We start from the raw sequence: 108,292 nt of genomic DNA on the forward strand, positions 1-108,292 counted from the left end.
TATTAACGTCTATTTTTCATTCTTATCACGTTGTCAACACCGTTTTTACTTATGTGTCAAATTGATAGTCATTTAAGTGGGTGGGATGTCAGTAGAAATAATTTATTTCAAACCAGCAAGCAAACACCCTCTTTTCTGCGCAAAGTAAACAGTCAATTCGCGATCATATTCCTCTCGAAAGCATAGAGTTTTTGTAAAATTACCTGCATGTACCAATAAAAGTTAAGAGACGTGAAACCCCGGAATTTGCCGGCCGTGGTGGCCGAGCGGTTCTAGGCGCCCAGTCCGGAACCGAGCGACTGCTACGGTCGCAGGTTCGAATCCTGCGTCGGCCATGGATGTGTGTGCTGTCCTTAGGTTAGTTAGGTTTAAGTAGTTCTAAGTTCTAGGGGACTGATGACCACAGCAGTTAAGTCCCATAGTGCTCAGAGCCATTTGAACCATTTTGAACCCCGGATTTTGGAGTCAGTCTGAAATTTCGACGTTTATTTTCAAAACTCAACAGAGGTACGTCTTCTTTGGGCTGATGAAGTATGTGCAATAAATATGAATGAACGGCGTGACATCAATCCTGTACCTAAATCCTGCAGAGAACAGGTATCATAATGTTTTGCCTCATCACTTAGTACTGTGAAATCAACTGATAGTAAAATCTAATCCAGCTCACACAGTGATATTCCCTTTACCACTGACTATAGAAATAGGGATGGGGAGATGATGACTCATTCTTAGTGTGATTACCGAGCAGTTGTTGAAGGAAAACACGTGGGCTACACTGCACGTAGTGGTTTCAAAGTTAATTGCTGTACAGCGAGGCAAAATGTTCGCTCAGTTGCTGTACAGATCAAAAGCTCAAACCAGTTTATAAATGTTGTTGAACTGTATGATGTGAAAATGAACATAATCGGATGAATGTTCTACATAGTTAGTAATACGGTCGTGTGTGTGTGTGTGTGTGTGTGTGTGTGTGTGTGTGTGTGTGTTTTTAAGTACACACATCTTACTGATAAACATGTACAGATAACAGTTCTTTCTTGGCATCTGAAACTGCGAAATATTTGACATAAGAAACCAAATGAATCACGGATACTGTTTCAAGAACAAACGATTCACGTATTACTTAGTGTCGGAACGGAAAAACCCGATTTTTCTTTCTTTCCTTCCAAATTTTTAGTATTGAAATGTAACATTCCTCGGCACAATAATCCTAACTCGTTAAATTGGCGAGATCCGCACTCTGACAGAGGCGTTGAAGCTGCTCGAAACTCTGTTGTCTGCTCGATTACCGTAGCAGTCTCCTGGCACTGACTAATGAATACTCTTGTGCAACTGCACTGATCGTGTGGAGAAACTGTTCTGACATTAAATGGTACTATCGTGGCTGCAGTCTGAAACTAACTTCGTAGCTGTCGAATAAACAATACTGTTAATCTGTTTCTTGGGAATTACAATGTAAGTACACCAATGAGACAAAAAGCATGACCACCTGTTTAATAGCGTGTTACTCCACTATACAAACACAATATAGCAGCGATTCAGCGTGGCATGGATTTTACAAGTCCTTGACAGGATTCCACGAGCACGTGATCGCTCGACACGAAAATTAGTCTACTTTCTTTATTTTCATTCGCTTATGTCGTATGGTATTATATTTTAGGGTAACTCTTCCAATTCTGAAGGGATATTTTTGGCTCAAAAACGGGGCGGTTCGAGCAATAAGTGGTGTAAGTTCACGAACCTGTTGTCGACCCCTGTTCACGAGTCTGGGTATTTTGACAATGGTCTCTCAATATATGTATTCCTTACTGTCAGTTCTTGTTAACAATATTATCTTATTCCCAAGAATAAGCAGCTTTCACTCGTTTAATACGCGGCAGATATCAAACCTGCATTTGGATCGGACTTGCTTAACTCTTCTGCAGAAAGGTGTGCAGTATACTGCTGCATCCATTTTCAATAGGCTACCACTCGAATTCAAAAATCTTAGCAGTAATCCATGCGCTTTCAAATCAAAACTGAAGACTTTCCTCACGGGTCACTCCTTCTATTCTGTCAAGAGTTTCTTGAAAAATTAAGCTGATTCTTATTGTATTGTCGATTGCATTTACTTAATCATGGACTGACTTTTTCGGGGTTCACAAACATTTATCTGTTATTACTTCTATGTTGTAATTTCATGTACTGACACGTTCCATGACCACCTCAATTTGCTCCTCAGTTTGGTCCTATGGAACTTGACGTGTAAATAAATTAATAAAAAAATAAATGTATGTAGCACCAGATGTCTACGCACAGGTCAAACAATTGCATCAAATTACGGGATGGTGTGTGATTGGGCATGAAACTGGCATATTTGAGGGCCAAGTCGTCAATGTCAGTTCACTATAATGCCCTTCAAACCACTGCAGCAAGATTCTGACCCTGCAACACAGGCAGTTACCCTGCTGGAGCATGTCATCTCCGCACGGAGAGACAAAGCACGAAGCGATGCAGGTAGTCCGCAATAATGTTCGCTTAGTTATCAGCTGTCATGATGCGTTCGTTTACTTCCACAGATCGCATGGAAACACAAATTGATATAATCCACTGCATAATTCTGCCCTCAGCGGCCTGCATCTGTGGAGCACTGCATGTTTCGTGCAGCCATTCGACTGGATGACGCCGTGTAACGACCCAACCATTGATCTGGCGTAACAAGGAAACCTATTTATTCGACAAATGACACGTTTCTGTTCAGCTACGGTGAAACCTCAGTGATGTGCTCACTGCAATCACAAATGACGATGTCGTTGGGTCAAGACATGAATTCGTAGCGTTCGTGTGACATGGAGCTGCATGTTCCACAATGACCTTTGAACGGTGTGCTCCGAAACACTTCTGCCTGCTCCAGCATCGCAGTCTGTCGCCAGACATGCCACAGTGGTTTACACAGTGGCGGATTGTCCGACCTTGAACTTTTGTGATGAGGCGTGGTCGTTATTTCACAATCTTTCAACCACTCTCCATAGATTGTCACGACTGTAGTACGCCAACAGGCGACCAGTTTCGCCGTTTCAGATATTATTATTTCCAGTCGCAGCGCCACTACTGCTTACATCAGTGGATTTCTGCATTTGTGGTCCCTGTCTTCGCTATAATGACTAACCATTTCTCTCTTACATTGTTTCCTTAATGCGTAACGTGCCCGCCACACCACCAGGAAGCACTCAACCTCGCGGTGAGCAGTGGTCACAATGTTTTGGCTCATCAGTGTGTATGGACCCGGAGGTAACATTGTTTAGTATTTTACTATCACGAAATACATCAACATAATGTACTGTAAAGTGCTATGGTTTACCTTAAGTGTACAGAGAGACAATCGTCTTCCAATGGAATGTTTACAGACAATTCACTGCGATCAGTAAATTTAACATGAAGTGTACAGCTATGCTGAGACGATAAAACAGAACTTACTTCGAAACTAGGAAAGACGTAACAATTTAACCCAAGCTCTGTTTTTTCATGTAGAACTGAAGGCCACCAACGAAAGGCGGCCTTCAGAAGATTAATTACACTACTGGTCATTGAAATTGCTACACGAAGAAGAAATGCAGATAAACGGGTATTCATTAGACAAATACATTATTCTAGAACTGACATGTGATTACATTTTCACGCAATTTGGGTGTATAGACCCTGAGAAATCAGTACCCAGAACAACCACCTCTGGCCGTAATAACGGCCTCGATACGCCTGGGCATTGAGTCAAACAGAGCTTGGATGGCGTGTACAGATACAGCTGCCCATGCAGCTTCAACACGGTACCACATTTCATCAAGAGTAGTGACTGGCGTATTGTGACGAGCCAGTTGCTCGGCCACCATTGAACAGACGTTTTAAATTAGTGAGAGATCTGGAGAATGTGATGGCCAGGGCAGCAGTCGAACATTTTCTGTATCCAGAAAGTCCCGTACGGGACCTGCAACATGCGGTCGTGCATTACGCTGCTGAGATGTAGGGTTTCGTAGGGATCGAATGAAGGGTAGAGCCACGGGTCGTAACACATCTGAAATGTAACGTCCACTGTTCAAAGTGCTGTCAGTGCGAACAAGAGGTGACAGAGACGTGTAACCAATGGCACCACATACGATCACGCCGAGTGATATGCCAGTATGACGGTGACGAAGACACGCTTCCAATATGCGTTCACTGCGATGTCGCCAAACACGGATGCGACCATCATGATGCTATAAACAGAGCCTGGATCCAGCACGGCGTTCCGTATTACCCTCTTGAACTCATAGATTCCATATTCTGCTAACAGTCATTGGATCTCGACCAACGCGAGCAGCAATGTCGTGATACGGTAGGCTACAATCCGACCTTTATCAAAGTCGGTAACGTGATGGTACGCATTTCTCCTCCTTACACGAGGCATCACAACGACGTTTCACCAGGCAACGCCGGTCAAGTGCTGTTTGTGTATGAGAAATCGGTTGGAAACTATCCTGATGTCAGGACGTTGTAGGTGTCGCCACCGACGCCAACCTTGTGTGAATGCTCTGAAAAGCTAATCATTTGCATATCACAGCATCATATTCCTGTCGGTTAAATTTCGCGCCTGTAGCACGTCATCTTCGTGGTGTGGCAAGTTTAATGGACTAGGGTTGGGTCGTTTGTATAACACTTCCCGCTGCCTGATGAGCCACGGGACGCTCGACTCAGCTCACTCACTTCCACTCTGACAGTCTCCCACCTTGTTTCATTGTAATTTGTCTTACTGGTGTTCATTCCGTATTTAACCTTTTCAGTTTTGCCATTGCGGGTCTCATCCTTACATGGCAAAAAGGAATTATTTACGCCACTGTACTGTCTTACTGCTGCGTCGGATCGCGGGCACCAGATGTCGGGGATGTGCTTCTCGCTGCAGAGAGAGAGAGAGAGAGAGAGAGAGAGAGAGAGAGAGAGGGAGGGTCAATGAAACGTGTAGCCTGCAGACGAGCCGACCCAAATACTTCTCTCTAGAAATTAGTTCTTCTCTCTATTATCCAACATCGCTCTCAATGTCTCGATTTTCGATTTTACTACTATTACACGCTTTCACGATTGTATCAGATTTCATGCTGATACCACTAACTCCATACGTACACGATGGCTGTAATTAAGCTGACGTCGTTTAATGTGATGCAATGCGGGCTGCATACATCGCCGGACGCTCGAACACCGGAGGTATGTTCATTAACCGGTTCGCTCACAAAGTACGCTAAGAAAATGTTTGCACTTTCTGCCACCAGGTAAAAGCAGTCAGAATGTGATGTGAGTTATAGGAAAAGAGGAGGAACGATCAAACACATGGTAACAGTGGTTCTGGCACGTCTATTAGGACATTGTTACAAATTACAACATCCGATCAGTATGGTCTTCAGACTCAGCAACAGGCTGCATCCGTAGCGCGGCATGTTAGGTAGTTGGCATCAATATCTTCGGTGTAATCAGTGATGAGTCGTCATAGCTATCCTTCACATCAGGGAGAGTCCGGATTCATCCCTGATACACAAAATATTTCAGATATCCCCACATCCAGAAGTCACATCAATTTAGGTTGGGGCATCTGTAAGGCAGCGTATCTTCAATTTTCTAGATATGATAGGCTTTTAGAAGCCTGTAGAATCTGACGTTACATAAAATTATTTCAGACAAACGCTGCACGATAGGCTATAGCTACAGCAGCCTCAGCGTCATCTGCACATCATCATTCACCTCTTCCTTACAATTTTTTGATATTCATTACCCCGTTTATTGATGTCAGTGCTGCCTTTCTGGTACAATTATTCATCAGCAGCACACGGCTATTTTTCTCAACGGTCATTACGTTTCGTATGGAAAACTTAACGTTTCTTCACCCTTCACACCAACAGCCACCTCACAAAAGAAATAAACACGCTTCGACAAGCAACGAACAACATACTGACACCGAAAGTATTTCAGATTCTCATCACTTACAGCGTAATTTTTTTTACCTGGTGGCAGAGGCTAGAATTACTGTTTTCAGCATACTTCGCAAGGGCACCGGTTAATGAACAGACCTATGGTGTTGTGATGTATACAACCCGTATTGCAGCATTCGGAACACCGTCAGCTTCATTATAACCACCTAGGGCTGTCACATGAACTATGGACGAATTTTTTGTGTCTGTTTTAAATGCCGACAGGAGGCAAGCCTTTTCTCTACAGAGACACTTAATTTCCATTTCAGATAAAACAATTAAAAGAAAACTGATGACATTCTGTGTTGCGTCAGGACTACTGTCCAATTTAATTTGACACAGGTATTGTTTTTGTGTGGCTAGTTCATACTGTTAGTTCCGAGACCAACTGCTACATTAATATACTACTAACGTATGAATAGATATGCTGAGAATGGGTATGATATTTTTTAATGATTGTTGCTGAAGTTACATGGTTTATGGTTTTCATTTTAGAAAGAGCTATTCGTATAACAATACAACAAGCATTAGCTAGGGCTTTGTGGACCCTGCTGTTTAGCACCTAACAATTTTACATCCATCCACCCATTTTACTGTTTAGTCCTTAACTCTCAAGCAACCAAAACTGAGAACTACCTGGAATAAGCTTAATCAGTTGATCATAGAACGAAACATAATTTTAGATATCTCAGTTTCTGCTAGAAAACAAACTTTGCGTGAAGTTTGAGCAGTGCAAACACGATATACAAAAATTAAAGATATGAGATTGATTTTTCGTTACTGTTACACATACTTTGGAACACTCCTATACCATCCAGAAACAGTCTCCTATTTCAAGCAGAAAAAACTCTAGTTACTTAAATGTTTTACATCAGACCTCTGCTGTCGTTCAGTAAACACGACGATATCCGAGACATTAGGTTAGAGATGCAAAATCATTGTCAGGCTGCATCATAAATCCGTCGTTACTTTCTCTGCGCCCAGCCTTGGGAATGGCCATAAGTTCGAATAGACTTCCTTCCTGTATCAGAGGAACCTTGTCAGGTTAATCAGGATGCTCTCTCCTTTGGCGACTTTCTAGCTATTCAATTAGTAGTTAACATAAAGTTGTTTCAGTTAAGATACTTGCAGCAACTTGACATGTGTAGATACTAGAGCTCATTTGCTTTTGGTCATTTTAATGTAACTTCTATTTGTTACAGCCATGACCCCAATCAATCACAAAGCCGTTCATCTTTCAAACTGTATCTGTGGCCAGTGCCGTGCTCCTTCTGCCTTAACAAAGCGTTGTGAAGGCTCTAACCGTAATTGGTTCTAGCGGCCAGGCGAACACGCTTGCATCCGGCATTCAGTCACGCTATGTTTGTCATTCTCCACCCCAATAGCAAAAACTTAATTCTGTTAAATTGTAGTGGTTTGCTTACAAGGGAACCTCCCCATCGCACCCCCCTCAGATTTAATTATAAGTTGGCACAGTGGATAGGCCTTGAAAAACTGAACACAGATCAATCGAGGAAACTGGAAGAAGTTGTATGGAACTATGAAAAAAATTAGTAAAATATACAAACTGAAAAGTCCATTCGAAGATATGCAACATCAAGGACACAGGGAGTCAAGCAGCGCCGTCGTCCCGTGGTTAGCGAGAGCAGCTGCGGTACGAGAGGTCCTAGGGTCAAGTCTTCCCTAGAGTGAAAATTTTAATTTTTTATTTTCAGTTTGTGACAAACTCTTCTGTTTTCTGTAAGCGTAGGCTTCCGCGGCCGTTGTCTTCTTCAATAAAATTCTTCAGGGTATCAGACCGCATCGTCATAATTTAAAATGCGCCAACGTTTCGGCCAGCGTTGCAGCTAGCCTTCACCAGGGCCTTACGTTAACTGCTAAATGAACACACTTGGTTCGTTAAATAGCTGCACGAGAAAACCGTGTCGTTACTTGATTGGCTGTATGGGCAGGAAATCCACGGAAACATCAAGAAGTTAGAAGCACTGCGTTTAAAAAGATGTAAACTGCTGAATCACCTTGCTTTTTTGAAGAGATGCAGAGACACGAGTGTTTTGCCGTATTCTTTGCGGTTGACCTCTCACATAAAAACGAACAAGGCGAGGAATATCTGTGTTAAAGCCAGTAAAGCGTTGCTACGGGAAAGGATCCGCCACATCCGCATAAGTCTCGATGCTCACAACATGAATTTGTGTGATCTGCACCTATTTCTGGCCGGAAAACTTCAGATGGAAGACTGGGATAAAGTCGACAGGTTAACCTTTCAGCAAGCATCAAGGACCAGCAATAGTATTACTAACCGCCAGATGAGAAAGTACGACAAACTACAACAGAAAGCCACGGACGAAACATTGACGCTGGACAGGCGACGGACAGTGGTCAACCTCTCCAGCCACACCTTGAGCGAAGCAACCACAGCAATTCTGGCCAAGGGGATGAACTTCGCAGTCGCACCTAAGCGAGTTCCAAAAGAAGATATAGAATCCGTAGAGGCTTCGGTACGTCATCTGCCACAGGCCGAGGCGGAGAAGATCCGGCAGGAAACGGTCAGAGTTCTGAATAAAGCCAAGCCACCGAAGCAAAACATCACGTGTTCGCTATTCGTCCGTCTCCTCCAATCGGGTTGATTAATATAAAGACCAATAGAAAACAGCTATTTCAGCCAATGACAGATAATAAAGGAAACACCAATAAAGCATACCTTTCACCCCTCCTCCTCCTCCTCCTTTTACAGCCAATCAAGTAACGACACGGTTTTCTCGTGCAGCTATTTAACGAACCAAGTGTGTTCATTTAGCAGTTAAGGTAAGGCCCCGATGAAGGCTAGCTGCAACACTGGCCGAAACGTTGGCGCATTTTAAATTATGACGATGCGGTCTGATACCCTGAAGAATTTTATCTTCTGTTTTCATCATTTTCTGGGAGTGATTACCACATCCACAAGAAAACCTAAATCGGACAAGGTAGAAGAATCTTTTTACCCATTCGCTAAGTGTACAAGTTAGGTGTGTCGACAACATATTCCTGTCATGTGACGCACATGCCGTCACCAGTGTCGTATAGAATATATCAGACGTGTTTTCCTGTGGAGGAATCGGTTGACCTATGACCTTGCGATCAAATGTTTTCGGTTCCCATTGGAGAGGCACGTCCTTTCGTCTACTAATCGCACGGTTTTGCTGTGCGGTCGCAAAACAGACACTAAACTTATTACAGTGAACAGAGACGTCAATGAACGAACGGACAGATGATAACTTTGCGAAAATAAAGTAAAATTTTCAGTCAAGGGAAGACTTGAACCCAGGACCTCTCGTTCCGCAACTACTCACGCTGACCACAGGACCGCGGCGCTCCTGAGCACACGTTCTCCTTGATGTTGCTTATTTTGCGCATGGACTACTCAGTTTGTATATTTTACTAAATTTTTTCACGGTTTCACACAACTTCTTCCTGTTTTCTCGGTTGATCTGTGTTCAGTTTTCCAAGGCCTATTAACTGTGCCAACTTATAACTAAATCTGAGGGGGGTGCGATGGGGAGGTTCCCTTGTTAGAAAGAAACTTTTCCTGTATCTTCGAAACATTGCTGCTGTGAACTGACAGTGACTCATGTCCACAGGTGTAATACTTGTCCTGGTGCTTTTGATCGTGAGCTCACTGGGCGCTTACATCATGTGGACCACTGACATCCTTGGAGACACCGTTAACGACGTAAGTATGAGTTTTGTTTCTAGAATGTTTAGATTATAGGGTAAGTAACGGTACATTCTTCAAACACGATTTTTCTTGGACAATTGAAGCCTCAGTCACTCAACGCTAAACAAGGTGCTCCTTTTGTTGTCAGAATATTATAAAATTTGAACGCTGGCTCGCATTATTGAGTTGGACTGAAAAAAGCTAATAATCGAACAGGATATTTCTTAAGGTAATGGAAGGGGAAATACGAAACCTTCATCGTGCTGTGACCGAAATGTAAAGATGCTACATTCTCAGTAAGTTTCATAGCATCCTCTGATGTTGTACAGCGACAAGATAGATTTTATGTAGTACACCATTTCGGTAACGGTGCGTAAATGCCGCACGATGAAGCCGTAAAAGACTTCGAAATCGACTTCGAAATCGACTGCGAATAAACTGCTAACACAACTGGGAGCAAAGTTAGTGCAATATTGTTGTCGCTTCATCACAATCAGGTAACATACTCGGTCGTTCTTTGACATGAATAAATTACGCATCGAATGGTGAGGCATCAGCTATTATTACTTACGATAATGTACTGCATATAGCATGTAATGGGATGTATATAATATGTAATATATAACGTAAAATCCATAATACAAAACATAATGCAATATAATTATATTAATAATCAAGACGTTCGCTTAAATCATCTTTGATAGACAGCCCTACTGTGGCTCTATTTTCGTCTGGGTGGACCTCATGTTCAGTATGATACAGGATATGATGGTGTGGCATTGTATGCCGGGAGGTCCCATCCGGGGAAGTTCGGCCTCCGAGTGCAAGTCTTACTTTAGTCGACGCCACATTGGGCGACTTGCGTGTCGGTTATGGGGATGAAGTGGTGATAACACAACCCCCAGTCCACGAGCGGAGAAAAACTCCAACTCGGCCGGGAATCGAACCCGGCCCGCTGCGTGGGAGGCAAGCACGTTATCGCGCGGCTAATCAGGCGGACTCCTGTTAAGTTACCCCCTACGAATGGCTGCGAAATTAATACACGCAACAGTGCTAAACTGATAAGACCCATTCTCCATGTTCAGCTGCTGAACACATCCCCAGACGAATATAGAGCTACAAAACGGCTGTTTGACTAAAGATGTTTTGAACCAGCAGCGAAAGTTATCAGTTGGACTGAAATTAAAATGCTTTTACGACTGAAGTAGCAAGGAAAGTGTGGTCCACAGACGGGTCGTTCAGATATCTTCGAGCAAACACGATAATTACTGAAATCAGTGCAGAAATATTTGGAGAAGCACAGAAAATGGCAAGGTTCAGCTGCCATCAGCGAAGGTAACAGAATGAAGTGGCTTGAGATGTCACAAAGACACAAGAGAACTTCGATAAAAATATTAGTTATGAAAAGAAAGGTCTGATGGACATCAACTGAGGGTATCCATTTTAAAAAAGAACTAGAAACGAATTTCGAGGTATTTCAGAAAAACGTTTTGGAATTATCTGATCATATAAAATTCACGCCGTCTAGTCACATGGTAACCATAACTTGTGTTAGACGTCAACGTGCAATAGCTACTCAAGGACGGTAGGTGGCAGCACTAGCAGGGGAGAGGTTATGAAACATTTAATCGGGATGCGAATACAGTGCAGTCATCGTCGTAATGCGGAAATGGAGCGATCTATCAGATGTCCATGCGGGCATTACTTTCTTTCTGGCCGAGTGAAGAATCATTTCAGAAGCGTGTAAGTTCGTAAACACCTCGCATGCTGTCATGATTGAAGTCTATCGTGAGCTGCAAAATGGTGTTACCCAAAACCGGCGCCTTGGCAACTGCAGTGCACCAAGGGGCATAGATCACAGGGGTGAACGATAGCCGCGTAGGTAGATGAAGGCGAATAGAAGTGCCACACTCGAGCAGTTCATCGCACAGATGACCAGTCGCCTAGCAACAGTCTCTCTTGAACGCCCGTTCCGCGAACGCTGCTGCTTGAAAACATCTGTGCTAAGCCACATCCACTCGGCAGTTTTTGAAGATACCACAATTCCCCATCTACATCCACACTCCGCAAGCCACCTGACGGTGTGTGGCGGAGGGTACCTTGAGTACCTCTAACGGTTCTCCCTTCTATTCCAGTCTCGTATTGTTCGTGGAAAGGAGGATTGTCGGTATGCCTCTGTGTGGGCTCTAATCTCTGATTTTATCCTCATGGTCTCTTCGCGAGATATACGTAGGAGGGAGCAATATACTACTGCTTGACTCTTCGGTGAAGGTATGTTCTCGAAACTTCAACAAAAGCCCGTACCAAGCTTCTGAGCGTCTCTCCTGCAGAGTCTTCCACTGGAATTTATCATCTCCGTAACGCTTTCACGGTTACTAAATGATCCTGTAACGTAGCGCGCTGCTCTCCGTTCGATCTTCTCTATCTCTTCTATCAGCCCTATCTGGTACGGATTTCACACTGCTGAGCAGTATTCAAGCAGTGGGCGAACAAGCTTACTGTAGCCTACTTCCTTCGTTTTCGGATTGCATTCCCTTAGGATTCTTCCAATGAATCTGTCTGGCATCTGCTTTACCGACGATCAACTTTGTATGATCATTCCATTTTAAATCACTCTTAATGCATACTGACAGAAAATTTAGCAAGAAATTTGGAGAAAAGACGCAAAGGGAGCTTTTTAACAACACTATCGGAGAGAGAGAGAATTCTCAGCCTGTCCATGAGAGAAGGCAGAAAATGAGACCAGTGAGATAATATTGAAATGTCTACACCTAGAGAGGAAATGCCGTCTTCATGTTAATGTGTTGCTGCACACTTCTGGACTCGCTCGGATGGTACGGACATGTACCGGAGACGGAGACGAAGCGTTGGAACTAATGCCTGTCAAAAGCGGAACAATAGACATTATCAACAGCAGCTGCACGCCGTAAGAGAGTTTAGTGGCTCGTAAACAGTAAACTTTATTGCGTCATTGGAAACCGATAAAAATAAACGGACTAAAAGTGGCAGCTATAAGAGTATAATAAAACTGCGTTGTCAGTGTTTTTAATACAACAAAACTTACCTACTTCAAACCAAAGCTGCGTCAATGACAGGTATCCTTTATAAACCTAATCTACAATTTACTCTGTACTGTAATTTATATCAGATAACAACGATGGAAAGAAAACAGTGCAAATTTTGTACGATCATCCCAGTGTCACATTCCCGTAAGCTTTGCCGTTACTTAGAGACAGACAGAATTTTGGTAACGGACTGTACCACGGATGTATTAGATTTCGTTACCAACGGGTGAGTGGATAGTATGTGGCATCAAATAGTTGCTACTTCAATGCTGTGTATATGAGATAACAGGCAGTGAGGTTGCGATTTTGGCCCAGGCTCGACAGAACCAGCGAGCTATCGTCAAATAGTTTCAATGACAAACATACGTGACTAAAATCTTGTGCAAAGTTCCAGCAGATTGAAATTTCTCTTGCCTACGGTTTAATAACTCTCTCCCCCCATGCCCATTGGTAACCTGACATTCCAGTTCAATTATTTTTTGCAAATTTTTTTGTAGATTTCGCTGCTCCTGGATAACCCTTCTCTTCCCTTGTTAAAAATACACGCACTTAAAAAAAGTTCCGTCTGAGGCCATTCCAAAGCAATGCAAAGTTGGACGACATCGCTCTCAGAAACCGCACATTTGTTTTCATGTTGGGTTGTAGAATTCATACGGCTTTTGGAGTGACTTTCCCATTGAGAACTTCACTGACATGCAGGTCAAACGACAAGCACGAAGTCCCTATCACGTATAAATTGTTGCATGGGGAGGTCATCAGTTGCTGAATATTTTCTTTCCTGTCTTCAGATCTACTCTCGCATCAACACACTACGGACTTCCAGCCTCATTCTCATACCAACACTTCAGACACAGGTATGACTAATTTCGGGGCAGCCAGACATCTTTCAGCTGTGGTTATTCTGTCGGGAGAGATCAGTGCCTCCAAACAACTTAGGCACATGTGGGTCATCAGACTTCATACATCTATTCCAGTAGTAGACAATAGGATAAGGGCCGGCCTTGTGGAGCTGCTGCAGCCATCATCCCTACACATTACACTTGTGCACTAAACATTCTAAAAATCAACGTATCCAGCACAAACGCCACATAACTTTTTAACCGGTAATGAAAGTAATGTCCTCACATGAAGCGACTCGGAGACTGCCACGCTCTAACTTGTGAGAGTTATGTTCTTAATATATAAACTACTCATTTTCGTTGTCAACCGTTGTGCCTTCCCTTAGCGACTAAAATAGTATTACGCTTTTAACATCCAATGGTTTTTCAATTGTTTTCAGGCACTTAAAGAAATAGCTTATCTGCGCCTCCATTCTGTTATTGTTTACAATCCTTGGTTACTAAATAGTTGAAGTTCTAATAATTAAAAAACCCAGTTTGATGTAGGTAAGAAAAATGCGTAAGCACACAATTTTAATCTGTCCGCCATATGATTACGATACACACTTAGTGTCAGAGTACGGTCCACATGCAGGATTTGTATTAGGTAGTACGTCTAAGCAACGTAGCGTGAAGTTGTCGGCAAGTAGAACTGCAGTTCCAGCCTTCAAGAGAAGAGAACAAAAGTTGATAGTAATGGAATATGAGCAAATGCATGACAATACGTATCGCTAGGAGAATGTGGAGAAGAAATAAACTCACCGATATGAAACTATAAAATAATATAAAAAGCGAGACAGTATAGACATTTTATAAGGCCATAGCTCTTCCTACATTCTTTATAGTTAATATATCATTAAAAATTAGAATTCACACAACAGAAATTCGTTTATGTAAGAGATTCGACGGAACTGGTAACGGTTTTAGGAGCAAATGGGAGTCCCGTAGATGATGATAAAATAAAATCCACGAAAAAGACCAAAAAGGTATGAAACATTCGCAAAATGACGCATGGTAGCATTTAAAGCCATGCAATAAAAACCTGAATGAAAATCCCAATATGGGGGAGAACCTGGATATCTTAAATTTTGATTCGTACTTGACGTCATGGTACACCGTACCATTCTATAACTCATCTCAAGTGGCGGTATTCGCATAGACAACCAACTGAACGTAACGAGATATCACCGTCAAGGATTATAGGAAATAAATTTTAAACGTTTGCGAGGGGGCGATAGCGTCTTTTGAAAACAACAGAAGTTAACGTAATCTTGCATACCCACTCATACCGTAGTGGAAAATTCTCTCTCTTCCTTACCTTTGTTGCTTGCTCAGTTTTCGTGGCAGGTGGCAAAGGTTGCACGAGACCTTGCATATTTTCCCTGGTGTTCTCACACAAAAGAGGCTAAATACACTAAAGCAAAAGGAGAGTCGCATTTTATAAAACCTGGCTAAAGAAGATTGCATGTGCGTAAATAAGATGATCAACAAGTAAAAGAATTTTCATAAAAATCTTTCTTTAGTAGTAAAGCGTCAGTTCTAGCGCTGCAGAAAACTTTCGTTTCACTTCTCTTGAAGAACACAAATTAATAATACTTCTTCCATCGTTAATGAACTACGTCAATCCCGTTCCTGAACTTTGATACTAGATTCACACTCTTTCTCTCAGATTGTAACTCATAGCCTCACTTAAACTATTCAGTATTCATCCAAACAATCTTCTTTGCGTTGAGTTCCATCAATTATGAAGACGCCCATATTTCACGTTGACGGACATGTTCCGTTGACGACCTGGGTGAACTGAGTATCATAAATCTAAGCAATGAAGACAAACATCGAGCAGAAGTTATTCATCGTAATGAGTTGGAATGCTTAGAGGAGGGATAGGAGAGGAATTACAATGTTTGTATCTAAAACTACTCACATGAGAACTTAATCGTTTAAAACTAAACAAAAACCACGCATATATACTAATGTACCAGCAACTACGGATCTTCCATCTAACGATAAACAGTCCACTGTGTGCCTTCGGTAATAACACTGCTCCAGTTCTTCATCTCGGGGCTCACAGGTGTCAAACTGCATACATTTGAAAACTACATGAATGTCGGAGAAATTTGGAACGATTACCTTAAGAAAGAAAGCATCGGCAAAATGAGGCAAAGTGGCAGCACTGATGCCGTTCTTCCCGGTCAGAGACGCACAGTACCGGAAATAGCACTGGTGGACGATAATACTGCAACACCAGAAAAGGTAGTAAATACCGGAATTTTACTTGATACGCGTGTGCAATATAGTAAAAATTATGAAATATCAAATATGTAGGTGACGTGGGGGATGGGAACGACATGGATGCGAAATTCAGTTGAGAGATTTGATACCTGGCGGCAGGAACATCGGCTCTGATACTGCTGGGCGTACACGAACTGATCTTGTACGGTGGAGACAGGGTTGTCATTCCATACTCCGTAAACTCTGCCAGACTTCTCATCAGTCATATCATCCGATGAGTGGTGGCGCGTCCGTCTCTAGGCAACTGATGACCATATGTTTTCAAAGGGTGATAGAAGTGGAGACGGCACCGGCGAGGACAACTAGCTAGGTCAAGACAGCGCAGACGGCTTTGAGTTTTAAGTTATATTGAAAGATAAAGCCCAAATGTCCCCTGAATATCGGGCACAACCACAGCACGTAACATGTATGCTACACACTCTCCAAACACTGTTACCACCTGTCAAACTTTATAACCGTCTTTTGCAGCGTGGACCACTGTGAAACGTGCAGGAAGTGTCAGAGGTTCGGGAAGATACCGGCAGAGATGTGGAGCCACGGCAACTGCAGTGCCGTGACAAGCTGCGCCAGATATATCGGTTGATGTTTCCTGGCGTAGACAGCCCGATTGAAGTCGCAGACTTTCAATTAGGAATCAAACGCTGGGAGTTCAATGACCAGGGTATTATGGTAAACTTAACTTAGTACTCTTCGAACCACGTACGAACACTGAGAGCTGTGTGACATGTTGCATTGTGCTGCTAATACATGTTATTGTGCCGAGGACAAACCATGTGCATGTGGGGATGGACAAGGTCCCCCAGGAATGTATACATACTACCACAAACTTGGGTTGCTGCATTATGTCTTCCAGAATGATAAGATCAGCCAGGGAATTCCAAGAAAACATTCCTCAGACGATAAAGGGTGCAGGGTGTTTGCTTTGACGCTTCGCGCCAAGGGCCACCTAGCCAATGGATCATAAACGTGATTCATCTGAAAAGGCCACCTGTCGCCACTCAGTGGAAGTCCAGTTGCGATACTGGCGTGCAGATTCCAGCCTTTGTCGCCGATGAACAGCAATCAGCATGGCTGTGTGAACAATGCACATGCTGTGGTGATCAACGCGAAGCAACATTCGCTAAACAATTTAGGAGACTTCGTTGGTAGCCCATTGGTTCAACTCGGTGGGCAGCTGCTCAACGGCAGTACGTCCATTCGCCCTTACACATCTCCGCCGATGTCGTTCACTCCGGTCATCAGTGCCCACAGTACACCAGTCACCTTGGGGCCGGTTTTGGATGGCAGCATTTTCCCGCGCATAGTACAAATTAATCACAGCACACGCTGTTTCGGAAAATCTTCACTATTGGCACGAAATATAATCATCATGTCCTTTCCGCACAGCAAATACATCGCTTTTGTTTCCGTATTAAGACGACGAGACCACTGTTGCTATCCCTCCACTGCTAGTGCTGCCACCTGCCGTCTGTTAGTGGTTGCTGCACGTCGACGTTCGACATAGGTTGTGGTCACATTAAATTAACTGGACCTGGTAGCCAAATTACGGCTGTGAGAACTACACATAATCGTGTTGCAGACCAAATGGCATCCCACCCTACGCGCCAGGTGCTGGTCCAGTACTATAAGAAATTCAGTCTGGCGATGTTGGGTTTCCTCAGAGCCTCCATACACTGACAGCCATCATGATACTGGACTCAGAACCGGAATTGATCTGGAAAGACAATGTGATACTATTCTTTTGTCGAGCGTTGTCATTGGACCTACAATAGTCAGCGTCTCCTGTGCTGCTGCATCAGTGAAGCAGTCACCATTCTGGCTGTTGGTGGTGTCCCAGACAGTATCACATTGTCCATGTGGATTTTTCCCTTGCTGCAAACAAGCCATTTCCTGACTCAAGGACGTGCCTGTACGATGCTGGTTTCCTCAAACATATAGCACAGCCACCCCCAAAAACATGTAAGGTACATAACACACCCTCAGGCGCTAGTCGCACAAGGCCGTTGACCCTGAATGGCGTTAAATACGGCTCTCCTGTAACCCACACACTCCACACGTTGGTGCCAATCGCCGGATCCTGACCAATGCGAACAACAATCGTGCAGGATGCTAAACTGTGATCTTGACAGGCCCTATCATGTCTTTGTAATTAAGCCCATGCTGGTAGGATTTGCTCCTCCACACACAGCGCCTAAAATAATTCTACAAACCACCAAAATTCAATGCTATTTCTGGCCGACAGAATCGATGTAAAATCTTTCCTTCAATTCACAGTGTGTCCCAGAAACGTAGCGAAAATCTTAGGTTTGCAGACGGCGTTTTGAGGAACAAATAACGGATATGAAAACATCAAATGATGCTATTGAGCGTCAGAGTTACAGGCATCGATGCCTGTCGTCGGGCCACCCCTTCAGCGCCAAACGTGACTTCGTACACTGAAGGACCGTAGGCAGAACGTTTGCTCTGCTTCGCTCTTTAAGTCGCCACACGACTGATTGCCACGATCGCCAGTGGAGAAGGGAATACTGAGAGATACTGTGTTACCTCTGCTACCGACGGTTTGAGACACTGGTTTCCATCCGCAGTTTTTCTCCTGGAATCTACTGAATCTTCAGATGTTTTTCGGTATACAGGAGAAAAATAAACTGCAGATAGGTTTCTATCTCCGAAACCTTCATCTACTGAGGCAACAGAACATTACATTCACAGAAGACAAGGCCTTTGTAAGCGGCAGCTACCGCCATCTTCTCCACTGGCGACCAGGCCAATCAGTCGCAATCATTGAATAACGAACAACATTGGGAGACGTTCCACCTACAGTCCGTTGGAGTACAAAGTGACGTTCATTGCCAAAGGGGTGCCTCAGTGGCAGGCGCCGGCGTCCGTAACTTCGACCTTCCGCAATGTCTTTGGATGATTTTTTATGTTTTTACGAACACACAGCTCCTATCCTCAGTTCGTTCCTCAAGACATTCTGTACAGCCACTCGAAATTTGTCGCAACATTCCTGGGATATCCTGTAGAACGTAGACGGCGTTACTTCATACAGTTACACACAAATGCTAATCATAAACTTCAAAAACGCAGTACACTTGTAACGGCTCTTACTTTGTCAAAGTTCATGTTCCTGTGCTGTTAAAATTGGGCAGCTATTATGTTCTTTAGTGCTTTCATTTTATTTCTGCGACTACCTAAAGGGACCTGTGGAATGAATCCACGTTAGCTACGAACTGACACACCTTCAAATACATCTCCACTTCATCAAAATTTCTAACAAGTTAAAAAATGAAACTGTTCGTAATGTCCAATCCGTGACCTGTTCAACAGTCGTAATTTAACAGTACGGCAATCGATGACTCAATAAACTCTGATGGCCCCCCAGGGGATCCACAACTCTTTTGTGGATACGTGTGTAGCGAGCACGGGACCCCGAGCTAATGTGGCCTTCCTTCTTTTCCGGGCTGCATACCCCCCCCTTTCCGTATCCTTCCCCATCCCCCCCCCCGCCTCTGGCTCTTTCCTTCCCTTTCTCCCCCTCTGGGAGTATGGTTTGTGCCTATGTCCGGAGACGGACGCTTGTAAATGTACCGCACTCTTCGCCTTACTTGCTTGTATGTCTTCATCTTTCTTCGTCCTTCTCTTTTCCTTACCTCTTTTCCTTACCTCTTTTCCTTACCTCTTCTCTTTACCTCTTCTCTTTACCCTTTTCTCGGCTGCGGCGTTTGAGACCTCTCTTCTTTCCTTTCCCTGTCTCTTTCTTCCTCCCTGTGCGTGTCTGAAGGCCGACCCACGCACTTCCATGCGTAGCCGGTGACGGGGTAACGCGTAATTCCCCGCCCTGGGTAGACAGGTAGGACACGTACGTACCCCCTGGTAACGGCCAGGCCCAGGGAGGGGTGATTACCCGAGCTGCTACCTTCCGAAAGTGCCGATTGGTTCCTCCGTCCGTTTGTCGGGAGGTGTGACCTGAGGTGTGAACAATCACCTAAGGCGGGTGTGCCCTCGGTGAGGGCCCCCACAAGGAACGAGCGCGCCATCGGAGACGCCGGTAATCATGGGGGATTCTTCCGCAATCGTTTCCTCACCTTCCACTATGTCTGCTCACAAACGTACGTTCACTGAGTCTCAGCCACAGACGGTTCTTCCATCGTTGCCACAGTTCCTTGTTGTTTCTCGGTCTGACGAAGGTCACGACTTTTCCACGGTCAACCCTTTCATTATTCAGACAGGTGTCGACGCAATTGCGGGTCCTGTAAAGTCTTGTTCCAGATTACGGAATGGCACCCTGTTGTTGGAAACACACAGTGCCCTCCAGGCTCAAAAATTGCTGCGTACTTCTCTGCTCCACACCTTCCCTGTCCGGGTGGAACCGCACCGCACCGTACCTTAAATTCCTCGCGTGGAGTCGTTTATACACGCTCCCTCGATGGATTGTCTGACGAAGAAATTCAGCACTACCTGTCTGACCAGGGCGTCACAGCTGTTCATCGGGTTATGAAAAGGGTTGACTCGAACATCATTCCAGCCCGCACTGTCTTCTTGACATTTGACAAAGTTCAACTCCCATCAAAAATCAAAGCAGGCTATGAGATAATTTCCGTTCGCCCTTATGTCCCAAACCCCACGCATTGCTATCGATGTCAGCGGTTCAATCACACCAGCCAGTCCTGTTCCAATCCGGCCAAATGTGTTACGTGTGGCAAGGATGCCCATGAGGGTGCTTGTCCACCTCCATCCCCTCGCTGCATCAACTGTATGGGTGACCACGCTGCTTCCTCTGGAGTTCGCCCCGTTTTTAAGGACGAAAAGCTCATCCAGGAAATAAGAGTGAAGGAAAAGGTGTCGACCTTTGCTGCTCGAAAGTTACTCGCCAGTCGACAGCCCACCGTGCCTCAGAAAGGAAAATACAGCACTGTCCTTGCTTCTCCTCGGCCAACAAAGGAGGCGGCCACGCAGACTTGCGACCTCACCTTTAGTACCACGGTCGTCAGATCGGCCAGCGCAAAGATCGCCCGTTCAACCTCACCACTTTCGCCTGCCCACTCTCTGGCTCACCCTTCGTCGGGTTCTGCTAAATCTCTGGCCCAAAAGCCAGACGCCAAGTCTTCGAAAAAAGAGCATTCTCGTGAAGAGTTTTTACGTACCGCAACTTCACAACCATCGGTTCCTCCTTCATCTAAACATCATACTTCCAAGAAGGCTACGAAGAAACACAGTTCCTCTCCTTCTCCGCCAAGGCGTGTCCCATCTACAGCACCACCTGGCGGAAATCGCCCTCGGCCATCTTCTGTGTCGCCGAGGCGCACTGCTGGTGGCCAGTCAACTGGCCGATCGTTCGTGGCAGGAGCTGCTCCTGACCAACCTATGGATCAGGATCTTCTGCCTTCGACTGAATGCCATTCCATGCCGTCGGTTGCAAGCTCTGAGCAGTCGTTGAGTTGACAGCACCCTTGGTCACGTTCCTCCATTTTCTGTTCACCCTATGTCCATTATCCACTGGAATATCCGCGGCATTCGAGCCAATCGGGATGAATTGTCGATCCTCTTACGATCCTACTCGCCGGTCATCTTCTGTCTTCAGGAAACAAAGCTGCGTCCCCATGACCGCTTTGTTCTCCCTCATTTTCAGTCCGTCCGATATGACCTCCCCTCTGTTGAAGGCACTCCAGCCCATGGAGGACTCATGATTCTGCTCCATGATACTCTCCATTATCACCCAATCCCCTTAAACAGTTCCTTCCAAGCTGTCGCCGTCCATCTTTCCATTTCTGGATACACGTTCTCTCTTTGTACGGTATACAGTCCATCGTCTACACCAATGGCACGAGCTGATCTCCTTCATCTTCTTGATCAGCTTCCACCCCCCTATTTGCTGGTTGGGGACTTCAATGCCCACCACCCGCTTTGGGGATCTCCACATCCTTGTCCACGCGGCTCACTATTGCTAGACGTCTTCCACCAAGCGGATCTAGTCTGCCTCAACACTGGGGTCCCCACATTTTTGTCTGCCTCCACGACAAATTTATCTCATTTGGATCTTGCGGTCGGTACTGTTCCGCTAGCTCGGCGCTTCGAATTGTTCGCCCTTGATGATACACACTCTAGTGACCACTTTCCATGTGTTCTTAGACTGCAGCCTCAACTGCCATATATGCGCTCTCGACGCTGGAAGTTTGCCCAAGCCGATTGGACACTTTTTTCGTCTCTAGCGACATTCGATGACCGTCGCTTTCCCAGCGTCGACGATGAGGTCACACACGTTACCGACGTTATTCTCACAGCTGCGGAACGTTCAATACCACGCACCTCCGAATTGCCCCGGCGCCCCCCAGTTCCTTGGTGGAACGAGGCATGCCGTGACGCAATACGTGAGCGGCGACGTGCTCTTCGCATTTTCCGTCACCATCCAACTTTGGCCAACTGTATCCGATATAAGCAGCTCCGTGCTCGATGCCGTCGCGTCATCCGCGATAGCAAGAAGGCAAGCTGGAAATTCTTTATTAGCTCATTTAACACCTTCACTCCCTCCTCGGAAGTTTGGAGTCGGCTTCGACGGTTCTCAGGCGCGCCTAGTTTCTCCCCGGTCTCTGGGCTCACTGTAGCGCATGATACATTAGTGGACCCCGTCGCAATTTCTAACTCATTGGGTCAGCACTTTGCTGAGATTTCGAGCTCTTCAAATTACCCGCCAGCGTTTCTCCCGAAGAAACGTGCAGCGGAAGTGCGACATCTTGCTTTCTCCTCTCAAAATCACGAAAGCTACAATACTGTTTTCTCCATGCGGGAACTCCGACATGCCCTCTCTTCTTCTCGCTCCTCCGCCCCAGGACCGGATAGTATCCATGTCCAAATGTTGCTGCATTTATCAACCCATAGCCTGCGTTACCTCCTTCGCCTTTATAATCTAATTTGGACCGACAGTACCTTTCCCAGGCGATGGCGGGAAGCTATTGTCGTTCCCGTTCCGAAACCTGGAAAGGACAAACATCTCCTCTAGCTATCGCCCCATTTCTCTCACGAGTAGTGTCTGTAAGGTTTTGGAGCGTATGGTGAATTACCGTTTAGCTTGGTGGCTGGAATCCCGCAGTCTTTTAACACCAGCCCAATGCGGATTCCGAAAGCATCGTTCTGCCGTTGACCATCTTGTTGCTCTCTCCACTTATATCATGAACAATTTTCTCCGGAAACGCCAAACGGTAGCAATATTTTTTGATCTGGAGAGAGCATACGATACGTGTTGGAGGACAGGCATCCTCCGCACACTGTTCTCTTGGGGCTTTCGAGGCCGGCTGCCCCTTTTTCTTCGCGAATTTATGGCAGAGCGCACATTTAGGGTGCGGGTGAACACTACTCTCTCCCGTACTTTCTCCCAAGAAAACGGGGTACCCCAGGGCTCCGTGCTGAGTGTTGTACTGTTTGCCATTGCCATTAATCCAATTATGGATTGTCTCCTTCCTGATGTCTCGGGCTTCCTCTTTGTGGACGATTTTGCGATCTACTACAGTTCTCAACGGACCAGCCTTCTTGAAAGACGTCTTCAAGGATGTCTCGATCGCTTCCACTCGTGGAGCATCGAAACCGGCTTCCGTTTCTCACCCAGTAAGACCGTTTGTGTTAATTTTTGGCGACGTAAGGAGTTTCTTCCGCCCTCCTTACATCTAGGTCCTGTCAACCTTCCGTTTTCCGACGTCGCTAAATTCTTGGGTCTTATGTTTGACAGAAAACTGTGCTGTCCATCGGCTTGCTCAGAGACCTATGTCAATTTCCCAAGGATGGTACCCCTACACTTGTTTACCGTCGGGCATTTGCTGCTCTATGTGCACAAATGACGGAAGCCACATTTATTTACACCGACGGCTCGAAAACATCGTTACGTGTAGGGAGTGCCTATATTGTTGGCGACACCCCAAATCACTTTCGGCTTCCCGACTAGTGTTCGGTTTATACTGCGGAGCTTTACGCTGTTCTCCAGGCTGTCCACTACATCCGCCGCCATCAGCGGATACAGTACGTAATCTGCTCAGATTCTCTCAGCTCTCTCCTAAGTCTCCAAGCTCTTTACCCTGTGCACCCTCTGGTCCACCGGATTCAGGACTGTCTGCGCTTGCTCCACCTGGGGGGGCGTCTCAGTGGCGTTCCTCTGGCTCCCGGGTGCGCATTGGTCAACACTTCCCCATAATAAATTGCGGGAAGTGAAAGCCCTTCCTTGCGCTTGGACCTCTTCCTCCCGAACGCGTCGTCTGGAGGAGGTAATTTTAGCTAGACTCCGGATAGGGCACTGTGTTTTTAGCCATCGACATCTTTTAAGCGGTGATCCTCCCCCACTCTGTCCCCACTGCTCTCAGCTGTGGACGGTCAGACACCTTTTAATTGAGTGCCCCTATTTTAATCCGTTGCGCTCCCGTCTACAGCTATCGCCTGATCTATCGTTGATTTTAGCAGATGACACGCGCTCAGCTGACCGCGTTCTACAGTTTATTAGTGACAGTGAAATGACGTCAGTCATTTGATTTTTTTTTTGGGGACAACTAACCCCTTTCTATAGTGGATTTTTAAGCATTCCTTCTGCCTTTAGTTTCTCAAATTTTATGACTTTGTTCCCCTTGCTACTGATTTTAAATTTCGTTTTTTTCCTGTTTCCTACGTCACGGGCTGGGCGCTAATGACCATAGAAGTTTTGCGCCCTAAAACCACAAACAAAAAAAAAAAAAACTCTGATGGTCATTTTTTGTTGTTGTTGTTGCTGTTAATCGTATTTCCTAATTGCTTAGACATTTAACATCAGTTTTATGGCGTGCAGTACAATCAAGGACAGTTGCTTCTTGGATTCCAGTTGGCTTTCCCAAGGGGAAGACCATGGTCTTATCACAAGGCACTATTGTAGAAATTTAGACAAGGCTTTGTAGCAAATTGCAGATGGATTCTACTGCCGACAAAGTAAATAATGGGTAAGGACCACAACGTTAACATGAGAGAAATTTGGGATCGTACATAGCCTTACATATCGTCTCTCTTTCCTCTATCTATTTGAGTCGATAGAAAATGACTAGTCATGGTACGTGTTACCCTCCGCCATGCACTGTACGGTGGCTTGTGGAGTGTGTATGCAGATGCAAAAGTAGACAGAGAATAGTAATGTCAGTTAATCAATTGGAGTGGCTTATATTTTTAATAATGCTACAGAAACTCTAGAGTTAAAGTTCAGGTTTGAATCTGAATTCTGTCTTTTTGCAAGAAATTTGACAAAGAAGAAACACTTGATTCGCCACCAACACAGGTCGAATATGCATTGGAAATGATTTCTTGCACGTTCTAAGACAAAAAAGAACACGCACGACGAAGGAATTATCAGAGTGGAACGGAAATTGATAGATGTGATATACATGTTCAAAAAAAATACACTTTCTGAAAATTGGATAATTTATTCAAGAGAAAGAGCTTCACAAACTGAGCAAGTCAATAATGCGTTGGTCCACCTCTGATGCTTATGCATGTAGTTATTCGGATTGAAATTAACAGGGTCACTGGATGTCCTGTATAGGGAAATCGTGCCGTATTCTCTCCAGTTCAGGCGTTACATCCCTGTCTGGTTGCAGGGCACTGCCCGTAACGCTCTAAATCGGGCATCTGAAACACTGCCCCCTTCCCCCCTCCCTACTAGCCTTACACGCGATAACTCGGTTCATGAAATTGTCACCCTCTTGCACATTTCCCCGTCAACTCTGTCGAGGATACTTCGATTTTCTTTTTTGAGTTCTAACACTACGGTGTTCGCACGGTAAAATTTGTCACTTAACTGAGCTCTGTACGGGTGTAAAACATTCTGTGCATCACTGCTAGACACACGCACATTTCTTGAACACGGCATGGTTTTCCGGGAGCCAGAGTAACAGAATCACGCACGGCAACATTACTTGCCTCACGCTTGGCACTCTGAGGGCGTCGAAGGCTTTCGGTATCTACTGTCAAATCGATTTTTCTGAATTTCTTGATCAACCTACGAAAATTGAATTCATTTGGTGCATTGTTGTCCTACTATAGTGGGGAATTTCTTAATACTTTTCACTAATGTCACCGTTCTTGTAGTGAGTTCTCACAATAAAAACTCTGTTCGGTACTGTATCCTTCCATGGCGATACTCCATAAACACTAAACTGGAAAAAAAGGCACAGCCTCAGAACATAATCTCAATGAGCACTGATAACAAAACGTGCAAAAATGTTACCAACCACAATAAATGAAAGTGATGAACAGAGATAGTTCTTCCAGACATTCACGTAAATACAAAGATGTCCTAGCTGTGCATAAGTTGACAGTGTAATTCCGTTACACCGTCAGTGACAGACGTTTTCAGCATGCCACCTTCGTAGTGTTTGTTTCAATGTTGAGGACTGTTGACGGTGGCAGTTTCCTCGCTGGGTGCAGCTCGGGCGTTTAGAACAGTGTTCTAGGAGAGGCACAGGGCGGATCTTGGCGCGGTCTGCCCGACCCGTCGGACCTGGACTCCGGACCGCCTCCTTGGCCGGCACCGCGCTGCTCTTGTTGCCGTAATAATAGCCGGTGTGTGACGTCAGGACGCGCGGCGGCCGCCATGCTGCGGGCAGAGCGCCCGGCGTCGGGATACGGGACACCGCGCGCCACAGTGGGGGCGGCGTAACTGCCCTTCCGCAACCTGCACATGCATACCGGCAGTCCGTCCGTCTGCGCCGCATTGCGTCAGCGGCCGGGGGTACGCGATATATCGAGCGACGTCGCAACAACAGAGCAGCCGCTGTTTGTGTATGCACGCTCGCACCCCTCCGTGTTCCGATCAGCGCTCGGCTGGCGGAATGACGCACGTTTTGCAGGCTTCGCTCCGTCCGGTGCATTCGGCGGACGAACCGGAGGTGAACGCTTTAGTTTGTGCGGCAATTTTACTTAACAATGAAAAGGGAGATAGAGTAAAAAAAAGGTTGCACTAATTCCACGGAATACAATCAGGTATCAGTAGGTAATCGTGACGGCTAAGGGAAGAAAAGTATTCATAAGTTACTCCATCTAAGTAAAAAATGTGGTAGCAAATTACAGGGTCTCTCTCACCCCCAAAAAGACTTACTTTAGGAATAGCTTCTTTGCAGCGAAACAAAAAAAAGCAAGTCTTATAAACATAGGATCTGAAGAGCATATCTTCAGAGGTGTAGAAAAATACCCGCCACCAGTCACAATAAAAGGTTATTTGTCACACGACCGATTTCGGGCTTGCGCCCGCAACATCTTCACATCTGCTACATCTAAGTTCTTTGATCACAGCCCACATGTTAGTATGTAAACATATCGTATTTCACGAGTGCACATCATAATAGTGTAATATGAAGCTATACTTCTTAAAACAGAAGTATGGACGTGAAAATGACCATAAATGTGTAACTAAGTGGCAAAACTATCAACACAGCATAACTGTAATAATGGTGCTTCATCTTCATGTAAGTACAGGCATATTTTCGTCAAATGCTGCCTTACCACGTACAATCGTCCCACTTGTATCTGTGTAGTCACTAGCAAATAATTTTTTTGTATTTATACAGTGATCTCCAACCCTACAAACATGTACATGAATGTATAGACACCTGAAGATGGGCGCAAGCCCCAAACTGGTCCTATGACAAATAACCTTTTATTGTGACCGGTAGCGGATTTTTTTTACACCCATTAAAGGAACAGTCACGGAGTTCGACAGCATCCACTATGGTTCAAATGGCTCTGAGCACTATAGGACTCAACATCTGAGGTCATCAGTCCCCTAGAACTTAGAACTACTTGAACCTAACTAACCTAAGGACATGACACACATCCATGCCCCCCCCCCTGCGGGTCCGGGGATTAGAATAGGCCCGCGGTATTCCTGCCTGTCGTAAGAGGCGACTAACAGGAGTCCATCCCCCTCACGGGGGTAGTTAGCGCCTGCGTCCGGAGACGGACGGTTCCACGACCTATCATCGTGGTCTTTTTGGTTTTTCACTTCTCGTTTCTTCCTTCCTTTTGTTGGTTCCTTTCTTTGCTCTTCTCCACCTCACTGTCTTCCTTACTCTTTCCCTTGACTTCTCCTTGCCTTCTCATTGCCTTTTTCTCCTTGCCTTCTCATTGCCTTTTTCTCCTTGACTTCTCATTGCCTTTGCTTTCTCATTGCCTTCTTCTCCTTGCCTTCTCTGGTCTCCGCCTCGGCGTTTGAGACAGTCTGTCCTCTTTCTCCCTCTCTCTCTTCTTTTTCCTCTTCTTCCTTCCTCCCTGTGCGTGCCTGAAGGCCGACCCACGCGTTCGCACGCGTAGCCGGTGACGGGGTAACGCGTAAGTCCCCGCCCTGGGTAGACATGTAAGGCACGCGCGTACCCCCTGGTAAAGGCCAGGCCCGGGGAGGGGTGATTGTCTGAGCTGATACCTTCTGACCATGCCGATTGGTCCCTCCGTCTGTTTCTCGGGAGGTGTGACCTGAGGTGTAAACATTCACCTAAGGCGAGAGTGCCCTCTGAGAGGGTCCCCACAAGGAAGGAGCGCGCCATCGGAGACGCTGGCAATCATGGGGGATTCCTCCGCAATGGATTCTACTCCATCTCTTTAGACTTCGACCCAAAAACGGAAACGTGACCAGCCAACAGTGACAAAAGTACTACCGCCTGCCCCACAGTTCCTCGTAGTTTCTCGATCTGAGGACGGAAAGGATTTTTCCTCTGTCAACCCTTTCGTTATTCAGAAGGGCGTAGATGCCATAGCCGGATCTGTCAAATCTTGTACCAGGTTGCGTAACGGCACCTTATTACTAGAAACTGAGAGTGCCTTTCAGGCACAAAAACTGCTTCGGGCCACCCTCCTGTACACGTTCCCTGTCCGGGTGGAGGCCCACCGAACTTTGAATTCGTCTCGTGGTGTAGTCTATACTAGCTCCCTCGACGGATTGACTGACGAGGAGCTTCAATCATTCCTCGCTGAGCAGGGCGTGACGGCTGTCCATAGGGTCATGAAAAAGGTCAACAATGACCTTGTACCGACCCGGACAATTTTCTTGACCTTCGATAGTGTTAAGCTGCCATCGCGCATCAAGGCGGGCTACGAGGTTATTTCTGTTCGCCCCTATGTCCCGACACCTACGCGCTGCTACCAGTGTCAGCGTTTCAATCACACTCGACAGTCTTGTTCCAATGCGGCTAAATGTGTCACTTGTGGCAGGGATGCCCATGAGGGTGACTGTCCACCTCCGTCTCCTCGTTGTGTGAACTGTCAGGGTGACCATGCCGCATCCTCCCGCGACTGTCCTGTCTATAAGGAAGAACGCTGTATCCAAGAAATTCGGGTCAAAGAGAAAGTGTCCACCTCGGCTGCTCGCAAGCTATTGGCTAGTAGGAAGCCCACGCTGCTCCCAGCGGGGAAATACAGTACTGTCCTCGCCTCTCCTCGGACTACCCGGGAGGTAGCAACCCAGACATGCGATCTGACCTTCAGCACCACGGTCGTCCGTTCGGCCAGTGCTAAGATCGCGCGGTCGACGTCTCCTCTTCCTCCCATCACCCCACAGACACGAGCACCTTCCTCAGCTTCTGCTAAGACGAAGACATCGAAGTCAGATGCACGGGCCTTCAAGAAGGAACCATCCCGTGCAGACTTCCTCCGTACCTCGACCTCCCAGCCTTCGACCGGTACTTCCACTACACGTCCTTCCAAAAAGGCGCATAGGAAGCACAGTTCTCCTTCTCCGCCACGGCGCTTTTCTTCTCCTGCGCCACCCAGCGGTTGCCGCCCCAGGCCGTCATCCGTTTCGCCTGGCCGCACCGCTGGTAGCCGTACATCTGGCCGTTCACTGGCGGAGGAAGCTCCCACTCTCGGCCATCCTCCCGAGATGGCCGCTGACCCTATAGACCCAATGGACGATGACTGTCCGCCTACTGATAGCGGCGGCAGTGCTCGCTCGAAGCCAGGCCCTAAGCGGCCTTCGAGGTGACCACTTCTCTCATCTTCCTTTTCTTACGATGGCACTTATTCACTGGAATATTCGCAGCATTCGCTCCAACCGAGAGGACTTGAAGTTGCTGCTCCGCTTGCACCGTCCGCTCGTCGTAGCCCTCCAGGAAACGAAGCTACGCCCATGCGATCACATTGCCTTGGCACACTACACCTCTGTGCGTTTTGACCTACCCCATGTGGTAGGTATCCCAGCTCATGGAGGGGTTATGTTGCTGGTCCGGGATGATATTTACTACGATCCCATCACGTTGCACACCGGCCTGCAGGCAGTTGCCATCCGCATTACTCTCCCCACTTTTACGTTTTCCTTTTGTACCGTTTACGCTCCATCGTCATCTGCCGTTACCAGGGCAGACATGACGCAACTTATTGCTCAGCTACCTGCACCATTTTTGTTAACAGGAGACTTCAATGCCCACCATCCTCTTTGGGGCTCTCCCGCATCCTGCCCGAGGGGCTCCTTGTTAGCAGACCTTTTCAACCAGCTTGATCTTGTCTGCCTCAATACTGGCGCCCCTACTTTTCTTTCGGACACATCTCACACCTATTCCCATTTAGACCTCTCTATATGTACTCCCCAACTTGCACGCCGGTTTGAGTGGTATGAGCTTTCTGATACATATTCGAGCGACCACTTCCCGTGTGTTATCCATCTCCTGCAGCATACCCCCTCTCCGTGCTTCTCTAATTGGACCATCTCCAAGGCAGACTGGGGGCTCTTCTCTTCCAGGGCGACCTTTCAGGATCAAACCTTTACAAGCTGCGATCGTCAGGTCGCACACCTCACCGAAGTCATTCGCGCTGCTGCTGAATATTCGATCCCTCACCCTCCTTCTCCACGTCGCGTACCGGTCCCCTGGTGGACCGCAGCATGTAGAGACGCTTTACGTGCTCGTCGTCGTGCTTTACGCACATTTAAACGCCACCCTACAGTGGCGAATTGTATCAATTATAAACGATTACGTGCTCAGTGTCGTCGTATTATCAAAGAAAGCAAGAAAGCCAGCTGGGCTGCTTTCACAAGCACCTTCAACAGTTTTACTCCTTCTTCTGTTGTCTGGGGTAGCCTGCGCCGGCTATCTGGCACTTAGGTCCACTCACCAGTTTCTGGCTTGAAGGTCGCGAATGACGTCCTTGTGGCCCCTGAGGCTGTCTCCAATGCCTTCGGCCGCTTTTTCGCAGAGGTTTCGAGCTCCGCTCATTACCACCCTGCCTTCCTCCCCCGCAAACAGGCAGAGGAGGCTAGGCCACCTAACTTCCGCTCCTCGAATTGTGAAAGTTATAATGCCCCATTCACCATGCGGGAACTCGAAAACGCACTTGGCCGATCACGGTCCTCTGCTCCAGGGCCAGATTCTATTCATATTCAGATGCTGAAGAACCTTTCTCCTGCGGGTAAAGGTTTTCTTCTTCGTACATACAATCGCATCTGGATTGAGGGACATGTTCCCGCATGCTGGCGCGAGTCTATTGTTGTCCCGATTCCTAAGCCGAGGAAGGACAAGCACTTGCCCTCCAGTTATCGACCTATCTCGCTTACCAGCTGTGTCTGTAAAGTGATGGAGCGAATGGTTAACTCTCGATTGGTTTGGCTGCTCGAGTCTCGACGCCTACTTACCAATGTACAATGTGGATTTCGTAGGCGCCGCTCTGCTGTTGACCATCTGATTACCTTGTCGACCTTCATTATGAATAACTTCTTGCGGAAGCGCCCGACCGCGGCTGTGTTCTTTGATTTGGAGAAGGCTTACGACACCTGTTGGAAGGCGGGCATTCTCCGCACCATGCATACATGGGGCCTTCGCGGTCGCCTCCCTCTTTTTATTCGTTCCTTTTTAATGGATCGACAGTTCAGGGTACGTGTGGGTTCTGTCCTGTCCGACACCTTTCGCCAGGAGAATGGGGTGCCACAGGGCTCAGTTTTGAGCGTCGCTCTCTTCGCCATCGCGATCAATCCAATAATGGATTGCCTCCCAGCTGATGTATCAGGCTCCCTTTTCGTGGACGATTTTACCATCTATTGCAGCGCCCAGTGCACACGTGTCCTGGAGCGCTGTCTTCAGCGTTCTCTTGACCGTCTTTACTCCTGGAGTGTCGCCAATGGCTTTCGTTTTTCTGCCGAGAAGACGGTCTGTATTAACTTCTGGCGCTACAAAGAGTTTCTCCCACCGTCCTTACGACTCGGTCCCGTTGCTCTCCCAATCGTGGAGACAACCAAATTTTTAGGCCTTACATTTGACAGGAAACTTAGCTGGTCTCCACATGTCAAATTTGGCCGCCCGTTGTACCCGTTCTTTAAATGTCCTCCGTGTTCTCAGTGGTCTGTCATGGGGAGCGGATCGAACCGTCCTACTTCGTCTATATCGGTCGATCGTCCGCTCCAAGCTGGATTATGGGAGCTTCGTATACTCCTCTGCACGGCCATCCATCTTACGCCGCCTCAACTCCATACAACATCGGGGTTTACGACTTGCGATCGGAGCATTTTATACCAGTCCCGTAGAGTGTCTTCATGCTGACGCTGGCGAATTGCCACTCACCTACCGGCGCGATATACTGCTTTGTCGGTATGCCTGTCGGCTACTGTCAATGCCCGACCATCCGTCTTATCGTTCCTTTTTTGACGACTATCTTGACCGTCAATACAGGTTGTATGTCTCTGCCCTGCTACCCCCTGGAGTTCGCTTTCGTCGCCTCCTTCAACACCTTAATTTTTCACTCCCTGCAACCTTTCGAGTGGGCGAGAGCCGCACGCCACCTTGGCTCCAGGCTCAGGTCCGCGTTCACCTTGACCTCAGCTCGCTCCCAAAAGAGGTCACCCCCGGTTCGGTCTACCACTCCCGTTTTTTGGAACTTCGTTCGAAGTTCATCGACATGACTTTCATTTATACAGATGGCTCTAAGACCAATGACGGGGTCAGGTGTTCCTTTATTGTCGGGGCACAAAGTTTCAAATACCGGCTCCATGGCCATTGTTCGGTCTTCACAGCTGAGCTCTTTGCCCTCTACCAGGCTTTTCTTTACATCTGCCGCCACCGACATTCTGCTTATGTCATCTGCTCAGATTCCCTCAGCGCCATCCAGAGCCTCAGTGATCCGTACCCGGTTCACCCTTTCGTACACCGGATCCAACGCTCTCTTCAGCGGCTGGTGGACGTCGGTTCTCCAGTTAGCTTTATGTGGGTTCCTGGCCATGTCGGTATCCCTGGGAACGAAGCTGCAGATGCCGCGGCCAAGGCTGCGGTCCTCCAGCCTCGGACAGCTTCTTGTTGCGTCCCTTCGTCCGATTTTAGCAGGGTGATTTGTCGGCGCATCTTATCTCTGTGGCATGCCGATTGGGCTGCACTTACCGACAACAAGCTTCGGGCCTTAAAACCTCTTCCCGTGGCTTGGACGTCCTCCTCACGCCCTTCTCGGCGGGAGGAGGTCGTATTAGCCCGGTTAATAATTGGACACTGCCGGTTCAGCCATCGCCATCTGCTGACGGCTGCGCCGGCGCCGTTCTGCCCATGTGGGCACTTGCTGACGGTTAGACACATTTTAATGTCCTGTCCAGATCTTAACACACTGCGCCTCGATCTTAACCTGCCGAATACTTTAGATGCCATTTTAGCGGATGACCCACGAGCAGCTGCTCGTGTTTTTCGTTTTATCAATTTGACAAACCTCGCTAAGGACATTTGATGATGCTGTTTTTTAATCCTATGCCTGTCAGTCTGTCTTTTATCGTGTTTTCCCTTTTAGTTGTTGTGGTCAACTTGTGCCTCGCGGTGCATTCTTAGAGTAGTCAGGGCGCTAATGACCATTTAAGTTGTGCGCCCTAAAACCACAAAAAAAAAAATCCATGCCCGAGGCAGGATTCGAACCTGCGACCGTTGCGGTCGCGCGGTTCCAAACTGAAGCGCCAAGAACCGCTCGGCAACACCGACCGGCCATCCACTGCGGATGAAATTCATATCTTCAGAGATACGAGCACTTGTTTATCTTAGGTACTAGCAAACACACCCCTTCTACTGTAAGCTCTTTGCTTTAATACACTGGGAGATGGTAGTACGGACAAAAACAAGAAAAATTCTAGTAAATTTGGGCTATGAGCGCTCCTTTAGTAGAGGTATCACACAACTGAAGATGTAGTGCTCCCAGTTCCTAATGTCCCCGTTTAGAGCCCAGGTTTCCTGAACATTTTTACTTGCTTCTGTGTGAGAAATCTGTCCCTAAAGCTTGTAGGGCTTTTTTTACGGATATTAAGAGCAAGACGGTATTCTGAAACGTCTTATATCAAAGCCAGTAAAGTAAAACGTTCAAGAATTTCAACATCGTCTCCATGCAGAGCAACAGAGATCCGGGGATTGTAGATTTTGTTCTCTTGTCACAGTGGTTAATAAGAAACGTACCTTAATTTATGTTGAGAATTGCCATGTAAGGTTCATCTTTCTGCAGCTGAATGAAACCAAAATTGGTAATGCCATACGCCTTTATTTTTTGCAACAGTGGCGTAAAATGCGTACATTCTTGCGTTTACTGTTTTTGCCAGTATCTCGTCTCCTGCCTTCCGAACCTCACAGAAGCTACGCTGCGAAATTTGCAAGATTAGCGCTCGTGGGGAAAAAACTATATTACCGAGGCGTGGGTTAGCGACGGCCTGAGAGATATTTCCAGAATGAAATTTTCACTCGGCATTGGAGTGGGTGCTGATACGGAACTTGCTGGCAAAGGTCCAGATTCAGAGTCTCGGTACGCCACACAGTTGCTGTCTGCCAGGAAGTTTCATAAGGCACTACATTTTCAGGTTAGAAGCAGTTCTGGCACGTCTTGCACTACAATGCAACAATAGTTATTACATACCGGGTTTGCAGCGTTGCTTTACATGAGTGGTCGGGTTCGCTGGTTTTTGCATCTGGCGTTGCGTTCTGCAAGTGGTGATTAGACACAGGAAGCAGGATATCAGCTTTAAAATCAGTGCAGCGAGTAGTCGGCCATAACAGCAACTAGTAACATAGTAAGCGAAAAATTTGGACTACGGTTACGTTATGGTAATTTAGAAAGCGCCAGAACTGTTACTGCCTTGAAAGTGCTGTTTATTACATGAACTGAACGGTATGCATCAAATGTGAATGTATTTCAGGACACTAATGATGAAGTAAAAAAAATGAGAATCGCATATGGCATGATTAATTTCGGTTTTGTGCCACTGCACATAAACGAATATAACTTGACAACTGTCGACATCTTACACACAACTAAGGAACACAGGACAACGAAGTTAATGGTGCTGCATAAATTTATTTCGGTCAATGATCACCATTTTGAGAGATTCTCAGTAGTTCAAAAACTACAGAAATAAAAGTGGGAATACAACTTTGCTCTGGCTGAGATAAAGATATCACAAGCTTACTGAGGAGGACATGTGGTGTCAGGTCACACACTTGCGCTCCTTCGTTGCCTCACACCTTCTTCCCTGGGGAACCACCACGAACTGATCAAGGTCACACGAGAGAACTACCCAGGCAGTTGTGGTATTTGATTTCAGCTCATGACGTCTTGTGACATGAAAACGGCGGCAACCTTCTCCACTTCCCCTCTCATCAGGACCACTGAGGACTAAACACCCCCTCCACACCATCTTTTATAACTGGGGCTACTATGCAGGTGCACAGCATAGGAAATGATTAGGATGTGTCTATTTGTCGGTAACATTGTCACTCTAGGTCTATTTGTTGGTAACAGTATTACGTGGCAGTTACGTAAATGTTCTCAGTTTCAACTATTTCTAGTCTTTTCCTCAATTTTACGTATCTTCGCCAGTTTTTCGACAATTTCACGTATTTTTTTCCAATTACGCAAGACTGTTGGTGACGTCGTGTCGACGTCATGATGGTCTCAGTCAATTAATGTCGAGTTAGATACCGGTGATCCTGAGGCTCACCTTCCCAACACTGTCTTTTGTATCTGGGGCACACTGGAGCTGAGCTCCATAGAGATAAGTCAAGTCAGTCTGTTAATATCAAACGACGTCACTTCAGTTCAATTTGTGTAATACTGGTAAGAACCATCAGAAGCCTCGCCAAGACTGGTAACTTGTAAGTACGCTCGTGTTTACGTATTTTCCACAATTTTGTCCATCGCGTCCAAGTACGTGAGTTGCGTGTCAACATGTTGCGTCACACGCCTAAGTGCCGCAACACGTAGTGGCATGGACTCAATTGATGTCTGAAGCAGTGCTGCAGGGAACTGACACCATGAATCCTGCAGAACGGTCCATCAATCCGTAAGAGTACGAGGGGGTGGAGACCTCTCGTGAATAGCTCGTTGCAAGACATCCCAGTAATGGTCAGTAATGTTCATATCTGACGCGTTTTGTGCCAGCGTAAGTGGTTTAAACTGAGAAGTGTGTTCCTAGAGCCACTCTGTAGCAATTTTGGACCTATGGGTGTCGCCTTGTCCTGCTGGAATAGGCGTTGTCCACCGCTGCGTCTTTTTCGGCCTTTTTAAAGATATTCTCAGTAATTTTCATGTCGAGCGAGTTTCGTGGCCCGCAGAAGTGTCTGAATCGTATTTGAATACGTATGCCTGTACCAGTTTCCTTGGCCCTTCAGTGTATATGAATCCACCTCTCACATAACGTTAGAGCTTCAACAACTCGATGTTGTCGATGACGCATTAGTCAGGTACTATCAATGCCTATTACTTCTGAGATGAAACGCAGCGGAGTCTGCTTGCACAGCGATAATTTATTAAGTAGACTGTCCTGAGAAAAAACGTTCTGAGACACAAATTCCGTAACCTGTCATGTTGGTTTTCGTGCTGGGGACCATTAAATGCATTCTGACAATGTATGTTACATTATAATCGATAAATTACAAGACAGGCCCAAACACTGTTTCTCATAAAGATGAAGAGAGAGCTATGATCAAACAACGTGCGTTCTAAGGTTGCTGATCAGTATCGTAGATCAGCTATCTCAAATACATCTTAAGAATCGTACGCATTTAAGCACTGGACTCTCACTAAAAACTGACTTCTATGGAAGTAGCTCTCGCGGTAATTGTAGCCTACAGTCATTAAAACAACCTGGTAAGGGTCTTACACCATTCATGAAAATCCGTGATTTGTCGTAACATAGCACGGTAATGCTAAACATGATGCGTAATTATGAGTAACTCTGAATTCCACCATTAGTTCGGTCGCCAGCACGGTTTTCTATGTAACTAATTTCCACGTTAAAACTATGGGTATACAGTGCTTAATTTTATTAATTATTGTAGGTCCTGATTGCCTTGTTTAATAGAGCATCAAATATTGCATTCTATCATTACCGAATCCATTAAAACTACAGGCTTCCACAACAATACACTTTCAGCTCAAGACAACCCCTCTTTGAGTGGTCATTGCACGTTGGTGTCGAACATTAGGGTGCCCACATTATTGTGACTGGTTCATGTGATCAGCAATTGGTGCTGTGACGTTGGGTAGAGGGTCTGGTGTAGTGTTTGGCAGACATTTGGAGCAGTCGCTGTAGCGATCTGGTGGTCACGATCGTACTTACAAGGGAACCTCCCCGTCGCACCCCCCTCAGATTTAGTTATAAGTTGGCACAGTGGATAGGCCATGATAAACTGAACACAGATCAATTGAGAAAACAGGAAGAAGTTGTGTGGAACTGTGAAAAAATAAGCAAAATATACAAACTGAGTAGTCCATGGGCCACATAAGCAACATCATGGACAAAGTGTGCTTAGAAGCGCCGTGGTCCCGTGGTAGCGTGAACAGCTGCTGAACGAGAGATCCTTGGTTCAAGTCTTCCCTCGACTGAAAGTTTTACTTCCTTTATTTTTGCATAGTTATTATCTGTCCGTTCGTTCATTGACATCTCTGTTCACTGTAATAAGTTTAGTGTCTGTGTTTTGCGACCGCACTGCAAAACCGTGCGATTAGTAGACGAAAGGACGTGCCTCTCCAATGGGAACAGAAAACATTTGATCGTAAGGTCATAGGTCAACCGATTCCTCCACAGGAAAACAATCTGATATATTCTATACGACACTGGTGACGGCATGTGCGTCACATGACAGGAATATGTTGTCGACCCACCTAACTTGTACACTTGGCGAATGGGTAAAAAGATTCTTCTAACTTGCCCGATTTAGGTTTTCTTGTGGATGTGATAATCACTCCCAAAAAAGTGATGAAAACATAAGAGTTTGTCACATAAACTGAAAATAAAAAGTTAAAACTTACACTTGATGGGAGACTTGAACCTAGGACCTTGTGTTCCGCAGCTGCTCACGTTACCACGAGACCACGGCACTCCTGCGTTCCTGACGTCCTTATTGTTGCTTATCTTCCCTTGAACTACTCAGTTTGTATATTTTGCTTATTATTTCACAGTTCTACACAACTTCTTCCTGTTTTCTCAATTGATCTGTGTTCAGTTTTTCAAGGGCTATCCACTGTGCCAACTTATAACTAAATCTGAGGGGGGTGCGATGGGGAGGTTCCGTTGTTAGTTCCATTGCGCACCGGCATTATTCAGCGAATAGTGAGGACAGCGGTCGATACGTGCACCAGTCTTTCATATGTCCACCTGTGTCCTGGGATCTGTTTGTCAGTATTACCCCGAGCGGTAAATCTCTCGGCCAACAATGTTTGGCACCAACCGCAACTTCCTAGGCCATTGCTGGGCACTGGGCCCGCTTTCGCGGCAAAACGCCACACCTCAGAGTCTGAGGGGTGATCTAACCTCCAGCGGGCCACATGATTTTCCTGTGGATTGTATACGACGCTGTCGCAGATACTGCTCACCTCTCTCTATAGGTTTGCCACCAATACAGTATTTTCGGTTGGAGGCATCAGAATTTTACTATGAAGTATCATAATCTACAAATTTAGTCTAGTATTTATTATATAATATCTTTTACTTATTGGATTCTCTACGTCGTCAGTATTTCCACCAAAGCGCTCGTATCGAATGGTAGGACGTCATACGCTACTAATGGAACGACGGCTTAGAAATAATACATCAATCGGGACCAAAGCTGACCTCATCATGACGTCGACGGGACGCGACATTGTGACGTGACGTCGTGACACATTTCGACGCAACGTCGATACATAACTCACGTATTGAGGTGCCCTGCACAGCATTGTGGAATATATATAAAACTTGCATTCTGTATGCCACAGCGAGAGCGTCAGACTGACCTCCAGCGTTTTGCCTGTTCACACACATGACATATATCTCCGTCTTCAATACAACTTCGTTTTTTTTCTGTCGTTCCCAACAAAATAAGTGCAAGCAGTCCATCGTGTAAGTCTTCATCCATCGCTGGCTGCAGTTCTGGGGATATTTGTGAAAACTGTACTGATTTAGCGAAGAAATTACACTTTTCAAAACAAATACGAAACTTTGTGTTGAACAAATAACACAGCATGTAATTCAATCAATAACGTGTTAAAACAAATGACAACCTGCTCTGTCCTTCGAAAGCATTACTTAAAATCGATTAGATACGCACTAACCTGAGCTTAGCTGTGTGTTAAGAACGACTAACACGGCACTAGATTGCCGAAGAGAGGCTGACACCAAGACAGCGTGTACTTGAAGAATTGATGGAATCGGAAATTCTCTACAGTAGACACAAACGCGCACGCGCTCGCGCATCATTTAGGCAAAGCATACTTGGGCAGTTAGACACAGCTGGTGGATACGCCACAGCCAGCTAGGGTAGTCTCTCCCCTATCCTCACGCGTCTGAGGGCTTACACCGATCATTGTGGCTGCAGCCCTTTGTCTCAGACTAACGCCGACCTGTCCACTGTCAAGATACCCTGTTCACATGCAGGCCACCGACCGGGAGGCACTTGAGTATACGTAGACAGATGCCCTCGTTTTTGCATACTAGTTTCACAATGACCTTTTCACAGTCAGGAATGGGCCATTATTATTAGTATTTCTATTTTTCTCAGACCTTAGGTCTGGTTAAAAATGGAAAGTTAGGCGGACCTTGATCAAGCGTGACTTCCTTTTAACTGTACGGTATATGTCACATTGTATTTAGGAACTTCCGGGTTATTGAACACGTATCAATAATAACGGATTTCTGTAGTTGTATATATACGTTTGGATGTAGCTGTATCGCGTTGATGTACTCCTGGATATTGTGTGGTATGACTGCTGTAGTTAATAGTACAATCGGTATAATGTCAACTTTATCCTGATGCCACATGTCCTTGACTTCCTCAGCCAGTTGGATGTATTTTTCAATTTTTTCTCCTGTTTTCTTCTGTATATTTGTTGTATTGGGTATGGATATTTCGATTAGTTGTGTTAATTTCTTCTTTTTATTGGTGAGTATGATGTCAGGTTTATGTGGTGTCGTTTTAACTGTTATAATGGTTCTGTTCCAGTATAAGCTGTATTCATCATTCTCCAGTACATTTTGTGGTGCATACTTGTATGTGGGAACGTGTTGTTTTATTAGTTTATGTTGTATGGCAAGTTGTTGATGTATTATTTTTGCTACATTGTCATGTCTTCTAGGGTATTCTGTATTTGCTAGTATTGTACATCCGCTTGTGATGTGATCTACTGTTTCTATTTGTTGTTTGCAAAGTCTGCATTTATCTGTTGTGGTATTGGGATCTTTAATAATATGCTTGCTGTAATATCTGGTGTTTATTGTTTGATCCTGTGTTGCAATCATGAATCCTTCCGTCTCACTGTATATATTGCCTTTTCTTAGCCATGTGTTGGATGCGTCTTGATCGATGTGTGGCTGTGTTAGATGGTAAGGGTGCTTGCCATGTAATGTTTTTTTCCAATTTACTTTCTTCGTATCTGTTGATGTTCTGTGATCTAAAGGGTTGTAGAAGTGGTTATGAAATTGCAGTGGTGTAGCCGATGTATTGATATGAGTGAGTGCTTTGTGTATTTTGCTAGTTTCTGCTCGTTCTAGAAATAATTTTCTTAAATTGTCTACCTGTCCATAATGTAGGTTTTTTATGTCGATGAATCCCCTTCCTCCTTCCTTTCTGCTTAATGTGAATCTTTCTCTTGCTGAATGTATGTGGTGTATTCTATATCTGTGGCATTGTGATCGTGTAAGTGTATTGAGTGCTTCTAGGTCTGTGTTACTCCATTTCACTACTCCAAATGAGTAGGTCAATATTGGTATAGCGTAAGTATTTATAGCTTTTGTCTTGTTTGTTGCTGTCAATTCTGTTTTCAGTATTTTTGTTAGTCTTTGTCTATATTTTTCTTTTAGATCTTCTTTAATATTTGTATTATCTATTCCTATTTTTGTCTGTATCCTAGATATTTATAGGCATCTGTTTTTTCCATCGCTTCTATGGAGTCACGGTGGTTACTCAGTATGTAATCTTCTTGTTTAAAGTGTTTTCCCTTGACTATGCTATTTTTCTTACATTTGTCTGTTCCAAAATCCATATTTATATCATTGCTGGATACTTCTGTTATCTTTAATAATTGGTTGAGTTGTTGTTTGGTTGCTGCCAGTAATTTTAGATCATCCATGTATAGCAAATGTGTGATTTTGTGTGGGTATGTTCCAGTAATATTATATCCATAATCTGTATTATTTAGCATGTTGGATAGTGGGTTCAGAGCAAGACAGAACCAGAAATGACTTAATGAATCTCCTTGGTATATTCCACGTTTAATCTGTATTGGCTGTGATGCGATATTATTTGAATTTGTTTGGATATTGTGGTTTTCCAGTTTTTCATTACTATGTTTAGGAACTGTATCAATTTAGGATCTACTTTGTATATTTCCAATATCTGTAGTAACCATGAGTGGGGTACACTATCAAAAGCTTTTTGGTAATTAATGTATGCGTAGTGTAGCGACCTTTGTTTAGGTTTGGCTTGATACGTCACCTCTGCATCTATTATCAGTTGATCTTTACATCCTTGTGCTCTTTTGCAGCAGCCTTTTTGTTCTTCATCTATAATTTTGTTCTGTGTTGTATGTGTCATTAATTTCTGTGTAATGACTGAAGTTAATGTTTTGTATATTGTTGGTAGGCATGTTATGGGGCGATATTTAGCTGGGTTTGCTGTGTCTGCTTGATCTTTAGGTTTCAGATAGGTTATTCCATGTGTAAGTGTATCAGGGAATGTGTATGGGTCTGCAATGTAACTGTTAAATAATGTAGTTAGATGTGAATGTGTTGAGGTGAACTTCTTTAGCCAGAAATTTGCTATTTTATCATCTCCAGGGGCTTTCCAATTGTGTGTAGAATTAATTGCTCGGCTGACTTCAAGTTGCAAAATTATCACTTCAGGCATTAGTGGTATCATCTAGTATGTATGTTTCTGCTTGTATCCACCGTGCATGCCTGTTATGTTGTACCGGGTTTGACCATATGTTGCTCCAGAAGTGTTCCATGTCTGTTACGTTTGGTGGATTGTCTATTTTAATGTGTGTTATCTATTGTCTGGTAAAATTTCTTTTGGTTTGTGTTGAACGTTTGGTTTTGTTTCCTTCTATTTTCACTTCTGTTGTATCTTCTAAGGCATTCGGCCAATGCTTCTAATTTCTGCTTCTTTTCATCTAATTGCTCTATTGCTTCTTGTTGTGAGATTTTACCTAACATTTTTTGTTTTTTGTCCGATATTTCATTTCTTATAAATTGTGTTAGCTGCCCGATGTCTCTTCTCACTTTTTCTATTCTGATCTGTAGCTTGTGTTGCCATGCTGGTTTTGTGGGTATCTTCTGTGTGTTGGTTGGTCCTGATCTCTGCCTAGTGTGTATATTTAGTGCAGTGAGTGCTCCTATATAAACCAGTAGTTGTAACTCTTCCATAGTTGTTTTCATTTATTTTGTTGTGTATGATTGTGTTGATAGTTTTTATTGTTGTTTCGACTTGTGGGTTATTTGGTGGTCTATGCAAGAATGGTCTAATGTCTGTATTTGTGTCTTTGTATTCTATATATGTCAGCTGAAATTTTTCTTCTATATCTAACGTGTGTCACTTCGTGTTCTATTTGTGCTTGTTCTGGTGGCTGTCTTAAGATTTCGTTTTCCTCTGACTGTTTAATTGATACGTGTTGTTCTTTGTTTGTTTGCTCGGGGATGTTTGAGTCCATTACTGTATTTTCTTCTTCTTCTGATTGCACATTATTTTGTTCCAGTATTTGTTTTACTTGTTGTTTGATGTTTTCTAATTCTGTCTGGGGTATACTGTTATTTTTTATTATTACACGGATCTGATCAGCTAGTCGTTGTTCTGTTAAAAATTTTAATTCTGGGTAATAAACGTTGTTTACTTGTGATCTGTATCCAGTTGTGTTGGTTCCTAGGTTTGTTGCTTGGTAATAACAGAACATTAGGTGTCGATTAACTTCATCTGACCATCTCATCCTCTGTCTTTGTTTTCCTTCTAGGGTGGTTGCAGGAAGCATATCCTGCAAAACACCTCTATTTAGATTTGAATCATTTTCCAGTTGGCTAGCAGTGTCGTTACCATTGTGGGCGGGCGTAAGGTTCAAGCGTCGTCCCCGACCATGACGGCGCTTGTTCGAGGCTTCTTTAGTTCTGTCCTGAACCAACTAATCACACTAAAGGGGGGGGTTAGCCCTATTAGTGGATTGTTCTTTTCGTCGCCTTTTACGACTGGCAGAACATACCGGAGGCCTATTCTTTTCCCGGGCCTCCACGGGAATTATTATTATAACTTCAGCAAATACGGCAGCGGTGCTCCTTGCGAAATCCTGGAAGGTTGCTAGTAGAATTACACTACTGGCCATTAAAATTGCTACACAAAGAAGAAAAAATGCAGATGATGAACGGGTATTCATTGGACACACATGTGATTACATTTTCACGTAACTTGGGTGCATAAATCCTGAGAAATCAGTACCAAAAACAACCATCTCTGGCCGTAATAACAGCCTTGATACGCCTTCACATTGAGTCAAACAGAGCTTGGAATGCGTGTACAGGTACATCTGCCCATGCAGCTTCAACACGATGCCACAGTTCACTGGCTTATTGTGGTGAGCCAGTTGCGCGGCCGCCATTGACCAGATGTTTTTAGTTGCTGAGAGATCTGGAGAATGTGCTGGCCAGGGCAGCAGTCGAACATTTCTGTATCCAGAAAGACCCGTACAGGACCTGCAACATGCGGTCGTGCACTATCCTGCTGAAATGTAGGGTTTCGCAGGGATCGAATGAAGGATAAAGCCACGGGTCGTAACACATCTGAAATGTAACGCCCACTGTTCAAAGTGCCGTCAATGCGAACAAGAGGTGACAGCGACGTGTAACCAATGGCACCCCGTACCAACACGCCGGGTGATACGCCAGGATGGCTATGACGAATACACGCTTCCAGTGTGCGTTCACCGCGATATCGCCAAACACGGATGCAACCACCGTGATGCTGTGAACAGAACCTCGATTCATCCGAAAAAATGACGTTTTGCCAATCGTGCACCGAGGTTCGTCGTTGAGTGCACCATCGCAAGCTCTACTGTCTGTGATGCAGCGTCAAGGGTAACCGCAACCATGGTCTCCGAGCTGACAGTCCATGCTGCTGCAAACGTCGTCGAACTGTTCGTGCAGATGGTTGTCGTCTTGCAAACGTACCCATCTGTTGACTCGGGGATCGAGAAGTGGCTGCACGATCCGTTACAGCCATGCGGATAAGATGCCTGTCATCTCGACTCCTAGTGATAGGAGGCCGCTGGGATCCAGCACGGCGTTCCGTATTATCCTCCTGAACCTACCGATTCCATATTCTGCTAACAGTCATTGGATCTCGACCAATGCGAACAGCGACGTCGCGATATGCTAAAGCGCAAACGCGATAGGCTTACAATCCGACCTTTACCAAAGTCGGAAACGTGATGGTACGCATTTCTCCTCCTTACACGAGACATCACAACAATGTTTCACCAGGCGACGCCGGTCGACTGCAGTTTGTGTATTAGAAATCGGTTGGAAACTTTCCTGATGTCAGCACGTTGTAGGTGTCGCCACCGGCGCCAACCTTGTGTGAATGCTCTGAAAAGCAAATCATTTGCATATTACGGGATCTTCTTCCTGTCGGTTAAATTTCGCGTCTGTAGCTCGTCATCTTCGTGGTGCAGCAATTTTAATGGCCAGTAGTGTACATCGAGTGACCACAACATCATTTACTATAACTACTGGAAGGAAATTCAAAGACGCCACCGAAAACGTGCGCATAAGGCCCAAATATAAGGTCAACGTCGCTAACTGAGAACAACTGGAAAGTGTGTTTCGGTATCCAAGAAGTCCATCGCCGGGCGATAATGTAGACATTGAAGAGCAAGAACTGACAGTGGATATACATACAGCAATGGAGGCATCGATACCTGCTAGCAGAGGTCGTTCTAAAGGAGTACTATGCATCTGGAATGAGACATGCAGAAATTAAGATGCGATACAAGAATAGTGCAATGCGCCAAACACCTTCAGCTCTAGAAACCGCGTCACTTGTTAATATCGCCTCAATTTACAAGGGGAAGGCCTCAGGCACGGCCAACCGATTCGGCTCAAATGTGGCAGGTCGCTTGTGTACAACCTAAAACGAAGGACTCTAAAATATTTTGGGTCAACACCCACGCGTTTTTGAGAAAATCGCCCCTAAAGGTCATAACGAGCAATCTTCTCAAAAGTGGAGGAATCGATAGATAGTTGTAAATACGGCATTTTTCATCATCAGGTATGGGGTCAGCAAACGCTTAGCTTTCCAGAAATAGAGGTAAGAAACTTTTACAACTTCCGCTTCTCTAGCCACATGGTAAACGCTTCTGGCCGACAGCACCGATACCTCAACGGCCAAGGTAACTGGCTGGGAATCTGAGAACCCGGGTTCGAATCTCGAAGAAACCGAGCGGATGTTCTTCTTTTCGTTTGTATTTTTCCGTATCTCCATTGATAGGTATAGGAGGGTTAATAAGGTAAGTGAATCAATAAGGAATAATGAGGTAGGCAAATTTCTCAAACCTCTTGGGATAGTAAACAACTAAAATGTTACCTGGAGTAACTTTACAATGGCTCTTCCAGTCACTGTTACTTGTCCTCACCTTCCTTCGAACAACTATATGGTGGCACTTGTCATATACACATTCGAAACAAAATATACTCACGGCACCAAGAACATCTAATGAATGCAATCTTTCGACAGCTACACTGTTCCTTCCGAGGAGTAGGCGGAAAACAAACTTGGTTTACATTTAAAAATATGTCTCTTTCGGGAATTTATTTTGATGCGTACCACGCATACGATATCATTGCCTGAAAAAAACGGTGCTGAAAGTTGGTTATGAATTATGCTGTGAATTGTTATTGCATCCGTGCGGTTGTGGAATTCCCGCTGGGTTTCCGGAAACACACTGCAATTCTGAAGCCTGGAAATAGTTTTTAACCTGGCGATAGAAATAAACATCACACGGCTGGCACACTGGTGTGCAGTTTGGCAGTATTACTTTTACTGTGCACGTCGGCTGACCCTCGCCATCTATAAACATTGTCATATATTGTAGTATTAATTTGTCCACTCCAAGAATCGAATATTAGACAAAACTTGTTATCAGAAACGTATGGATTTAAAACATTCTCAGGAAATGTTCTGTAAATCGCATTCTTCAGTTTACCAGATTTGGAACAGGTAATGTAAACAGTTTTCAGCGAGTCAGTTAAACGATTGACCACTTCTATGAAACGAGGACCAAATGTAACATTGCAAATTGGAGTAACATTTTAGTTTACTGCTATCCCAAGAGATTTGAGAAATTTATTTGCCTAGTTATTCTCATTCCTTATTGATTTACTTACCTTATTAGCCCTCCTATACCTATCAATTGAGATATGAAAAATACAAACGAAAAGAATATCCGCACTGTTTCTTCGAGATCAGAACCCGGATTCTCCGGTTCCCAGCCAGTCACCTTGGCCGTTGCGCTATCGGTGCTGTTGGCGAAAAGCGTTTACCATGTGGCTACAGAAGCGGCAGTTGCAGAAGTTTCTTACCTCGATTTCTGGAAAAGTATGCGTTTGCGGACCCCATACCTGATGATGAAAAATGCTCTATTTACAATTATCATTCGATCCCGCCAATGTTGAGTCGACTGCTCGTTATAAACTTCAGGGGTGATTTTCTCAAAAACGCGGAGGTGTTGACCTAAAATATCTTAGATTCCTTCGTTTTAGGTTGTACACAAACGACCTGCCAAATTTGAGCCGAATCGGTTGGCCAGGAAGCTATACCAGAGCAGCATGACCCAAGAAAAAGTGTCCGAAGGTTGCATAGATCCAGGTATGTTCAAGAACGTTTTAAGGAAGAATTGTGGAAAACAAAAATGGAGCTATTAAAGTAATTCGTGGAGGATAACTTAGAAACCGATCCGTGTGGGTGTACCGTCTAAAATAGTCTGCGAGAAAATACGATCACCAAGTCTTATCCATGCACGAAAGGAATGATACGACGGTAAAAGAAAGTTTGCAATAGTCAACTGTCCTGTTAATGGGAACACTACTTCCTGATGATGGAAAAGAAGGCGAGACGGATTATCAGCGTAGGTTATGGAAATATTACGGAAAGAACACGAGAAGAAATTAGGCAAATAATTTTAAGGCTGTAATAGGAAAAAATCTCTCGGACGGGACGGGATCCCAACCGAAGTAATAAAACCTGTATGTGACCAGTTAGATAGCTACTTAGGCGATCTGTACAATGAGTGTCTCTTGCAAGAAAAGGTCACTGCAATGTGAAAGAACGTTGAAGTGGTAACAACTAGTAAAGATCAAGATAGGATCCAATGATACCAACATGCTGCAGACCAATTTACCATTTGAACGCTCTCGGCAAGATATTTGAAAAATTATTATGGAAAACATCACAAGATCACAGACTGCTACTAGGGATGAGTTCGCACCAGTATGTTTTTAGAAGAGGCAAGTCAAATGATTAATGTAATCTCGCTAGCGACAGATACTCGTTCTGCGTACGCTCTAGCGATGATTGATACTGCTGACGCGTTAGATTACCTGCGGCGGCCTCATTCTTTGGTCGCCTTAGGGATTTGGAGTGTCCGGAAGCGCTATCTAATTGTCTGAGAGATTATTGCCACGGCTGACATGATTCTTTAACATGTCCAGGAAAGAAAATAACGAAGACAATAACAAAAGGCTATCCGCAGGGGCCAGTGTGTGGTCTGGAGTTTTAGAAAGTAGTATTGTATCCCATACTACAGAAGTTGCGTTACAGCGGTAACATAAGCGGACTGGTGGCATTTGAAGATAACGTACTGTTCGTTGTAAGTGGTGATTCCAAAAGCATTATAGAAGACAAATGTAATGCGGCCCTCCACGAACTTGAGGGGTGGTGTCAGTGTTAAATTGTCACTAGCACCTCGCAAAACAGCGTAGCTCCTGCTGAAAGAGAACCTAATAAGTAATCCTAAAATAAAATTAAATGACATAACGATTAGGAGAAGCGCAGTAACGAGATGTCTGAGAGTATTTCTGGACGGAAGTTGTAACATCGCACATCATGTACAGGAAGCATGCAGAAAAGGTACAAACGGGACGAATAAAATTATATCCATCGCAAATAGGCAAATCCGGCTTCCTTTAAAGACGGAGTATACTACAAATCTATATTTGCATCGGTCGTAAGATATGATAGTATTTGGGCTCATGGACTGCAGCGAAGAGAATTCAAAGGTGTGTGCTACTAAGATTAACGGGCGCCTTCTGCACTAACCCGAATGATGCTTCGTTAGTAATTCTAGGAACATGCCCACTGGACTTGCAAATTAGGAAAAGGGGGACCTTTTACGGGTTAAAGGAAGGTAATCAAATGGAAGTACGTAGGGTGTTTGGAACTGAGGCCAAATCGAAAAGGCCAAAAATGATTGCATATTACTCGTACAACTATGGCAAAATTAATAGGAGGCGTCAGGCACAGGGAGGAGAACACACGAATTTCTTACTAACATCAGGGAGAGATTAAAACTGAGATTCCCTAACCGATCGAATGAATTGACACATTAACTGGCTGTCCATGGCACTTACGCCACATATCTACACAAAATCAGAAGACGAATGCTAGCTGCTCCTGCCAGAACACACACTGCGGGACTGGACGCTCTATGAAGATGCATCCGGTAATGGAAGTCATGTATTAAGGGCACTGGATCCCAAAGCAGTATTAAGGAGGGTCGACCTGGCGCTTGTTGGATGATACTGCAGCTGCAGTATGCAGGAAGACCAAGGAAGACTTCAAGAGGCATTTAACCATTAAGTCTTCATGCTACACACTCTGCAGATGGGGAGAAGATAAATAAGGGCGGCTGCCACCGAGTGAAATACTGTCCGAAGAATATACATTGCATTGGTGCAAGTTACCATGAATGTATAGACGTCAAGAAGTAACGGTGGTGGGTGGAATTACTTGCTATAGTGGAAACGCTACTGAGGTATTGCCCGACGCCCAAGGAATCCAGAAGACAATGGCTTTTCACCGGGGTAGTACGATGTTAAATGCACCAAAATAAATGAGCAGATAGAGAACACCGTAGTATTTGTAGTAGTAGTAGTAGTAGTAGTAGTATATGCATTAGTCAGAAATAAATAATTAATACATAATTTATTACTAACCAAGGAAATGTGATTTGTGAGGCCTAATTTAGCTTATCAGATAAGTCTCTAATTATGAAGAATAAATGCTAATGATTATTTTTATTATTATTTTATCTTTATTATATTTTTATTATTTTATTATTATTGTATTTTTATTATTATTTTATTATTAACATTGCACTATCCTGAAGAGAGCTTTGAGTACAAAACTCAGGGAAAACTTCAAACACCAGGTCAAGTAACCACAAAAAAAGAGTGCAAGGACCAGACTTTTGTTTTATTGGAGCACACACATACAATAACTATACCACCACTCAGTGTGCGTATAAGGTAGAAAAACTGCTGAAAACACATGCACCGAACACTGCCTCCCATGTACAGCGATCTGTGCTACATACACTGGGTGGTTCTAATAAGTCATAAAGTGCTTCGTCTCTGGTCTTTCGGCACATCTGTGCAATTTAGTTTTTGATGTTAACTCTGTCATCCCGAGCAAACGCCGCTCATCACATCTTTCATGCGCCGCCTACCATGGACGGAATTTTATGAGCTTGTTCGGAACAACGGTACCAAATTAATCAAGTGTAATACTCGTTTTATTGGCATGTGTTGACAGAGGCAGCAAGGCACGAACAGCAGCCAGGACTCCAGTATCACTGTTGCTAACGTAAGCAGTCAGCGCAGGCCAGGGCGCTGCTATTGCTTCTGAAGTGCTGCTTATTCTCCCTGTTTCGCAGTTCCTGTTACTACGTATCGTTAAAACGATTATCGCGTTAGACTAATCTGAGATCACTCTATCGAATAAGCACATACAGTTCCGTGTTTAAAATTGTTCTCTTTCTAATGGGAAACAAACACACACGCTTTCCGCTGACACTAGGCGTCTCATGAAAAATGTGTTGATTAGTATTTGTTACGGCTGACTGCAACTACACGTAGCAGAAACGAAATTTCAGTTGCCTGCCGAATCACAAGACAAAATGCGCTTGACTGTTCTTATTAGAGACTTCTGGTACCTATTGCGCAGATCACCATACTTAAGAGGTTGTGTTTGCTACAGACATTTCTTAGCGATTTTTCTACCCTATACGCATATTGAATGTTGGAATAGTTACTGCATGTGTATGCTCTGATAACGTAAGAAGTTGTTCATGCTGTCCCTTGCTGGTTACTGTACCTGGAATTCCGTACTTGTAAAGATAGAGGTCAAAATCTATGCATGTGTGAAGCTCTGTGCAGGATGCTGCAATGTTAATAGTAATGTCTCATTCCTGACGGCTGAAAGGTCATTTGTACAATTAGAATGTAAGACCAACGGCTTAGATCTATGCATAGTGCAAGTGCCTCCTGGTCGATAGCTTGCATGTGTGCAGAGGAAAGTCTTGTCAGTGGGCGGGTGGGCATTAATTAGGCACGAAGAGCTACAACGACAGCTACCCCTGTAAGCCTTTGGACGTGTGTGTAGAGGAGAGATGCTGCCCCGGCTGGCTGTAGCATGCTCACCCATTGTCTCTCTAACTACGGAAGGGTGCTCGGAATGCTCCGGTCAATGAACAGTACGCTCTGGACTCTGTTCAGCGTAATATAAACTTTGCACTCTCCCTACCCAAGAGTAAGCTAAAGTTGAAGTGTGTATCATGTAATGAAGGGCTCGTTACGCTGTGCATACCTCGTCCTACATTCCAGTGCTACTGTAACTGATGTACTGTGTCTGTGTGTGTGTATGTGTATGTGTCTGTGTCTGTGTATGTGTCTGTGTGTGTGTGTGTGTGTGTGTGTGTGTGTGTGTGTGTGTGTGTGCGCGTGCGCGTCATGGCTGTAGATGAATTAAGAGTTCCCAACAGTTCTTCACAAGTAAGGACTGTCGTTATCACGCTCTTCTTAAGCGATGTGATTGTGTGTTGACCATTGCTTTTATGACAACTGTAAGCTCCATGTTACTACAAATACAAATGAACATAAGTACTTAACTTCCTAGACCATACTAGGCTGTCAGTTGTTCAAAAGGGTAATTTTGCGTAGTAAGTTGCTGTATTGGTTAAACATTTAAAGCTGTGTATTTACCGTCTCGAGAAGTGGGTATTTTTTTCCTTGAAAAAAGCAACATTTTACTAAATATCCCTGGAATCCCAGATAGCGATAGAGGAAGTCTGTTACATGATGGAGTTCTTGCAGAGACGTCATTGGACACAATACTTCGCTACTAATGGCAAGAAACGAAATGGCATAAAAGGATGTGTATGTTATGTGTGTATGTTGTGTGTAAATAAATAAGAACACAAATGGGGAGTCAGTCTGATGGTTGGATTGATAGGGAAAAATCATTATTTTTGGATAACAAATAGTTATAATAGGGTATTACATAATGGTGGTAGGTCGTTAATAAAGATAAATGACAAGTTATTAATAATAAGGCCACCAAACCTGTCACTGCTCTGGGCATGCGTACACAACAGACCGCCACCCTTCAGGTGCTGTCGATGTGATACACGTGCTGCTCGGGTTATCCTGTGGTGCTATTGACATCGGTATGTGTCATGAGCTACCGACCCTTCACTGCTGTGGACGAATTACTTCCATATATCGGTGAAAAAAGCATGTTCAGAGCATTTATCATACAATGTATGTGCCTTCTTTTATATCATCATTTGCAAAAACCTCGTTTCGATATCTTAAACCATATATGACCACTTAATTACCAATATGCAAGGATGGAAATTGGCGCATCATGTATGACCATTTGTCTTACGTAAAAGTCAGTAACTCAAGAACGATATGAGATACCGTTCTGCTCTAAATTTTAAATAAAATCTCGATGTTTTCCTCAAATTTCATATAGTGCAATGCATGAGCTAAAATCAGCGATACACCAAGTTTATGCTACGCGCGTTTATCTCTGCAAGCTCTTCAAAATTTCGTATATCTTACTTGGATACAGAGCAGTAGCTATGGCGAATAACGAAAGGAAATTCAGTCCTCTATCGAGCAAAGGTATCGGACATTGTGACGTGCAAAAATGAAAAATTTTCAGTGATCAATTACTTTAAATGGGATGGTATGTAATCCGCAGCAGCCAGAACGGCGTCTCTCAGCACAGGTAACAGCATTTGCTGGCAGTACACAAAGCTCAACAAAGCTGCACTCAGCATGGAATGCAAAGAGGGCGTCTGAATAGTGAAAGGCTTAATTATGCTACTTGGGTAATATATTATGACAGATAACTAATAAGTAACGAGACCAAGTGCCACGATTGTAGAGAACTGCCTCATTGTCTCAGGAAGATTTTGACCAAGGAGGACATTGACTCCTTGTGGAGGCTTGGCAACTCTGTATCCTTCACCCCTGAAATTTATGTGGTCTGGCAACAGTGCAGAATAGGCTTGTACTGGCTTACTTCTACGACTCCCAATACTGCCAAAGGGTTTTTTGGAGTTAATTATGCTAATGGCAAACTCACAATCACCTTATATAAAAATGTGACAGTAAAACGTTATCAGAGTAATAAATGATACTACAGAAGTTTAGCAATAATCGCTTTAGTTACCTTTCCTCCTGTGTCCCAACAGATGCTGATTTTGAGGAATGGCTCCACAGCCTTTGACAGCTGGCGGAATCCACCGGTGCATCCCCTCATGAGGATACGGATCTTCAACTACACCAATCTCCAGGCGTACATGGATGGCGAAGATGAGAAGCTCCTGGTGAAGGAGGTGGGGCCCTATGTCTTCAGGTAAGGCAGACCTCTGAGGTACATACCAATTCTCATTGACGGGATAGTAAACATCAACTCCACTAATTTTGCCAAACCATAAAACACAGTTTGTCAGTCAGTAGGGGATAGACAGTAAAATTAAGTTACAATGGCATCTCAAGAGGACACAGTAATGTCTAGAGAATACACCTTCGACAGACTCCAGAGCGCGATGAAAAATAAGAATAGACACCCTGGAACTCGGAGCAGTATTGCATTAGAACATTAATTGTTGCTGCCCCTATGTACTGGCTGACAAAAAAAAAGGGAAGCACTCGGAAGTGGAGGAGGAAACGAAACGTCAAGAAGTGTTGGGTATGTCATGCTTGTCAGCATGGCTTTGCAGCTCCTTTAGCGTGGCTTCATAGACGATTTTCATTGAGAAGAGTGTAATAAAGCCACTGTACCCTCTGCTGAGGTTACTGGCCCACAGTTACCGTAAATAGTCCGTAGTAGGCTGAGTACCGGCATCAGTACGGAGTTGACGTCCGAACTGAACATCAGGGACAAGTGTGAAGATCTTTCTGACCTCAGGAGTACCTCAACATCATGTAAACAGTTAATACACACACTTGCCGTAGTTAGATGAGCATTGTCCTGTTGAAAAATGGCATAAATATTTTGACTTTTGGTGGATAACACTAAAGGGACGCAGGATGGTCATGACGTACCGTAGTGTCGTCAGTTCCCTGAAACACTACCAGCCGTGATCGGAAGTCATACGCAGTGGCTCCCCATACCATAGCGCTAGGAGTAACACCGGTGCGGCTCTCCAAAACACTGGGAGAATTGTACCACTTGACAAGTCGCCGCCATACCCGCCTTACAAAGGACATTCACCATCGCACCCCTCTGAGTTACTGGTAAGATGGCCCAGTGGATAACCCGTCAAAAAATGAACACATACCAAACATGAAACAAGGAAGGTGTGCTGAATTGAAGCAAAACAGGAACAGTGAACGGTCCAAGCTCAATACGTGCGACACCGAGCAACCTTTAACAGCTATGACGTCGTGGTTGTGTGGCCACGGTGTTGGACTGCGAATGGGGAAATTAATGTTTAGATCTCCGTCGTGCCCCTTTTTTCTTTTTCACAAAATTACGAACTGTCTGTTCGGTCATAGGCGTGTCTGTTCGCTGTATTCAAACAGGTCTGTGTCGTGGTGGAGCTCCGTTTGCAACAGTGAGGTGTAATACTACGTGCCTCCTATTTCTCCTAAACAGGTACCGCATGTTCTGACGCTTGCGTTCCGTTCTAGCTCTCGATTTTCCTTTGTAGTAATGCAGTTAGTCTGTTTATTAGTTGTTTCTCATGTCGTTGAGGTCTATGGGAAGTCCGCAGCTCGTGGCCTAGTGGCTAGCGTTGCTAGCGTTTACCACCAAATCTGAGGGGAGTTCAAAGGCTAGTTTCCCTTGTTCGAAGGCTAGTTTCCCTTGTTCGAAGGCTAGTTTCCCTTGTTCGAAGGCTAGTTTCCCTTGTTCGAAGGCTAGTTTCCCTTGTTCGAAGGCTAGTTTCCCTTGTTCGAAGGCTAGTTTCCCTTGTTCGAAGGCTAGTTTCCCTTGTTCGAAGGCTAGTTTCCCTTGTTCGAAGGCTAGTTTCCCTTGTTCGAAGGCTAGTTTCCCTTGTTCGAAGGCTAGTTTCCCTTGTTCGAAGGCTAGTTTCCCTTGTTCGAAGGCTAGTTTCCCTTGTTCGAAGGCTAGTTTCCCTTGTTCGAAGGCTAGTTTCCCTTGTTCGAAGGCTAGTTTCCCTTGTTCGAAGGCTAGTTTCCCTTGTTCGAAGGCTAGTTTCCCTTGCTCGAAGGCTAGTTTCCCTTGCTCGAAGGCTAGTTTCCCTTGCTCGAAGGCTAGTTTCCCTTGCTCGAAGGCTAGTTTCCCTTGCTCGAAGGCTAGTTTCCCTTGCTCGAAGGCTAGTTTCCCTTGCTCGAAGGCTAGTTTCCCTTGCTCGAAGGCTAGTTTCCCTTGCTCGAAGGCTAGTTTCCCTTGCTCGAAGGCTAGTTTCCCTTGCTCGAAGGCTAGTTTCCCTTGCTCGAAGGCTAGTTTCCCTTGCTCGAAGGCTAGTTTCCCTTGCTCGAAGGCTAGTTTCCCTTGCTCGAAGGCTAGTTTCCCTTGCTCGAAGGCTAGTTTCCCTTGCTCGAAGGCTAGTTTCCCTTGCTCGAAGGCTAGTTTCCCTTGCTCGAAGGCTAGTTTCCCTTGCTCGAAGGCTAGTTTCCCTTGCTCGAAGGCTAGTTTCCCTTGCTCGAAGGCTAGTTTCCCTTGCTCGAAGGCTAGTTTCCCTTGCTCGAAGGCTAGTTTCCCTTGCTCGAAGGCTAGTTTCCCTTGCTCGAAGGCTAGTTTCCCTTGCTCGAAGGCTAGTTTCCCTTGCTCGAAGGCTAGTTTCCCTTGCTCGAAGGCTAGTTTCCCTTGCTCGAAGGCTAGTTTCCCTTGCTCGAAGGCTAGTTTCCCTTGCTCGAAGGCTAGTTTCCCTTGCTCGAAGGCTAGTTTCCCTTGCTCGAAGGCTAGTTTCCCTTGCTCGAAGGCTAGTTTCCCTTGCTCGAAGGCTAGTTTCCCTTGCTCGAAGGCTAGTTTCCCTTGCTCGAAGGCTAGTTTCCCTTGCTCGAAGGCTAGTTTCCCTTGCTCGAAGGCTAGTTTCCCTTGCTCGAAGGCTAGTTTCCCTTGCTCGAAGGCTAGTTTCCCTTGCTCGAAGGCTAGTTTCCCTTGCTCGAAGGCTAGTTTCCCTTGCTCGAAGGCTAGTTTCCCTTGCTCGAAGGCTAGTTTCCCTTGCTCGAAGGCTAGTTTCCCTTGCTCGAAGGCTAGTTTCCCTTGCTCGAAGGCTAGTTTCCCTTGCTCGAAGGCTAGTTTCCCTTGCTCGAAGGCTAGTTTCCCTTGCTCGAAGGCTAGTTTCCCTTGCTCGAAGGCTAGTTTCCCTTGCTCGAAGGCTAGTTTCCCTTGCTCGAAGGCTAGTTTCCCTTGCTCGAAGGCTAGTTTCCCTTGCTCGAAGGCTAGTTTCCCTTGCTCGAAGGCTAGTTTCCCTTGCTCGAAGGCTAGTTTCCCTTGCTCGAAGGCTAGTTTCCCTTGCTCGAAGGCTAGTTTCCCTTGCTCGAAGGCTAGTTTCCCTTGCTCGAAGGCTAGTTTCCCTTGCTCGAAGGCTAGTTTCCCTTGCTCGAAGGCTAGTTTCCCTTGCTCGAAGGCTAGTTTCCCTTGCTCGAAGGCTAGTTTCCCTTGCTCGAAGGCTAGTTTCCCTTGCTCGAAGGCTAGTTTCCCTTGCTCGAAGGCTAGTTTCCCTTGCTCGAAGGCTAGTTTCCCTTGCTCGAAGGCTAGTTTCCCTTGCTCGAAGGCTAGTTTCCCTTGCTCGAAGGCTAGTTTCCCTTGCTCGAAGGCTAGTTTCCCTTGCTCGAAGGCTAGTTTCCCTTGCTCGAAGGCTAGTTTCCCTTGCTCGAAGGCTAGTTTCCCTTGCTCGAAGGCTAGTTTCCCTTGCTCGAAGGCTAGTTTCCCTTGCTCGAAGGCTAGTTTCCCTTGCTCGAAGGCTAGTTTCCCTTGCTCGAAGGCTAGTTTCCCTTGCTCGAAGGCTAGTTTCCCTTGCTCGAAGGCTAGTTTCCCTTGCTCGAAGGCTAGTTTCCCTTGCTCGAAGGCTAGTTTCCCTTGCTCGAAGGCTAGTTTCCCTTGCTCGAAGGCTAGTTTCCCTTGCTCGAAGGCTAGTTTCCCTTGCTCGAAGGCTAGTTTCCCTTGCTCGAAGGCTAGTTTCCCTTGCTCGAAGGCTAGTTTCCCTTGCTCGAAGGCTAGTTTCCCTTGCTCGAAGGCTAGTTTCCCTTGCTCGAAGGCTAGTTTCCCTTGCTCGAAGGCTAGTTTCCCTTGCTCGAAGGCTAGTTTCCCTTGCTCGAAGGCTAGTTTCCCTTGCTCGAAGGCTAGTTTCCCTTGCTCGAAGGCTAGTTTCCCTTGCTCGAAGGCTAGTTTCCCTTGCTCGAAGGCTAGTTTCCCTTGCTCGAAGGCTAGTTTCCCTTGCTCGAAGGCTAGTTTCCCTTGCTCGAAGGCTAGTTTCCCTTGCTCGAAGGCTAGTTTCCCTTGCTCGAAGGCTAGTTTCCCTTGCTCGAAGGCTAGTTTCCCTTGCTCGAAGGCTAGTTTCCCTTGCAGACCATAGATTCATTTCTGAACGTAATGTGGCACTTTTCATCAGCAGTCTATGCTTACCGATCACGGAAGCACGCCAGACACAGGAGTCTTAACGACAACCTATGCATAGGACGGTAATTGCGTAGTCTAGGCTGGTTCTAGTCTCGGATCTGTGGTGTGGAATGTTGCAGAATGTCCGCAGCAGATGGCGTGCACAGATATGCTTGGTGCATAATACGGCGGTCCTCCCTTACGGTGGATAGTGGTGGTCGACCGGACCACTGACATGCTCCCATTCCGTCCAGTACAGGCCCACTGTTACATCTGAATACCCCACAAATCTGTATTTAAATTGTACAATGCGACTGACCGGGCAAAAGGAGATGCTCAATAAGCCTTTCAAATTTTCAGATGATGATGATGATGATGATGATGATGATGATTTACGAGTAAGGGTATCTCCGTGTCCTCGAGAGTATTTCTCGACGTCCGACGCTCTTCACGCCCTCCTGCCCCCCCCCCCCCTCACCTTATATACCTCACTCGGACTGGTAAGAATACCAGGCACGAATAACAGTAATGCATTTTGATAACAGTTCTACCTATCTTAGAAAATTGCTGCTTCAGTACTTAAAATACCAGCAGTCAGTTTAACGTCAACCAAGGAACACCGGCGTCCAACGATTTCGTCTGGGATCTTCATATTCATTTTTTTTTTTTTTCATGTGGTGTACGTTTGGTCAATAGCACATGATCAACAATTATTCTGTACAAGAGTCACCACATATTATGATAATTTCTGGAAATATGTTGTCGCAGTTGTATATGAATGAGCTTTTAAAAGTCGCATATTCGATATCCCTGCGCAATATTTACCACTCTCGAATTTTCCCAGCGTGCTATATCAATGAGTTTTCGCGAAATGTTAGTTATTTTTACAGTTAGCTGTCTCCACTATCCGGAGCCTCAACTCTGTTTCTGAGCCGATACTTATCAAGAATCACAGCGCCGTGCACCACGGAAAAAGGTGTTAAAATATGTTTATCCACTGGCAAGCCTGAAAGCGAATGAAAGCTATAGTGTTCTTTAATAGATCACAACCAATCATCGACCTCCAAAATACATTCGCCAGAGCTGCTTAGCTCTGCAATATACGTCATTCTTGGTTTTCTTGACAGATGTGATACCGTCATGACCCAAATACGTGTGTTCCAATCACAATACTGAACACAATGTTGACGGTCTTCGGGACCTAACGTTCAGTGCAACATATTTCTTGACCGGAGGTCGTCCTCAAATTTTCGATCCATGTAAGTCATAATAAGAGTTTTCTCAGCGAGTAACTGTCTGAATCAGTGGACACGGAGACGTCAAACTGAAGTGCTTGTATGATTCTGACTGTCGGACCGCACAGATATTTTCTGATCGTCACAACATAGTTTTAAAATCTACATGATGCCTAAAACTCTAGTTTCTGCCTTAGTAATATTTCTTTCCCGACAACGTTTAGTGTGGACGTAGTATTAACTAAATTCCCTGTAAGAAAAGTATTGGAACTTAATTGCGATGATATTCGGTAATACGGTGAACCAAAGTTACTGGCTTAACTTAAATAATTTAAGGTTCACGAGGCAAGCGGCTATTACGTAGCGAAAAAAGTCGAAGCAGTATTAAATTTTCCTGTACTAGTTCGTGGCACTACAAAGGAATTACGTTGTACAGTGTAGAGTAGTTAACAGAATAATACTATTTGCTTGCGCTTCTAATGAAATTTCTGAAACGACCACACTCGAAACCTTCATAACTTAAATAGAAAACCCTTCAAATTAAACTATCCGTGAGTTCCTTTCAAGACTCCTCTACGTAACGTACATAGAGCTCTTTCAGCAAAGAAGCAGTTGCTTCCTGTTGCTAACAAGCAGAAGCGTTCCAAAAACGACATAAGCACACGAAACAGAGAACAAGTGTTACGGACATCTAGAGATCTATAGACAATTACCTTACTTTCATAACTGACACACAAATGAAGTTAAATTAATGGGCGTAATGATAAAATTCTGTATACTGATAACTTTTTCTGTTCGTCATGAAACAAAACGCCTTCAGTCAGCTAATTTTTCAAATGCCATATACGTAAGCGTTTCCATTTTTCCTCAGTCTTAATTGAGATCCGTGTGGAAAATCATACGAAGTATGTCCCATAACTGTCTAAAATCGATTCGTTTAGCTGATAATAAACAGCGCTTTAAATTAGACAGTTTGTGTCAGACGCAATAATGGTTAGAGTAACCGGTTCTAGAGTACTAGTTCAGTGGTGGGAGTCCGTTTCAGGTACGCGTGACAGCAGAGGGCGAGCGAATTCAGATATGAGCTGCTTGTCTCGTTACAACGTCATTATAGCCGAGATGCCTGGACAACTTGAGTGAAATCTTAGGAAGAAAGGCGACGTAGTTTACGTGAAAATCTGTCCGGTAAGTTCTGAGCGCTTGCATTCTAGGAAGTCCACGCGTATAGAGCCATCTAGTCAGTTTCCCTCGTTCAGTACATGAATGGAATAAGACAGGATATTGCAAATGAGTTAAATGTACAGCCTGTCATTACGGTACAGCGGGTTGCGAAGTGAAAAACAGACGAAAGCTACTTACACAATGACGTTCTCACTCTGCAGCGGGTGTGCGCTGATATGAAACTTCCTGGCAGATTAAAACTGTGTGCCGGACTGAGACTCGAACTCGGGACCTTTGCCTGTCGCGGGAAAGTGCTCTACCGACTGATCTACCCAAGCATGACATACAACCCGTTCTCACAGCTTCAATTCAGCCAGTAGATCGCCTCCTACTTTCCAAACTTCACAGAAGCTCTTCCGCGAGTTCGAGTCTCGGTCATGCACAGTTTTAATCTGCCAGGAAGTTTCGTTAGTTACGCTAGTCACTGCCAAGTAACATAGCTCGATGAAACTTGGACCACGCTTAGAAAAAACTACTACAGTGTTGTACAGAAGGTCACTGAAAGTAATATGCAGTGCGATTAACACACACATTTATGAAAAGAAAATAATTACAGTGAAGGTCACGCAATTCATGATGGTCAAGAGAACATGACAAACGGTGGTTTATTGTTCTCAATATGATATCTGATGACAACTGACGTCAGAAGAAGCTCTGCAAACGTACTTCCATGCTGGTCACAGGTGTGGCGTTCCATTCCTCCTCCAGCGCGGTTGACAACTGCTGTATGGCAATTAGTTCACGCAGACGTGCTGCAATACGTCTCCCCTCACCCTCCCTCCAATGCATACCACATGTGCTCGATGGGATTTAAGTCGCGGACTTGCCAAGCTTGTGTCTTCATCGAATACCATTTCGTTCCGAGAGTTGCTCCATCTGCATTCCCACCCAGAAAAAGGAATTCAGGACCGAATGCACCCCTGAAAATACGCACACACTGAATGCACCCCCTGAAAATACAGACACTATCAGAGGAGTACAGTGTCAAAATCAGGTGATAAGTTTGTGTGTGTGTTGGCGTGTGTGTGTTGGCGTGTGAGTGTGTGTGTGTTGGCGTGTGTGTGTGTGTGTGTGTTTGTGTGTGTGTGTGTGTGTGTGTGTGTGTGTGTGTGTGTGTGTGTGTGTGTGTTTGTGTGTTTGTGTGTGTGTGTGTGTGTGTTTGTGTGTGTGTGTGTTTGTGTGTGTGTGTTTGTGTGTGTGTGTTGGCGTGTGTGTGTGTGTGTGTGTGTGTGTGTGTGTGTGTGTGTGTGTGTGTGTGTGTGTGTGTGTGTGTGTGTGTGTGTGTGTGTGTGTGTGTGTTGGCGCGCGTGTGTGTGTGTGTGTGTGTGTGTGTGTGTTGGCGCGTGTGTGTGTGTGTGTGTGTGTGTGTGTTGGCGCGCGTGTGTGTGTGTTGGCGCGCGTGTGTGTGTGTTGGCGCGCGTGTGTGTGTGTTGGCGCGCGTGTGTGTGTGTTGGCGCGCGTGTGTGTGTGTTGGCGCGCGTGTGTGTGTGTTGGCGCGCGTGTGTGTGTGTTGGCGCGCGTGTGTGTGTGTTGGCGCGCGTGTGTGTGTGTTGGCGCGCGTGTGTGTGTGTTGGCGCGCGTGTGTGTGTGTTGGCGCGCGTGTGTGTGTGTTGGCGCGCGTGTGTGTGTGTTGGCGCGCGTGTGTGTGTGTTGGCGCGCGTGTGTGTGTGTTGGCGCGCGTGTGTGTGTGTTGGCGCGCGTGTGTGTGTGTTGGCGCGCGTGTGTGTGTGTTGGCGCGCGTGTGTGTGTGTTGGCGCGCGTGTGTGTGTGTTGGCGCGCGTGTGTGTGTGTTGGCGCGCGTGTGTGTGTGTTGGCGCGCGTGTGTGTGTGTTGGCGCGCGTGTGTGTGTGTGTGTGTTGGCGCGCGTGTGTGTGTGTGTGTTGGCGCGCGTGTGTGTGTGTGTGTGTTGGCGCGTGTGTGTGTGTGTGTGTGTTGGCGCGTGTGTGTGTTGGCGCGTGTGTGTGTGTGTGTGTGTGTTGGCGCGTGTGTGTGTGTGTGTTGGCGCGTGTGTGTGTGTGTGTGTGTGTGTGTGTGTGTTGGCGTGTGTGTGTTGGCGTGTGTGTGTGTGTTCCCCTAAGTAATTCCAGGACGACCAAAACGTTGTTAGACAATGTTCCTGGGTGCATTGTGTTACCAGATCTTGCGTATGAGGGTACCTACAGAATCATTACTCAGACTGAATCTGCTCTCGTCCGAGAAGAGATAGTGTCTTCACTCGTCATTATTGGTCCAGCCCCTACGCTCTTCGCACCATCAAACGGCACACACACACACACACACACACACACGCACACGCACACGCACACGGGGGTCGCCACTGTTAGACAGGTTCGTGCTTGGCCACCATGGGGCCCGAGACTTTGCAGCATCTTTTGCCTTCTATTCTGCATGCCTATCCTCTAGCTATTCTTTTTTTATCACCTACCCTCGGGACACCTGTCTGGGATGTTCATGGGAATGTGCTCTGAATTTTCAGTAACTGACATCGGAACAGTCTCTCCACTGTTTTTCGTTCCTTTTTTTCTTTCTTAGTTTCCTTTTCCTATCCTCTTTCCGCTTTGGTGTTTGAGGCTCCTCTTTTTCTTTTCCCTCCCTGTGTGCTCCTGAAGGTCGGCCGAAGAGTCTGACATGTAACAGGTGACTGGGTAATGGATAAATGCCAGCCCTGGGTCGCCAGGTAGGGATAGCACAAAACACCTGGTACAACCATGCCCATGGAGAGTTGATTGAGCTGCAACCTTCCCAAATTGCCGATTGATCCCTCTGTCAGGTGTTGGGGAGGTGTGAACAATCACATGAGGCAGGACGCCTCCTTCTCAGGGTGGCCCCCAGTTGGAAGGAGCGCGCCATCGGAGACTCGGGTAATCGTAGGGATTTTCTCGCAGTGAACCAATCACCTTTCTCACAGTCAACGTCTATTATACGTAACGGGAGCGAGGCTAACGACTCAGACCTTGCCTGCTGCTCCACGGTTCCTCATGGTTTCATGTACTAGAGACGGTCAGTCCCTTGTTACGACAAATCAGATTTATTCAGAAAGGTGTTGATGCAAATGCCGCCACTTCGAAATGCTGCTCTCGTTATGCAATGGCACTTCGATTTTGGAGACCTGATTCTCAAGCACAACTGCTTGCAGCTTCGCTCCTCCATGGATATCCTGTTTATGTCGAGACCCATTCAGTGCTAAATTCTTCCCATGGTGATACTCCACGCCGCTCGATGGTCTGACAGATTCATGAATCCAAACATACCTCTCTAATCAGGGTGTCATTGCAGTCCATCGGGTGATAAAAAAGACTGAGGCACCCTTAATGCCCATACACACTCTATTTTCAGTTTTGATAGAGTGGTTCTTCATTCAAAGATAAAAGCAGGTTATCACACTCTGACTGTACATTCCAAACCCGAAAGCTGCTACCAGTACCATTGTTACAATCACACTAGATTATCCTGTTGACACTCAGTCAATTGTGTAACCTGTGCTAGGGTTGCTCAGGATGGCGATTGTCCACCTCCTTCTCCCCGCTATACCAACTGCAATGACGACCACGCCGCCTCATCTCTAGATTGTCCCATGTACCTTGATGAGTGAGCTGTCGAGTAGATCAGCGTGCTCGTAAGTTATTGGCTTAATAATTTTTTCGATACAACTCGCTCCACGAAGGGCATGGCCATGCATACATTCGACCCTGAATTCACCACCGCGGTTGTAAAATCGCCAACTGTCACATTAGCATTCCCATCGCCTCCTCCTGCTGTGCAAAAAGCCACCAAACCTTAGCTTCATGGGGTGAAGTTACCTGCCACACAACCGTCAGGCCGGAAAGGAATACTTGTGCGAGAACTTCCTACAGTCCTCCAGCCAACAAACATCTGAGTCTTCCTCTGCCAACAGGAAAGGCTCCAAGAAATCAAACAAAGGCAAACGGTCATACCCTTCGCCGACTCAGATCCTCTTTAATGGTTTCGCCATGTGATACCCTCACCCGGCCGACCTGTGTGTCGCTGGTGCGCGCCACCAACTGTCTTTTGCCTTGAGTCTGCAGACCAACAGAGGGAGAATGCAGACGCCCCTGTAGATCTCATGGAGCAGAAATCTCCAGCCTCTGCACCCTGTGGCCATGAGTCTTTGAAGCCTGGCACTCGGCAGCCGCCATGGTGACACCCCTTCATTGTTTCCCTCCTTTTCTCATCATGACTCGCAAAACATTTGTGGTCTTTGATCAGAGCACAGCACTTACGGCTGGGCATGGAATAGCAGCGTCCACTTCTTCTCTGCCTTCAGGAAACAAAATTGCGTTCTCGCGACCGCTTTGAGCCCTCAAACTTCATTCCGGTCTGCTTTGAACTTCCACCCCAAGGACGGTGTTCCATCTCACAAGGGAGTCATGTTGCTTACCTGGGATGATGATCATAGTCAAACCATCTACCTGACTACTCCGCTTCAAGCTGTCCCAGTCCGCATTTTCCTTCCTCATTTGACCTTCTCCCTTTGTACCGTTTACTTCTCTCCGTCATTCGGTGGCAACAGGGAAGAGTTCTTCCAGCTTACTGGGCAACTCCCTCACCCCTTGCTCCTCCTTGGTGACTATAATGAGCACTACACCTTTGGTGCTCTCCCAAAACCTGTCAGAGAAGTGCCCTCTTCACTGACCTTCTCAATCAAATTAACCTCATCTGCCTTAACATGGGAGTACCCCCGTTCCTTCCAGTCTCCACGCACACCTATTTCCATTTCGATCTCTCCTTTTGCACTGCCCAGCTTGCCCACCGTCTCAAGTGGTCCGTTCTCTCTGACAACTACTATAGCGACCATTTCCCTTGTGCTATCCATACGCTGGATCCTACCCAACCTACGTGCACACCCAAACGGCAGCTTTCTAAGGCCTTACTTCTCCCTGGCGACCTTCGATGAACATTATTTCTTCTATTGTGATGACCAGGTAGAATGTCTTACAAACGTTGTCCTTACCGCCGCAGAACGCTTTATTCGTCGCATTTCCTCTTTATCGTGCCGTGTCCCTCTCCCTCTGTGGACTGCAATGTGCTGCGGCGTAATTCGCGCAAGGAGACGTGCTCTCCGCGTTTTTAATCGTCGTCCTACGATGGCAAACTGCATTCGTTACAAACAGTTGCGTGCACAGTGTCGTCACGTACTTCGGGATAGCAAAAAATGGCGTGATTTCCATTACTAGTTCTTGTAACAGTTCCACTCCATCTTCTGACATGTGGCCCAGCCTCCGACGACTCTCTGGGACCGAGGTCCATTCCCCATTTTCAACCCTGACAGTAGCGACGATCTCACAGTGGACCCTGTTGTTGTCTCCAACACCTTGAGACGCTAATTTGCGGAGATTTCGAGATCCTCCCACTATCACCCTGCCTTCCTCCATCGGAAACGATTTGAGGAGGTTCGGGCGATAACTTTCTCTTCTCAGAATTGTGAGTACTACAATGCCGCCTTTAATATGGGGGAGCTACAGCATACTCTCACTTCATCCTCTGTTCCTCGGCCAGACTATGTTCACATTCAGATGTTGCAGAACCTTACACTTCCAGACGAGCACTTCCTCGTTCATATGTACAATCGCTTCTGGGCAGAGCGCACGTTTCCCGGACGCTGGTGTGAAACCACTGTAATACTCATCTCAAGCCCAGCAAGGACAAACACCTTCCTTCTAGTTATCGCCCCATGTCTCTCAACGGCTGTGTTTGCAAGGTGATGGAACATACGATTCACGCCTGTCTGGTATGGTTGCTCGAATATCAAAATTTACTAACTACTGCACAACATGGATTTAGAGCGCAGCGTTCTGCAGTTGACCATTTCGCCACTTTGTACACCCATGTCATGAATGGTTTTCTGCGGAAGTACCAGACTGTGGCCCAGTTTTTCGAGTTGGAGAAAGCGTACAACACCTGATAGACCGAGCGAGGTGGCGCAGTGGTTAGCACACTGGACTCGCATTCGGAAGGACGACGTTCAATCTCACGCCCGGCCATCCTGATCGAGGTTTTCCGTGATTTCCCTAAATCGCTTCAGGCAAATGCCGAGATGGTTCCTTTGAAAGGGCACGGCCGTCTTCTTCCGTAGTCAGAGGAGACCGATGACATTGCTGTCTGGTCTCCTCTTCCCAAACCAACCAATCACCTGATGGAGGTCTCCTAACCTCTACCGGCCGTTGTGGCCGAGCGGTTCTAGATGCTTAAGTGCAGAACCGCGCTGCTGCTGCGGTCGCAAGTTCGAATCCTGTTCCGAGCATGGATGTGTGTGATGTCCTAAGGTTAGTTAGGTTTAAGTAGTTACAAATCTAGGGGACTGATGACCTCAGTGTTAAGTTCCATAATGCTTAAGGCAATTACAATTTTTGCTAACCTCCGTACCCTGTATACGTGGGGGTTCTGTGGCCGCCTGCACCGTTTCCTTCAGGTATTTTAAAAAGACAGTTTCCAAGATGCGTGTGAATTCTACTTTTTATCCAGGAAAACTGTGTGCCTCATAGTTCCGACCTAAGCGTAACACTCTATGCTGTCGCCACAAACCCTATATTGACGTGTCCCCCGCGGAGCATCTCTAGCTCCAGTATCGATACGATTTTGTTACCTATGGCAGTTCTCGACGGATCTCGCTCATTGAGCGGCGTCTTCAGCAATGTCTCGAATGTATTTAGTCATGCAGCATCGACAGTGGCTTTCGTTTCTCCACTGACAAAACCCTTTGTATGAATTACTGGCCGCACATTGGTTTATTCTAGTCTTCACATCTTGGGTCGGTTGGTCTTCGGTTCTTTGAAACTACGAATTTCCTAGGGCTGCTGCTCGATAGGAAACTTTCTTGGTGCTCTCACATGTCTTACGTATGTGGTCCCTCAGTGCCCTACATGTCCTAAATGTTACTTCCAGGGGCGCAGATCGGACCTCCCTCCTCCGTTTGTACTGGTCCCTTCTCCGTTCGACACTGTGTGTGTTCCTTTTATGCATCTGCACGTCTGTCCCTCTTAGGCCGTTTCAGTACTATCCACCATCGTGGCTTTCGCTGGGCCACTGGTGCCTTTACACCAGCCTGGTTGAGAGTCTGAATTCAGAAGCTACCGAACTACCCGCTATCATAATGTCGTAGCATTTCTCCTCCGCAGATATGCAAGTTGTTTATCTGCTCTGCCTGGTCACTCATCCTATGCCCCCTACTACGGCGAATCCTTTGATCGCCAGTTTGGGGCGCGTCTCTCTTCTCAGTTCCCCCCTGAAGGTCGTTTCCGGCTATTGACCCAGCAGCTTAACTTCACGCTACCTGCCACTTTCCAGATGGGTGTGAATCCGTACCACCTAGGCCTCGTGCGACGGGCCGTGTTCACTTCGCCCTTCCAGAACAATGTTGGATATTTACAGGAGAGCTTTTCGCCTTGTATCAGGCCACGTAGTACAACCTGCAACAAAGACTTTTAAATAGCACCATCTGCTACGACTCTCTGTGCCGCTCAAAACCTATGTGCGCTGTATACCGTACTCCCCTCAGTGCAACGGGCCTTGGAAAGCTGTCACTTGCTCACTCTTGATAGATCCACTGAGATGTTCATGCAGGTTCTTCCTAGTCACATCGGTCAGACAGGAAATGAGGTCGCTGATCCGCTGCCAAGGCTGCAATCGTCATACCTCGGCCAGCTAGTTCTTCCATTCCCTCCGATGATCTCTGTGTTGCCGTCTGTCAGTCGGTGGTGTCACTTTGGCATTATCGCTGGACCTCTCTTCACGGGAACAAACTCCGGGTAATTAAACACCTCCCAGCGGCTTGGACGACCTCCTCTCGTCTCTCTCGTCGTGAGATCATCATTTGAGCTAGGTTGCGTATTTGGCACTGTCTTTTTAGCCATCGCTGTTTGAGTGGTGCTCCCCCACCACTTCGTGCTCATCGCTCTCTTCAATTTTATCCGTCCTAGCAATGTGCCGAAGGACATTTAACCTTTCGTTTAGGACCACCGTTTCTGTATGGTGCATTTTATAGACATTTCTCCCTGTTTTTAGCTGTCTTCCGTTCCATCGATTGGGTTTAAAGTGTAGTCGTTTACAACGCCTTTTTCGTCTTTGTGTTCTACGGTTCTGACGTGGGCCCGTGTGGCCTTAGTTGTTTTTGCACCCTAAGACAAAGCAAATAAAAACTATCGCAACCATTGTTGCCCATGTCCGGATGTCAACGGAAGATAACGCCAGACAAAGAAATGACCCCATGCATGCGCCACCGTGGTGTTAAAGTCCTTTCAAATGTGTTTGGAATTTCTTCGCAGATTGACGTCGTTCCCTTCTTGACTGTTTCACAATATAGCCGTCTTCTGCTGCTGTAGTTGACTGCGGTCGACCACCTATCTTTCGGTCAGTGCTGCCTGTGATCCGGAATGCTCACCACGTACGTGAAAAAATGATACGCGCAGTACGAAACTCTCGGACTACACTCGTGACACTTTATCGTTTTCCAGTTTTCCGACGACTCTTCCCGTTGTTAAGGCATCAAAATGCTGTCTCTAGCCATTTTGTGATGAACACCACCATAGTGCCACCGTATCATCCCACTCCCGGGCCTTAGCAGCCTCATGTTAAGACACCAACCCCATTTGGTGCTATAGTCAGGCAGATCTCACGTCGTGTAACGTACAACTTTTTGTGCACGACTGGGAACCCTCTGGCAAAATGCTCCCACACGTTTTCATTTCCGCCGAGTAGTTAATATATTACGTTACTTTTCCATCTCGTCCTTGAGTCTTGCAGAGCAATATGTGTAAACGTAAAGTGTATCAGCTTCAGCATTACCTCGACAACAGGGAGGTAACAGTGGTAACAATTGAATCTTCTTAGCGATATGTTTTATCTAATGATCGGAGTTAAGACTTCCGTCGGTTGCCGTAAACGCGCTTACCAACTGAACCACCCGGAAGCATATCAGAATCCGTAACTGTCGTTGAATTCTAACTCCACAACATACTAGCTGTACCTAGCTCTCAAAGTGAAAAGAATGCGCAGCCGATGGTTCATCCTTAGCATATTATTTGATTCGAGTATCTGTTCTAGCGTTCCGTGAGTCTGTATCTGTGTGATGAAAGCTGCTGCATGAGCTATGCTTGAGTAATATTTTTGGACATTCCGTCAATGGGATAAGATTCCTTTATTGTCGGTGTGTAAAGTTTTGGTGCGTCGTCCCCCGTTACGTCTTCTCTCAATCTAAAGCGTCTAACTTGCTAGTTACGTGAGCTGACAGAGTAAAATAAAGACGTGGACGTTTATCAAACTGACATAACGCCAGGCGTCAGTGTAAGCGAGGACAAGAACATAAAGGTCATGTGCCATAAAATTCTACGCTCTGAGCGTGGGTCTTAAGAGGGCAACACGGTTTCCAGGTCACGGGTCAACGTCATTCATATTGCACAAAAATTACTGATCCTGAATTCTTCCAGCCAGTAACAGAAAAAGTGCGAATAGTTTATTTATTTTTCTTTTGCACTGAAATCTGACCAGCTGCGAAGGTATTGTGGCATAAGGTGTTACAATAATTATTACAGATTTTTAACTGATAGTACAATCTTGTTACGTTTCTTATGGTAATACGTTCGTGCGTTTTTACATAGTTACGGTATACTAACACAACGTGCTAATCAGTCTCATCAACAATTCAAGAGTGAGTTCCTCTCCCCATAAATTTCGATATTGCGTAAGCCAAATAATCTGCCCTCAGACACAAAGTACCACTCAACACGATTAGATAACTTTCCGCAGAGTGCTGGCGACACACTTCTGTGTGTGTTCCAACGCATATTCAGTCTGTATCGACGATACTTAACCCGCAAGAAGTGTAGTTTCGTAAGAACATAACTCTGGAAGCTCTGAAAATAATATTTGAAAGCGCGAAGAATTTTAGGTAGTCAAATTGCCATTGTACACATGTGAACTTCAATGAACTTAACACTGATAGCCATGGTCACTATAAAAGCTGACAGACACTTGGACCCATCTTCAATCCAAAATTTGACGCCACCAGTTGCCAGCTCATAATTACAAACTTGAGATTTAATAATTCATTATGTCAAGATTGCTTAAAACCACAATCTTCACTGTACCAGTTTCGGCAATTTATTGCTGTCTTCATATGAAATAAACGCACTAACGGCTTCATCACGATGCAAAAGGTAACAGTTAAGCACCAAAAACATTTTCAGTCATCAGTCTTCAGATTGTTCTGATGCTGCCCATCATGAATCTCCCACTTCTACAAACCTAATCAGCACACGTTGTCATTGGCACCCAACGTCCTCCATTTTTTGTTGGACACATTCCTTGCTCTCTCAAAATAAGGTACTACCATACCATCCCGTCCCATCTATCAATCATTATTTTCTAATCGTTACTTCATTTATCAGTCCACCCAATCTTCAACACTTTTCTGAAGCACCATGTCTCAAAAGTTTCGATTCCCTTCTTGCAGGTTTTCGCACTGTCTATGCTTCACTATCATACAGTGCTGCGTTCGACACGCACACTCTCATAAATTTCAAGCTCATTAAGGTCCATGTCTGACACTATTAGAGTTCTTTTGGACAGGAATTACTTCTTTACTTGTGCGAATCTGCTTTTATATCGTCCTTGCTTCATTCATCAGGGGTTAATTTGCTCCCAAGGTAATAAAAGTCTTAGACTACCAGTAATTTATTGCAATACGTTTATCGCTAATCTCTTTACTACTGTTCCTCGTTATATTAACCTTTCTTGGATTTAAACTCAGTCCATAATTTGTACTCACAAAACTGTTTATATGACTCAGTAGATACCGTAATACTTCTGCACCTTCAATGAGGATAGTAATGCCATCATTTAATCTTCGCATTGATATCCTTTCACACTGATCCGTCATTGCTTGAAGAGCAGGAAGAGGGGTGGAGGGACAGAGGGAGAGGAAGAGAAGAGGGAGGGGGAGGGACGGAGAGAGGGAGGGAATGGGACTGGATCCCATTCTTAACCCAGTCTGGTATAAACACTTCGTTGAATTTCAAATATTATTGTTCCCGCTTGGTTCTTGTCCATATTGTGTGTTACCTGTCTCTCCCTGTAGCTTACTGCCATTTTTCTCGGCATTTTGAATATCTTTCACCATTTTACGTAGTTCAACGTTTTTTTTAGTTCGTCAAATCCTTTTGAAAGTGTCTTTTTTCAGTCTCGTTTCCATTATCAATCGCAATATTAGAACAGCTTCTCTGGCACTTTTACAGTTTCGAAAACGAAACTGATGGCCATCTAACGATCCATTTTCTTTTCCATTCTTCTGCATGACTGTTGCCAGTTTTGCAACCTCCCCCTCACCCTCCCCAGTTTTTGTAAGGACCTCGTTGTTACTGGTGTGGGAGCCGAGTTGCCGAGTTACGGTAGGCCGAGTTCGAGTGTCCGTGAAACGGCTTCTGGTGCAGTACACCGCTAAGACAATTTCTCGCTGCAACTGTTACACAGCTTTGCCCCAACGTCACGTAACAGGATAGGAGGACGAAAGTTACACAACACTCCAGTAAATAAGTAACAAAGTCACACAAATGAGTTAAGAGGTTTAATTACTTCTGTGACTAGTTGCATATTGAAACCTGCAACACTGTCTGTAATATAACACAAAAGGCCCTTAATAGCTAAGGGCAAATAATTGTAGGTAAACTTTACAGTACATAGCACATCCAATAATGACAACTGTCTCTTCACTTCTAAGAGTTCACTAAAAGACATTCCTTGCCTAAGTCAGCCCTGGACTATGATCTATACCCAAATGAGCGAGAGCTGCTATTCTATATTCCGAGTAGGCTTCTGTCCATTGTCGGGCGGTCATTCGAATGTTGTACTCGGCCGGCAATTGGCCGAGGCGAAGTCGGTATCTTCATCCTCAGGGCCGCCCGTGGCACTGGTGGAACTCGAGCAAGTGTCGAGGCTCTATGGCACTGGCACCAGCTCGCTACTTTAAGCCTGTGGTGCTTTTTCCCTGGCTGTGCCTTGCTCGGACGACACAGCAGTCAGCAGCTTCGATGTAGGAGACACGAAGATGATTGTCTGATGGTTTTTGGTTTTAAATGCCCTTGCTGTCTTCTGGATTGTTTTGATGACGTTTCCGTGAAAGTCCTATGGTATCTGTAGCTTAAAATTTCTGCACACCAGTTTAAATAGTAGTTTGGTTGCCTCTTCACCCAATGCTTTTAGAAATTCAGAAGTAATATTAGGAATTTTTTCTGCCTTAAATGATAACGAGTCTCCCAAAATTCTGTTAGCTTCTAATACTAGATCCCCTATACCTTCCATATCGAGTTGCATTTCTTCGCCGGCCTTTGTGGCCGAGCGGTTCTAGGCGCTTCAGTGTGGAGCCGCGCGACCGCTACGGTCGCGGGTTCGAATCCTGCCTCGGGCATGGATGTTCGTGATGTCCTTAGGTTAGTTACGTTTAAGTAGTTCTAAGTTCTAGGGGACTGATGACCTCCGATGTTAAGTCCCATGGTGCTCAGAGCCATTTGAACCATTTTTTGCATTTCTTCTGTCACGTCTTCAGTTCCTCTCCCTTACGGATACCTCCAATTTGCTCGTTCCGCCTATTCGCTCACACCTTAACTTCGAACTTTGGACTTCCTCTAGCACTGTTAATATTTGCTCCTTCGCTTTTGATTTCACCAATGTTGTCTTGAATCCCCTACATGCTGAATCTGTTCTTCCGACGACTATTTCTACTTTAGTGTGATCGCATTTTTCCTGCATCTATTTCGCCCTGGCTTTCCTACACTTTATTTTACAAGGGACAATGCAATAACAACGAGACAATTGGAAATAGTCAGTAAACTGTTCATTATTTGAAAATAAATCACCCTAACTTTTAATACCTTTGTCTCTCTGTGAGGAAAGACGGTTAATGTCTTCATGGAAAAACTGTGATTGTACTCAGTCGTGCACCTCTTCGTCAGAAGCAAATCTACGGCTACGAATGTCTCCCTTCAGGGCTCCAAAAATGTGGAAATTGCTTGGGAAGAGATCGGGACTATGCGGAGGACGTATAAGGGCTTCCCAGCGAAACTTCTGCAGCGTAGTCGAAACAACCTTGTCAACATGTGGGCGGGCTTACATTCTCACGAGAAGTTCCGCTGAGAACCTCTTAACACGTCCTCCGTACAGTCCCGATCTCTCACCAAGCGATTTTAATATTTCAGGAGCCCTGAAGAAAGACATGCCGTTGATTTGCTTCGGACGAAGTAATGTGTGGGTAATCCCCCCCCCCTCCACACACACACACACACACACACACACACACACACACACACACACACACACACACAATTTTCCGTGAAGGCATTGACCGTCTTGTCTCCTGGTGGGAAAAATATATTAACAGTTACGGCGATATTTTTGAAATAATAAACAGTTCACTTAGTTTCTTTCCACAAGTCTCATTTTCATTTGACTGCCCTTTATAATTTTAATTTTATTGCTAAGTCACACGCTTATCCATAATACGGTATTTCCATGAACATTTTTCATCGTCATTCTGTCTCCGATCTACTGAAGTATTTCTTCTGTTACCAACGGTGTCTTCGCAGTTACGTGCCTCGTGCCTAGCTTACTCTGCCCAAATTCCGTGACTGAACTTCCAGGTACGTCTATTCCTCTTTAGCTGAATAGTACCATGAAGTATGTCAATGACTTAAACATGGTGTCGTCACATGAACTATGTATGTGACAACGTACCGCATAATTCATGGAAATATTTTGTACCACCTCCTGTTCAGACAGCATCATTTGAATTTTTATGTCGCGCCTAAGCTGTTACTTTAATCATATCTCAAGATAGAATTAAATTACTGAAATCAGTATTGTGAACATAAGTTATTAAGCGATTTTAACATAATAAAATATATATACGTACATAAGCTCGCATACTTCCGTTTGAAAATGCGTCAGTTCTTGAAATACGAAATGTGTTAGTCGCAATACATACGAAGTAGGCAGAACTATCAAGAATGATCGCAATCAGCTTTAGACTTTGGTGCTGCGTTTTGAGGAGGAGGTCATGCTCATGCGTAAACACCCAGCTAGACAGACGGTCCGCAGTTCATGTACTCCCAACAACTCGAGTGAGTCAGGAGGTTCTGTTTCGCTTATCAAGTAGCGCCTGACCCACATTCTGTATGCTCAGATATAAAGCGTTGTTACATCAGCGGATCATGAATTTCAGTCTCTCTCTCTCTCTCTCTCTCTCTCTCTCTCTCTCTCTCTCTCTCTCTCTCTCTCTCACACACACACACACACACACACACACACACACACACACACACACACACACACACACACCTTTACTTTTGCTGGTTACGATTTTTTTTTTCTGTCCATGGAAAGATGATTCCTTATAATGGTTGCTGTATCGTGTTGGACTTCGACAAATAATTGAAAGCTTAGGCTTCTGCGGCAGTTGTCACAGTCGATAAATTCTTTTGGATATGCGACCGCACTGTCAGTGTACAAAATTTCTCAACTTTTCGGCCTCTATTGGAAATGGCGTTCCTCAGGTTATTCTTGCTGACCCATTACTTAGCTGTTACCAAAGACATCCTGAGGAATGCCATTTGCTATAGTGACAGAAACGTCGTAGGATTTTATATATCAGCAGCTGTGAGAGTACCTACACCGTAAATGTGAACATTTTTTTACTTAAAAGATTATAGTGACATTTTACTTTAAGTCAGGATAGATCTCCATTTATTCTAAGGGTTTCCTAATCTATAAGATTTATATAGGATTTTACAATACATGACAAAGAATTGACAAGCTTTGTTCGGCGGAGCTCCTAACTCTATACTGTCTACTTTAATGGTTTTGCATGTTCTCCTGGGAATCAGTAATGGTAAATAGTTTTATGACTAACAAATATGTACACATGTTTTATTCTGTTGCGCTGGATGCACACTGAGATTTGTTTTAACAGCACTACTTTATTTTGTAGCATTATGTGCTTTCATGATTACGTGTCACTTTCTGTAAAGCTTGTTAGTACATCTTGTTGCACACTAAAAGTGTGCCTGAAGATGGCACATTGGAATGCCGAAACTTGTAGTCAAAATAAAATCAAGTAACACCTCATTTACACGGACGTTGGCGAATTCCATTATTAATTTCTTAATTTGGATGTGTAATGGATGACTCTTGCCCATTTGTGCTACGGGCTGAGTATTGTCAAAGCTGAGAGACATGTAAGATGCCATTAAATAGAAACCTAAAAGAGATAGGTGCTGGAACAGCTCACACACAGCATTACTTCCCCTTTCTTAGCCAGTCCTTTGTCTGGTTTGACAAGAGCCACCATGACTTCCTCTAGACCAAACGTCTAAAACTTGTTAGATGTATTCCATTCTTCCTCTTCCCCTACTGTTTTTACCCTGCACAGCTCCCTGTAGTGTAATGGGAGTATCCGCTGATATCTTACCACACATCCTATCATGATGTCCCTACTTGTTAGTGTTTTCCAATTACTCCTCTTCTTTCCGCTTCCGAGGAGAACCTCATTCCTTGCCGTATCAGTCCACCTAATTTTCAACAACCTGCTATAGAACCATATTTCAAACACTTCGATTCTACGTCTTCATGATTACTCTGAAATTCACACTGAAGTGCATGACGCAGGCTACATCGCAGCACTCCCACAATACTTTCTTGCCATTTCACTCTCGAAAAGTGCACGGGAAATAGAACACTTCAATCTTTCCTTCCGAGCACTGATTACTCTTATTTCATTACTATGACCATTTCTTCCATCTATAGATTGGCGTCAGAAAAATATTTTCATTCAGAGTAGAAAGGTGGTGACTGAAATTCCATGATGAAGTCTTGTCGCAACGGAAAACATCTTTGTTTTAATGAAAACTACCCGAACTCGCGTATCACGTAAGTATATCTCTCTCTCTCTCTCTCTCTCTCTCTCTCTCTCTCTCTCTCTCTCTCTCTCCCCCACTGGAACTCGAACTCGAACTCGAACCCGAATTTCCTACTTATCGCGAGCTGCCGCCTTAGCCTTTGGTTGTCTACACACGACTGATGGCCAGACCCAAAGTTCCATATGTCGTCAACCTTGCGTCTGTGATCTATACTCGTACATCTATTATGTATATTCCCCTGCAAGTCAGACGTCGTACTTGAAAGTAGCTTACACGGTAACGGCGGATAAATAAGATATTGCAGTGCCTGTGTTCTGATTAGGATGCCAAGTTGCTTTGGACATATATGTATGTCAAAAGGAACTTTGCATCGGGCACTGCAATATCATAATACAGAAAAGGTGCCCTCCACCAATCCTGCGTGGTATGGATCTTGTGTAACGTAGCAGTCCTCCAGGTGAGGACGGACAAGCATAGTGTAGGCAATCTCTTTAGTAGACTTGTTACGTCCTCTAAGTGTTCTGTCAACAAAATGCAGCCTTTGGTTCGCCTTCCACGCATTCTTTGTAATGTTTCCAATTTAAGTTTTTCGTAGTAGTTTTCGACAGCTTTTAGATAGTAGAGTAAAATGGGGAGAGAGCCATGCATTTTTTCAAACGCCAATAACAAACACGAAAAACACTAGTATATGTGAGGACTCCAGATATCATTTGAAAAGACTGAAATAATGGTAACGGATCCACTTGTAATAGATCACATCACAGTGAACAATAGGGAAATTAAAATAGTGAAACAATTTAAATACCTGGGTGAAATTATAACACATAAATTGGACGACAAACCTGCATGGCAAGCAAGAACTAATAAAATGATAAAAGCTCAAAAACTAACATGGTCTACGTACAATAAAAAATGTCTATCAATTAAAACAAAATTAAAACATTACAAGACGGTGGTTCAACCTGAGGTTACATACGGAAGTGAAACTCTTTTTAAAGTCACCCAGAAAAACAGAATTGACAAAATTTTAAAAGTAGAGAGAAGAATTGCTAGAACACACATAAATAAGAAACATCAAAAAGCTGGGCAATGGCGGATAGTTCCAAATGAAGTGGTATACAGAGAACTGGAGCCCATCACTGACACTATACGAAAGAAAAGGATCTCTTTTTGTGGTCACATTGAGGACACCAGAAACCAGATTATCAAGGAAAATTATTGAGAAACTCTGGAATTTGAAACAACAAGGAGGATGGCTTAAGGAAATAAGAGAGGATATGGAAGAACTGGAAATAACTCTGGATGATTTGCAGAACAAAACGCCAAATTTAAAGAAGTTGAGGGACACAGAAATAAGATTTAAACCAAAAATTGACAAACGACATACAATGGAAAGGGTATTTACAGATAAGGAACGACGAAAAGCATCGGAACGAATGAAGAGATACTGGGCCACTCGGAAGGGGAAAATACCAAAGAAGAGGACCAGAAATGATTGACTGAAGTGGTCCAATGAGGCCGTAAAAGCAGCAGAAGAAGAAGAAGAAGAAGAAGAAGAAGGAGTAAAATGGGGAGAGATAGCCATGCCATTTTTTCAAATGCCAATAACAAACACGAAAAACACTAGTATATGTGTTTTGATTAATCATAAAAACAAATGTCTTCTGTCACGAAGTTAGACCAAAGTTCAAACAAACTATGAAATTTTTTTTGAATTCTGTAACATATGGCCATCTATCCTGTATATCACTGTTAGATGGCCAGACAGGCAATGGACAGACAACCAGCTGTCAAAACACATTAATAACTAAGAGGAAATCTTTTTATGAGAATTTAATAATTATAACTTTTTCTCTGCAAAACGTACTGCAACAATTAGGTCCATAAAATCATACGAAGTAACACAAGCGGTTCCTTACTGGTCAAACCCGAACAGGAACCTAGACACATGGCAGTTTAACGACAACATACTTTTAATTTTCGCTTTAGGATTTTGCTTGGAATATTGAACTATACAGAAATTCTTCTGACTGAATAACTATCAAGTTTTACATTATTGATAGCAATTTGAACTTTTTTTCTTCACCTGTCTTTATTTGAACTAAGGTTGGGGACTTACTTAGTTGGAATCTGTAAAAAAGTAGATTCCCGCCACAACTAAAAAATAAATGAAGTTCTACGGCGTGGCTAACTATCCCAAATGTGGTGTGGCCATCTCTCGCAGCCGGCAGAGAAAAATAACAGCGCGTAATCAAACATGGTGGACGAGAATGCAAACAGAAACACGGCAGCACGGAGCTAGACCTGTACAGCTCTGAAGTGTTAGTTTCCGTAACTATTCAGTCTACTTCCGGAAAAATGGGAAACTATGGACATGGTGTGTAGCCTTAATGTGTATTAAAAATTGGTATCACAAAAAGTTATTTTTTGTTACAATAAAGATTCAGGGTATTCATCAACGTGTCACACACCACGACAACGCGCTGTCAACTGACGGGCAGCGCTGTAAAGCGATTAGTTGGAGATCAACACGTGTTCGCCATCTCCCCGGTACGGCTATTCATCCCTGTTTCCCCTATGTTCTTCGTCATGTAACCGAATTTTATTAATCATGCGGATGGCCGCTCACTTTTCACGATTTAGAGATACTCTTTATTTACGTTTTCTCATTGCTTCCGTGAACCAATATGAATTCGTTATTAATTTTCACCTATAAGATCGTTACACAGGCTACTTGGTAGGGGGAAGACGCCATGAGCAGAAAGATTCCTCAAGTGTGGGGTATCTGGTAAACATAGTATGAAGGCTTTCACGACCGGATGACATATCTTCTGGTAAACCTTGCGGGATGTAAGGTCGTGGTCCATGAAACTCATCAGCTCCTAACGTTTCGTCCAGTGCTTCGCTGGACATCTTCAGAGGGGTGTTTCTCTTCCGGTGAGTCTTGCCGACTGTCGGTAAGACTCACCGGAGGAGAAACACCCCTCTGAAGATGTCCAGCGAAGCACTGGACGAAACGTTAGGAGCTGAAGAGTTTCATGGACCACGACCTTACATCCCGCAAGGTTTACCAGAAGATATATCTGGTAAACAGTACCAGCCATGTAGTGGCAACCTAACAGATTCGCTGAGTTCCATTATTAAGTAGTTCTAAAAATGATGGGGATGTCCATTACGGCAGTAATAGAAAATAAAGCCATCTACGACGAAATGCTGGTTTCTGGCCGAGGCTGTAACAGGACGCACTCACTCAACCTTAGCCGTTTTTGTCACGCATTCAACACGAACTACCCTCTTCATGTAGTCAGCGTCCAATAGACAGGACACAACTTTGGCTTTATTGTGCTGAAGAGATAGATGACAGTGAGGATATTGCAACGATCCTATATCGTCACATGTGACATAGCCGGCCGCGGTGGTCTCGCGGTTCTAGGCGCTCAGTCCGGAACCGCGCGACTGCTACGGTCGCAGGTTCGAATCCTGCCTCGGGCATGGATGTATGTGATGTCCTTAGGTTAGTTAGGTTTAAGTAGCTCTAAGTTCTAGGGGACTGATGACCACAGATGTTAAGTCCTATAGTCCTCAGAGCCATCCACATGTGACATACTTTCCTGTTCCGTATTGGTTGTTGAGTTTATTTCATGTAGCTGCATATCGACGGGAGATGTGTCTATAGTCTTACATCGACAGTTGGGTAAGCTGCGTCCAGCGGTAGTAGCCTACTGACAGTGAATTGTGGGCTATCATGGTAGTTAGCGCTGTGCACGCGCGATGGGCGTAAGATTTGAATTTGGAACAGCTGGTTGGCAGTGTCCATGACGTCCGGGTGAGTAGATATATGGCTCATGGCACACACAAAAAAATTACTGTTTCGTGTAGGATTCTCGAACGTAGACTAGTCATACGTGTCAGGTTATTCACTGCGGTAAAGTTTCAGCGAGTGAAATTGATGGAGGTCGTGACAACTAGCTATTCACCATATATCGCATCGTCTGTCATTGATGTTCATATAAGAAAACAAAGCAATGAATAAGTTGATTGCTCCTAATTAACTATACCTATTTGTTGAACATTAAAACTTGATAAATTTTCCTGTGGAGCAAAAGAAGACATACGACCCATAGTTTAGGGTACGACTGGAATGATAGGCTAGTAGTGCGACTCCGCTATTTAGTGATAGTGTCAAAATCTCTCTGAAATGTGTCGTAAATTCATGAAGGTGTGTCCCGTCTTCGCAACTAAATAAACGCTGTTTGTCTTTTACCATACACGTTTCGCTTCCTTTATTTATGAAACATCTTCAGTGGCCTGTCCCACAAGTTTGCATTACAGAACATACGAGAAGCCGTAAGTATAAAAAGTCATTGCTCATCACCATGACAAAACACGGACACGAACCTTCCGACATGGAAGAGGACATGTAAATTTTTGAAGTGAACAATCGCAACATAAGCTCCTGATATTACAGGATAGCTACCATATAGGAAGAGCTTTTTCAGTGAAAAAGTAACTAATGACAAAATCAACATCAGCAATAGCTCAGTGACCATGTTAGCCACTAATCTCTCTCTCACTCTCTCTCACTCTCTCTCACTCTCTCTCACTCTCTCTCACTCTCTCTCACTCTCTCTCACTCTCTCTCACTCTCTCTCACTCTCTCTCACTCTCTCTCACTCTCTCTCACTCTCTCTCACTCTCTCTCACTCTCTCTCACTCTCTCTCACTCTCTCTCACTCTCTCTCACTCTCTCTCACTCTCTCTCACTCTCTCTCACTCTCTCTCACTCTCTCTCACTCTCTCTCACTCTCTCTCACTCTCTCTCACTCTCTCTCACTCTCTCTCACTCTCTCTCACTCTCTCTCACTCTCTCTCACTCTCTCTCACTCTCTCTCACTCTCTCTCACTCTCTCTCACTCTCTCTCACTCTCTCTCACTCTCTCTCACTCTCTCTCTCTCTCTCTCTCTCTCACTCTCTCTCACTCTCTCTCACTCTCTCTCACTCTCTCTCTCTCTCTCTCTCTCACTCTCTCTCACTCTCTCTCTCTCTCTCTCTCTCTCTCTCTCTCTCTCACTCTCTCTCACTCTCTCTCTCTCTCTCTCTCTCTCACTCTCTCTCACTCTCTCTCACTCTCTCTCACTCTCTCTCTCTCACTCTCTCTCACTCTCTCTCACTCTCTCTCACTCTCTCTCACTCTCTCTCACTCTCTCTCACTCTCTCTCACTCTCTCTCACTCTCTCTCACTCTCTCTCACTCTCTCTCTCTCACTCTCTCTCACTCTCTCTCTCTCACTCTCTCTCACTCTCTCTCACTCTCTCTCTCTCTCTCTCACTCTCTCTCACTCTCTCTCACTCTCTCTCACTCTCTCTCTCTCACTCTCTCTCACTCTCTCTCACTCTCTCTCACTCTCTCTCACTCTCTCTCTCTCTCTCTCACTCTCTCTCACTCTCTCTCACTCTCTCTCACTCTCTCTCACTATCTCTCACTATCTCTCACTCTCTCTCTCTCACTCTCTCTCACTCTCTCTCACTCTCTCCTCTCTCACTCCTCTCTCACTCTCTCCTCTCTCACTCCTCTCTCACTCCTCTCTCACTCCTCTCTCACTCCTCTCTCACTCCTCTCTCACTCCTCTCTCACTCCTCTCTCACTCCTCTCTCACTCCTCTCTCACTCCTCTCTCACTCTCTCTCACTCTCTCTCTCACTCTCTCTCTCACTCTCTCTCTCACACTCTCACACACTCTCACACTCTCACACTCTCTCTCTCACACTCTCACACACTCTCACACTCTCACACTCTCTCTCTCACACTCTCACACACTCTCACACTCTCACACTCTCTCTCTCACTCTCTCTCACACACTCTCACACTCTCTCTCACACTCTCTCTCACACTCTCTCTCACACTCTCTCTCACACTCTCTCTCACACTCTCTCTCACACTCTCTCTCACACTCTCTCTCACACTCTCTCTCACACTCTCTCTCACACTCTCTCTCACACTCTCTCTCACACTCTCTCTCACACTCTCTCTCACACTCTCTCTCACACTCTCTCTCACACTCTCTCTCACACTCTCTCTCACACTCTCTCTCACACTCTCTCTCACACTCTCTCTCACACTCTCTCTCACACTCTCTCAGCGTAAACACACGTTAAATACACAGTGAAAAGTGTAAGTGAAGTACTGTAATAAATATTGGCGAGAAAACGCAGAAAACCGGTCGTACGGAGATCGAGTAAACACACCTCCAGTATGACGCACATGACTTAACAAAACTGGAAATCGTAAATAATATCGAACGATAATTTAACTTCACGAAATTTGTGCTGCAACAGTTGTTTCTAACTTGAAAAACAAGTGAAATGATAAAATTTAACATAACGTACTTGTAACTACTACATAGTGCATTCATTATGTATATAAAGAAAAACATGTATTAAAAGCCAATGAAGATCCTTCATAAATAAAAAGAGTGAAACGAGTTGCAAAAACGGAACACAGCTCCATGAATCTTGAGGCGACTAAGGAACGACAGAAAACGGAAAAGTCGATGTATCTTACAGCTTGTCTGTTGTAAGGTGTAAGCTACGTTCGTGGTTCACACGATCGGGATATGAACCGTGGCCTCGGAGCCATACACTGAGACGCAACTGTCTGCAGGATGGCAACATGCCGCTATGCTGCGCTTTCGCCTTTTATTTGTAACATTTCTCTCCTGTTCGTCTCAACCAGATTGTACTTTTTTGAAATATAAGAAGACGTTTATTGTTGAAACTTTCAGAAAAAGTTCCTGTTAACCACTGATATCTGATGACAACAAGTAGCGCATTCCTTCATTCCGGTTATAACTTGGTGATGCATCGATCGAATATCGTGGCATACGCTGGCCGTCCTATCTGCTCTCTTTTTTTAATGAATCTGATTTTTGTAACTATCACAGTTCAACGTAATTCTCGGTAAAATTTCATTTCCGAAGGGAAGATGCTATGTCGCTTACAGGAAAACTGACGCACACCGGATAGAAACTTAACTCATAACTAGTTATAATTAAAATTATTACAACTTTCTCAGACTTAATCAAAATAAAAAGCGTTAAGTGCTCTTACTTAAACATCTAACTCAGAAACGGGAACGTTAAGAAATACCTTTTACTTGTATTTTTATTTGCATATAACAATTACGATACTTGAATCGAATAAGCAGCCAACACAGATCGTGCAACCAAGCAGTGGTAATCAGAACCGTAACCGTACTAGCAATCAGAATCGCTAACAGCAAATGAGCGTTTTCGACTTCTGCAATCTGATCTGTCAAACCGTGAAACTGCCAAGGCACTACGAATTACAGCAAAACACCCTAAACCTCTCTGAATGCAGCTCCTTTGGAGTGCACAACAACAAAGCAGATAAAAAATAACGCAAAGCGCAAAATGGTACATTACCGTTTCAGTGCACAGTATTTATAGGAAATCATGATTCGCAAACAGCAGTATTTCCACGTGGTTACAGATGCAATTTCGGTCATAAACGGGCCATCATCAGTTATAAAATGACATGAAACTAAGATGACAAACCATGACTATTGACAATAAACTTATAAACCTGGAGAACATAAAGCATATAGTAGACATGTGACAATGGGCAACTGATACTTGAGGTTTGCTATAAACATGATTTTTGATGTGATATAAATACTGAGAAAGGTCCATTTATGAACGAAACCGGTTGATTAATGGACAGTTCATGTTTCGTAAACCTAGATTTTCCAAAACTTGCTAGAAGCTGTAAAACATAGTCACTTCAAAATAATGTAAATATTTCTTTCATGAAGTACTCGAAGAACTGCTTGGTAAAATACAGGAAGACCGTTTCGAAATCACTTGAAATTGTAGCTTTCATTGTATTTCTCTTAATATAGTAGCACCTTCTCGTTACTTACACAGTCCTACCAAACCTTTTTTCTGAAGATAAATTTAAGCATTAATGTAAATGGGCTATGGTGATAGACCTATTCTACATGAAGTATGGGTAGACTTTTTTCTACTTAAGTGCTGATAAAATTTGGTAACAATACTAATGACGGTGTATATTTATTTACAGTTCTTCGAACTTTTCGTTTCAGGGAGATTTCCAAAAAGACTGATATCAAATTTGGTGACAACGACACCACTATAACCTACAGGCTGAACAACACGTACGTCTTCGTCCCAGAAGAGTCAAACGGCACGCTGAACGATACAGTCACCGTCGCCAACATGCCGCTTATGGTGAGACACGACTTCCTTTTCTGACCACTAAATTGTTTAAGGCTATCTCTAGGTACATTGTAATGTTACGTACATTAGACCAATCATCACAAAACTATTCCATTTAGTTTCATAATTGAAACAGCAACCAGCCCTAAGTATGGCTTGGCAGGATTTATTTGACTCAAACCATGACCGATTTGATTTTTTGTAAATCCATCGTCAGATGGTTGTTTACTCACTGGAACCTCGTTTCGTAATTAATGTTTACAAAACAAGGCACCCGCAAGAAAAGAACGAAACTCGTAAAGACCATGAGAAGATGGATTTGTAGAAAAACAGAAACCGGTCGTGATTTGATCCAAATAAGCCATTCTTGTGGCTGGTTGCTGTTTCAATTATAGACGTTATTGCGTTACACCAACGGTTATCAAAATGTCAATTTTTGACCAAATAGCGGAATCGTAATTGCTACCCAAGAAAAGTCAAATATGCGAGATAATCTCAGACTTGTAGAAGATTTAAGTTGACAGTTGTCAATATTATCGAACAAAGAGTTCAATAAGCCATTGTTGCAAAATACTGATCAGAATCACTGATAGAAAAACGGAGAAATCCGTGAAAGCCGGTCTTTGATAGAAGAGTTAGCGGTCGGGAGAAATGCAGAAAAACGTAAGGCCGAGCTTACCTAACGATTTATCCTCGGAGATAGGTTTGAAGAAAGACAGATCTACGTGTACAGAATTAGTGGGTTTACAGCAAGATTGTAAAAAATGTTGACTTCAACGACTCTGTGAAATTCTGAAGTTAGCCGAGTAACATACACAGAGAAAAAAGTTGTTTGTACATAAACCGGACTGCAATTACGGGAGTGGGGCATAAAAGAGAAGCAGTAACTGAAAAGTGAGCCTTAAATATTGTAGACCGTCCTCGGCATCATTCGGTAAGTACTTCAAGCTGGCATCAAATGAAATAAAGGACAAATTCTAAAAGGGACTTAATGTCACAGAAAAAAAACATCAAATGAAATAAAGGACAAATTCTAAAAGGGACTTAATGTCACAGAAAAAAAAATTAGAGACAAAAGTTTGCTGAGGACTTAATTGACAGTAGATAAAGTATTTGGAAGGGCAATTGAGTGGAACGGGTAGTGTCTTGAAACGAGGAAAGACCAACATCAACAAATGAAAAAACCGAGTAAGAAACGTAGTCGAATTTAATCAGCTGATGTTGATACAATTTGGTGGGAAATCACACACTACATGCAGTCATAGACTTGGCCGATTTTCGCGGTAAAATAATTGAAAGTAGGCGAAGTAGGGATGGTATAAAATAAAGTAACAAAGAAAAATTTGGTAACAACTAATACAAATTTGTTTCGTGGGCCTTCCTGAAAATATTTATATGGAATGCCGCCTTCAACGGAAATGAAACGTGGACGATAACCAGTTCGGACGAGAATAGAAACTTCTGAAATGATTCGCTATAAAACAATATTGGAAGTCGTACGGGTAGGTGGGGCACCTTAGATACTAAATCGGACTTGGGGAAGTGGAGGGGGGGGGGGATGGAAGAGAGAGAACGAGAATTATAGCCCAATTTGATCAAAGGCAGGTATCTGTCGATAGGACGCATCCTGACCCACGAAGGTATCGCCAGTTTTGGGGGAGGGGGGGGAAGAGGCAGTAAGCATATCGATATGTATGTAGTTTGCTGTAAAAATGCTAAGGCTGACACTTGCACAGGATACAGTAGTGTGGAGAGCTGCATCAAACCAGTCTTCGGACTGAAGAAGAAGAAGAAGAAGAAGAAGAAGAAGAAGATGAAGGCCATCCCGAATTTTTTCTTCGTTCCGTTCCTGTTACTAATAACAAAACCGTTTTTCATGTGGTATAACTCCTCTTATCAAACTGACTTTCGTCCAGCACTTCAATTCCATCTCTTAACGTCCTTAGGTGCGATACACGGCCTACAACTTAACAAGCCTCATGGACACTGCCTACCTAGCCACGCAGGAGGAAATAAATCGCAGTTGCATGTGGTAAGAGAAGTCGGAGCGTGTGTACAGTATCGACAACTAACCGAAAGGATCGTGCAAATAAATCAGCTTCAAAAAAAGATAATTCTCCGCAGAAAAATGCGTGTTAATGAGACCAGTGCTGTACAAATGCAAGCTACAGTAAAAGAAATCAGAATTACTGAGTGTTCTCTCACATTACGCTTCTTGGGGGGGGGGGGGGGGAAGTATTAGTTGTGTTGCTTCCCGCAGACGTACGTCTACAGATAGTGAAGGAACTGCCGCACACGAACTAAAATTGTCAGTTATTACTCAAAAGAATTAGCAGTCCTAAATCACAATCAGTAACGTGGTTATCGAACAAAATTCGATCATTCCAGCCCATTTGTGAATAAACAGTTGAATATGAACAATGTTTACAAGAATTTAGGAACTGTAGTTTTAAGGACCACCAAACCGTGTGCAAGAAAGGTGTGTATCTCGGAGCATGAGCGCATAGCTACAGTCTGATCAAGGATCTAGGAGCGATGGTGGGGCCACGGATAACAAACGTCTCCCGCCATACAATTCTAACTCACTTGCCTATAGTAACAGAGCCCATAACAATGAACTGAGGAGTTATCATGCTACAGTTTAGAAACCCATTTTTTTCTGTTTGAAAGAACAGTTGGGTAATTCAATCGCCTGGTCACGATGGCGACTGCTTGTGTTACTCAGCGATACAGAGGCCACAATTACCGTACCTGCTGCATAACTCGTCATATTCAGTGCGACCAAACTTCGTCCTCTCACAGGTGAAAGTGTTACTTCACGTTGTGATAATGCGATTTGAGTGTACCCATGTTTGTCTCACCAGCCTTCAACGCCACAATTTCATTGAACGACCCCGATTAGTGGATATATATTCCTTCGCATTTCCTAGGGTCTACAGTTGGCTGTTGTACCAAGGCAGTTCCTTCATGAAGGCTAAACACGTCTACTGCCACATTGTGAGCCATAGTGAGCGCTCTCAACATAATCCTTCCTTCCCCACCGATTCATTCTAATGAGCGTTCACAACACAGTCCTTCCTTCCCCGCCGATCCAGCGGAGGACCACCTAATTAATCTTATCAGTCCACCTAATTTTCAGCAGCCTTCTTTAACACCGCAACTCAAATGCTTAGATTCTCCACTTTTTCTACGAGGGCGTGCTGAAAAAAGCGTCCGAATTTTTTATTCTCTTCTAAATATCCGTTGAACCATTAAAAGTCGTGCATATTACTCGGTTGACTTTACCACTTCGCAATTGCTACCCTCTGTGTGGGGTGTAATGTAGCTGTGGCGATCCGTTGTAACACCCCACCCATCACTTATCTGGTATTGGCGTGTGTTCACCCCAGTTAATTGACCAACAGATCAACAGAGTGCAAAACTGCCGCAATATCGGATAACGCAAAATAAAGTAATAAGCCCCTGTGACTCCTGATTGAACTGTGGTGGCAGTGTTGACATTAATTGATTCAGAATTGATCACTTTTAATTAAAAAGGGGTGCACATTGGTGTTATATTCAGCTATTGAACACCAGATGCAAATGTTGAACATAAAATTAATTAATAAAGTGACTTGAGATTTCAACTACTTGTTTGAAAACAGATGCAGTCAATCAGCACAAATTTAACTCCCAACCTTCAATCATCACATTAAAAGACTCTCCTATGAGGCAGTGGTAATAAATTGCGTTTGCGTGGAGTAAAGCGCGATAACTAAAAAGTAATTCCTATCGACTGACCCAGGCGTAATACGAAGTGCGAGAAGAATTCTGCAATACACGGCCCATGAAACCCTCGAGAAAATCTTGCCAACGTGATCCAACAAATCAAGCAGTGGCCGGAGCTGGCGCAATATCACCTAAAACAGCGCGGAGGAGCGGCTTTGTTGTGCAGACGTCGGCCCACCTCATGGTGCTGCAAGGCTGCGCTCGTCTATTCACTCCTAGCTATCTTGCTCAGTACAAAGCTGAACCAAAACTTCTTATCTCCAACCTCAATTGTTCCATTTGCTAAGTCCTAAACTGCAGAGATGCTCACTCTTTCTCAGGCAAGCTGAGTAAAGAATGCCACATCCGCACTCAAGGCAAGCTCGGAACAGAACAACACTACGGAGACTTCTCACAGTCCTCTCTTCGCCTCGGTTTCCTCTCCAGCAAAATCACTTACGCCAATTGCAGCACAAGTCGCGTTAATTATGTGTCGCTTCCCAGTGCCAACCAATGCCTGCTCTGGGAAGTGAACAAATTCCCACAAAACTTCCCTTCATCTCACCTTATGCTATTTAGCTCCTCCCAGGCCACCCATCAAGGTTAGTGTCTGCACATACACCAATTTTTCCGGAATTCTGACTCCCAGGAGAGTACTTCAAATTCCTTGGTCCCTCGTTCCCATTGGAGGACGGCGTATTTCATTCTGTCGCTCTTCACCTGATTTACTTCAGACTCTGCAGACCGCGATTACAGCATGAAGTTGCTATAGTCACGAACACGCGTATGTTGAGCTCTGTTGACCGCTCCACCGTAGCTTTGCACGGCTTTCTCGCGTGTTTCGCTGAAAACGGAACGACAGACATTTATCAACAGGCGTACAAGTCCTCCGTCTGCTTCCCGGTACACCAGCATGGGGCCAACCACCCACTCAGTCACTTACCTTAAGGCAGCTGGAGGCCGCGCCCCGTTACCGCTTTCTCAGAGCTTGAGCCGCCCTAAGCTGCCTATTGTTGCTTCCCTTCGCCGCTCCCCCGCACGGCCACAGTCAATTCTGATTACTTCCCTGGATAAACTAGCCTCCAGTAAATCGACGCATTTCCACAAAGTTTTCATGTCGTGTGAATTACTTCAAAAACCATCACCCGACATTAATTATTCCAATACATCCACACTATACCCTCTACAAGATGAATTGTGCCTTATCAGTCATTTTTGTTCAGCCCTACAGTTCACTCAACGTGAGTTAGGTGATCTTTAATGACTTCAACTAAGGGGCATAGTTCTTGCCATCTTACACCATAAGAAACAGTGTGCTGTAATAGTGTTATGAACTCAGCGAGTATGTCCGCACATGGCGCACCCTCTTCTTCAGCATGACAGTGCCAGACAGCACACGAGCGCTGAGACGTCTTCAACAATCTGACGCCTTAGGATCGTTGTCATCGATCTTCCTCCATGCAGTCCTGTCTGGCCCCATCAGATTTTCGTCTGTTCCCGAGACTGAAACAACACCTTCAAGGAATTCACTTTCAGTGATCAAGCGCTACAAGCAGAGATGAGGTTGTGGCTCTGTCAACAATCATTCTTCAGTGACGGTATGAACAAACTGGTCTCACGTTAGGAGAAATGTGCTTGACGACAGGGATTGGAAATTAATACGTATGTGTGAAGAATAAAGATGTAGAATGTTAACAACGCTTTTCTTTTTTTAGAAACCTTAGAAGTTTCCCGAAAAAAATTCGGAGCCATTACTTTTCAACTTGCCATCATAGTTTCACACAGTCCATGATTGACTACCATTACATTTATGTGCTCCAGACGTACATTCTCACAAACTTTCCCCTCAGATCAAGGCCTATTTGTGACACTAATGGAGCTTCTTTTGGTCAGCAACGCCCTGTTAGTCTGTGCTTATCCGCCTCTTATACCCTCCTTGCTTTGCCCCCAATTTTTTTCATTTCCGAGTTGGCGTAATGTCTCCACCTATTCTGTTATATATGGTCCCAAATTTGTTAAGTTTATCTGTAATCTCATGTCTGCTACTCCTCTAAACATTCATTCGTTTATTCTGTATGTATTCAATAGGTAACTCAATTCTGTCTCGCTTCTACTGATAACAGCAATATCATCTGTGAATGTCATTTATAGCCTTCTGGATGTTAAGTCCGCCCTGTTAGGCAAAGCTGATTTTTATTGTACCCAGATACGTTTCAGCACCTCTGAGCCATTAGTATTCTTTTAATTGAAAATAGTGAAATGTTAACATACTTTCAGTGATGATTAATCAATGAAAATTATACTTAAACAACAGTTGTTTTTGTCATTACCTTAATTTCACAGTCTATCCTTATGTAGGACCCTTCGTGTATCATGATGTACTGGAGGCTTGTCAGCTGCAACGAACTTCATGTTTAAAACGTAACGTCCTTGCGTCAAGATATTTCGCGATTATTTTTGGTATTACTCATGGTTTTTCTTTCTCCAGATAGTTTTATTTCTGCGTTCTCATGAGTCACTGAAAAGCACATACAAATTCTACATGTATTTTCTAGAATATTGTTTGTAACGAACACTCTCCATTTCTCTGAATATTGCAGTGTATTCATTCCTCTATTGTTAGTTCATGGAATAGGCTGTGGCTGGTTTTTCTTATTTTTAAATCTGTTCGTATTGTAGTTCGTTGATGGTTGTGGGCCATTAGGTGGGTAGCAGTTGTCCTAGCGAACGTGAGTTCATATATGCCTGATCTGCTAAATTTGACTCTGAGTGTTCCTTGTGTTCCGAGCACACTCTGTGCTACGTCGTCTGTCCTGTACCCCTATTTGAAGCTCACGCGCGTCCACACACACACACACACACACACACACACACGATTGTTCGCAGAATGGGAAAAATATTTAAAAAAAGCTTCAAATAGGGTGTAGGACGGACGACGTAGTACAGAGGAGAGTGCTCGAAACACAAACACTCAGATAAATTTAGGGGATAAGGCGTACATGAACTCTCGTTCACCAGGACAACTGCTACCCTCCTACTGGCGAGCGCATGCTCTGTTGTGTCCTGCATGTGCTTAATGTCTGTGTGTTGTTATTCTGTGTTAAGTTAGACTGTAATCTTTTATCTCAGTCCGTTGTATCTTCCGAAACGAGTATGTGAAACGTAAGTTTCTGCCAAGTTCAGTTGCGCGCCTTCACGCCTGTGTAACAGACGGCTCCCCGGTGACTTTGCAGACGGCGTTCGCGCGCATGCAGGACGCGGGCTTGCTGGCACGGCTGGCGCTGCGGAGCGGCATGAGGGCGCTGCAGGCGCAGCCCTTCCACAGCCTCACGGCGCACCAGCTGTTCTGGGGCTACAAGGACAAGCTCATCAACACCATCCAGACTGTCATGGGGCCCTTCAATCCCGCCATGAGGAACCTCAAGGTCGGCCTGCTCCAGACGGTGAGTGCCCTTACACCAAGCTACTTTCGGAGGATCCAAACTCGGCTGCAGCCGCAAAATCGTGTACAAGCTTTATTCAAAGAAATATGACAATTACATCTACATCTACATGACTTCTGCCATTCACATTTAAGTGCTTGGCAGAGGGTTCATCGAACCACCATCATACTATCTCCCTACCATCCCACTCCCGAACAGCGCGCGGGAAAAACGAACACCTAAACCTTTCTGTTCGAGCTCTGATTCCTCTTATTTTATTTTGATGATCATTCCTACCTATGTAGGCTGGGCTCAACAAAATATTTTCGCATTCGGAAGAGAAAGTTGGTGACTGAAATTTTGTAAATAGATCTCGCCGCGACGAAAAACGTCTTCGCTTTAATGACTTCCATCCCAACTCGCGTATCATATCTGCCACACTCTCTCCCCTATTACGTGATAATACAAAACGAGCTGCCTTTTTTTTTTTTTTTTTTTTTTTTTTTTTTTTGCACCCTTTCGATGTCCTCTGTCAATCCCACCTGGTAAGGATCCCACACCGCGCAGCAATATTCTAACAGAGGACGAAAGAGTGTAGTGTGAGCTGTCTCTTTAGTGGACTTGTTGCATCTAAGAGTCCTGCCAATGAAACGCAACCTTTGGCTCGCTTTCCCCACAATATTATCTATGTGGTCTTTCCAACTGAAGTTGTTCGTAATTTTAACACCGAGGTACTTAGCTGAATTGAAGCCTTGAGAACTGTACTATTTATCGAGTAATCGAATTCCAACGGATTTCTTTTGGAACTCATGTGGATCACCTCACACTTTTCGTTTTTTAGCGTCAAGTGCCACCTGCCACACCATACAGCAATCTTTTCTAAATCGCTTTGCAACTGATACTGGTCTTCGGATGACCTTACTAGATGGTAAATTACAGCATCATCTGCGAACAACCTAAGAGAACTGCTCAGATTGTCACCCACGTCATTTATATAGATCAGGAACAGTAGAGGTCCCAGGACGCTTCCCTGGGGAACACCTGATAACACTTCAGTTTTACTCGATAATTTGCCGTCTATTACTACGAACTGTGACCTTCCTGACAGGAATTCATGAATCCAGTCGCACAACTGAGACGATATCCCATAGGCCCGCAGCTTGATTAGAAGTCTCTTGTGAGGAACGGTGTCAAAAGCTTTCCGGAAATCTAGACATACGGAATCAACTTGAGATCCCCTGTCGATAGCGGCCATTACTTCGTGCGAATAAAGTGCTAGCTGCGTTGCACAAGAACGATGTTTTCTGAAACCATGCTGATTACGTATCAATAGATCGTTCCCTTCGAGGTGATTCACAATGTTTGAATACAGTATATGATGCAAAACCCTACCGCAAACCGACGTCAATGATACAGGTCTGTTGTTCGATGGGTTACTGCTACTACCCTTCTTAAACACCGATGCAACCTGCGCAATTTTCCAATCTGTTGGTACAGATTTATCGGAGAGCGAGCGGTTGTATATGATTGCTAAGTAGGGAGCTATTGTATCAGCGTAATCTGAAAGGAACCTAATCGGTATACAATCTGGACCTGAAGAGTTGCCCGTATCAAGCGATTTGAGTTGCTTCGCAACCCCTAAGGTATCTACTTCTAAGAAACTCATGCTAGCAGCTGTTCGTGTTTCGAATTCTGGAATATTCCATTCGTTTTCCCTGGTGAAGGAATTTCGGAAAACTGTGTTCAGTAACTCCGCTTTAGCGGCACAGTCGTCGGCAACAGTACCATTGGCACTGCGCAGCGAAGGTATTGACTCAGTCTTGCCGCTTGTGTACTTTACATACGACGAGAATTCCTTCGGATTTTCTACCAAATTTCGAGACAATATTTCGTTGTGGAACCTATTAAAGGCATCTCGCATTGAAGTCCGTGCCAAATTTCGCGTGTCTGTAAATTTTAGCCAATCTTCGGGATTTCGCGTTCTTCTGAGCTTCGCATGCTTTTTCCGTTGCCTCTGCAACAGCGTTCGGACCTGTTTTGTGTACCATGGGGGATCAGTTCCATCTCTTACCAATTTATGAGGTACGAATATCTCAATTGCTGTTGCTACTATATCTTTGAATTTGAGCCACATCTCGTCTACATTTGCATACTCAGTTCGGAAGGAATGGAGATCGTCTCTTAGGAAGGCTTCTAGTGACACTTTACCCGCTTTTTTAAATAAAATTATTTTGCGTTTGTTTCTGGTGGATTTGGAAGAAACGGTATTGAGCCTAGCTACAACGACCTTTTGATCATTAATCCCCGTATCAGTCATGATGCTCTCTATTAGCTCTCTATTGTTTGTGGCTAAGAGGTCAAGTGTGTTTTCGCAATCATTTACAATTCGCTTGGGTTCGTGGACTAACTGCTCGAAATAATTTTCGGAGAAAGCATTTAGGACAATCTCGGAAGATGTTTTCTGCCTACCGCCGGTTTTGAACAAGTATTCTTGCCAACATATCGAGGGAAGTTTGAAGTCCCCACCAACTATAACCGTATGAGTGGGGTATTTATTTGTTACGAGACTCAAATTTTCTCTGAGCTGTTCAGCAACTATATCACCGGAGTCTGGGGGGTCGGTAGGAGGAGCCAATTATTAACTTAGTTCGGCTGTTAAGTATAACCTCCACCCACTGTGAGGCAACGGTTGAGAATTTAGCATACTATTCAGAGGCTAACAAGACCTGAACCAGGTGACTTAACACAGTGAACAGTCCGCTCCCCATATGATCCCTAAGAAAAAAAAGTCGCTTCATGACAACTAATGAGCATCTGCTGCCCAATCGAAGGTGAAATACAGGTAACAGCGAACGAGCGAGCACAAACACTAATATATACAGGGTGTCTTACCTAACTCCGCCATATCAAACGGCTCTGGAACAATAGATATTCAAAAACGGTTTTCACCAACATGAACGAAACGGCAGGGGCTTAGAAAACCAAATACTATACGAAATTTTAAAACGTAGACAAATACTATTTTCAACACAGACTTGTGTATTTTTAAATGTACACCCCAATTATTTCTTAAGCAATCAGTAGCATGAAAAGGCACAAAAATCATAGCGTTGGTTGCATCGCAATACGTAAATTACATCCCGAGAAATTGCGAAGCGAATTTGACGCTTTAAATTAATGAAGCGCACAGCTAACGCACGTCTGAGACTCAAGCGTGCACCTCACTCTGCCTGTGCCAGGGGATTATACAGTATGAACGTATACACAATCCACAAAAATAAAAAAGTAACACGTCCTACGCAAAGTTACGTTTTTCAAATTGTAAATGTATGTTTATTCTAACGAAATGACAACAAGAGCTACAATTAGAGATAACACACTTGAATTCGCTTTGCTACACACATTTATTAGTGCCCTGTCGCCCAGAGAAACTACCGAGCGGGGTGACGCAGTGGTTAGGCACTGGACTCGCATTAGGGAGGACGACGGTTCAATCCCGCGTCCGGCCATCCTGATTTAGGTTTTCCGTGATTTCCCTAAATCACTCCAGGCAAATGCCGGACTGATTCCTCTGAAAGGGCACAGCCGACTTCCTTCCCAATCCTTCCCTAATCCGATGAGACCGATGACCACGCTGTCTGGTCTCCTTCCCCAACCAACCAACCAGAGAAACTGTATTGTTGTGCATTACATCCAGCACAGGAAATACACCCACATCTTGACCAATGAAACTGTTTCACGTCAACATACGTTCGCAGTGCCCTCAGTTTGCATCAATACGCATTTACAGACGGATAACGAGAGTATTGCACAGATCGTAGAGTTGCTACAGATATTGCCGCACACGCCGCAGTAATATGATATTGCATATCATCTACTGTCGTTGGGGGTTCTTGATACACTCTCTCTCACTGCTCCCCAGAGAAAGTAGTCTAATGGCGTAAAGTAGGGGGACCGTATCGGCCATAGCAGAGTACCTCCCAGCCCCATCCATCTATTTTGAAATATCGCGTCCAGAACGTCTCTGGCAACTTCTGCATTTTGTGTAGGACATCCATCATGTTGGAACCACATTGATAGACGCGTTTCCAATCCACCGAGGGCCGAACAGCACAATAACCCTGAAAGAGTGGTTCGGTGTGGGGCAGTGGAGGGGAGAAGTGGACTGCGGTAGTCGTCGTGGGGTTGTGGACCACTGCGGCTGCGGCGGGGACGGAGCATCTCCGTCGTTTCTGGGCCTTCGGTTAACATACTAGTACTACTACTACTACTACTACTACTACTACGCTCCAGCTCAAGAAGGGGCTAAACTATCCCCCTTCAGGAGTGCCATCAATGAAATATGACCCAATGACGTGTTGTCACACAATACCGCACCACACGTTAACACTCCACTGACGTAGTACGTCAATTACGTCACGATTACCGGCTGCCTGAGGTGCACGCTTGAATCTCAGGGCGTACGCTGGCGGTGCGCTTCATTCATTTCAAGCGTCAACGTCAATTGAAGTGTTGCGATGAAACTGTCATGATTTTTGTGATTTTTCATGCTATTGATTGCATACGAATTAATATGGGGTGCCTATTTAAAAATACACATTTTTGTGTTTAAAATAGTATTTACTGTTTAAAATTTTGCCTAGTATTTCGTTTCCTAAACCTCTGCCGTACGGTCATGGTGGTGAAAACAGTTTTTGAATATCTGTTGTTCGTCTAGAGATATTTGTTATTTGAGGTGGCAGAGTTCAGTGAGACACTGTGTGTGTGTGTGTGTGTGTGTGTGTGTGTGTGTGTGTGTGTGTGTGAGGGGAGTTGTTTATCGAACTAAGAAATGAAGCCTACATGGCACTGTAACAGCCTATTAAAAATACAGAGCACAAACTTTCAAATTAAATTATAAACTAAACATTGTTAGATCCTGGCACACGTGGGTGGAATTGGAAATGAAATGATGCTATTAGCTATGTCGACGTAAATTCCCCCTCCCCGTCTTTTTTTTCTTAACTGAAGGTTGGAATTCCGCCGCACCCACGACGACGTGGTGACCATCACAGAAGCTCTACTGTCATTTTATGTTGTTAGTTTCAGTAGAGGACTCACCAGTACTAGCTTTGTCTGTGAGCACGTAAACCCAAATGGTGACAGAATAGTACAACAGACTAATTGAAAGAGTCCAGAGTACATGCAAGCGTAGGTAAGAGTTTATCAGACTGTGTGAATTACCTTCGACAACCAAGACTCTAACTTGAAGTAAACAACTTCGCGATCCCTTCGCCATGACTCGCAGATATGCGGTTTATTCTTACCATAATTCGAAGATTCAGGGGGGGCAGTAACAGCTGACAGTTTTCAGATCAACCTCAAAACCTCAGCATCCATGAACAGCCCTGGGGAAGAGCCCTCCCACTCTGCGCAGGCATAAGGTGTTCAGCTTCCATAAGGTGTTCAGTTTCAGGCGAAGTGTTTCCTCTCTGCAACTCTTACAAAATGTCTATCTGCTATCCTGCTGAAAATTCTTTCTTCTTCTGACACCACGGGCTTTCTCAGCCGATAGCTCTACACTTTGAGTTCTCACCAACAAAAAGTTTACAACAATAACAATTTCCTTCTACGCAACATCCTACCATGATTAACCAGTACTGCACGTCTCCAAGATGGAGGTGGAACGCAGAACGTCTCTCCCCAGTTACAGTGGGTTCACGTTCCTGTCGATGACAAGGCCCACTCGTACACAGGCGCGAGTCTTCCTTTCCACCACAAAAATGATTTTGGTGAACTAACCCAGCACTGCCCTACAAAATTTAAACCTCCACTCCTGCTGACCTACTTCGAATAAAGCAAATTCATCTCTGCCTGAGTACGTCGTATCCCCCAGCCCCTTGCAGATTCATAGTTCTTTCGAAAGCATTCTTCCCTCTGTTTCCCACAATGACAGCTTGCGGACTGGCAGAAGTCATCTTCAGTGCTCTGTGAGACTTTTATCTGCACATGGGCCACTCTCTCGTCCAGCCACGCAGACTACCTGTCTTAGGACCAAGCCTTTCACCTAGAAAACTTTTTAAGGGACGCTAGCCATTCGACACCCGCGCGCCTCAGGTTCCCACAGCCTGCCAACAGACCCACCTTCTAGAAAAACATCACCTGTATCTCTTACCAAATAGAAATGAAACTGAGAAGTACTTCTAAATTTAAATATCATTAGTGTTTGTTTCATAGTATTTGCATTTCCATGCACAGGTAGAAATCAGAATTTAATTTGGGTTGTTTAACTTGGACATAGAGCAGATTCGGAGAAACTTTTTCGCAACAGAATGAATTTAATAATTGAGACAGTCATACTTACGAGCTGCTGTTAAAACAAACGTTAAATACCAGTTTCGATCAACAGGTCATTTACATCTTCGTATATGGCAACGTCTACACCTAGGCGTAAAACGTAAAAGAACATTCTGAGGCATTGAAACTCCGTTAACAGTAAAATGGATCTATATGCTTCAGTGGAAGATGGCGAAGTAGGACTGGCTAGAGGAATTATATAGAAGCATATATAACTATGGAAAGATAACGTCTACAGGAAATTAATAGCTTTCGGAGCGCACAGCAGCGGTTGTATGAATATCAAGAGCTCAGGTGGAAAACCAGTCCTAAGCATAGAAAGGAAAGCTGAAAATTCTGAGGAATATTTGGCGGGGCTATATAAGGGAAATAAACTTAAAGACAATATTATGCAAACAGGAAGCGGATAGGGATGGGAGATGTGATAAGGCGAGGTGAATTTCACAGAGCATTGGAAGACATAAGCCGAAACAAAGCCTCTGCAGTAGACGACAGCCCCTCAGATCTGCTGATACCGTTGGCAGAACCGGCAATTAAAAAACTATTGTAGCTGAAGTGCAAGATGTTTGTCCTCAGATACTTTGACTTCAAAAAGAAAACAATAAGTCAAATACCAAAGAATGCAGGTGCTGTAAGATGAATATTACCGACCTATCAGTTTAATAGGTCAAGTTCGAGGAATAATGACACGAATTATTTACAGAAGAATGGGAAAACTGGCAGAGACCGACCTCTTGGATCATCAGTTTGGATTCTGGAGAAATGTAGAAACACCCAAGGTACAATACTGCTGACCCTACGACTTACCTTGGAATATAAGTAACAGTAAAGAAAACCTACGTTTAAAGAATTCATAGATTTACAAAAAGCGTTACACTGTTCACTGAAATACGCTTTCTGAAATGAAATGCTGAGGGTAAACGGGAGTAAAATAAAGGGAGCTTAAGACTGGTTATAACTCGTAATGTACTAAGACGGCAGTTTAGGAGTCAATGGACGGAAAAGTGAGTCATTTGGGAGGGAGTCAGACGGGGTTGTTTGCTATCCCCGATATTATTTTGTCTCTACATTCTCAAGCAATAAAGGAAACCAAACACAAATTTAGAGTTACAGTTCAACGAGAAGAAATAAAAGTTTGTGGTTTACTGATGTCATATCTCTGTTAGACAGTAAATGACTGGGAAGAGCAATGGAATGGATATTGTCTCGAAAGGACGATATAATATGAATGTGAATGAAAACAAAACGAGAATAATGGAATGTAGTCGAATTAAACCAGGCGATGTTGAAGTAGAGAGGATAAAAAATGTACACTGGCAATGGCAAGAAAAGCGTTTCTCAAAAGGAGAAGTTCCTAACGTCGACAAGAATTTGTTAAGAAGTCGTCTTCTGAAGGTATTTGTCTGGAGTGCAGCCTTCTAAGTAAACGAAATGTGGGAGATAAGCCGTTGAAAAGAGAGAATACAATCTTTTGAAATGTGGTGCTATAGACGGTTGCTGAAGATTAGAAGAGTACAGCACGTACCAGATGATGAGATACTTAATCGAATTCGGTAGAAGAGAAATTACTGACATAAATTGAGTGAAAGAAGGCTTTGATTGACAAAACACATTATGAGAAATCAAGGAATCGTGAATGTGTTATTGGAGGGAAGGGAGTGGGGTAAACAGGTATACCTGGATCAAGAGACTAATGACCTCAGATGTTAAGTCCCATAGTACTTAGTCATTTGAACTAATACAGTAGGCAAGTTCAAATGGATGAGATGCAGCAGTTATCAGAAGATGAACACACTTTGGCTGGATAGAGTTGATGCAAAGCATCGGACGAAAGACTGTACAAACAATTAAATTTGTACGTTGTGTTGTTGTTAGTATTAATGAATTTACTGTTGGTGGAGATTTGTTAAACAAGAATTTTTTTCATTTTTTTACGCCGCAGTATGAATCGTGCCACACGGGCAGATTGTACATAGTTTAGTGGTACCTGATAATCAGTCGACGGAAATTAAAAAGGTTTATTCCGCCAGGAAATTTTCGTTTCTCCGAATCATGATTTTTTAAAAATATTTCTAGGCTGTACGCAATCACCTATACAAAATGTAACTGAACAATCGTTTTGCGTATTCTCAAATCGTCTTGCGACCCCTCTCACTAGTCAATAAGACTGCTGACAGCGACAATTCCTGCCTAGCTGACTACCTCGTCAAGCTGTCAAAATACCACTAGTAGATGATTTTCACAATTGCGAGATACATGCTGGAAGTCACGAGCATCACTCTGTTATGAATATTTTTAATTTTTACACCAACCCTTAGTCATCGAAACACATACCTCTCGTTTTTCGATATTGTCTCTACTTCCCCACTTCTTCTCATACATCTTTTTACACATGGTTCAGTAAACCTGTAACCTTCCTTAGAGTGGAAGTCAGTTTCGGCTGCCCGAAGATCATTACGCATTGTTTTTTGGAGGTCCTCATGAAAGGAGCTGGCCTCGAAGGTCTTCTCACACGGAACCATTAAGACGTAAGTAGTGAGTGCGAAGTCGGAACTATAGGGAGGGTTTGGGGGTGAAGGGATGGGGCGAAGGTGAAAGGAAGTGCTGAAGATTATAGCAATCAAATTGCATCATCTCCTCCACAGTAACATGAGAATAGTTAAGTGCAGTGCACGATGAAGGTGTCTTAAGGGAGCAGAAAGCATCTGCGCGGTGCTGAGGTTCGAGAAAATCAACCATAATGCAATTGTTCCCGTCACAGAAGACACTGCCAAAGACCTTTCCATTACATCACTCACTTTCATTTTTAAGCCTCATAAAATGCAACCAACTGTCACCACATCAAAAAAAATCGGCAATAAATAGTTTCCGTCGTTTCGAAATCTCTGGAGAAGGCTTTAGATAACTCTTCTCTGAACTTCGACCAATAGGTCTCATGTTCATTGACTGAAGACAGGAAATTTTTGATAACTTAAGCTTTGAATCATTTCCTGTACTGCATTATGTCATAATTAAAGTTTAGTTCGATATAATCTTCGTAGGCGTGTTTCACTTCTCTAATTCGTTAACTTTTACTTCCATACCTTGGAGGTCGGTATAAGGCGAACGCCAAGAAATTATCTTGGATGCCTGTGTTCCCATCGTAAGTCTTTCACCCATGTCTTATCACTGTCCATGCTGAAGTCTTTTATTTTTTAATGTATCCTAGGTTCACATGAGGGAAGTTAATATCATGTTGTCAATTCAAAGTAAAAAAATCTGTGGACTACGATAATACAGACGGGTTTATTAAATTTTCCGAACTATAGTTACAACTAAGATTTGCCTACGACGTGAGCGTCCCGCAATGCGTGGAATGTAGATCACGAAACAGTCCTTAAGTTGGTTGTTGCAGATGATAGAGCTTTATTAACGGTGACGACAGAGTGTGGTTTCGTAACAGTATGTTAGGTACTTGCGGATACCGATGCCGTAAAAGGTCTCGTCCAACATAATTTTTAAGAAAATCCTGATCGTGTAAATTACACTGACCTTCCTTTTTTCTCCTGTACGTTTACTGATACATTTTTGATGTCTGTGCGTCATGTTCTGTAGGTTTTGCTTTTGTACCTGTAAAAATATCGTACACTTTTCGTTGGTTTCCTATATTAGGCTAAATGCATAGCGATTTCTAATTTGGAGTCTTTCTCAGTTTGTCTTTGAAGCAGCTCTACAGGTGAAAAGAGTCGGGCTTCTTCAGTCTGTACATTGTGAACACGGTAGTATCAGTAAGCTAAAGAATGGATGTTGACTCACTGCAACTCGTTGTGCACTTTAATATTAGTTAGGAAACAATGGGCCACATCAGTACCTGTGGTAGATAGCCTATGTCTGTTACTCCTCGTCCTTAAAAGGAAAATTAGAACGTCAGGAGGTTTACCCATGTACTCACATGAGACCTCGTCATGTAGTTAATAATCGTAAGAATTTTGCGCCAGAATGCTAGTCCGATCTGTATGGGTGGTACTGAAGACCAGTCACGCGGGTATTGCGGTATCAACTAATCCTAAAGCTACAGCTTACAGGAAACATGGTTGGTGCTGTACTACAGTCTCTGCACCGAACTATTGGCCTTCTCCCGGCTCAGAACACATCGCATCAATTGAAGTCACACTGAAAACAAAATTGAACCGGAGCTCCGTCTGAAAACGTGACAAGGTGCCTAATACGAAACTCCGCAAGTGGTGTGTAGCGCGAAAATGCAAGGAACGTAGCAAAATTACACACCACCATCGCCACCGATCGTTGGGATAAGCAGGAACCCGCACTTCCTCCGTGATTAGAACAATTTGTTACGCTGTACCTCGGACCTTAAAGGAAATTACTTGCTTATTCTTAAGAGGATTTACATCATTTTATCCCAAGACGCCGGACAATGTATAACGGACGGTGTACTGTACCAATATTTGTAAATTCCTTTTCCGTCCGCTTATGGAAGGAAAGAAAAATGATCTATGTGACAAAATGTAAGCTTCTGTACGCGCTCGAATCACTAATCTTACTCTCATCGTACCTGTGGAAGGGATAATGTTGCGACAAGTTCTTCGTCGAATACAGATTCTCTGATTTTGTTCTGCATTGTGCCCCTGAAAGTAAGTTTCCTTCAGTCCAAAGAATTTCTTTTCAGTTTTCAAGGTACATCCGTTAAACTTCAGAATGGGCCTCTCATACATTTTACGAGCATAGCAGCACTGCTGTTGTATATAATTTATCACTCCAAATACTGGAGCAGCAAGTGAAATGGTATTTCCCGCCTTCGGCTGATATTATTACTTCTTCTTTTCGCTAATGTCGGCTATTATTCTATTCTATTTTTGCTTGAGCACAATGTTTTCAATTAATTCTTCTACTAGGTTCCATCCAACCAACTCCAGGAACTACTACAAAATCTTTGGGAAACAACTACAACAATATGAGGACCCTACGCTAATACTGAGAGATGAAGATCGAAGAACGACACACAGTAACAAGGAAAATGCAGAAATCATGGCAAAAGCATTTTACAAACTTCTGAATTGCGAGGAACCCAAAGAACCCTTACAAATCAACATAAATACCCCAATAAAAACCAAACCTAACAAACTAGACCCTCCAACTTTCCAAGAAGTAGAAGAAATTCTTAAAGAACAAAAAAATTATAAGGCATGTGGAGAATATCAGGTTTTTGTCGAAATGTGGAAATATGCAAGTGACACAGTCAAGACCTCCTTACACATGGCTCTAACAAAAATTTGGGTAACAGAACAATTTCCCGAACATTGGACCACAGCTATCATCCACCCACTACACAAAAAGGGAGATAAGAGCAACCCAGACAACTACAGAGGCATCTCTCTCCTAGATTGCACATATAAAATTCTATCCAAGATCCTATATCAAGGAATCAAGGAGCAGTTAGAACAGGAGTTTGGGGAATATCAGGGAGGTTTCAGACCATGGAGAAGCTGTGCAGAGCAGATAATTAGTTTAAAATTGATTATGGCATACTACAAGAAACGGAACAAACTTCTGGCAATAACATTTGTAGATTTTAAGAAGACATATGACTGTCTCCACAGACCTTCAGTATTAAAAATTTTAAGAAATCTAGGACTCCATCCAAAACTAATTAAAATAATACAACTCACTCTAACCAACATCAAATCAAAAGTGAAGTTTAGAGGAGAAATTTCGGAACCATTCCTCATAAAAACAGGCTTAAGACAAGGTAACTGCCTATCACCATTACTTTTCAACTGTGCACTGGAATACATAATGAGAGAATGGTACAAGGACAATCCAAAGAGGATAAGAATTGGAAGTGCAAAAGATATTAGCTTAAACTGCTTGGGATTCGCTTATCTTGCTCTCCTAGCCAACACCGTTCAAGAAGCCAGGCAACAAGTGAAATCACTACAAGAAATAGCAGAGAAAGTAGGCCTTAGAATATCATTTGAAAAAACGGAGAGTATGCTAACTGATCCACCACTTGCAAACAAAATTACAATAGGAGAACAGGAAGTCAAAATTGTTGATAAATTTAAATATTTAGGCGAAATAATAACATACAATCTAAATGAGAAGCCATCATGGCAAATAGAATAAAAAAACTGAACTATGCAAATTACATTACCAAAACTACATACAACAAAAAAACCTATCTATAGATGCAAAATTAAAACACTATAAAACAGTTACACAACCAGAAATAACATATGCAGCTGAAACTATCTTCAAAACAACTAATAAAGCAGAAATTGACAGAATACTAAAATAAATGGACATTGGAGAATAGCATCAAATGAAACAGTATATAAGAAAATAGAACCAGTCATGAGCACAATCAGGAACAAATGCATCTCATTCTTTGGACATGTGATGAGAACTCCAGAAAACAGAATTAGTAAAAAAATAATACAAAAATTGTGGAATAGCAAGAGCGACTTTAAATGGATCACTGAAATTAAGGAAGATATAAAAACTTCAAATTACTGTAGATGACCTAAAAAAAAGACAGAGAGAACCAGAATACTGCAAGACCCGCAAACCAGACTACAAATGAAAATCAATAAAAGGAGTACAGGAAGAGTTCTCAGATGAAGAAAGAAAGAAAATATCTGAAAGAATGAAGAAATATTGGGCAGACAGAAGAGCAAAACACCTTCCATATAAGAATAGCCTCTAATAATTATATTACCTAAATATATTAAGTTATTGTCTAACCAAATTGTATCCATGTGTAACAACTTGTTTAGAACTTTGTATTTTCGACTACAGTGGTCCAATGAAGGCCATAAAATAAATTATAACTAGGTTCCATCTATGCATTAAAATTTGCAGGTAAACTTGACCCAAAAATTAGTAGTAGACGTCACTTTGCCCAGTGAGTGTCATACTTAATATTTTCAGGGTCAGGGCCTTACTTCTATCAGTATCTCTTCGAAAAGTATGGTGAGAGTAAAATTCAACAACAATGATCGAAGTTTTCATTTCTTAAAATTTTTGTGTTGCTTATGAAGTACCCCCACATACTTATTGAAGGTGTGCTAAAGGACATTTTCAGATTGTGGACCCTACATAGTCAGTAGCTTTTTAAGAAATAAGTTTTTAATATAATTCAACAAAAAATAAGGAATTTTGATTTTTCTTTGAGTAGACATAATGTAAGCCCTGCCCCTCCCTCATGAACATCAACAAAAGCAAAACAAGGATAATGGAATGTAGTCGAATTAAGTCGGGTGATGCTAAGGAATTAGATTGGGAAATGAGACACTTAAAGTAGTAAAGGAGTTTTGCTATTTGGGGAGCAAAATAACTGATGATGGTCGAATTAGAGAGGATATAAAATGTAGACTGTCAATGGCAAGGAAAGCGTTTCTGAAGAAGAGAAATTTGTTAACGTCGAGTATAGATTTAAGTGTTAGGAAGTGGTTTCTGAAAGTATTTGTATGGAGTGTAGCCATGTATGGAAGTGAAACATGGACAATAAATAGTTAGGACAAGAGAATAGAAGCTTTCGAATTGTGGTGCTATAGAAGAATGCTGAAGATTAGATGGGTAGATCACATAACTAATGAGGAGGTACTGAATAGAATTGGGGAGAAGAGGAGTTTGTGGCACAACTTGACTAGGAGGGATCGGTTGGTAGGACATGTTCTGAGGCATCAAGGGGTCACCAATTTAGTACTGGAGGGCAGTGTGGAGGGTAAAAATCGTAGAGGGAGACAAAGAGATGAATATACTAAGCAGATTCAGAAGGACGTAGGCTGCAGTACGTACTGGGAGATGAAGAAGCTTGCACAGGATAGAGTAGCATGGAGAGCTGCATCAAACCAGTCTCAGGACTGAAGACGACAACAACAACAACAACCCGTCCTTCCTCAGTAATGGGCGATATTGAAAATGCTTTGGAATAGCTAGGATTTAGCTAATTACTTAGCGTATACGTGCACTGATTATAAAACGTGTTATCTATCGTAACAGAGTTGGTGAGATTTGAGGAGGTACGTGCAGCTACCTAAACTGGTCCTACGAGGTAAGATTAGCCATAAATGCAAGCATTGTGGCGATACAAGTGTTTGGCTAAAGATAAGTAAAAACGGAAAATGACTCCATAGCACAGTCATTTTGTAGTTCGCCGCCTTTGTTGGCTCCGCTAATGCGCCTGGCGTTTTCGTGCACTACTGAACAGGTTCGCAAAACTTTCAACCCCGATTTCTCGAAGAAAACTTAGACAACATTTGTTACATCTATGTCGTATTGCAATGGTACAAAGGAAATTGACTGTGTGCGCTTCCTCTGTGACGGCGGCTGTTTGGGCGGCTGTTTGGGCGGCTGTTAGCAGCACGGTGTTCCGCTGACAGACGGCATCAGGTAACCGTGCTGAAGCTAGTCCCCCCCCACCCCCGCACTGCGCCCCTTGTTCCGCGCCGTATCAGCCAATTACGCGCCCCGGGAGCGGCGCATCCGGGCATCGACCCGCGCCCCTGGCGCCACCTGTCCCGACCGCACGCGCCGTCCCAAAGGCATAGCCTGCCCTGCCCTAGCCAGCGCCCGCCCTCTCACCTGTGGAGGCAATTTGCTGACCTCGTGACGTAGCCACTGACCGCCGTGTGCTCCACAGTGCGCGATTGCTCAACATATAAGTAGTGCCAAAACTGATCTTATTACACTGTGTAAAAGTTTCATTTGTTTATTTGTATGTAAGTCGCCTTCTCTTAATTTTAGTTTGTGTATTTTATAATTTGAAAGTTCTTCCAAGCGAATAATGCAAGTGGTACGCTATCGTAATTGCTGTCTGGTGAATGGAGTCGCCAAATCCATCTGAAATTGTGCAACTTACTCCAGTCAACTTAAACTGCAAATAATCAGGAAACGTAAAACCGTACCGCTATAGAAGCTATCATGGAAAAGTCTGTACCGCGCAGTGAACAGTGCTACACCGCGTGACGTCATAACACGTGCCTTGCAATTCAAACACGAAAAATAAGAGTAGAAATCCTGCATAAATTTTCGAACTTAGATTCGAAAAAATAAAGGCCCAAAATAGTCCTGTCAAAATACCCTGCAAATTTGTGTACCCGAACCAAGTAAAATTACGAACATTAAATGACACGAATGCGAACATGTAACAGATCCGGACAATAACAAAGGGTGGGATTATTGATAGATGGAGCTACAACGTTAGGCGCGTCATGGGGCCCCTTAGGACATGGCTGCCAAGAAGGGAAAGAAAATTAATGTGCATTCCGTGTGCGTGTACACCGGGCAGTCATTCCACATTTGGAACGGGTCCTCGCGGATGCCATCAATAGCACAGGGTGCAGCCAACTGCAGGTGGTTGCTCACGTCGGTACCAATGATGTGTGTCACTTTGGATCAGAAAAGTGTCTCTCTGCTTTCGAGCAGCTAACAGAAGTGGTAAAAGGCCGCCAGTCTTGCTGGCAAGACGAAGGGGAGCTGATCATTTGCAGCATAGTCGACAGGACCGGTTGCGAACCTCTGGTACAGAGCCGAGTGAACGGTCAGATTCAGAGGCTCAGATGGTTCTGAGACCGTGTAGGCTGCAGATTCCTCGACTTGCGCCAAAGGGTGATTGGGTTTCGGATTCCGCTGAATAGGTCAGGTGTCCAATATACGCAGGAGGCGGCTACAATTGTAGCAGTGGCTGTGTGGGGTGGACTAAGCTGTTTTTTAGGTTATAGGGTCTCATGAAAGCACGAGGGGGGGGGGGGGGGGGGGCTTCAGCCACAAAGGGTGCAGGCCAAACACAGAAAGAATGTAGATACAGGAACCCGCTAATAGAAAGCACTGATGTTCAAACCGATGTAGGCACTGAAAACTGACTAAAGCCGGAGGTAAGCTCAGCCGAAATTTTTGCGAAGAACCTAAAGGGTTTCGAAAGGATATGCTAAACACGGTTGGCGGTGGCGTGTTTATTGCTTTTAGTAGTAGTTTAACTTGTCGCGAATTTGAAGTAGATACTTCCTGTGAGTTAGTATGGACAGAGATCATTGTTGGCACCCGGAATAAAATTATAATTGGATCCTTTTAGCGACCTCCTAATTCAGATGTTAAGTTGCTGAAAGATTCAAAGAAAACTTGGGTTTAATTTCAAACACGTACCCGACTAATAAGAGTATAGTTGGTGGTGACTTTAATTTAATTGATATGTTGGCGAAAATACATGTTTAATTCCGGAGGTACGCATAAAACATCATCCAAAATAGTGTTAAACACGTTCTCTGAAAATTATTTCGAGCATTTAGTTCACGAGCCCACACGAATAGTAAACGGTTGTGAAAACACACTTGACCTCTTAGCAAAACATAATCCTGAGTTAATAACGATCATTAAAACGGATGTAGGGATTAGTGAACACAAAGTTGTAGTAGCGAGACTGAATATTGTAACCCCCAAATCCTCCAAAAATAAACGAAAAATATACTTGCTGAAAAAAGCAGATACGGATTAACTTGACGCCTGTCTGAGAGACAATCTCCAGTCCTTCCAAATCAATAAAATAAGTGTAGACCAGATGTGGCCTGAGTTCAGAAAAATAGTATCGGCAGAAATGGAGACATTTATACCAAATAAAATAACAAACGACGGAGGTGATCCTCCATGGTACACAAAACACTGTTGCAGAAACAACGAAACAAACATGTAAAATTTAAACAGACGCAAAATCCCAAGATAAGCGATCTTTTACAGAAGCTCGAAATTTGGCGA

General features: G+C 44.3%; 1 protein-coding gene across 1 annotated transcript; it reads left to right on the forward strand.

Moving 5' to 3' along the window:
• Window positions 1–9,583: 9,583 nt before the first annotated feature.
• Window positions 9,584–91,228, forward strand: LOC124771026 (lysosome membrane protein 2-like; the record flags this gene model as incomplete). Its single annotated transcript, XM_047249267.1, has 4 exons — window positions 9,584–9,675; window positions 53,087–53,250; window positions 83,906–84,050; window positions 91,019–91,228. Coding segments are annotated over 4 exons (611 nt in total), but the record flags the coding sequence as incomplete, so codon positions are not given.
• Window positions 91,229–108,292: the final 17,064 nt, after the last annotated feature.

This window comes from Schistocerca piceifrons, unplaced genomic scaffold (genome assembly GCF_021461385.2).
Source record: "Schistocerca piceifrons isolate TAMUIC-IGC-003096 unplaced genomic scaffold, iqSchPice1.1 HiC_scaffold_864, whole genome shotgun sequence".
Lineage (NCBI taxonomy): Eukaryota > Metazoa > Arthropoda > Insecta > Orthoptera > Acrididae > Schistocerca > Schistocerca piceifrons.